General features: G+C 39.3%; 5 protein-coding genes, 1 long non-coding RNA gene and 1 pseudogene across 20 annotated transcripts; 6 read left to right on the top strand and 1 right to left on the bottom strand.

Moving 5' to 3' along the window:
• Positions 1-1268: 1268 nt before the first annotated feature.
• LOC128527176 (intermediate filament protein ON3-like) lies at positions 1269-8424 on the bottom strand. The gene is made up of 9 exons (XM_053499509.1): positions 7983-8424; positions 4371-4579; positions 3973-4033; positions 3742-3837; positions 3219-3383; positions 2396-2521; positions 1918-2138; positions 1579-1622; positions 1269-1500 (listed from the first exon to the last, which is right to left on the bottom strand). Exons 1-9 carry the CDS (start codon positions 8361-8363, stop codon positions 1397-1399), a joined length of 1407 nt encoding a protein of 468 aa, XP_053355484.1. The 5' UTR covers positions 8364-8424; the 3' UTR covers positions 1269-1396.
• A 10898-nt stretch (positions 8425-19322) lies between these two features.
• On the top strand, positions 19323-35374 carry LOC128527124 (protein NLRC3-like). The gene is made up of 7 exons (XM_053499431.1): positions 19323-19417; positions 20570-20615; positions 21626-21821; positions 23896-25663; positions 32615-32788; positions 33557-33733; positions 34520-35374. Exons 1-7 carry the CDS (start codon positions 19377-19379, stop codon positions 34650-34652), a joined length of 2535 nt encoding a protein of 844 aa, XP_053355406.1. The 5' UTR covers positions 19323-19376; the 3' UTR covers positions 34653-35374.
• A 2935-nt stretch (positions 35375-38309) lies between these two features.
• LOC128526242 (zinc finger protein 239-like) lies at positions 38310-88719 on the top strand. Of its 11 annotated transcripts, none has more exons than XM_053497888.1 (5): positions 38310-38396; positions 43094-44138; positions 51729-52400; positions 67188-68071; positions 78248-79655. In XM_053497888.1, the coding sequence occupies exons 2-5, from the start codon at positions 43160-43162 to the stop codon at positions 79223-79225; spliced, it is 3513 nt and encodes a 1170-aa protein (XP_053353863.1). In that variant the 5' UTR covers positions 38310-38396; positions 43094-43159; the 3' UTR covers positions 79226-79655. The 11 variants fall into 11 exon arrangements, 9 of the variants coding, with proteins under 9 accessions (XP_053353863.1, XP_053353862.1, XP_053353861.1 ...); XR_008360789.1 differs by lacking the exons at positions 38310-38396; positions 43094-44138; positions 51729-52400; positions 78248-79655 and adding exons at positions 54763-54961; positions 61327-61486; positions 61985-62071; positions 68892-69062 and having other exon boundaries at positions 66948-68390; XR_008360790.1 differs by lacking the exons at positions 38310-38396; positions 43094-44138; positions 51729-52400; positions 67188-68071 and adding exons at positions 70572-71127; positions 73678-73821; positions 75385-75471; positions 79947-80376 and having other exon boundaries at positions 78129-79275.
• Positions 57813-59644, top strand: LOC128526257 (uncharacterized). Its single transcript, XR_008360791.1, has 3 exons — positions 57813-57893; positions 58338-58852; positions 59078-59644. It is a non-coding gene; the product is annotated as an uncharacterized LOC128526257 (long non-coding RNA).
• A 430-nt stretch (positions 88720-89149) lies between the features above and the next one.
• On the top strand, positions 89150-112479 carry LOC128526239 (zinc finger protein 501-like). 5 transcript variants are annotated; one of them, XM_053497871.1, is made up of 5 exons: positions 98396-98486; positions 99645-100785; positions 103124-103659; positions 105007-105093; positions 108710-112479. In XM_053497871.1, the coding sequence occupies exons 3-5, from the start codon at positions 103644-103646 to the stop codon at positions 110146-110148; spliced, it is 1542 nt and encodes a 513-aa protein (XP_053353846.1). In that variant the 5' UTR covers positions 98396-98486; positions 99645-100785; positions 103124-103643; the 3' UTR covers positions 110149-112479. The 5 variants fall into 5 exon arrangements, with proteins under 5 accessions (XP_053353843.1, XP_053353848.1, XP_053353846.1 ...); XM_053497870.1 differs by lacking the exon at positions 98396-98486 and having other exon boundaries at positions 98499-99810; positions 100721-100785; positions 103541-103659; XM_053497868.1 differs by lacking the exons at positions 99645-100785; positions 103124-103659 and adding an exon at positions 89150-89394 and having other exon boundaries at positions 98322-98486.
• Positions 112480-125174: 12695 nt separating this feature from the next.
• LOC128526248 (gastrula zinc finger protein XlCGF7.1-like) lies at positions 125175-128633 on the top strand. Its single transcript, XM_053497906.1, has 2 exons — positions 125175-125397; positions 127133-128633. Exon 2 carries the CDS (start codon positions 127180-127182, stop codon positions 128176-128178), a length of 999 nt encoding a protein of 332 aa, XP_053353881.1. The 5' UTR covers positions 125175-125397; positions 127133-127179; the 3' UTR covers positions 128179-128633.
• Positions 128634-140299: 11666 nt separating this feature from the next.
• On the top strand, positions 140300-140997 carry LOC128526364 (gastrula zinc finger protein XlCGF49.1-like; annotated as a pseudogene).
• Positions 140998-144179: the final 3182 nt, after the last annotated feature.

The raw sequence follows: 144179 nt of genomic DNA, 5'->3' as shown, positions 1-144179 counted from the left end.
AAAACAGTCACAATCTGACCGTAATGTACTGTTTTCCATTAAAGCAATAATGTGATGTCGAAAACAATATATTCTGGGAAATATTTTGTGTTTTGATTGGAGTGTATAAGTGCAAAGCTGATCGAATCTCATTACTGTTCTATTGGAGTAATTTGTGTTGTGTTATTATATTAAACATACTGTAGCTTTTAGAAGCAGCAATTTAAAAGATCGTTTTCAGTCAAGTATACGTGAACTTACTGCAAACGTCATTCCTTATTTATAAAGCTTTTACCCTGAAGAGGACGCACGAGGAAGTCCTTCATCTTCAACTCTGCGATTATTAGCATCTGCACCAACAAACTAAACGATAATTTAAACTTTTTTTCCTGATTTTCTTGACAGGATTTTATTAATAAAGGTTACACAACCAGAAGCAATGCGTGAAGTTCACGCTTAGCAAGCAGTCGAGTTTGTGAAAATGTGTTTAGAACGTACTTCAGTGCTGACATGTGAGTAACTCGAGCAGTTATATTTTCATGGATTTTGCTCTCACCAAGCCTTATTCCATTGTTTAGAATTGTCGTTTGGATGTTAAATAGTGTTCATTGTTTCATGTTAAGTGTTTTAACTTTTTGATTTATATCCTTTCTGATGTCTTTATTGTATATTTTATAGATATTTACAGAGCAATACTTTTCTTTTTGGAATTATTATTTGGAATTTTTAATATAATAAGATTTATATTGTACATTTTTTTTAAACTAATCAATTATACCTTTGTTTAATAAACAGAGAAAATAAAAGTTAAACTGAAATAATCAGTTAATGAATAAACCAAAAGATTTTTGTAAAATAAAAACTGGACGTATACTGTAAAATTACAGTAGATTGCTGGCGTCTGTGCTGCCAATACTGTATCTAACTGTTATTTAGCAGGAACGCTTTTTACAGTGTGATAATAGCAGCTTTCTAACCAATTTAAGGGTTTTGTTAGAAGTTATCTTGGGAAAATATTTGGATTAATGTTTGTATGGAAGGCTAATATAGTGTTTTATTGTTTTGATCTGTGTAAGAGCATTTTTTGTTGTTGTTGTTATTGTGTTCATATTCGAGCTATTACTCTGTTTTTATGGGATATGGCGAATGATTGAACATAAACATTGCGAATATTGCGAATAAACATAATGGGATATGGCGAATGATTGAACATAAATTAATGCTTTTGGAAACCTCAGTAAGCTTTGCCGTTGCATGGCTCATTACAACAGCGTTAGTAATATTTATGATATGATATACGAGAAACTCTTTTTTGCAATGGAGCATTTTTATTGTCAATATGTTCTCATGGTCTTCAGTTTTTCTTCCCAGCATCGGCGGAACCTTTGGACCAGCACTGTACTACTGATGTACTGATCTACTTGTTGTGAACAACGGTCGTCTCACTGCTCACACTGGTGACCTGAGCCATATTGGGCATGATGATCCTGCTGTCCAGCTGGTGTGGCTGATAAGTAACATCTGAGAAAAAAAAGTAAGTTTAATATGAAGTTTAAATAACAGAGATAGGATTAGAGAGAAGCACAGAGTGAGACTCACGGCTCTGTCTGGAGATGTTGATGGTTTGGACACCATGCAGCAGTCTGTGTGGAAAAATAGTTTATTTTTATTAGTTACATAAGTTTAAAAGTATAAGATTTATGCGTCTAAATAGATATTGGTGTCGATTGTACGCATGGCTTGTCCAGATGTTTGATTTCGGATGAGAAAACGTTCTGGCTCTATATATTATCCCAGGTAGTATATAACCTTGATGGGGTGCTCACACATCCAGTTGTATACTGTGAGCAATTTGGAAACGCTAATCGGCCTGCGCTGCATATCTTTAGATTATAGAGAGGAAACCCACCAAGCACAGGGAGAAGAGCTTTGTCCTACCTGCTTTCCTCTCCATCCAGCAGTTTCCTGTAGGTGGCGATCTCAATGTCCAGGGCCAGTTTAATGTTCATTAGTGACTGGTACTGGCGCACTTGTCGCGCCATGTCATGTTTAGCTCTCTGAAGAGCCTCTTCAAGCTCCTGTACATTGAGTCTCGCCTCCTTCACTGCTTTTTCACCGCGTTCCTCAGCCTCTTTGACCTGAAGGTCCTGACTGGTGCGCTGGAACCATGTGGAAAGAAAAGCATGCAGTATAGTCAAGATCAAATTCAACATATTAAACTTAATTGTAGCCTCTAATGTTAAATCCTGTTGATGTATTTACAGTAAAAGGGACCAGGTTGTACAGTAACAAGCAGAGGCTAAAAAAGATGCTGCAAAACACTAGAAAAGTTTACATACAGTACACACTTTCTTGTGTGTGGTAAGAGGTTCTCCAAGTATTAAAGCGGTCTTAAAGTTGGAGAGCTGGATCTTACCAGGCCCTTGACGTTATCGAGCTCTGACTGCAGGCGGAAGATGCGGCGGTTATACTCAGTGATTTCAGCTTTAGTCGTTTTCACATTTTCTCCATGCTGTGTGGCGGTTACTTGAAGCTCTTCATACTAACACACACACAACCACACACACACACACACAAAGGCACAAATACAGTTTCAGTTTGCACCAGGTTTATTGTATGAGGATGATCTACACATTTTCAGGCAAATTGAGTCACTATAGTTGATTGATAGAATTGTGAACCTGTAAATCCACTAGAACCTGTTTCTACCAGAAGACAGAACTTTAAGGAAAATCTGGAACAGAAGCAGCAAATTACAGTATGATTACATTTGAAACCCAATCTTCTCTGAACAGCTTAAAATGTTTTTATAACTTGTTCTGTTGAAGAAAACATATTGCTGCTTTATCTGAGCCTGTGTTATGAATATTGCTGTACACCTTCTTCTTTAAAAAATAAATAAATAAATGTGACTTTAATTACTCTATACAGGTAGTACAGAGTCACAAAAAGCCGGAATGAAATTGCTTGTGTGTGCCAACATGCTTGGCGATAAATGAATAAATAAATATTACCAAATCCATAAATAAATGTAATAAAATGAACAAACAAACAAATACAGTACGATAACAAAACAAACTTTAGTATTTTTTGCTTCAGTATTTTATTGCAAATTATTATTGTTTTTATCCCCTACTGTTAATTTTAAAACAATATTTAGCAAAACAGTAAAATTCATTATGGTTTTAAAAGGTTTAAAATCTTCTTTTTGGCACAAAAAGGCACACTAGCGCCCCCACCTTGTGTTTGTACCAGCTCTCAGCCTCGGCCTGATTGCGTTTGGCGACTTCCTCATACTGCGCTCTGACTTCAGCCACAATAGCATCCATGTCCAGGTCTCTTCTGTTGTCCATCTCCACAACCACTGACGTGTCTCCAATCAGAGATTTCAGCTCCATCAGCTCCTGTGAACAAAGACACAGCTCTAGGGTTAAACATTAAGAAGTGCCGTAGAAGTGCTTCAAAATCTCACTGTTGCTTATTTCTCTAAAAGTAGCCAATAAGTACAAATATGTAAAAAATAATAAACAAGTTTAATGCATTATATATATATATATATATATATATATATATATATATACTGTAAAAGGAATGCAACACACATGTAGGTGCTGTGATAGGATAATGATCGACTTGGCATGGCGAGATGGACTCAGGATTCATCTCACAACCCTGTTGCTCAGTATTTTAATACTTATTTAACATAGTGAAAGAGTTCTTTAACTTCAGTAGCAATCAGTACAGGACCAATCAGAACCACACCTGCTCGTGGATTCGAGTTAAGAACATAATCTCATCATTGAGGTTCTTCAGTGATGTTTCCAGCTCGACCGTACTCATGAAAGCCTGATCAGCATCCTGAAAAAAACACACCACACAGAACGCTCTAATCTTCTCATTTCCTCAAATGCACACATTGCTTGAGGTACTGGACAATAATAATAAACATAATGTAATTTTAGTGCATTATACTGTATATTAAATGTTCTTCACCTTTTTTATGAGCACGAAGGTGTTCTCTGCGTCTGTACGCTTGTTGATCTCATCTTTGTACCTGTAAGAGACACTCTAAAATATTAAATAAAATAGGTGTGTGAGTGTTCCAATTCTACAATTATGTGCATTTGTCTGCTGGGAGATGCTTAATCTATAAGTGGTGTATGTACAGCCTCATAACACAGGATTCAAATATGTTATTCAAAGAACCACTGAAAATTTTTTACTTTTTTTAAAGTTTGCCTGAAACCTCAAAAGTTCCTCAAAAGTTTCTTCTAGATGTTTGAGTTTTAGTTTGAAGTGGGACTTTTGTCTTTTACTGTTGCCCCATTGGGAATTAATTAAATGTGCATTTTAAGCTTCAAAATCTATTCATGGTGACTTTTTTTTCATACTTCTTTTTGAAGTCCTCCACTAGAGCCAGCATGTTGCTGAGTTCACTCTCCAGGCGGCTCTTTCTGTTTCCCATGCCATCCAGGTCTCTGCGCCGTTCAGCAATGTGGTTCTCGAACATGGTGTTGATTTTAGAGTGGGGGGCAGATTGTTCTTGCAGAATGCTCCACTGGGTCTCCAAACGTTTGTTCTCCTGCTCCAGAAAGCGCACCTACATTGGGGGTTCAGACATTTAAAATGAGCAATTAAGTATTTATCATTGTGAGTACTGAGTCTTTCCTCGATGGCTCTGCTCGCCTGTGTTTTATTTATTTACCAAAGAACTCAATGCATGTGCTTTGAATAGTTTTCAAAACAACACAGTTGAAACACCCATGTTTTCATTTAGATGCTTAATTATGTATAATTTTAATCAAGTCAATTATCCTAAATCATCCACTTACACACCCACATCAGAGCCCACCACACTTTCCTCCAGGTTATTCTACAAATTATGCACACATTCCTGAGGAGAGATTTCTCATCATTTTCACTGGTATAAACAGTTTACTCATTAACACGCAAACTGCTATCTCTCGGCCACTCTTTATTTTAAAAGGCTGAGGTTTGAGGATGGGAGCGGTTTTATAGGCTGCATGTACAGGAGGACAGGTGTGTCGGTTATTTAAAGCTGATAACTGTTGTGGTGAAGGACATACTGTTTGGAGGTTATGACTGGAAGTAAACATTAACCTGTTGGGAAGGTCGCCCGACTGTGCGGGTGTGGAGCAATTACAGAAGAACAGCTAACTTATTACCAAGCAGCAAACTGTGATAATAATAGATAATACACAGTTCCCACTAAGAATATCGCTGTTTTATGATGTATATACACTGCCCCGTCTTCATGGCTTGTACTCTACAAAAACCGGGCAACGGGCAGGAAAAAGCTCTACAGACCCTCCACAGCCTGGACATAACCTGTTTCACCTCTGGCAGGTGCTATAGAACAATCTACACCAAATCTACTCAGGCAAAGAAGTAGTTTCTTTCCTCAAGCAACCACCCTTACGAACAGTTGAACGTCGTACACTATTGTGTAAAAGCAACAATATGATTTTTACAAACCTCTTACATCCCACTGCAAATCAATTTTACTTGCTATTTGCTCTACTTACCACTACTTACATATTACAGTACTGTATATGTAATACACACATTGGTTACTTGAACTACCTGACACACTTAATGTACACCTTTTACAGTACATACTCAGGACTTTACCCTGACACGCCTAAATAAAATCCAGTGGAACTGATCGCCTTCAGAAGTCACCTGATTAGTAACTAGTAAATAGTCCAGCTGTGTGTAATTTAATCTTAGTATAAATACAGCTGTTCTGTGAAGCCCTCAGAGGTTTGTTAGAGAACATTAGTGAACAAACAGCATCACGAAGCCCAAGGAACACCAGACAGGTCAGGGATAACGTTGTGGAGAAGTTTAAAGCAGGGTTGGGTTATGAAAGATATCGCAAGCGTTAAACATCTCACGGAGCGCTGTTCAATACGTCTTCCCAAAACGGAAAGAGTACAGTATGGCTCACCTGCAAACCTACAAAAAGAAAGACCCATGGAATCTGCAAAAGACTTGAGACTAGGGCAGTGGTTCACCTTCAAATGGGACGACAACCCTAAACATACAGGCAGAGCTACAATGAAATGCTTTAAATCAAAGTATATTCATGTGTTTGAACGGCTCAATCAAGTTCAGAACAAATCCAGTTGAGAATCTGTGGCGAGACTTAAACGCTTTTTTCCAATCAAACTAAGCTTTAGCCATTTTGCAAAGAATAACGGGCAAAAATTTTACTCTCTAGATGTGCAAAGCTGTGTGCCCCAAAAGACTTGCAGCTGTAATTGCAGCAAAAGGTGGTTCTACAAAATATTAACTTAGGGGAGTTGAATACAAATGCACGCCACACTTTTCACATATGGGGCAAGACTCAAACCAACGACCCCGGAGGTGCGAGGCCACCGTGCAAACCACTTATAAAAGTGTATTTGATTATTCCTGTGAATACTATTATATCTGGTTACAGATTACACTTCCATCATGCCAGATGTTGGTCCTTCTTACCTTGAAGAGAAACCAGGGGCAACAGAGTCCCATCCAAATGGAACTCCTCCTATCCTAGGTATTACTATATTATTATTATGTTTTAACAAAACTACAAACAAAATTGCTAATTTATCATGTCCGGACAAACATGCTTATGCTAGGTCTCTAATAAGTACATTTTGATTTATAATACAACAAGCAGTGGACACATCTCTTTAATCTGGCATACGCATAATTCATTCCATAACCTCGTACTTCAGTACATCTACATCCCGAGGCACCTGGAGATTGAGCAGCTCCAGGATGCAGAGGCCGACCCTGTGAGGATCTTGAGGCATCCAGAGAAGGACCATCTCCAGCTGGATTCTCCTTCATGATGGTTTGGATCTACACATGCTGCTCCTGAGCTCCCAGTGATCCAGGCACCCCTCTGTCCTCTGCACCTGCTGACTCCATGATAACTTGGACAACTTCTGTTATACTCAACTTCCAGCAGCCTAACACACATGATGTCGTTATATAATTCCTGTTATCTGTTATCACCCAGATGAGGATGGGTTCCCTGTTGAGTCTGGTTCCTCTCAAGGTTTCTTCCTATTACCATCTCAGGGAGTTTTTTTTCTTGCCACCGTCGCCGACACCCTTGGCTTGCTCATCAGGGACAATCTTACAATCTCATTATTATCCAAACACATTTTTTTAACTCACTTCTATAAATTTTCTTTTACTTTTGTAAAGGTGCTTTAAGTCAATGACCACTGTTAAAGCGCTATATAAATAAAATTTAGTTGAACTGAATTAAAAACTCCTTGTGGATACCAGGGTTGCCAGATTGGTGACTTTTTACAATAATTGATACTGTAATTGTAAATAGCTTCTTCCCGCAGGCGATAAGGTCTCTCAACCACAACCACACCACTATGCAGAACTAACAATCTTTTCATAATTGATCAAATCTATCAATCTTCTTACATCCATGAACACTATGGACAATTACACGCTCACCTTCCTTCATATATACACTACATGTCGTACGTTACATCCTGGACCATTGCACAAAGACACTTTAATAACTTTGCACAAAGACACTTTGTTCTACGCATATTTGCACACACAGCACAGTATATTTCTATTTTTGTACATCATATTTCTATTTTTATCTTTAGTTCTATTTTTCCTAGTTTAATTTAATTTTTTTATTTAATTTCTATCGTATTTCTTTTATTCATATTTATTTCTTATTTGTAAACTTTAATTCTCTTTTAGGGTCAATGGCAGTCGTATAATGCATTTCACTACATTTCGTACTGTGTATGTTTGTGTATGTGACAAATAAAATTTGAATTTGAATTTGAATTTAATTGTGCACATTTAAACTGTTTGTACTTTGGGAAACAAGAATATATTAGAGAAATTAGATTAACATTTTAATGAAAACATAACATACTTAAGTTTGGATGCAATTGACCTTTTAATCTCCAGAACAGAAAATGTAGAAAATCAGAATAATGTCCTACTTTATCAATAAAGGAGGCAAATTGGTTGTTCAGGGTCTTGATCTGTTCCTTCTCCTGAATTCTGATGGCTTGAACATTAGGGTCAATCTCCAGGTTAAGAGGTGCCAGGAGGCTCTTGTTGACGGTCACAGCGGTCACTGGGGAACACACAACGCGACCCAAGCCCACGCCTGAACCCATCTCTGTTCTATACATATAATCCTGACTCCCACCATACACTCCTGATTTGACAAGCTGCCCTCCGAACATCCTAACTGCACCCCCAGTGCCTCCATATGAGCTGCGCACGGAGTAACTCTTTTTGGCGGTGGTGACCACCGGGCCGGTGTAGGAGCTACTGCTGTAGGAACGTTCAGCTGTCGTCCTGAGTGTCTTGTCCATGGCGGAGCTGAGGCAGGCGTGAATGGAGATCGATTGAGCGGATGGAGATGGTGGATGTTCTACTCAGTTTTATAGGAGAACACAGGGAGGTGATTTGTTGGTTGTAAAGGTGTTGCAGGGCTGAATGTCACACATTAACCAAGTCTGGGATGACTGAGAGGAGCAACACAGACACGTTTATCTCAACTGTTATGTGATATCTACTTTTACATGATTTATGTACATTTACAGCTGAATTCAGTAAATCTCACACCTTCAGTAAACGCCCTTCACCATGCCTCAGTTAATCAGCGTTCCAGCTGTATCAGTACTTTCAGGTCAAATATTTTTCGTTTTATCATACCCTCTTCCTCCACCCTATGTATATTACTGTACTGTGGACAGATCTGTAGATATGAGCTTGTGATGATTACCAGCCCACACACACGTGCTCACATACACACACACACACACACACACACACACACATATATATATATATATATACACATACACACTGCTGTAAAGGTAATACCTGACGTCTCCAGGTGTATTGCTCCATCACATACAATGTTAAAGGTCGTAACTATGCATATATTTTGTGGAATTTGCCTGCAGTTGTACTTTGACAGCAATGATTATCTTGTACAGGTCAGATTAAATCCTCCAAGCAGCAAGAGAGCGGTTATGAACAGTCATGTGTGTGAGAATTTTTTTATTAATTCAATTTGCAACAGTTATGCTTTTTTTAAAATAAATTAAACACCAACATTTTATTTATTCATGTATTTATTTATTTGCATTTAGGGTTATATTTGATGTGTTTAACCATCTGCAAAAAAAAAAAAAAAAAAACAATCCTCTTACCAGTCTCTCTCTCTCTCTCTCTCTCTCTCTCTCTCTCCCTGACTATTATAAAGTTCTGACACTGGAGACTCCTTCCATAAACATTTAATTAAATGTCTCTTTAACACACACACACACACACACACACAACCACACACACACACACACACACACACACACACACACACACATATATAATGTAACAGGTTCGACCCTTTGTGAAAAAGGGTATTTTATTTAGGTAAAATGGGGAGGGAAAGGGTTAAAGGAGGGAGGACGGAACGAAAGAAGTGAAAGGTGCCCGTGCAGGTCCGGGGCCAGGGCCTAGCTAGCATGCGGGCACATGGCTAGCGAAAGGTGGCGGTGGGCGGAGTGGCACAGCAGAGCACGCGGAGGCAGCCCTCCTGCACGCTCCCTAAACGGTTCTTCCTCCGCTGTCGATGGCCGGCCTGGCCCCTCCCAGCTCTCTCTGGGCGCGGCCTCAGGCGGGAGTCCATCCTTACTGACGTCCAACGGCTGGGCGGCTTTCCCGGCTGGGATCGGGGGCATTAACGCAGTCCTCCTCGCGGCCTTTTCCTCTTCGGCGGCGGGGCTGGGAAGGTCTTTCTCCTGGAGATCAAAGGGCGGAATGCCAGACTCCTCTTTAAAGTCCCTGGGGTGCGTCACATCGCCCGCTCGCTCGCCACTCTCTCCTACTCCACTGCACGTCTCCTTACGTACTTCCCAAACCCCGGACTAAACTCTGCACCTTGCTTTTATAATGCGGAGCCCGAGCTCCTATTAACGTTAATTATCGCCAGCCGGCCTATCTAGGGAGCCTACGGAGTGAGTGAGGAATGATAATATATTTGGGCACACGGCCCATCACAGGCGCACGCCGTGATTAATATATACAGTATAAATATATATACTATTAATATTACTAGTATTTTATATATACTGTATATAATATTAAATAAAAGTAATTAATACTGGTAGGAGTAGTGCAAAGCCCTCAAGCCTTGACTCCTCAGAAATATAATGAGATAAAATCTAAGTCACTCTGGATAAGTGCATCTGCTAAATGTTGTAAATGCAAAGGTACAATTCACTGTGAATGGGTAACAATAATGAATAAGAATGAGAGTGTTCCGAGGGTTCCTAAGGTAGTTTGCAGTAATAGCTGTGCTAAGTGTTTACACTGGCAGGAAATTTGAAGCTTTTTGTGAAACTTTTTGTCACATTTCTGTCACTGCCGAGCCATGATTCTACACACTCCTTGACTCCTTGTTAACGCAACTTATTATTCATGCTTTACTGCAGATGTCTAGTTTCGGCAGTTTGCTGGTCGGGAGCATTCAGGTGTGTGTTAACACCATGCCAAAATGGAAAGACATAAGCAATAGTAGCTGGACATCAATCTGGAAAGTATTCTAAAATAATTTTGCATTAAAATAATGTTGAATTTGAAGTTCAACATTCTACAGTGAAAAAGATTATTCAGAAGTGGAAAGAATTCTTTAAGGTTGCCAATCTTCTAGAAGTAGACATCCCAGCACTTTCACCCCAAGGTCAGACCATGCAATACTCAGAGAAATACAGAAAAATAAACCAATGTCATGTTTATGGAGGAAGCGAACGCAAACGCAGGGTTAGAAATAATAATAATGGTATTTAATGAGTCCAAACACAAAAAACACAGAACACAACCAAACCAAACACAACGAAAACCGAATGGGGAAAAGCTTCCCCAGGCCGGGTCCGCAGGCGGGAAAAAATGAAGAGTACTTATGTCACACCAAACAACTGGATTTACAGCCTTGCGAGGAACTCAGCGCTGCCTCTCGGTCAGCCTTGAACTTGAACTTTCTGCGAGAGAACAAAAAGGATCTTCCGCCTGCAGACTCCCTCAGTCCTGGGACAACACAAAAGACACACAAAGATTAGTCACAGGGGAAACACAAGACATGGTGCAACAGTGAACAGATGAGGGGCTACGGGTTCGACTGGAATAAATAGGGACACACACGGGGTAGACACTGGTGCAGGTAATCTAGGAATTAAGGAGGACATGTTACACACGCAGACACACTAGGGGGAGACAAAGCGACGGCTCAGTAGACAGGTGAGCCAGATCTTACTCCCCAGGACTGAGGTGGTTCAGATGTGACAACCAAGAGCTGCATCCCTGACTATACTGGCCTCACTGGGCATGTTACATGTTTAACTCCACAACAGCATAATTAGAAGAAGACTGAACAAGTAGGGTTTGGAAGGATTGCCAGGAGAAACCTGTTCCGTCTAAAAAGAACATGGAAACACAACTAAGGTTTACAAAACTGCATCTGAACAAAACACAAGACTTCTGGAACAAATGATAAAACCAAAGTGGAGTTCTTTGGCCTTAATGCCAAGTGCCATATTTGGCAAAAACTGAACAGTATTTCAGCAGAAACACCTCATACCCACTTCCAAGCCTGACGCGTGATTCCTGATGACTTGGGATTGTTCTTGCAATATATTTTAGTACTTTATAACCAAATGTGAGCTTCTAAAATACTAAAGCTGTCTGACAGCTAAAATTGGGTCATGCAACATGACAATGATCCGAAGCACACCAGCAAATCTACATCAGGAAGGCAGAAAAATAAAGGAATCGAGGTTTTGGAATGGAACCCAATTAAAATGCTGTGGCAGGACATAAAGAGAGCTGTGCACAACCGAATGCCCAAAAACCTCAATCAACTGAAGCAACGTTTCAAAGGAAGAATTGTCCAAAACAATATGAGAGACTGATAAAGTCATACAGGAAATGATTTGATTTGCCATTGTCGTGATTTGTGTCTGCAGTACACTTATCAGTCACATGGGGAGCTAGTTCTTTGCTGCTGTTTTACATAGTTTTTACCACGGATCCACCTACAGTTAGAGTAAGAGTAGAGGAAATTAGAACGTCATTTACATAGTCTATAAATGATTTTATTTGGTATAATTTGTAAAGTCTTGTAAAATCTTACTGTTGACTTTAATAATGAATTTTTCATGTATATGAAGTTACCATTCAGGGTTTAAGAACTATGAAAATAAAAATGATCAGTAACATTCATTTATAAAAGAAAGGTTTTGTCTGTACATTGATTAGGACTCGCTCTTTGATATCTTTACCGTACTGTGCATACACTCATTCAATCAGACTCTCAGTCAGAATGAACTGCAGGCTTTGTATAGAAAAGTATAACTAAAGAAAAGGATTTAAAGCATGTAAATGTTTTAGTGGTATCTTTAATGTACCATATATTCACATAGATAGGAACTAGACCTGTAAAAATTCCAAGACATTTGGTAAACTTGGTACACTGTGAAACAACAGGGTGGAAATGTGAAAAAGAACAATACACCGTGTTCGACTTGTGTTCTTTAGAACGTCTAATAATAAAATAGAAATGCAAGAATACAGTTACACATGTTTAATTATACACTTAAAGCCTACTTTCTCAATAATAAATAACTACCAAGTGTATAGGCTGGTGACACTCTAAGTGGTGCACTGCAGATGTCTGGCCACTAGATGGCAGTACACTTCAATTCAATTTAATTTGTATAAGGCTTTTCACAATTGTCATTGTTACAAAGCAGCTTTACACAATCAAAAGAATTATTTAAGTTTGTATGAAATGTGAATTTGTATGAATCAAAATGGTCAGTTCGTCCCTGGTGAGCAAGCCGAGGGCGACAGTGGCAAGGAAAAACTCCCTGAGATGGTAATAGGAAGAAACCTTGAGAGGAACCAGACTCAACAGGGAACCCATCCTCATTTGGGTGATAACGGATAGCAGGGATTGATCTGCACTCATACTGTGTGTTAGAGGCAGGCAGTTCAGCATAACACTTGATGTCACCTGATATGGAGTCCAGGTAGTTATTGGAGGCTCAGGTAGACTTACATACTACTATGTTCAGTTTTCTGTTGTTAAAAGTACCTTAAATACTTGAAATAGTTTACAAGATTTACAGTAAAGAAGTGATCGTCTTCCAAAAAAAGGTCAAAAGTATTGTTTATTTACATCTAGTTTTAAGGTTTAATACTGTATTTTATAAATGCTGTGAGTTCAAATTTTTAATGTGTTAAAATTACAGATATTACCAGAAGCTTTTCTCCTGATGTACAAATAAGTTTAGTTTCACTGTAGTTTGTGAACACCAATCAGCACCTAACCTGGGAGGAGGTTTTCTGGTGGCAGTTGTTGGCACTTGCATACAGGAAATGATGTCACTTCCTTGCCACAGTCCTGTGCAGCACCATGCTGACCTGGAAACTGTGTGTGTGTGTGTGTGTGTGTGTGTGTGTGTGTATACACAATGATCAGAATCTGCTCTCAGGTAAACATAACCCTGTAACATATAAATGATTTGTGGTACGTTGAAGTACGTTGACCTGGCACACACACACACACACACACACACACACCTGTGTGATGGTATGTTGGGCAGCGTGTGAGCTCACTGTACTTTATTAGTTTTTTTTTTTAACCATACAGTGTTTGGTTTATGTAAGTGTAACCCAGAGTGTAACCTCCCTCTGTGCGGTTCCTCGTGCAGGTAAAAGCGCAGCGCTCACACTCCAGACCACAGCAACAGAATCAGTCTGAGAGTGTGAAACAGTAAAGAGGTCTCGGTCCACTAACGAATGAACTCCTCCAAACTTTCCAGATCCCAATCAGATTAAGTCCCATGGGAAACAACAGACAAAGAAATCTAATGTGCCGAGGCCTGGCCCACAACCCACAGCACCCAAAGGCTCTGTGCCAACATCCTGGGGTCCGTTCTTCGTACATCGCTTGACACATCCAGGATAACTTGACACATCTAAGATGTGGCTAAGTTAATTCTTTAAGCACACCTGTTGTTGATGATTAGTTTAGCTGGATTGAGTTTTCTAGGATTATTGCACGTTCATGCGTTGGTGTAAAAAGGCGATATGCATCGACAGTAGAAACACTGATCACAACCTCTCCGATTGGTTGACGAAATGGCAAAAGAGTGGCTCAATTTTTTTCTCAAGCGGAGCAAGAGGTTTTATTAGAGGCTTATGGAGAATCTAAAACTTTAATAAAGACACTGGGAAACACAGCAAAAAAAACAGGAGAGGCAACAAAAGCCAGGAAAGAGGGCTGGCAAAAGATTTATTTATATATACCTTTAAACAGTTAATGGTGAGATGTTTCTGCTACTTCTGCTCTGTAAAGACTTCATAACGCCTCTAATCTGAGGTGCTGTTAATTGGTCATTTTTCAGGCTGATGACTCTAAATGAACTTCTGGTCTGCGGCAGAGGTAGGTTTTGGTCTCGCCCTCCTGGGACGGCCTTCATGGGAGCCAGTCTCATTATGGTGCTCGATGAATTTTGCAAATGCACTTGACACAATACTGTTCTTACAAGAACTATTACAGAAAGGCCGACCTCTGTGTCTTAAAATAACAACTAACTGTCGTTTTTTTTTGTTGTTACGTAATTACCTAATCCCATATGTGTTATTTTATAGTTTTAAAATCCCCAGTATTGTTGTAGAATGTAGAAAATAAATCACTAAACAAAAACCAAGAAATTTGCAAGTGACCCCAAACTTTTGAACGATAGTGTGTATATATATATCCCACCCCTTAACCCCATAGCACAAGGTGTTCAAATCTACTTCAGTTTTTTTTCTTCAATATCAAACTGAAAGAGAATTTTTTCTCACCAGTGTATGAAACTGTCCGACCAATGGCCTTTAACTTCGGCATTTTTTTTTTTCAGTTAAGATGTTACAATATTTAAAAAAAAAGCTCTAAGTCTCTGGTTGGTGTCCGAACTGACTGAAACATGAGTTTGCTATATTCTTGGTGAAGGTAAACCAACGTAGTATTGATACTAAACTCCATACTTAAAGCAACCAGTGCAGATTTATCTATTGGGACAAAAACGAGGGAGGTTTAATTAGAGTGTTTTGAAAAATCACACAAAATAAACACAAACACATATAACAAAAAACAATTTTGACTTAATATTTTGGAGTGGATGCAGAACATATTTGTTATCAGTTTGTTACACTCAAAGCTGCAAAAAATGAAGTTATCTCATTTTGCAGTCAAACTTGTTCAAATTTGTTTCTAAATATTGTGGGCTTTTCCATATGTACAGTATGTTAATTTAACCGATCTGCCATAACATTACAACACAAAACATTAAGCCCGGTATTGTGTAGGCTTATGCCACCAGGGCAGATCTGTGGTGTGTGTCACCAGGGATACGTTTTTCGTACGTCGCTAACTCAGTAACGGAGAGACTGTTTTATTGGAAAAATTAGCAAGGAACATCGCTAGTCACACTCGCGTGAGCGCATACTAATGGAATCACTGCTGTAAAGTTAACAGATGTTGTAGAATAAGATGCTGATGCTGTAAAGTAAACAAAACAAATGAACCGGCACATTACATTTGAAAAGAATCGTGACAGAGCAGAGTTTCTGTCTAAGGCAGAGAGTGTTATTTTTACTTTTTTTAAAGGTAAAGTGCAGGTTAATTAGTTTTATTTTTACTTTATATTTTATGGGAAATTTAAATAAAAAAAAAATTTTTAAAGTACTAATACAGTGTTTGATCCCCTTTCGCCTTCAGAACTTAATTCTACGTGGCATTGATTCAACAAGGTGCTGAAAGCATTATTTAGAAATGTTGGCCCATATTGATAGGATAGAATCTTGCAGTTGATGGAGATTTGTGGGATGAACATCCAGGGCACGAAGCTCCCATTCTGTGGGGGCCATTTTTGTACAGTGAACTCATTATCATATCAAGAAACCAATTTGAAATAACTCCGCCCACCTCTCGTGACATCACGGGTTCTTGCAACTGGACCAGCAGAGTTTAGGGGCTGGTTCGGTGCTTATTTTAGGGCACCGGCACCAATTTTGTTCTGCGCACTTGTTCCAAAATTGTGAACCGGCACGGGAACCAGAGCAGTGGAAAAGGGGTAATAAAAGGATGGACATGGTCAGAAACAATGCTCAGGTAGCCCGTGGCATTTAAACGATGCTCAATTGGCACTAAGGGGCGCAGCGTTTGCCAAGAAAATATCCCCCACACCATTACACCACCACCACCAGCCACCATAGTGGTAACAAGGCATGATGGATCCATGTTCTCATTCTGTTTACGCCAAATTCTGACTCTACCATTTGAATGTCTTAACATAAATCGAGACTCATCAGACCAGGCAGACGAGATTCATTAACCAGTCTTCAACTGTCCAATTTTGGTGAGGTTGTACAAATTGTAGCCTCTTTTTCCAATTTGTAGTGGTGATGAGTGGTACCCGGTGGGGTCTTCTGCTGTTGTAGCCCATCCGCCTCAAGGTTGTGCGTGTTGTGGCTTCACAAATGCTTTGCTGCATACCTCGGTGGTAACGAGTGGTTATTTCAGTCAAAGTTGCTCTTCTATCAGCTTGAATCAGTCGGCCCATTCTCCTCTGACCCCTAGCATCAACAAGGCATTTTTGCCCACAGGACTGCCGCATACTGGATGTTTTTCCCTTTTCACACCATTCTTTGAAAACCCTAGAAATGGTTGTGCGTCAAAATCCCAGTAACTGAACAGATTGTGAAATACTCAGACCGGCCCTTCTGGCACCAACAACCATGCCACGCTCAAAATTGCTTAATTCACTTTTCTTTCCCATTCTGACATTCAGTTTGGAGTTCAGAAGTTTGTCTTGAACAGCTACACGTCCTGACCGGAAATTGAACCCCGCAGTTGGGGAAACAGAGACGGCTGTGGGAGGCGGCTTCCCCGCAGCTAGTTTTAACGGCTGCTGGGGTACGTTGTCCTCAGGCCTGAGAACGTTGCAGCGGTAGTCCGGCGGTCCCTGGCCTCGGCAGCATCGCAGAATCTGAGGCTGAGTCGAGGCCTAGCCGTGTGCCGCTAACCGGATGTGCTCGCGAAGCCGCGACGGCTGGATTCCCCGCAGGAACGCACGGCGAGCTAGCTCTTCCTGCTGGAGGGGCCCGAATTCCGGGTAGCCCTGGGCGTGCGAGAGATCTCAGGTCCATGGCGAACGCCCCCAGTGGCTCGGAGGCACTCCGCTCGCGGGTTGCTAGCTCTTCGCACGCGGCCTCCTTACGGTCACCTGTGCCGAACCGGAAGTGGAGCGACTCGCGACCCTCTTCGCCCAGTCCTTCCGCTCATCCGCTCGGAGGTTTTCCAATGCCCGGAGCGTAGGTGGGTCCCTGTACGGTAATTGCCCAGCTCTCCGATGTAGTCTACCGGCTGAGGTTGACGGGGCGGTCGCGAGTGGTCGTGCTCCACCGGGACTGTCTCGCACCCTGCCAGCCCAATGCCAGCGAGACCTCGAACTCTGTGGAGGCCGGTCCGCCTTAGGGAAAGGATAGTGGTTCCCTTCCCCCGCAAAAAGACTCCGGCGTTCACAACACCAGCACCGACCACCGTCACACTTCCCAGACTGAGTTTGCCATCGTGACCGGGGATGGTCACAGCTCGGATGGGGGCAGTGTGGTGTGGGCGAGGTTTTGACTAGTAACCATCATGCTTTGCGAGAGGGGTTGTTAGGTGTTCACCCTGTCGAGGAAAGGTGTTTGGGTTAGTGGCTTCGGCCAGGGTGTGTGTGTGTGGGTCAGTGTGTCTTGTTGATTGTGTGTGACCTGTTGAATGTGCTGTTTATGTACCGTGCTGAATAAAATACTCCCAGCCAATTGCATTGGGCAGCAAGGAAGCTCACTCATCTCTCCAAGTTCCTTAGTAGCAGTGAAAAACGCTACAATATTAACATTAGTTAAAATCAACTGTTATGCTGAACTGCCTGCCACCTAACACACAGTATGAATGCAGATCAATTTCTGCTTTCTGTTTCACCCAGATGAGGATGGGTTCTTTGTTAAGTCTGGTTCCAGCCATTTCGTGAGTACTCACTTTCTTTGGTTTACTTTCTGATTCGAGTGTGTGTTTATAGGACGCAGGATAAATTTGTGTTTTTCTCTTGCTCCCCTTTTGTGAGAGTCCTTAGAATAATTTGCATGGTTATCCTGCCTACTTGCTTGCTTCTGCGTTTGGGTTTACCATCCACGCTACTAAGGGCCAACCGCTAATCGCTAAGTCTTCTGATCAACCTAGGTTAGTTTGTGATACAAGCAAATCCTTTTTTCTGATTAGCCTTACTGATAACTGGTTTCCTTGAGGCTAGACAGCTGGTTAGTCCTGATCCCTTGAGTTTTCTTATCATTGTGAGTGTGGAAATGCTCTTACTTTCACTATTAAACATTACCGTGAGTTTGATGACTAAGCATTTAAGTGAATTTAGGATGTTTTTCTGACCACATTTCTTTCTCAAAAATGATAGTTACCACCATCCTTTCAGGTATTAATAATGCATTTTACAGTTCTTAACGCAATTTTAGTAGTCTCAGCTATTTCCTTAGTTGTTTTATTTGCATGATCCAGGACAACTATTAGCCTTGGAGCCTATCCCGATGGACTCAGGGAACTAGGCAGGGTAGACCCTGGACAATGGGGGAATCCAGTGACCCGAGATTGGAATCGAACCCTTGATGCTGATGGAATGAGGCCACAGTGCTAATCAGTACAACACTGTGCCGCTTGCCTGAAGAACTACTTAACTTATTAAACTAGTACATCAGTGAATTTCCTGTTTTTATGCTCGATCATGCTGAGAATACATTTTTAAACTTGCCACCCTCTTCTCTAACACTTTACATCATAATATGTTTTTTTATTCCTTTACTCATGAATAAATAAATACAGTAAATAAATAAATGAATGAATAAACAATTTAGAAAGTGAAAACAACTATTCACCTCTGGTGCCTGTGCTCGATATGACTCAGCTCGGCACATGCTGAACTAGCTTGTTTTCAAATTGGTGCATGTGTGTGTGTGTGTGTGTGTGTGTGTGTATGCATGCACGCATAAAAGTATGTGTAAGGAAGCGGCCACAGTGTAGCAGTTTGTGCAAACAGGAACATAAAGCAGTTTGGATGAAACGCAGTGAGTAAATCTGCAGCTTAAAGGAGAGATTAATCGAATTTGATAAAAGAATGTTTGTATTCTATATACATCACCCATGTGGAGATAAACAGATTTTTAATACTTAATTAAATATACACTTTTCCTCTATATGTTTATAGCAGAATTTCTGCAGAATGAGTTCTGTTGAGAAGCGGAATACTAAAACGAATGTAAGGTGAGTCCAAAAGACATGAGGAAGAAATACCCTTGCCAACTGTAAAAAAAACAAAAACAGCATGGTTATGATTCATTTGTTGTTATTATTATTATTATTATTATTATTATTATTATTATTATTATTTTATTATTATATTGCAAAAAGCTGTAGCAAATGATCTAAAACTGTGTAAAAAGGTTTTTTTTAAAAAGATGGGTGCATCGCTTCATTCGCTTACCTTCTTACCCCATTGCTCTGGGATAGGCTCAATCTGGATGCATCGGGTCACATGACCTTAAAAGTCCATAACTAAAGTCTTTTTTTCTGATGTGTCTTAATAACAAGTGGTTTTGTTATGGACACACGGCTGTTTAGTCCTGATCCTGTGAGTAAATATTTTGTTTAAGAGCAATATGTGTAGCTTCATGCCCTTTCTTAATGCAAAATTTATAAACTTCTGTTTAATTTTGTTTCCCAATCATTTTCAAGTGCATGAAACCTAAAGTGAAGTGAATCTCCTGACCAACTTGATTTGACCTTTGGTAACCACAAATCAAACGGGCTTCAAAAGAGTTTCAGTTCTCTTTCTGGACATTTTGCATTGATGTGATCTCAGACTCCTTGCATAGTTTGACAGCAAAATCAGATCTTATTTTAGCCTTTTTGGGAAAACAAACCAACAGAAGAGACATAAGCTGCAGAATATGCTGTATATTTGTGCATTATGTCTTTGAGTCACAAGAATGTGACCAAAACATTTACAAAAAAGTTTTACATCAAAATTAGATTTGTTATAGAAGTGTACATTTTGTACAACATTTTGTACAATTTAGCAAAACACTACAATACCACAATAGCCTTCATTTGTGCAAACCAATAATACCAATAATATGTTGGTGAAATTATTATTTTTTTAATTATTAAATTCTTGCTTTGTTTATGATTTTATAATGAGTAGTGGCAATAAATTGAAACCAAAAAGATATTGAGTTTTGTTGTACACAAATCATTTTTAATTAAAACAATTGTTAAAGATCATAAAAAACTTTAGCAACAATACAAATACTTCCTCTATCTTTTTCTAGCATTTCTAGTACATTTTAAATTTAGTTGGTGCAAGTGGAACAGGTCTGTATATTTTATATAGTTTACATTACACTTTTATTACAGGTCTAAAAAGAAGTCCAACAAAAACAAGCCAAAATGCATATTTGAGGTTTGTTTATCTACTTCTTTTGTAAAACTGTTTTGCAAGAATTATTTTTAACATTGACTTAAACCAAATCCATTTTATGTCAGAACAGTCCCAAGTTAATATTTCAGTGATAATATATGTCTGTCACAACATAACCAAATGCCAGAAAAGATTTGGGGATTTTTTATTTATTAACCAGTGCAAGAAAGCACAGAAATAATTGTTCTACATAATTAAGTAATAATATATATATATATTTTATAAAATGATCACATACACCAAGCAGCCATAATGTTATAACGCAAACCAATAAGCCAAGATTGTGTAGGTTCCCCATGTGCCTCTGGGTCATGGCTTCACAAGAATCTACCAGAGCACTTGGGCATTGGCAGCAGATAATTTGGGTGGATTGAGGGGTGAAGCCTCCATGGATCAGATTTGTTTCTCTGGCACATCCCACAAGGACCCTGCTGGACCCTGTGCATGTTGGGCTGTGGTGCACTTGGTGTTTGGGTGCCTTTTTGTCATGGCCAGCATTAACTTTGTTCAGTGATTGGCTTTTCTGTGGGATCAGACAAGTAAAGGCTGGCCTGTGGTTCCCACGGACATGGATGAGGCTTGGGTGTCCATGATCTTGTCACCAGTTTGCTCGGGTAAAACTGATAATTAATGTTATTGTGTTACTGTTAATGTTATGGCTGATTAGTGTATACAGAAAATACAAACAATAAAACAAAAATATTTTTTCCTATTGTTAGGAAAAAGATTAAATCAAATCATTTGTTCTTGGTTTTCAGTAGCTCACCAAACAGCACCAACATAATAATCACTGACTATAAATGATGGGGCGGAGACTTTAAACAAACTACTGTATCTGTTAAAATGAGTTAAATTGGAAAGATATATTGTAAAATACAATACAATAAAAGGCTACATATTATTGAAATGTTTTACTGTGCTACAGCTTTCATTGATAATTCTATTTTCTAGTAATTATTAATTAGACGAGATTATTTTTCATTCCTGAGCAGGAGTTGGAACATAGAATGATTACTTTGGTTAAGAATGAGCTGAAGAGGCTGAAAAATCATTCGAACCCTGGTTACCCTGCATGCTTTGAAAGTGAAGTGGTGGATGATCCCGATATCAGAGAGGCGTTACTAAAGTTCACAGCATGTGTTCTTGATAACATAAAGCAGACAGATCTCTCTGAAACACTGCAGAAGGGTAAGAACTTTATAAAGAGGATTATAAAATTATTTTAAGTATAGAAACCGAATGTTGGTCCATAATGATCAAACTTTCAAGATTTCTAGCTATTGGTCTATGGGACAGTCTACTTTTAAGAATGACCAACAATAAGGTCTTTTTCAGAAAAAAAATTCAATTATTAATTTTAAGCATGCATAAACATTAGTCTATTCTAATCCAAAAAGGAAATAATATAAGGAAATAAATAGTTGCTGCATAGATTTTATCATAAAATTGGGGGTTTGTATACATTTCTTGCTCGTCCATGAATGAAATCAGTGGTAGAATAACTTACAATAATATACAGTATAAATATAAATAACTAATACTATACAGTATATACCCCACCTGAATTCTATACATTTAAACTCCATGCACACAGAACATGAGGTGGAAAATAAAACTGGAATTAAGGTGCAAGGTCACAGTGCTAATGACTATGCCACTGTGCTGCCATACCAGTACTCATAGATATTAACATGCCCTGTGATCTTGATATGTGCAGAGGCTGATGGTTAATGTAGTCCTGATAGAACCAAGTCCCAGTGTAAGGTTTTGTTTCTGACATGCCTACTTTGGCCTCCTGGTGGTACTAGGGTGCTGGGTGGAGCAACATCCCTACTACTGGAAAAGGAGCCGTAGTAAGGATGGAGAGGGAAGATATGAGCGGGACGGCAAGACCAGTGGCGGGAAAGACAAACACAGCAAGGTCAGGGTGGGAAGTTACAATCCAGGTGGTGCATGAGTGGGAGATAAGGTTCTTCGGAGGAGGCGGAGCAATCCTGTGCCTAGCAGGAAATTGGAGCAGTGTCAGATTGAAAAGGCCTTACTCTCACTCTGTAGGTCTCTGGCCTGTGCTGAGAGGATTGAGTACAGCTGTAAATTCTTTGGTACAGCCTTGAGCTGGTCCAGGCGAGCATTGCGTTGAATCACACTGGTGCTCTCTTTAAGCTTTTCTGCTGTATCCGTAGTGGGTCTTGTATTCTTTCATGGATTGGGGTCAGAGGCAGATGCAAGTAAAAATATGTTTTAGTCAGTGCAACACAAAGAAGCACTAGGAACATGGATGAGAAAACAAGAACTAGGCAAACATGAAAACATAATATGAAGTGAAAGGAACAATAATGACAAAAAATGCTTCCTAAAAAGCTGGAAGATTCGAGGAAAAGAATTTAAGACTTCTTGTTCTTTCTTACATTTAGATTTACATTTAGGCATTTGGCAGACGCTCTTCTACCAGACCGTAAAGACTAGTAATTAACATTACTCATTGTAATCCTATACGTATAAGTACATTATCTTGTGATATGGAAGTACTGATGTACATATAAGGTAGGCCAGAAGTATAAAGACATTCCAGGATGTACTTCTTGTATTTGAAAACATGAGCTGTGTATATTAGCATGGAAAAAGTAGTATGATAAGTATATATAGGGATGAGAACAACCATTTACCCCCTGATACAATATTATTATTATTATTATTATTATTATTAAATATATTTGATTTCATATTTTGATCTAGATTCTGTAAGTATCGGTTTTACAAATATCCCAATTTGATTTAATCATTTGTTTTATATTTTATTAGCATTCACAACAAGCTAAGCAAATAATTCCTTTCTTCCACATAGCATGCTGTGCAGTTTGCCAATGTGTGAATAGTTTAGAGTAGGATTATAAAGAAACTGCGACATTTTACTACCCCATATGCAAACATATATAATTAAAAATGAATTTTAAAAAATACATTTTGGAGTCATTGGCAGTACATGAATTGTCCTACGATAGAACCATAATATATAACTGAATTAATGCCCCCACCTCTAAATTATATCTAATGGATCCATGGTGTAACTGGGTGAAACAGGATGAAAAATAAGCAGGTTAAAAAAAATCATCTTGAATCCATTTTGCTCAATATAAGAAATTAATTAGGAATATACTCATTAAAACTAAAAGCAACTTTGTACCCCCATACTGTAGATAATTCATACTATTTCATTAAAAGTTCATACTGTAAAAAATTAACTATTTTCCTCTTTCATTAGAACTGTTCTTCATACATCAACAAAAGCATAAATACAAAATGAGGGACAAATTTAAAAGAATCTGTGAAGCCTCACATCATGGAATCTCAGCACTTCTGAATGAGATCTACACGGAGCTCAACATTACTGAAGGTGAAGGGGGAGATGAAGGGGATGTCACTAGGGAGCATGAAGTGAGACAGATTGAAAAGCCATCGAAGAGACCGGCATCAAATGAGACACCCATTAAATGTAATGATCTCTTTAAGGACAAGTCCATCCGAAGTGTGCTGACTAAAGGAATTGCTGGAATTGGAAAAACTATCTCTGTGCAGAAGTTCATTCTGGACTGGGCTGAAGGAAAAGCAAATCAAGACATCACCTTCATGTTTCCACTTCCTTTTAGAGAGCTGAATCTGATGAAGCAGAAAAATCTCAGTCTGATGGAACTTCTTCATCACTTTTTCCCAGAAACAAATGAAGAACTGTTGACCTGTGAGGCCTATAAAATACTGTTCATCTTCGATGGTCTGGATGAATATCGACTTCCTCTAAATTTCCAGAACAATGACAGATTGTGTGATGTGACAGAGTCAGCCTCAGTGGATGTGCTGTTGATAAACCTCATCAAGGGAAATCTGCTTCCCTTTGCTCTTCTCTGGATCACCTCTCCACCAGCAGCAGCTCATCAGATCCCTCCTGAGTGTGTAGATCAGGTAACAGAGGTACGAGGGTTCAGTGATTCTCAGAAAGAGGAGTACTTCAGGAAGATTATCAGTGATCAGACTCTGGCCAATAAAATCATTTCACACATGAAGTCTTCAAGAAGTCTCTACAACATGTGCCAAATCCCAGTCTTCTGCTGGATCTCAGCCACTGTTCTAGGGAGAATGTTGGGTGAAGCAATAAGTGGCAAGATCCCCAAGACTCTGACTCAAATGTTTACACATTTCCTGATCATTCAGATCAAACAAAACGACCAAAAATGCGATCAGAAATGTGACCCTGGTCTTCAGCAGACCAAAGAGAGTATTCTGGCACTGGGAAAACTGGCTTTCCAACAGCTGGAGAAAGGAAAGCTGCTCTTCTATGAGGAAGACCTGACAGAGTGTGGCATTGGTGTCAAAGAAGCGACAGTATACTCAGGAGTGTGTACTCAGATCTTCAGAGAGGAGTTCGGGCTTCATCTGGGGAAGGTGTTCAGCTTTGTACATCTGAGTGTTCAGGAGTTTCTGGCTGCTTTATACGCATTTCTTTTCTTCATCAACAGAAATCCAACAGAACAACCTACCACAGCTGATCTTTTCAACAACTCGAGCATGTCTGATTTCCTCAGGAGTGCAGTAGACATGGCTTTACAAAGTGCGAATGGACATCTGGACCTGTTCCTTCGCTTCCTTCTTGGCCTTTCTCTAGAGTCCAATCAGACTCTCTTAAAAGGCCTACTGCCCCAGACAGGAAGTAGCTCTCACATTACCTCAGTAACAGTCACATATATTAAAAAGATGATCCAAGAGCCTCCCTCTATAGAAAACTCCATTAATCTGTTCCACTGTCTAGATGAACTGAATGAACATTCTTTAGAGCAGGAAGTACAAACCTACCTGAAACCTGGAAGTTACAACTGTCTTAGTGGAACCAATCTTTCTTCCCTTCAGTGGTCAGCACTGGTTTTTGTGTTGCTGATGTCAAAACATGAACAGGAGGACTTTGATTTGAGGACGTATGACCGGTCAGAGGAATGTCTCATAAGGCTGATGCCAGTCATCAAGGAATCCAGAAAATCTTTGTGAGTATTTGCACTGATGCATTGATTAGTCCATTTTGTACTGGGCTTAGAGTATATAGAGTATATTGCACTGCACTTTATTAACAGCTCTATCCACATTTCAGTGAATATAAAAAAAAATATTAAAGTATTAAAAGCATTACATTCAGAAAAGAAAGAATGTCATTGACAACTGTTGTATTTTTAAAAGAGAGGCTTAGAATATGACAGAGAGATATGCCCACATCCAAGTTTCTAACAAAGTTTAGATTTCCAATCGAAAAATGGGACAGACACGTCAGCTCTCATATCACGCATCTCCATTAGGCACATCTTAATTTCCAAATTACTCTTCTGAAATATGGTGGTTGCATCCACTTCCACAGGACATACCTCATAGACCAAGTGTTTTCTTTTTACCTTTTTGGCTTGTTTTTTAACATTATGGTAAATTGCTGTTGTCTGGTATTTTTGTTGCGCTCATGGTTATGTACTGTACATGTATTTACTATCATCAGCAGCATGCCTCCTAGTGGTCCAGTGGTAAGCGCATAGTGTTTTCAACTACAGAGTTTGAGTGCCGCTTAGGGTTACTTTGTCAGCAATTTTCAATTTTAATCTTAGTCTTAAATGTCCCTGTTAATTTTTATCATATTCAGTCAATCTTGTCCTATTTTTGTTAAGTCAAGTTTTAGACGATTAAAGGTCTGGACATCTTAGTCTAGTTTTAGTCGGAGAAACCCTTAAGTATTTTGGTCTAGTTTTAGTCAATGAAAACATACCATTTTAGCAATAAGATTATTATTAATTAACCCTACAGTCAATGTAGTCTAGCCAAACCATTTTTTTTCCAACCAAGTTTCCCACAAAATAATTATCTTGACATTTAAAATGTATCTGTTCATCTGATGTTTTCAGCTAATTATATTTATTTTTAACATCCCAACAACTGTTGCATGTCCATATATCACGACGACACTGGCAAGGAAAAATGCCCTGGGATGGCAATAGGAAGAAACCTTAAGAGGAGCCTGACCCAACAGGGAACTCAAACTCATTTGAGTCATTACAGATTTGCAGATAAATTGATCTGCAGTCATACTGTGTGTTAGACAGCTGGAAGTTCAGTATAACAGAAGATGTCTAAGTTAACATGGAGACCAGTTCAGTTCAGCACCAGCATGGCACCTGGGTGATTCAGACAGGTGCAGAGGGGGGTATGGAGTGCTGGGAGCTCAGGAGCAGCGTGTGTAACTCCAAACCATTATACATCAGAATCTAGCTGGAGGTGGGCCTTCTCTGGATGCGTCAGGATCCTTACAGGGTTGGCCTCTGTCTACTGGAGCTTGCACAATCTCCAGATGCCTCAGGATGAATAAAAAATAAAGAACAGGTGGAAAAGCATTTGCATATTTGACATTCATTTTATTAGCAGCACTAGATGAGAATGTGCAATTAAATGTACTGGATTATGAGATTATGGGATGGATTATGTGTATGCCACTTTTAAACTGGTAGACTGTGTTTGAGCCCCGAACACTTTCTGGAAGGCTATTCTAAAGCTTAGGAGCTAAATATGAAAACGCTCTGCCCCCTTTTGTGGACTTTGATATTCTTGGAACAGCCAGACATCCAAAGTCTTGTGAAGTTAAGGAATGTGGCAGATTGCATAAGACCGGCTAGATACGTAAGAACTAAACTATTTAGGGCCTTGTATGTAAGCAATGCTAGTTTGTAATCAATTCTGCAGGGATTATAGTATTGGGGTTATATGATCATATTTTCATCGCAACATAAACTCACCTAAAGGATTATTAGGAACACCTATTCAATTTTTCATTAATGCAATTATCTAATCAACCAATCACATGGCAGTTGCTTCAATGCATTTAGGGTTGTGGTCCTGGTCAAGACAAACTCCTGAACTCCAAACTGAATGTCAGAATGGGAAAGAAATTTTGAGCGTGGCATGGTTGTTGGTGCCAGACGGGCCGGTCTGAGTATTTCACAATCTGCTCAGTTACTGGGATTTTCATGCACAACCATTTCTAGGGTTTTCATAGTATGGTGTGAAAAGGGAAAAACATCCAGTATGCGGCAGTCCTGTGGGCGAAAATGCCTTGTTGATGCTAGAGGTCAGAGAAGAATGGGCCGACTGATTCAAGCTGATAGAAGAGCAACTTGACTGAAATAACCACTCGTTACCACCGAGGTATGCAGCAAAGCATTTGTGAAGCCACAACATGCACAACCTTGAGGCGGATGGGCTACAACAGCAGAAGACCCCACCGGGTACCACTCATCTCCACTACAAATAGGAAAAAGAGGCTACAATTTGCACGACCTCACCAAAATTGGACAGTTGAAGACTGGAAAAATGTTGCCTGGTCTGATGAGTCTCGATTTCTGTTGAGACATTCAAATGGTAGAGTCAGAATTTGGCGTAAACAGAATGAGAACATGGATCGATCTTGCCTTGTTACCACTGTGCAAGCTGGTGGTGGTGTAATGGTGTGGGGGATGTTTTCTTGACACACTTTAGGCCCCTTAGTGCCAATTGGGCATGGTTTAAATGCCACGGGCTACCTGAGCATTGTTTCTGACCATTTCCATCCCTTTATGACCACCATGTACCCATCCTCTGATGGCTACTTCCAGCAGGATAACAAAATGCAGGATGTCACAAATCTCGAATCATTTCAAATTGGTTTCTTGAACATGTCAATGAGTTCACTGGACTAAAATGGCCCCCACAGTTACCAGATCTCAACCCAATAGAGCATCTTTGGAATGTGGTGGAACGGGAGCTTCGTGCCCTGGAGGTGCATCCCCCAAATCTCCATCAACTGCAAGATGCTATCCTATCAATATGGGCCAACATTTCTAAAGAATGCTTTCAGCACCTTGTTGAATCAACGCCAGGTAGAATTAAGGCAGTTCTGAAGGCGAAAAGGGGTCAAACACCGTATTAGTGTGGTGTTCCTAATAATCCTTTAGGTGAATGTAATTATGTTAACATGTGATAACATAATTATCACAAAGAGACTGTAAAACTGGGTGATTTTTATGGTCTGTGTTGACTGCCCACACTGTTTCCCCTCCAATATTTCCCATTCTTTCTCCGGTCCAAAATGAAAAAAATGGGCCCATAAATATTGTCTCTTTTGCCCGAGTAACACTGCTATAATGATGAAGAGTTAAAGATGACTGAACTTCTTATAATATAATGAGTAACATCTCATTACTGAGCACGCAAACTACTCCTGATATGCTGCACATTGTGACCTGGGAAACACTGTTTCTCGTGCCATAATGAATAAAAACCGTATCGCAGCGGTATGCAGCAAAAATGTTATGTTAATGAAGACAGGTGTTTTATTAGTTTTAAAGGTCATCAACTAATATTTTTTATTATTATTTTCATTGATGATAATATTTATGAATTAATGAATTAGTCCCTCTCAAGCCATTGGTTTGGTATACAGTGGAACCTCGGATTACGAGTAATGCAGGTTACGAGTGTTCCGCAAGACGAGCAAAGATTTTTAATAACTTTTGACTTGAAAAACGAGCATTGTCTTGGATTACGTAGTATGTATCATGCATGCACTTCTTGTTTTGACACAGAGCATCACGTGATCACAACTAAGCCAACGGTTTTTCTCCCTCTTGCGCCAAGATCATCCCAATCTGCTGTTCCTCAGAAGAAAAAGCAATTAATCCAATAGCTCAACAATGAATCCAACTTTATCTTAAATTAGAGGCGCAAAGGATTCGCATAAAATTAGCATGTAATTAATACTAAGTCTAACATAGTTACACCCTTAACCATATAAGAACAGGTGCCTGGTGTTCTGTGTGAAAATCTGAGCAAAAATTAAAGAGATAACACCAAAGAAATGGTAGTGAGAAGAAGAAGAAAAAGAAAGAGGAAGAATTTCAGCAGGAGCGAAATCAAAGTGCATTGCAGTCAACTTAAGGTAACATGTGACATTCCAGAGTGTAAGCACTCTTGTTAGAGGTGAATCAAAAACACAGCAATGGCAAATGATCTGTGTTGCTGTAAATGGTGTGTCAGCCAAAGGATGCACAGTTAAAGAAATAAAAAAGTGGGTTTATGCCACATGGAGTGAGAGTATAACCTCTGTCACCTATGTTAGAGTTTTATAAAGTTTGAGATTTTATATATTATTTGATTTGACACATTTTCTTAATTTAAAATTGTTTATGTGCATCAAACAAACACACTGAGGACTGTAAAAAAGTTTTTTTCTTATCTTTGTAAGAGGCTCTCGTCCACTTGTAAAAATTTCTCTTACCTAAGAGAGCAAAAAACAAGAAAACATTGGTGAATTTAGAAATGAGTGAGTATAAACAAAATAAGATAAAACCATGAATATAGTCAAAAATAGGAGAACATACAGTGGGGCAAAAAAGGATTTAGTCAGCCACCAATTGTGCAAGTTCTCCCACTTAAAAAGATAAAAGAGACCTGTAATTTTTAACATAGATATACCTTAACTATGTCAGGGATAACCTCTAGAGGGCGACTTGCGCCCATAGACTCTTTTAAGTTTTTGTTAGTTATGGACTTAAGTTACTTTGTCTTGGGCCTCCAAGTGGCGCAGTGGTAAAGTGCTCGTCCTATTATCAGTAGATCGCTGGTTCGATTCATCTGGTAATGCTGTAACCTCTCACAGCCGGAGGTCAGAGGGGAGAGATGAGAGGTACTTAGTGCTCCCACATTAATCACGGCTCTACAGCCAATCAGGGGCATCTGCGGAAGGAGCGGATAACGCTGTCCTCCGAGTGTGTTACGCCGCCCCCAGTGGTGCCTGAGCGAACAGTTTGAAAAGATGCGGTCGGCTGGCATCACATGGTTCGGAGGCCCTCCCGACTGAGTGGTAGTAGTAGCCTTAATGTGGGAGCCCCCTAGTGACGGGGAGGAATTGGACACGACTAAATTAAGGAGAAAATCTGGAAAAAATTAATAATAATAATAATAATAAAAAGTTACTTTGTCTTGCATCTGTTTTGTTCTACTGCTGTTGTGTTGTGTATGCCTATTGCCATAGTTCTTGTTTAGTTTGTTTATTAGAGTTTTGCTTGTTTAGGCTTTGTTTATCTTTTAATAAACATCAACGTCTTAACCTCTGCTCTTATGTCCCGCCTATAACCCCACTACATTTGTGACAAACTATGAGAGACAAAATAAGAAGAAAAAAACCCAGACAATCACATTGTAGGATTTTTAAAGAATCTATTTGCAAATTATGGTGGAAAATAAGTATTTGGTCAATAACAAAATTACATCTCAATACTTTGTTATACATTCTTTGTTGGCAATGACAGAGGTCAAACATTTTCTGTCTTCACAAGGTTTTCACACACTGTTGCTGGTATTTTGGCCCGTTCCTCCATGCAGATCTCCTCTAGAGCAGTGATGTTTTGAGGCTGTCAACCTTCAGTAAAAAGTTAAGATTTTCTAGGGGGTTGAGATCTGGAGACTGGCTAGGCCACTTCAGGACCTTGAAATGCTTCTTACGAAGCCACTTCTTTGTTGCCTGGGCAGTGTGTTTGGGATCATTGTCATGCTAAAAGACCCAGTCACGTTTTATCTTTAATGCCCTTGCTGATGGAAGGAGGTTTTCACTCGAAATCTTACGATACATGGCTCCATTCATTCTTTCCTTTACGCAGATCAGTCGTCCTGGTCCCTTTGCAGAAAAACAGCCCCAAAGCATGATGTTTCCACCGCCATGCTTCACAGTAGGTATGGTGTTTTGGGATGCAACTCAGTATACTTTCTCCTCCAAACACGACAAGTTGAGTTTTTACCAAAAAGTTCTATTTTGGTTTCATCTAACCATATGACATTGTCCCAATCCTCTTCTGGATCATTCAAATGCTTTTGAGCAAACTTCAGACGGGCCTGGACATGTACTGGCTTAAGCAGGGCGACTCGTCTGGCACTGCAGGATTGGAGTCCTTGGTGATGCAGTGTGTTACTGATGGTAGCCTTTGTTACTTTGGTTCCAGCTCTCTGCAGGTCATTCACTAGGTTCCCCCATGTGGTTCTGGGACTTTTTACTCACAGTTCTTGTGATCATATTGACCCTACAGGGTAAGATAGTGAGAGAGTGGTCTTATATTTTCTAATAATTTCTTCCACAGTTTTCCACACCAAGCTGCTTACCTACTGCAGATTCAGTCTTCCCAGCCTGGTGCAGGTCTACAGTTTTGTTTCTGGTGTCCTTTGACAGCTCTTTGGTCTTGGCCATAGTGGAGTTTGGAATGTGAGTGTTTGTGGTTGTGGACAGGTGTCTTTTATATTGATAACAGATGCCATTAATACAGGTAATGAGTGGATGACAGAGGAGCCTCTTAAAGAAGTTACAGGTCTGTGAGAGACAGAAATCTTTTTTTTTTTTTTTTTTTGTAGACGACCAAATACTTATTTTACTGATTTTTTTTTTATTGTTTTTCTTATTTTGTCTCTCATGAGGTGTACCTATTATGAAAATTACAGGCCTCTCTCATCTTTTTAAGTGGGAGAACCTAAACAATTGGTGGCTGACTAAATACTTATTTGCCCTATTGTATGTCTGTATAGTTTATTGTGTTTTTAGCAGATCCCAGGGTCCTCACATGCGTTATGAAGTGCATGCTTTCATTTTGCCAGCTACCTACAGGACAACTGTGCACACTAGATAATGCTATCTGTATTGTCCGTAATGGGACGGGTTTTTTTAAAAATGGTTATGGTGAGCATCAGGTAATTGTATTTTTTTAAAAACAAATGCCCCTACAATCTAGACTCCACCTAAAAATTTAAAGTATTTTATTTATTCTTTTTGATAATTACCTGGTTCTTTTTTCTTGTATTCTTAAAGTTGTTTCATTTACTTACAATGAGTCATGTGCTTGTGAGTGTGTAAGATGTGTTCTGATAAATCATAATTTCTTTTCAAGGCTGTGTGGGTGTAACCTCTCCGAGGAGAGCTGCAGAGTTCTGTCCTCTGTCCTTAAATCAAACACCTCTGCTCTGAGACATCTGGACCTGAGTGACAATAAACTGTATAATACCGGAATTAAGGCGCTCGCTGAAGGACTGGAAAGTGTACAATGTAAACTGGAAACACTGTGGTGAGATTTTCTCACACACACACACACACACACACACACACACACACACACACACACTGAGCTTAATAATCATGTTGCTATCAGTACTCATACAGAAAAAGGTAGGTGGGAAAAAAGTATAAATTAAACAATAATATAAGACTTATTGTAGTCTCTCCTGATTCAGGAAAAATATGCAGAAACCGTGGAATAAATGTTTGTTTTGCCTCAGAAATATTATGGTAAATCATTTGATGCCTCATCAGCAGGTGACGGGATCATGTACAATTCATTGTGGGCAAGTTCAGTTGGGTGTTGATGTGAGGTCTAATGGGGATCGTGTTAAGCAGTGAAACAAGCAATTAAGGATCTCAGGTTATTTGAAATCCAACTTTGAAGTTACTGTGGTGGTTAGAAGTCTGCTGTGGTGCATGATGGACAGAAGACTCCATCCAGCATTGGAAGCTAGAATTGAGGAGGAACACTGAGAGAGGGAGGATACTTCTCAGAACAATGGAACAGAGAATGTAAGAATTAGGTGAAGGGTGCATATGGATTCAATGTACACGTGTTTCATGGATTTTGAGAAAATGTACAATTGTCTGCATGTTAAGTTTGTAGTTTTGAAGTACTACAGAAGTTCAGTACAGGAGTGCAACTTGGTTGCTGGATCCAATTTTTTCAGGACCACAGTGAAACTATTCCCACATTCTTGCCATTCATTCTCACGTTTCATTTGGTATTCTTAAATGGTGTGTTCTTTGTCTTTATTGCTGTCTGACCCTGTAGGCTGATGCACTGCGGCATTACAGATGACGGCTTTGTTGCTCTGGCTTCAGCTCTGAGGAAGAACCCCACGTCAAACCTACAAGAGTTACATCTGAACCGCAATGAGCCCGGAGACGAAGGAGTGATGATGCTGTCTGACCTCCGGAAAGATACAAAATGCAGATTGGAAAGATTATAGTGAGTTACTGTTTTACTCGATCAGACGTGTGTCTAATTGATTGGGACACTGTATTTGTGAGGTAATTGTTGGTTCATATGTGTGTATAAACAATTACCTCACAAATGCAGTGCCAGTCAAAGGTTCACACCGTCTAATTGATAACATCAGATGCTATTTTAAGACACAAAGATGTTTTGGAACAGTTCTTGCAAGAACTATATTGTCAAGTGTTCAAAGCAAGACCAAAACTTATCTCTGCTGCAAAGGAGAAGTTCATTTACCAGCCTCAGAAATCACCAATTAACAAACAGCACCTCAGATTAGAGCCATTGTGAAGCTTTACAGAACAGAAGTAGCAGATATACATCTCAATATCAACTGTTTAAAGGAGATTATTGCAAATTTTGGATAACCGCCTTCAGCATTGTTTTACAGTGTAGAAAGATATAAAAAACAAAGTGGTGTCCAAAAAAGTGGATCAGCTCATTTTTAGCTTTTAAAGTAATTTTTAACCTTTTTACTGTTTCTACAAAATATTTTCCCATCAACGATGGTTACTTTAGCTAGTTAGTTAATATAGTCAAGGGGTATCATTACTTTTGCAAAGCCCTGTATATTGGACAAACGCTGATTACATGGAACTGGCATTATACTGAACAGACAACCTTTTGTTTGTTGTATTCGTGGTAAAAAAAATAATAATTTTACTAAATGAATTTTTCTATACATACATTTTTTCTTGTAAAGATTACATCGCCTGTGATATCATGTTGGCTCATTATGTCCAATTCTCTGTTTCACAGCATTGAGACCGACCCCTATGAGCTGGATAAGAGGACTCCCTCAAATATTTTGATCAACAGGCCCACAACCTCTGAAACAGATTTATCTGAATTTGTCATGACACAAAAACGTAGTGCAAGGAAACAGTATTGAGAGCCAGCACTTTATGTTGTAAGATATGTCGGGAACATAGCAAATAATATTGTTTATTATTATATTATGCATTTGTGAAATTCATGTACTGTATAATGTGTGTGGGTAGTTATATCATGTATATTAAAATATTGTTAGCGTTTTGGCTGCTGGCGTCGAGAGGGTCACCACAGCGGACCATCCGACCTGTACAACAACTTGGCACAGGTTTTATGCTGGATGCCCTTCCTGACCCAACCCTTCCATTTAATTTGGGCTTGGGACTGGCACTGCAGTGGCTGGGGTTTGGACATTGGGTGACAATCTACCTGGGTAAGACTCAAAAAAGTCTGTTTTGAGTAGTATTGAGTGTGGTGCTTTGTGCTTCCTTGAAAAGTACGTTGAGAGTACAACTGTAATATTGTGCTAATATAATGGTGGTTTAGACACTTAAGGCTCTGGCTTGCTGACCAGAGAGGTCAGCAGTTTGGCCCCTGCCACCACCGGGTTGCCACCTTTGGGAAACGCTCTCAACCTTGTGCCCATATACAGTACCCAGCCCCTATGATGTGTGGTATCATCAGAGCCAGTCTGAAAGTCTCCAAGCCTGTAGAAATAGGTGGGTTACAGCAAAAAGGGCATCTGGTGTAAAACCTGTGCCAAAAACTTAACGGCTTGAAAGAGGAGATGTGGTGACCCTGAGGAAGGGAAATGGCCTCCAAAATGTAATCATTTTCTGCAGTTTTTTAAAATACAATTAAAATCTTTATTTTCTTTGCTTTGCGGCAATGAAAATTGCTAAAAGCGCTATACAAATAAAATTGAATTGAATTGAATTTTCTATAATTAAATGAACCAGTTCTGTGTTAAGACCTAGTCTATACTTCAGATAGATAGATATTCTTAAATTGAGTTCCTAACAAATTTGTGCTAATTTTAATGAACTTCTCTTATTAACCTGTGAAATCATAAACCATTTAACATTTTATGTACTAATTAAGAACTTTTTTATTTCAGTAGATGTAATAAACAATAGATCTCTTAACTAAATAAAAAGAGAGTTTTTTTAAATTATGTTTATTCTTAATTTTGTATAAATGGCGGGCGATGCGTTTGTGTCTCGTCTACACACGTAACAAGAAGCGCGCATGCGCAACAACGGTGCGCATGCGCAGTGTAAATCCAGAGCGGGTAGTCACAGAAACATCGGACCAGCTCAGTGAGAATCGACTCTGTCGGTTCTTAAACGGCTCGTTTTTTTGTTGTTGTTGTTGTTTTGTTGTTGTTTTTATATTTATATCGGCTATATTATTATCAAATATAAGCTAACAGTTTATGTAAACAGAAATGTAATACCAGATGCCACATATATTAACCTCTTCTTAATATAATCAGCTTTTATGTTCTAAATCTTTATGCTGTTCCCAAAAACTTCACACGTCGATATGATTTACTCTAGATAATTATTCATATTTCATTATTGTGAATGCAATGGATGATTTATAAGACAACACTACATAAATAACAAATGAACAGGGATAACTGAAGCCTAAGGATGATATTGACAGCAGCAACATGTCTTGTGTATTTGTCTAAACCTGCTGCTTAAAAACTTTTAATAAGTTTTAGGAAAAAAAAGTCTACATTGCTATGAATGTACATGAAGTCATATTTTTATATATTCTGTCAGAGAGGGTGTGATGCTTTTTTGTTTTCCCTGACCGGGATACTGACCCCTTGAGTCAACCGATCGACCTATACCCATCCAATAAGGTTTACTTCCCCCACCCCCGATATCTAATCCACACTTTGTTCAAATTGTTCCTAGCACTGATCCTTGGTATGGTATTGGTGTCATCTCAAATCACTTTTTAATAATTGATGCTGTGTTATTATATACTATTGGATTACAGAAAATTTATGAATTTTTAGCAGAACAACAGTAGTGTTTTGGCTTTGTGTACACTTATTATTATTGCTTATTGTTTTAAAAAAAAATCATTTTACAAGTGTTAAGTGTAATATAGTGGTTAATGGTTTTCAATGTCGCATCACACCTCAAGCACTGGGCGTTTGTTTAAAACTTGCCTCTGATCTGTGTGTGTGGTTTTGTGTGGAGTTTGCATGTTCTCCCACCGTCCAAAACATTCAATGTTAGACTAACTAGCACTTCCAAGTTGCTCATAGTTTATGATCAGGTGTGTACACCTGTGCCCTGTGATGGTTTGGATAACCCCTAAGCCTTGTGGCCTAAGATCCCTCTGCAAGGCTCTAGGAGTCTTGTGACCCCATACAGGTGTTGCTGTCTGGATTGTGACCTGGTTCTGAACACCACTAAAACAAAGCAAATCATTGTAGACTTCAGGAAAAAAAAATATGACAGACCACCCAAGCCACACACACACACACACACACACACACACACACATAGAGACACACACATAAATGGTGAGGAGGTTGAAAGGGTTACAACATCAGATTCCTGGGTCTGCACATGACAAAGGACCTAACATTGACAATTAACACTTCCTACTTAGTAAAGAAAGCTCAGCAGAGGCTTTTCTTCATGAGGAAGCTTAAGAAAGCCAAAGTACACTGTCAACTCTTAGTGAATACTTACAGTAGCATAATAGAGAGCATTCTCTGCTTTTGCATCACAGTGTGGTATACCAGCTGCACTGCAGAGAACTGAAGAGATTTGGCTTACTGTAGAGAGTTAAGATGGCATGGAGGATTGTGGGAACCAAGCTCCTCAATCTGGACATAGTTTATTCTAGAACTACAGGAGCGACATCATCAAGAATTCAACCCATCCAGGACAATGATTGTTTGTGCCTTTGCCATCGGGCAAAATACAGGACAATCAGTGGACACACACACACACACACACTAAGCCACTGTGCCGCCTACCCACACACATATAGCTGCTGAAAACTGAATAAAGAAATGGATAGCTATAATGTTATAAGAAGATGAGTTAGGCTTTGGCGAAATACAGTACATTCAAGTCAAATTATATTGTCAGGCAGATCGGGTGTTAGTGGCATGCTTAAACACCAACAGTGGCAATCCTGTTAACAGAGTGGTAACCCACAGAGCTACCACTACCCAGTTATTAATAAATAGTAATATTTATCATGATGTATTATGATGTTAATATAATACATTAATATAAATTATGTTAATTAATTATATTATTAATTTTATATATGTATATATATATATATATATATATATATATATATATATATATATATATATATACTATATATTATTGTAATATTTACTGTGATGCAATAGTTGTTTATTATGATGATAATTGTCTTGTATAGTCAGAGATGACAGGGGCGTAGTGGTTAGCACTGTTGTCTCGCACCTCCAGGGTCTGGGTATGTTTTTTTTTGCCTCGCAATCTGTGTGCATGTTCTTGGAGGGTTTCCTTCAGGTGTTCCGGTTTCCTCCCACAGGCCAAAGACATGCAGATTTGCAGTAGTGTGTGAATGCGCATGTGGATGTTGACTGGAGGTTGTAAGATGGGAATAAATACAGCAGTCACCACCAACACTGACCTTCACACTCTCTAGCTGGCCTACAGAGGTTCCTGGATAGTCTAAGGTGTATGTGTGTGTGTGTGTGTGTTAAACGCTGTTAATTTACTGCTCCTGATAAAAGAGTCAACTCCTAAGCTTCACCCAAAAGACTCGGTTGAAAGAGTCGACTCCTCGGAGTGACACATCACTATCGCTCAGTTTCCCGTTGTACCAGGTGAGATCTGATCCTCATCCTCATCTCTACCCGGTGTTGGACGCTTTTTTAATCGATAATTAGATCTGACTTAGTTGAAAGTCCAGGCTTGTTTTGCGGGTGTGTGTCGCGGTCGTGTGTGTCCTGATTTGCGGATCAGGAGAAGCTAAAGCGCTTGCTAGCTGAGCTAAAGTGGCTTTCTGCCAAACGGGGCGCCATTCGGTCTCCGTCAAACACCAGATAATTACTGATTAAATGATGACTGGATTATAAACTAGCGAGGTTTATTTGAAAGGTTTTGTGTTAGTCGGTTGAAATGGCTAGCTAGTTAAATGTGGTTTAGCTTGCTAACATTGTTCTGAGGCTAATCGCGGCTAAGACATGCTGAGGTAATTTAATCTCCTCAGTAACTCAATCTGTCCAGGAGCAGGACAAAGAAAAGTCTCAAGCCTGTACTGCGTCTGCTTTACTGAATTAATGTATTTCTCTTTCTTAATTTTTTTTTAAATATACTGAGCTGCATAAATGCACTTTAAATAGTATTTTGTTTTCTTCAGGTAGTATTGTTTTTGCTCAAAGCCAGAGAACAAAAGGCATCTACATTTAAACTTCCAGTCTTAAAGTTAGTCTCTACATCATCTATATTACATCAATTCATGCTCTTCTAAAGTGATTTTATGCACCAGTTAAAGATTTATCCGGATTAGCATTTTGCCATCTTTTTTAGCTTTTAAAAACAATTAAAAAATATTTTTTTTGGGATGAAATAAACACATTTTAAAGTTGACTCACAATGCGTAATTATAGAGTTTTTCTATTTGCATGAAGCCGGAAATATTGCTGGATATTAATATTTGCAAATACATGCAAAGTGAGCTAATATCGTTGACAAAAAGACAAACCACATCAGCGACAAAACTACCTCATCGTTCACTTTTGTGCTCCTTTATTTATATATATATATATATATATATATATATATATATATATATATAATGTAACTTCTAAACAAAATTATTTACACAATGAGTGCACATGTAGACACAAAATATCAGAATACCTCGAGTCATTGAAGATTCTATAAGTATCACGATTTTATAAATATCCAGATTCTGTTACATAATTACACAATTTTAAACCTTTAAAAAAGCTTAGAGTTATTAAATGAAGCTGGTTCCTTATAACATTAGTTTTCTTACTTAAAAACCAAATGCAGTGTTTAAACACTACAAACTAACTTCAAGTAAAAGAGTTTAATATTTAACTACAAATGTAATGAAACACAAAGCTACATTGTTACTGAGCAGAGCAATTCTCTTGTTACATCATCCGTCATCATTATTATTTCTAAACAAACTTGGTGAATAATTCGCTCTGACCACAGGGGATGATCATGTAAATAGTTTATAGAGCGCCTATCGTAGGATTATAAATAAACAGCAACACCTCCAATTTCCTTTTAACTCACTTTGACGGTGAGCACACACGTTAAGTGGCTGCGAACACACCAGAGCGTATGGCTTGTGTAAGCATTTGTTGTAAGACTTTTGAGAGTGTGTGTAATAGGACTGCAGCTAACGATTATTTTAATAATCGATTAATCTGTCGATTATTTTTCCGATTAACTTGAGCTGTTATAATAATAATAAACTAAAAATGGACTAACACAAAAAACATAGACATGTATGCTTCACATCTGCCAAAAAGATACAGTGGAACCTTGGATAATTAGTTCCAGAAGCGGCTCGTATTCCAAAACACTCGAAAAACAAATTAAATTTTTTGTAAAACACACTAACAATCACTGCTGTAAAGTAAAAATAAAACCAATTAACTTGCATTTTACCTTTGAAAAGTATCACGACAGAGTAGTGTTTCTGTGTAGAGCAGCGAGAATGAGTGTGTGTGTCTCTGAAGGCGAAAGTAGGAGGGGTCTGTGTGTGTAAGGTGTCCAATGATGCGTGCACACACACACACACACAGCAACCAAAGAGCAGGCTGAGCCTTCAGCAGAGAGAGAACATGGATTTTTAACGTCTCTATTGAGACTTGCTTTTACTCTACACGTGTTTTGTACACACATACAGAAACAAAATAAAATGTTTTACGCGCACACACGTGATCACAGTGTTATAGTAAACAGTACCCATGTGCACGGATGTTGATTATACCAGTAAGAGCACTAAGACCCAGCAGCCTTCGCTATGTATCTTTCCTCTACCTCCGCTCTTTTTTATTTATTTTTGCTTTGCCCTGTCTATGAGGCACTGAACTCTGCTAGCATTAGTGCGCGAGACCGAGTGTGTTCACAACACTCGGCGCTCAACTAAAGTTTTTTTTTTTTAATAGTCAAATGTCTTAGCGTTGCACGTCACAACGAATCGATTATGAAATTCGTTGCCAACGTTGTTGCAGCCCTAGTGTGTAATGAGTGTGTTTGAGAATTCTCTCAGAGTTTGGGGAAAAGGTAGATTTGAGGCTTTTAACGCGCATGTTTTTTGTGCTACTGTAACACAACGAAAATGCGTTTCTGTTGCTTCTGCTCTTGGTATGGAATCGTTTACATTAGTCAAACTGTAAACCAGACAATTCTGTTTACTGACCGATCAACCAGTTCATCTCTATTATAAATGTAAAAAAACATTGTAAATGTAAAATGTAAAGAATCGATTTTGGAGTCAGTGTGGGAGATGCGTGTATCAGCGCACAATCAGTCAAATGATTCTTCTGACGTGTGTGTATATACACACACATTACTCACCCAAGTTAGCTCTCTGTCATGTTGCTAACAAAACTGAACATAAGTGTATATTCCACTTTGTCTGTTGAACAAAATTTCAGACTGGGGTGCCACTTGGAATTATTTTAATTTTAAAATAAACTGGTTTTCCAAAGTGACAAGGAAACACTTTTGTGCGGAGCCCTTTGCGTGTCTTTTTGTTAATCTAAGCACGCAAGGCTTTGGGAGAAATGTATTTATGTAAAAGGTTGTGTTTTTTCTATGATTTTATACACTTAAATAGAATTTGTGGATGTTCAGATTTTTTGTATATTGTCAGAAGCATTGGCTCGCCTGTCTACACAAATCTCCTTTGTTTTAGTGGTATTAGAAAAAAAAGATCACTGTCCGAACACTACTTAGCCGGATGTTAAACCGCCTCTTTGTAGTGTCGCGTCATTTTCTGATATTAGTCACACTATTGTGGCGTCTTCAGCGAATGTCTCTGTGGTGTGGATGGATGAAGTGGATGGGTGCACAGTCATGGGTGAAAAGGGCTGGATTGAGGACACACCCTGTGGTGTTGCTGTATTTAGGGTGTGAGAGTAGATGCTGTGTGGTTGCCAACCCTGATGTTCTGTGGTGGGCTAGTGAGAAATTCCAAAATCCATGAACACAGTGTGGTGGTTATTTCAGGTTACTAAGCTTGTTCGCCAGTTTATGGGGCACTTTTTCATTAAAATCAACAAATTACATGTAGGAATGCCCAAATTAACAAGAAATGTGTTGTGTATCCCTATGTGAATTTAGGGGTGCATTGGAACACAAAATTCACGGTTTGGGTAACATCACAGTTACGGATCAGATAACTTTTTTGTTTTTAACAAAAATAAAATGAACAAATAACCAGCCAAATAAATAAAATTTAAAAATAAAATATTTAATACTAAAATAATAGTGCAGCATGTACAAAAAAATCTGAGACCTGAAAACAGACCAAATATTCTTAATTAGAGATTCAGAGATTAATTTTTTTTTTTTTAAAGATGAGGATCTTTACATTCTTTAAAGAGAGAATCCTCTCACTAGGAACTGAAGTGGCAAGCACAGCAAGGTAGAGTCTTGTCATCTTGCTAAATTCATCACATGTGCGAAGCAAGATATCTGTGGCCCCAGTTCAGATTTTGCCACTGCATTTACTCGGTTTCTGGCATTATCTGTGGTGACTGGGCTATTGCTACATGCATTGCACCACTTTAACTCCCACTCTGCTACTGCCTCTACCAGTACCTGCGTTAGGTCTCATGTCGTGTCTGTAGCATGTCTGTAGCGCCGGACTTCGTATCTCCCACTCTGCTGTGATGTAATGAGCAGTCACAGTGATGTGGTTTTCTGTAGACCTTAATGTCCATCCGTCTGTGGTGATCACAGTAGAGGATGCATCTAATAGGTTCGCGAGGATTTTTTTGTAAAGTTTATGCTGAAGTGGGTATTTTGTAGCGTGGCTTAACCACTTTCAACATGTTTTTAAATGCTTTGTTTTCCACAACAGAGTATGGCCTCATGTCTGCTGCGATAAACACCCTATAGATTTGGGAACCGCTGATTCTGCTCTGATTTTTGGTGCAAAGGGCTGCTTAAATGCAGCGGTGAGCTTGCTATGGTTGTTGCGGTTTACATCCTGACAGCACACCATGTGTATGTCACTTCAGATGTGCGGCCATGCACGTTTTCATTTCTCGTACCACAGTTTCTACACATTGTAACCGTTTTGTCCACCACCCTTCTTCCATCATCATTATATTTTACGGAGGCGCCAAAATGCTCACTCTTTAAAATTGTAAGATTAATCTGCAAGTTTAAAAAATGAGCAATTAATCCACGGTTCATGTGCATGCTGAACCCAAGGGGATCGACTGCAAACCATTGCACTCCCATGTGAGTTTATTTGTCAGAAATATTGCTACATTGACCATGTTTCCCTTTTATCCATTTTCAGATATAAACAGTGGCCAGTTTTTTAGTCTCCTGCTCTTACTTTTCTCACACATCTTAAAGAGCATCCATGGATCTCTCTATGATGGAGTCAGACGAGATTAAATGCGAGGATCTGGAGCCGACGCCGAGTTCCAGCAGTCCGGGTGAGCCGTCTGAGGAAACGGAAACGGAAATGGAAATGCACATCTGCTCACGATGTGGAAAGTGTTTTCCGAACCAGTGCGACCTCCAGACACACCAGTGCATTCATGTAAAGGGGAAGCCTTATCAGTGCTCGGAATGCGAGAAGACCTTTAACGATCGCAGCAGTCTGATAAAGCACCTGCGGATTCATACGGGGGAGAAGCCGTATCAGTGCTCAGAGTGTGGGAAGTGTTTCACTCAAAAGGGTCACATCACAAAACATCTCCAGATCCACACTCAGGAGAAGCCATATCACTGCTCGCTCTGTGGGAAAAACTTCAATTACCTCTGCAACCTCCAGCGACACCAGCGCACTCACACCGGAGAGCGGCCATTCCAGTGTCCACAGTGTAAGAAGAGGTTTAGCGAGAAAGACGGTCTCATTAGACACCAGCGCATACACACGGGAGAGAAGCCTTACGAGTGCTTGGAGTGCGGGAAGAGTTTTACCGAGAGGGGCAGTCTCTTGAAACACCAGAGGATTCATTCGGGGACGAGGCCGTTCGAGTGCTCGTATTGCGAAATGAGCTTCACGCAGAGGTGCAACCTTCAACAGCATGAGCGCATTCATACTGGGGACAAGCCCTTTTACTGCCTCGAGTGCGGGAAGAGTTTTAACCGGGAGACGGCTCTGCAAGTGCACCAGTGCAGCCACACAGGGGAGAAGCCCTATCACTGCCCGGAGTGTGGCAAGAATTTCAGCGACCAGAGCAATCTCCGTCAGCACCGCCGCATCCACTCAGGAGAGAAGCCGTACATCTGCGGGCAGTGCGGCAAGGGTTTCACACAGCACTGCCACCTCCAGGTCCACCAGCGCATTCACACCGGGGAGCGGCCGTTTCCCTGCCCCCAGTGCGGGAAGAGTTTTACTCAGCAGTGTCATCTCCAGCGACACCAGCGCATTCACATGGGAGAAGTCGTATCAGAGCTAATCGTCTGGGAGGAGTTGTACAGAGCCATGTCGCCCCCGGGTACCCCGGGTACCCCGGCTCCATCGGAGAATGAAGATGGCGGACTGTGAAGCACAAAATTATGCCGCCCTGAGCTTAAACGAGCTTCCGTTTTATTTTTTTGTGCTTTTGTTTCATTTTAAATTGATTTGCGAAGTGACCTTGTTTGTGTGTGTGTGTTTGTATGTGTGTGTGAGACATGAGAAAGGTGCTATTTGACTTTCTTGTGCTTTTTTTGTGCTCGTGTTTCAGTTTAAATTGTTCGCAAAGTGGCCTTGAGTGTGAGTAAGGTGCTATATGACTTTAAACTATTATGCATCGTCTTGTACAAGTAACACCCCCTCCCCTTTAAGTGTTACAACCGAGGACTGCATTCTGATTTTATTTAGTTGGATTTGCACATTAGGTCTATCATTTCAAGGTATCCCTGTAGGTCAGTACCCAAAGTACACAAATCTTGTACTTGAGTAACAGTAGAGATTCCCTAGGACAAAGACTACTTAAGTAGAAGTTGACATACTCTTCTTACTTGTATACTTAAGTAAAAGTAAAAAAGTACAGGGCCTGTATTAGCTCACAGTAGCCCTTTTTAGTAAAAAAAAAAAAAAAATCTCTCTCTCTTTCTGTCTGTCTCTCTCTTTTCTCTCTCTCTCTCTCTCTTTTTGTTCCCGATTGTGAAGGTGCTTTTTTCATCACTGTCTCCAACCAGCTCGACTTCTGATTTCTATTGCATTTTTAGTTCTGTCTTGAAGGAAAGGCCAGTCATGGAATGATGCATAATGGTCAACAGGTGGCGACATTCCTCCTTCAAATACTACACACCACTGTGGTTAGGTAACGACTACCATGCAAAAATGTAGTAAAGTAAAAGTCCAGTTATTTGCTGTACTTTTGAGCAAAGTAAAGGTTACTATACCCATTAATAAAATGATGTGAAATATGAACTTAAGTACAGTAATGAAGTACATTTAAATTTTACCTCCCACCACTGGGTCAGTACTGAGTAGAACTTCATTCAGGTTGCTGTAGGTCTTAAAGGTGTATCTGTTGCTCCCAGTAAAATTGCCCAAGCTTTGCAAATCGGTAAACATTACTGCCACAGATTTGGACTGGGGTCTGGGGTTTTACAACACATGACAAACTTGAGTTCATGGTCTATTACTATTCCAGTGCAGCTTTTGATGTACTCCTAGGTCCTTCATCATGATGGTAGGACCTTCACCTCAGTTTCAAGAGATTCTGTGCAGTTCCCCCGTGTTTCATTCCATCCATCTTTCTCCTCAACTCTGATTTGTCCCCCGCCCCTATCAAAAATAATACCACCATCATCCTTGCAGTGGGGTTTGCTGTGGTGTTCTCATGGGATTTGAACAGATTTTGGTTTCTGCCAAAGGTCAAATGTTTTGCTTTGGTGTGACCATGCTGGAAAACATGTTTTCTTCAGTATGCCTGTATTTTCCACTGTTATGGTAGAGTGTAAGCAATCACTGAAATGTGAACAGCTTCTCCTTTCTTATCTAGAGATCCTTTTGGCTTCTTTAGAATCCTCCCCAGCCTCATAGTGGCATTTCTGACTAATTTCCTCTTTACCCCAGCACTGATATTTGGTGGAAGGTCTCAAGCTATGGCTGTGCCACATTTTTTCCATTTTTTTAAATAGATTTTTTTTAAATAATGTTGATCAGCAGGATGTTTATAAGTTTTGAATATTCGTGTAATCATTGTAAGAAAATTCTTACTTATGTTCTAGTGGCATAATACCAACTAATTATTTATGAGACAAATCAGTGAAGGAACAATGCGATAGAGAAATAAGAAGAGAAAAGAAAGAAGGTGATAATCTTTGTGTTCTCGTTCAGAAACAAAGCCGCAAAAAAAAATACAATAACCAATACTGTACCCCGACTGACCTCCAAGTGTGTTCTCTTGTGGTGTACAAGTTAAGAGATACATAAGCTAAATGTTACCTGTTTGTATGTTTTTTATTATTTAAAATCTTAATGACACTTAATCACTGAGTAATCTTTACCATCTCTAAACTAAACCTGATTTATATATTTTGTCCAGAATTTTTCGGACGGATTTGCGATAAAGGCTCCTTTTGGTTTGATGATAAGACATGCTCTTGAAACAAATTTTGGGTCTGTATAGAAATATTTCTGTGCAGGTCATGTGACACTTTAATTACTTTACTGCGAGTTTCACACCAGTAGGTGATCAATACTTATGCAAATAAAAAAAAAAAAACTTAAATTTTTACTTTATAAAGAGATTTCACTGCTCCTGGTAGGGGCTCCACAGCAAATCACTAGATCACCTGACAAAATTTTAACCCAATTTAACAGGGTAAGAGACTAGCGCTAAGGGTGCGCTGACCTGTGCTACCCCCCGGTGACTGGGTTGTTTGATTCATGACATAACATCCCAGTTTATTCTAGTTTGGTTCCAGGTTGTAACACTTCAAAATACAGGAAAGTTCATATCATTGTAGAAAGTGTTGAAGTTTAGCTAATGACTGAAAAAACTAACAAACCAGACCTAGTTGCACCAGTTCACTTTGCACAATAACCCAGCAGGCCATTTCCCCAGTTTCATTTAAAGCCTTTTATTTGTACTGACAATCTCAGGAGTTTCCTCCTCATCGCCCAGCAGATGAGTTTAATTTATTTCTGTCTCTGGTGTGTACTTACTATTTAAAGTACATGCGTTTATTTTAAAGTGTGTTAACTTTGAACTGAATATATTTCCTTCTGAGACTATAGGAGGCCTCTTCAAACACCAACCTTTTTTTTTAATATTCACATTTCACATATTACAAATGAGGCAAGGCCTTTTTCACTGAGAGAACTTTTGTACAGTCTGGTGTGAAGAATAAACATCATTTTGTGCATGTTTCACTTTTCTAAGGCTGAGAGGTTTAGAGAAATCTCTTTTTAAGACTCCAGCTGGATCATTCTTATGAAATACAGGTCATACACAGTAACTGTAGAAATACACAATATGATGATAATAATGTATATACCTGAATAATCAAGAATGGAAAGAAAGGATCCTGCAGTTGTGGTGTATAAAAATTCTACTAATGCTTACAGCTTAATTAGGAAGGAATAGTTGTAAAGTAACATGCTGCTTTTCGCCGCGATACTGATGCCGAAGGAGCCCTAACCAGTTTTCACCCGTCGCTTTTTCAGCACAATTTGACATTATCTCATCATCTGAAGTTGGCTAGGTTGACGCCTCAGCTTTGCCAACAAGGACAGATTAAACAAATCTTATGAAAATAAAATATAGTAATGACAGGCTGGGATGGAAATAAAGGTGTCTTATGGACTTTAATTTAAGGATTTAATTCAGGCTTTGTTGCTGTAGTCTTTTTATGTCACCAGAAACAGATTGCTATCTTTCAGTGTGTAATCCAATATTAACTGAAATACTGATGTGATTAATCCTGACTGTTACTGTTACTTTTATCTGTCACATCTTGTTTGTATGTGTTCTGTATTAACCCTGTAGCCTGTTACTACTAAGTACTCTTAAACGTGTATTCCATTTAATTCCAGTGTCTCTTTTTTCACCGTAGTGTTCTTAATATTTTGTCGTTTTCCACATCAGGCAAAAGAAGAGCTGTTTAACTTGCTTTTGATTGTTTTCTTTGAGTTGAATGAGTCAAGATTTTGCTGTGTTTATTCAGCGCCTTTTTGCAGGTCTGTTTAATATTTTTAGATAAGAAAATATTGCAAGCAGAGGGTGCCAAAACCTATAATTTGGCAGAAGACTCGAACACAGATTATGGTTAGAACATTTGCTTGGTTAAACTGCCATCTTCCTTCAAATTATTGAGATGAAAACTAGAGATAAGACCATGTTGGTCAATTTCTTTGTCACCTCCTTCTAGGCAAGGGTAATGAGCATAATTATATCATTATTAATATCATAAGAAGTGATTTTGTTAACAGGCCATTAATGAGGTCACCTACAAGTTGCGCTATAAATTGAAGAAGCATAATAGATATCCAGTTTGACTGATTTGGGACACAGCCCTTACAGTGTGTCTGCAGGTAGCTATTGATTGAATATTAAATTGCTGCTACCTAAAAATGAGTTTCACATTTCTTTGAAGTTTACACTACACTATAGATTTTGTTATTGTTGGTTAAATTTGTCAGTTAAGCGAGATATATAGTGTATCCCTGTAAGATATTGAAGTCGTTTCAAAGCATTTTATTCAAAACAAGCAAAACTCTCCACGCTACATATTTTGGGATTCAAACCCCAGCACCACCAAGTGGTCACGGTTGGGTCCATCAGCGAGGCCCTTAATTTCCTGCTCAGGTGTATAATGAAATGAAATGTAAGTTGATCTATATAAGGGTGTCTGCCAAATGCTGTAAATGTCAGAGAGGTTTCTAGAAAGAAAATGAATTTTAAAAATATAAAGGTTATAACGAGTGGGGAAGACTTACTATTCCTGACTAATGGGATATAAAAATCATCTTAAAACTGTTTTTGTTTTTTATTAATAATATAAATTTACAGTCATGTCTGTAAATTTCAGAACAAATATAAGTTGTCCTCTGTACTGAATTTAAAATGAAACACTCAAGATGTGACCAAGTTCAAGACTTGCAATTTTAATTCAAGGGATTTGACAAAAGTGTGGCATTAACCATTCAGAAACGACAGCCTTTTTATACACTCACACACACATTTACATAGTGAAAAACATATAAATTGTCTTTAATACTTGAATGAAAATTCTTTCCAGTCTGTGACTGCCTAAAGACTGGGAGCTGAAGACATGATGAGCGCGTTCACACCAGAGAGAAGCCGTATCAATGTTGAGTGTGTAAGTAGCGTTGTCCTCGAGAGTTGTCCTTGATGATTTCATCTCCAAAAACAGCAGTGTACAGGACACACAAGATAGAAGCCACATCCCTGCTGGCAGTGTAGGACGAGTAGTGTGGAATTTATCAACACCAGGACGTTCACACAACTGAGAATGAGGCAGCTCCTATGTAAACATTAAAGATCTGACACTTGTGGTATTTGGTTCTCTCTTGTTTTTGTTTAGTGTTGAGGTTTAAAGCTGCACATGTCTGCTACTGCATTTTTTTATGTGTGTCTGAAGATTCTAAGTCATCCCAATGAGGAATTCTTTCCTGTAGAAAGGAAGTTGAGGGAAGTTGGTAGCAATGGAACCACTGTTCATCTAACAAGCCTTTTCAGACACCAGAGGATCCTTTGACCTGGGTGACTCAAATATGAGGAATTAACCAACATCCATCACACTAAAGAAGCTGCTTGAATGAGGAGTTATTAAAAAAGAAAATAGTCCAGTTGACATGACTCAACTCACAGATCTCCATATGTTATTTTTATAGTCATCATTATTACAGTCAGCCTTCACTGGGATGGTTATACATTTGATATCTCCTGTGGTTGAGTGTTCTGTGCTGCATTTTTAGCACCGACACGTATCCTATGAACAATATTTGAATTATTTTCCTGACATGTCCAGCAGATAGCGCTGTGAGCGTTTTGGTCTCGTTCCTCCACACATTCCCAGAAGCAGAAGAAGCCGTGCTGCAGTGTTGCTGATTGATGAGCTGAGCTCTCCGACTCTGGGTGAGTCAAACTCCTCTCAAAGCCATTTCTTTTGCTCAAACAGAGGCTTATTCCCTACTTGGACTTTGCATCCCAGGACCTTCTTTTTAGATCTCTACATTGGGGTCATGCATGCACCCATGAACAGGATGGCAAGGAGCAGTGTTGTGATTTGTATGCAATATATTGTGACAGTTCTGAATGTTTATTGATATGGAACACAGCAGCATATTGTATACAGTATACACTGTATAATAGACACAGGTCTGTTCCTGTATCAATTGCTGTGAGCCGAATTAATTGCTTCAGTGTCTCTCTTGATATGGTACACTGATTAAATGTTGCATGATTCATGCAACATCAAGCACTCTGAGTACTACTGGTACTCTCTTCACAGGCTACTCAAGTGCTTGTTCAGTCCTTGTTCGGTCCTTGTTATTTCAGGACTGGACTACTGCAACTCACTCCTGGCAGGTCTGCTTCTGTCGTTTTCAATTGTCCCAAGTTCCCTCACACCACCCCACTTCTCTGCTCCCTGCACTGGCTTCCTGTAGCTGCCCACATCAAATTCAAAACCCTGATGCTTGCCTAAAAGCTAAAAATGGCCCAGCACCCACTAACCTTTCTGCTCTAATTACACCATGCACTGCACCATGTTCCCTCGATCATCCAGCACTGCTCGCTTCGTCCGACCATCTCTCAGGAATCGAGGAAGACACTTATCCACACTCTTTTCTGTTCTGACACCTAGGTGGTGGAATGAACTTCCTCTGGATGTCCGTGTAGCGGTGTCTTTGACACTCTTTAAACGAAAACTCAAGACGTATCTGTTTTTTCAATACTAGGACTAATCCCCCTCCCCCCAAAACACCTTCCCAACTATGTTTTACTGATGGCACTTACTTAGTAACCTAGTAACCGAGTGTAAGTATCTATACAATGATGGAAACTTTAAAGCACTTTTTGTAAGTCGCTCTGGATAAGAGAGTTTGCCTAATGCCTAAATGTATTTTATGTAGCCAAAAGGTGAGGAGAATAAACCATGGAGGTGGTGGACAGTTCTGAGAAACTTGCGTGATTTACTATAGATTTCCACTTATTCCGCTTTGTAATATCAGCTCTGTTAACTTTGAGGTTCCGAGGTTGAATCCCAAATAGAGTTAAATGGAAAGGTGCACTAGAAGCTAATTATCTTTCTAGCTGGCATTAGCCCTAAACAGAACGACACGAACGGTTCAGAGACGATACAGAATGAATTAGGAGTGATAGAGACGGCGTGTTTAAGACGACATAACGTTATCAGATGTGTGTTCTTACTGAAAGTGCTTCTGTGACTGGGTGTGAATGTGGGTTTAGTCAGACAGCTGCTCTCTCCTCAGTACTGCGGACCCTACAGACCTACTCTCACCCACGCTGAGACACACAGTTAGTGTCATTAACCACTGGACAATACCTGGGACACGCCCACTCATACAGATAGTTAAACAGCCCAGTGCTGCTACTGTGCATTATCACCACACATTGCCCAGAACTACCTGTTATATAATTAGCATTATACAGTAAAAATTTATTTGACTAGAGGATGAGAGAAGCTCTGTAAAAGACTTAGTCTTTATGTAAGACCAATAGAACTTAAATTGTTATTGTCTTGTAGAATCGTTAATTTTTATTGAACAACTGACAATCTATTCACCTTTTTTTAATCCAGATATGAGTATATTCCAGTTTCAAATGTGCTGTCTACTAGCGATCCAGCTAGAATGAAAGTAGAGGGGATTAAATGTGAGACCGCGGAACCCAGAGAGAGCTCTTCTAGTCAAAAAACATCCTCTAGTACCTTCGATACCTCAGACACTCGTGAGCAGAAAGAAAATCACCACTGCTCACACTGTGGCAAAGGTTTCACCCGAAAGAGTCATCTGAAAGAACACGAGCGGATCCACACGGGAGAGAAGCCGTATCTGTGCTCGCAGTGCGGGAAGAGTTTCACCGTAAAGAGTAATCTCGAGCAACACCAGCAGATTCACACGGGAGAGAAGCTGTACCTCTGCTCGCACTGTGGAAAGAGGTTTACCCAGAAGAGCACTCTAAAGAAACACCAGCGCATTCACACTGGAGAGAAGCCGTATCAGTGTCCGCAGTGCGGGAAGAGTTTTATCGAAAGAGGCAATCTCATAAAACATGAGAGGATTCATACAGGAGAGAAGCCGTATCACTGTTCACACTGCGGGACGAGTTTTACAGAGAGGAGCGCTCTGCAGCAGCACTTGCGCATTCACACTGGAGATAAACCGTATCAGTGCTTGGACTGTGGGAAGAGTTTTAATCGGGGAAATACCCTCCAGGTACACCAGCGCATTCACACTGGAGAGAAGCCGTATCACTGCACGCAGTGCGAGAAGAGTTTTACCAGACAGAGTAGTCTCCAAGTGCACCAGCGCATTCACACAGGGGAAAAGCCATACTACTGCTCCGAGTGTGGGAAGAGCTTCAGAGACCTTAAGAATTTTCAGCGGCACCAGCGCGTTCACACCGGCGAGAAACCGTATTACTGCTCAGAATGTGGAAAGAGTTTCAGCGACCAGAGGAATTTTCAGCGACACAAGCACATACACACAGCGGACAAGGATAACATGTTACGGTTCTTATGACCTTTATTTGGGAGTTCGAAAAGTTTTTGAAAAGAACTTAAAATATAAAAATCGCCCATATATTTAGTAGTTTAATATGAAACATGCAATTTTACAATTTCATTAGCTTAACTGAACCAACCCCAGATCATACTGTCTTCAGAGGCTTGTACAGTGGACACTATGCATGATGGGAGCATCGCTTCATGTCCTTCCCTTCTCACCCTGACACGCCCATCACTCTGAAATAGGCTCAGTCTGGACTCATCAGGTCACATGACCTTTTTCCATCGCTTCACAGTCCAGTCTTTATGCTCCTTAGCCTCGAACTGAAGCCTTGTTCCCTGATGAGTCTCACTAAGAAGTGGTTTTCATGTAGACACACAGCTGTTTAGTCCCAATCCTGTGAATTCTCATCCCATTGTGTGCGTGTATGAAAAATGCTCTTACTTTCACTATTAAACCATGCAAATTCACTAATTGTTTAAGTAATCTCCATTATCTTTTTTTCTGACCACGTTTCTTCCAGTTCAGCTCTATTCTTCCAGGTTTTAAGAATGTGTTGATGAGTCTTTAACCCAGTTCCAGTCATTTCAAATCTCCTTAGTTGTTGTCTTTTCTTAATGCAGCCCAATAATTTACCCCTTCTGAAATGATGACTTTTATTTTGGCAAGGCCGCGTGTATTTCCTTAACATGTTTAAAAGTGGCATCTGTATGAAACTTTCTTACATATACTAAGTAATGATTTTCTGTTAGTAATGATCTTATTTTATGTGTATGACTTATAATTGTTTACTGCCGGTTTGTACAACCTACAGACTTGTTTTTATGTTTAATGTAATATAGAATTAAATAAAAATAAATGTAAGACCTGTGTCCACTTGAGCATCTTCTACCAGTCATACCCATATTTCAGTTTGTAATGTACAGGCACTGATGTTACTGGTTATGATGATGAGTGGCCACACCAAATGATGAGACCCTTTAATATTCTCACATAAAAACACATTGGGAAACTGCTACTGTATACATTCACCATGTCTGTGGCAGTTATTTATAATTTGAGGCCTGAGCACTTGGGGGTGAACGACCTTGCTTAAGGGTCCAACAGTTGTGACCTCCTGGTCTGCAGTCCAACAGTTTAATCACAGAGCCACCCCTGACTTTTCTTTGAATTATATCATTATATCAAATATCAAGATATAATATTTCAGTTTTCTTCTTTTCTCTCCCTTTCCTGTCTCACTTGACAATTGGCAAATATAAAGATTCTGAGGTCTTTACTACTAGCTAAAACAATATTTTACAATTCGCGACACAATGGAGAGCGCCAATTTCTGTGCCAGTGTCATGGACAACTAAATCTAAACTCTAATCCTTATTAAAAAAAAAATAATAATATATTAAGATTTCTTGTTATAGCTCTAAACCTTACAGGGATATACTGTATATGGAAAGTAAGCTGCAGAAACAGCTCTTTTATTATTCCTAGTTGTGACACATTACTAGGGTTTACATTACTGAGTCCCAAGTGGCATTGATGTGACGGATTAATGATTTCATATACTCTATAACACAATTTTTTTATTTTATTTATTTTTGTTTTGTAGCTTTTCATAAGTCTCAGGGGAGGATTTAATGGGAGCTGATTTCACTTTAGAGTCCCTGTGACTCTACCATGCAGATTGTAAAATCTGACCCTGCAGATTGAGTACCATGACCCTGCTGTGAAACCATGCAGATTACCTCCGTTAAGTCGGATAACAACCAGGAAACAACTATTTATATCCACCTGAGACACTTAGGGCCTGTTAATGGATAAAGAGAATATGAGAAACGAAATTAATTTAATATAACCAGAGTTCGGATTATTTCTGAGTCATCCTCATAGTACAGTATAATATGTCAAGGTCAGGAAAAGTGTTACTGTATATATGGTCATTATAAGGAGGAAAAGGAAAACAGCTAATTAGAAAGACATACTCTAAACCTTTAATTTTCCTTTTTTGAGAGAGAGAGAGAGAGAGAGAGAGAGTAATTAGTGGTTGTGCCATGCAGAGTTTTTGTTTTTGTAAAATCTATAAATGTAATTTAAAAAAACATATAATTGATTACTGATTACTTTTTTACATTAAATTTTTTTTCTAGAGATTGTACAAGAATTTAAACAAAATATTTATCCTCAGGATTTATATATATATATAACTGCGTTATATGCGCAGCGCGGGTCTCCCTGGAATGCTGATCACGTGACCACAATAGTCGTTGCCCTAATCCTCCAGTAGGTGTCGCTGTGAGCGTTTCGGTCTCGTTCCTCCACACATTCCCAGAAGCAGAAGAAGCCGTGCTGCAGTGTTGCTGATTGATGAGCTGAGCTCTCCGACTCTACTAATCATCTTTACATTCCAATATTTCTGACAGGGTTTTACCCCCACAGTTCCATCTGATCCGTTGTGGGTGTATTTGAGGTGGTTAACTGCGTTCTGCTGTAAAGCTCAAGGTAAGTTACACTCGGCTAACAGTGGCTCAGTCCTAAATGGGCTTCTACTTCCTATGCTAGTGCGCTACACAGGCTGGAACATAGTGCTGTTTACCTCACACACTCTGTAGGGCACTAGAACATAGTGCTGTTTACCTCACACACACTCTGTAGGGCACTAGAACATAGTGCTGTTTACCTCACACACTCTGTAGGGCACTAGAACATAGTGCTGTTTACCTCACACACTCTGTAGGGCACTAGAACATAGTGCTGTTTACCTCACACACTCTGTAGGGCACTAGAACATAGTGCTGTTTACCTCACACACTCTGTAGGGCACTAGGACATAGTGCTGTTTACCTCACACACTCTGTAGGGCACTAGAACATAGTGCTGTTTACCTCACACACTCTGTAGGGCACTAGAACATAGTGCTGTTTACCTCACACACTCTGTAGGGCACTAATACATAGTGCTGTTTACCTCACACACACTCTGTAGGGCACTAGAACCTAGTGCTGTTTACCTCACACACTCTGTAGGGCACTAGAACATAGTGCTGTTTACCTCACACACACTCTGTAGGACACTAGAACATAGTGCTGTTTACCTCACACACTCTGTAGGGCACTAGAACATAGTGCTGTTTACCTCACACACTCTGTAGGGCACTAGAACATAGTGCTGTTTACCTCACACACTCTGTAGGGCACTAATACATAGTGCTGTTTACCTCACACACACTCTGTAGGGCACTAGAACCTAGTGCTGTTTACCTCACACACACTCTGTAGGACACTAGAACATAGTGCTGTTTACCTCACACACACTCTGTAGGACACTAGAACATAGTGCTGTTTACCTCACACACACTCTGTAGGACACTAGAACATAGTGCTGTTTACCTCACACACACTCTGTAGGGCACTAGAACATAGTGCTGTTTACCTCACACACTCTGTAGGGCACTAGAACATAGTGCTGTTTACCTCACACACTCTGTAGGGCACTAGAACATAGTGCTGTTTACCTCACACACTCTGTAGGGCACTAGAACATAGTGCTGTTTACCTCACACACTCTGTAGGGCACTAATACATAGTGCTGTTTACCTCACACACACTCTGTAGGGCACTAGAACCTAGTGCTGTTTACCTCACACACACTCTGTAGGACACTAGAACATAGTGCTGTTTACCTCACACACTCTGTAGGGCACTAGAACATAGTGCTGTTTACCTCACACACACTCTGTAGGGCACTAATACATAGTGCTGTTTACCTCACACACACTCTGTAGGACACTAGAACATAGTGCTGTTTACCTCACACACACTCTGTAGGACACTAGGACATAGTGCTGTTTACCTCACACACTCTGTAGGGCACTAGAACATAGTGCTGTTTACCTCACACACTCTGTAGGGCACTAGAACATAGTGCTGTTTACCTCACACACTCTGTAGGGCACTAATACATAGTGCTGTTTACCTCACACACACTCTGTAGGGCACTAGAACATAGTGCTGTTTACCTCACACACTCTGTAGGGCAATAGAACATAGTGCTGTTTACCTCACACACTCTGTAGGGCACTAATACATAGTGCTGTTTACCTCACACACACTCTGTAGGGCACTAGAACCTAGTGCTGTTTACCTCACACACACTCTGTAGGGCACTAGAACATAGTGCTGTTTACCTCACACACACTCTGTAGGACACTAGAACATAGTGCTGTTTACCTCACACACACTCTGTAGGACACTAGAACATAGTGCTGTTTACCTCACACACTCTGTAGGGCACTAGAACATAGTGCTGTTTACCTCACACACTCTGTAGGGCACTAATACATAGTGCTGTTTACCTCACACACTCTGTAGGGCACTAGAACATAGTGCTGTTTACCTCACACACTCTGTAGGGCACTAGAACATAGTGCTGTTTACCTCACACACTCTGTAGGGCACTAATACATAGTGCTGTTTACCTCACACACACTCTGTAGGGCACTAGAACCTAGTGCTGTTTACCTCACACACTCTGTAGGGCACTAGAACATAGTGCTGTTTACCTCACACACACTCTGTAGGACACTAGAACATAGTGCTGTTTACCTCTCACACACTCTGTAGGACACTAGAACATAGTGCTGTTTACCTCACACACACTCTGTAGGGCACTAGAACATAGTGCTGTTTACCTCACACACTCTGTAGGGCACTAGAACATAGTGCTGTTTACCTCACACACTCTGTAGGGCACTAGAACATAGTGCTGTTTACCTCACACACTCTGTAGGGCACTAGAACATAGTGCTGTTTACCTCACACACTCTGTAGGGCAATAGAACATAGTGCTGTTTACCTCACACACTCTGTAGGGCACTAATACATAGTGCTGTTTACCTCACACACACTCTGTAGGGCACTAGAACCTAGTGCTGTTTACCTCACACACACTTTGTAGGGCACTAGAACATAGTGCTGTTTACCTCACACACACTCAGTAGGACACTAGAACATAGTGCTGTTTACCTCACACACACTCTGTAGGACACTAGAACATAGTGCTGTTTACCTCACACACTCTGTAGGGCACTAGAACATAGTGCTGTTTACCTCACACACTCTGTAGGGCACTAGAACATAGTGCTGTTTACCTCACACACACTCTGTAGGACACTAGAACATAGTGCTGTTTACCTCACACACACACTAGGTGCGTTCGAGCTCATGCTGCGCTGTGCAGACCGATCGGTGAGATTAGCCGGAAGCAGTCGGGGAGGAGCTGAAAACGGAGCCGTCAAGTCGGACAAGTTGGGGATCTCGTTGCCTCCTCAAACATGGCAGATCACGTGGCGTTTGCCTACTTTATTGCAGATGAACTGGAAGCTATAGAAATACCTTTTTTTGTTGGAAGAAATGCAGCAGGATGAACCACGACGGTAAGTTTATAAACAATATATGTGCATGTGTAAATCATTTCATTTTAAAGTTACTGAACAAATACTGTTTTACAAATCAAGCTTATACTTAATCAAATTATGTCTTGTTTAGTGGTGTTATGTTAGGTCTTATGTTGCAGTACCAACATGCAATCATTTCAGTGAAAGTTAAAAATTGTAGACAGTTAATATAATTTAGTCTGTAAGACTTACTAGTAAAATTGTATGAAAGTGCAACAAATGCAAGGCAAGAGCTCTGAAGTGTCACCTCAAAGTGCATTTTGAAATTGTAACTGAAAATAAGAGGCAATTTATAACATTGGAAAGATGACAATAAAAGTACATAGACATTTGCTTAAAACAGAATAAGCTTTATTTGCCATGTTTTCAAGAAGGTTTTAGTAACTGTATAATTTGCACTTGTTGTCTTCCGATTTTCTTTAGCTCCTCCACAACAGTTCCCAAACTGGTCAACATCTTTTTTTTTTCAAAAGATCGTCTGCGCCTCTCTTTTAGTTGACGCCATCTCTTCAGGTCCGGCCTTACAAGAGACTCAAGCACAGCTGTTCTTCGTTCTGCATGCGCTTCATATGCCTCAAAAAATTGTGAGGATCTCTGCCTCCTGGCCATGCTTGTACTGGCAGAGGTCCCCGGCTGCTCGTCTACAGAAGCACCTGCTGCCTGAGCTTGAGGAAGAGAGATTGATGGAGGCCTGTTTTGAGAAGGTGGATCTTCCACACATAGAGGAGTAGAGCAGATAGTTCCAGGTGGTGCAGTTCCTATTCCAGAGGACCCAAATAGCTCATCCATTTGCTGCAGAAAAAGCACAATGTGATACGAAAGTGACTTTGTAATAAGATGCAAAATGATCTTATACAGTGCAGTCTTAGACTTACTGTGTAGTACTCCCAGGTTTGCTTTCCCTCCCCAGTTGCACGGCGGCGATCCTTAACTCTTTTGTAAGTAGTTAACATGTTGGTTAACTTTTTTCCTAATTTTTCAACTTGACAAGGTGTATCCTTTTTGTGAAAAAGTAGTTTGTAGCTTTTTATAAAAAGCAGTTTTGTTGCGGAAGTAGAGTTGCTGATAAGTTTTTGTAAGGTCCAAAAGTAGCAACGTCATTTTGTGTGTGATTTCTGAAAAAAAGTTTTTTACCACTGCAAACACATGCATCTTTTTTCCAGTCTTAGGTGCCATACCTTGTGATTCAGGGCGGTCTATCTGGACGGAGGATGGGTTTCTGGCTCCTGAAGGATTACCACCCACTGCATCGGTTTTTAGGGTGGTAGTCGGTAGGTCCTGGCTAATAGGTGTCTGTTGCACAGGGCACTGGCTGGTTGGTGGTTTCACAAAACTGAGATTTAGGGGTACAGGTGACTCAGTGGAGGTAGAGGGACATAGAGAAGGAGGTGGGGGAACACTGCAGCACAAGCTAGATCGCTGATACTGTAGGAGCTATTTAGAGAGAAAGCTGAAAATTTAGTTGTCACTTATGTGTCCAGTATGTGTTTGTTCATCACAAGTGTTTATCTTGTTTTGTGTCAACGGCTGTAACTTTTGCCATGACATCAGAGAGGAACATCTGGGGAAATACTCAAAACTATCACACAGTCCTCTCTCTGGAACTTTCTTGAAGGTCTCCATTGACTATGCCTTTCTAAACTTGTTTTGTGATTTGTTTTTATTTTTGTCTTTGCATTTAAGAATTTATAGCCATTAGAATGTTGCCTGTTGTTAAGATACCTGTACCACTGCTGTTGTTTTGTTGAAAAATTAATAGAAATCACACAAATCATTGTTAACTTGTATTTATTCCAGTTCTTCCATTTACTTACCAGTTTTCATTCTTTCTGCAATTTCCTTGGAAACCTTAAGCGTAAAGGTTCTTCCTTTGCTGTCCTTCACATTCATTGTTATATTATTCATTTTGTTTTTTCTTGCACTTGGTAATGCATGGTCTTTATATATGCGAAATGAGAGACCATGGGACTATACTCAAGGTGTGTGAAGCTACCGAGAAAAATCATAGATGCACAAGCACAATGTATTTGTCTTTATTATAATTTATACCAGTGTATAAAAGTGATCTAAATGTTGTATTTTTCACTGGACAATGCACACTAGCACAATGCAACACATGCAAGTGAAGCAGCAACTACAGATTTCAGCATCATTCAATGTTGACCACATTACATTAAAATCTCTGTGACATTTTAGTTATTCCATTAAAAATATTACTTAAATATGCAGCTGAATACTATAAGTGGTCTGAATGAAAACAGTACAATAAACTTATGCACAAATCCAACATAAAGAATTTAAAGGAAAAAATTCACGAAATGGCATGCAAATTGATTTATTATGCAATTATATGGATTAAGGCACGAAAGACTCGTGATTATCGTCATGTGGTGAATGTGGCCAATCATGAGAAGCTGTGACGTCATCACAGCCTGGCGCAGTCGCTCCTGAAATGCTGCGCTGGCTGAGCAAGCCGGCTGTTCTCGAAACGCTCTCGCGTTACTTTGATGCCACACGTGAACGTCACGTGGCGTCGGCGCCGGTTCAAGTCGGACAAAATTTCTAACCGGCATGCACTACTTCAAGTCAGCCGGCGATCGGTCTGTGCAGCGCCGCATGAAGTCGAACGCACCTACTCTGTAGGGCACTAGAACATAGTGCTGTTTACCTCACACACTCTGTAGGGCACTAGAACATAGTGCTGTTTACCTCACACACTAACCCTAGAACATAGTGCTGTTTACCTCACACACACTCTGTAGGGCACTAGAACATAGTGCTGTTTACCTCATACACTCTGTAGGGCACTAGAACATAGTGCTGTTTACCTCAAACACACTCTGTAGGGCACTAGAACCTAGTGCTGTTTACCTCACACACACTCTGTAGGGCACTAGAACCTAGTGCTGTTTACCTCACACACACTCTGTAGGGCACTAGAACATAGTGCTGTTTACCTCACACACACTCTGTAGGGCACTAGAACATAGTGCTGTTTACCTCACACACTCTGTAGGGCACTAGAACATAGTGCTGTTTACCTCACACACTCTGTAGGGCACTAGAACATAGTGCTGTTCACCTCACACACACTCTGTAGGGCACTAGAACATAGTGCTGTTTACCTCACACACACTCTGTAGAGCACTAGAACATAGTGCTGTTTACCTCACACACACTCTGAAGGGCACTGGAACATAGTGCTGTTTACCTCACACACACTCTGTAGGGCACTAGAACATAGTGCTGTTTACCTCACACACTCTGTAGGGCACTAGGACATAGTGCTGTTTACCTCACACACTCTGTAGGGCACTAGAACATAGTGCTGTTTTAAACAAATTAAACTGTCATTAAATTTATTTGTCATTAAAATTATTTTATTGAGCGTTTATGCTTCTGTCTTCTCCAGGTAAGGGTTGTCCTGTCTTTTCCTGCTGTCCTCTTTCCTACATGTCTTATATTTACCTCTGCAAGAACATCAAAACATCCAACTAGGATGAATTCAGTAAAGATTAAATGTGAGAGTTTGGAACCTACAGAGATCTCCAGTACTCACCAAATATCATCAGGTACGTCCCACACAAACACAACGTTCACCGCTGCTCACAGTCAAAGCAGTTTTACTGAAACCTAGGTTTAAGTTCAACTTCATCAAATCAGGGGAAGAAAAGTCTGTTTAAATATACTTGATGTAAGGAAATTCTACCCTGTAAACTGGTCTTGATTAAGACAGGTTGCAGCTTTGGGATGTGCAACTTTCTGGGGCTTTTAGTAGCACTTTTTCACTGTAGAGTGCAGGACAACATGGCACAAGGACTGATCCAGACCGAGAGTGTGTAATAGCTGTGTGTGTATGTTTGTATATGTATACAGGACTTGAGAGATCTGGAATTAGTGCAGGTTTCAAAGTCAGATGAAGTTTATTTAAAACATAGGACAGTTTGAGAGATAATTTGCCAGTTGGAATTTTGTCATTTTTGACCTTGGCTCTGGAACGCACATCCATACAGACGGTTGACGGTAAGGGATGCTTTGTAGTCATTCATATTTTATATTTTCCTCCATAGGATCTCCAATAATGATGAATTTAGATGAGATTAAATGTGAGAATGTGGAACCTGCAGAGAGCTCAAGTAATCACCAACTATCATCTGGTATTTCTTGCAACAACACCTGTTATCGTAACAAAATTACATTGAGAAAAAAAATGTAAATACAAAAAAAAATAATAATAATCTTTGCAATTGAGTAAAATTTTCTCCCCTTTCTCTCCAGCTTTTTTTTTTTTTTTAGTTTGGCTCCTCAGGTTTTCTTTGTATTTCTGACATACATCTGCCACGTGGCTGGGTGTTACAGTGCTGCTATTTAATAACAATAAAACAGTTAAATTAATCCAGTTGACGACCTGAATGTACTGAATTACCAGGTTATCAAATCTATGGAGTTTTCCTTCCCTCACAGCCATATTCCGAGAGAATTAGTTAGGCATTTTGGCAGATGCCCTTATCCTGTGCGATTTTTATTTCATTATACAGTACATCCTAGCATTTGAGAGTTAAGTGGTTGAACTCTTTGATCATCAATAAAGATTTTGGAGAGAAATTAATGACTCTGTACGGAAATAAATGTAGTGATGTTGCATAAGGGGCCAGGGGTAGCTCAGTGGTTAAGGCATTGGATTACTGTTCGGAAGATCCCAGGTTCAAACCCCACAACCACCAAGTTGCCACTGTTGGGCCCTTGAGCACGGCCCTTAACCCTCAACTGCTCAGGTGTGTAATGAGATAAAAAAATGTAAGTCGCTCTGGATAAGAGCATCTGCCAAATGCCTAAATGTAAATGTAAATGCATAAGCATATCCGATAACACAGTTGCAATCGAAGCAAAAGGCGGTCTAATGAAATATTAAGCCTTTTAAAAAAATAAATAAATAAAATATTAAGTTGATTAAAGCGTACAGCTCATGAAACTTCAAAATCCAGTATGTGGGTCACTGACGGATAAGACTTTTTAATAGGCCAATTTTAAAATACCAAAAATATGGATATGTTTGGCCATTTTCTAAACATTTGGAATGTAGTGTACACATGCCTTTATAAAGAAAAGTAAAAAAATTGTCATTTTAGTGTTTTTACACTTAAGTTAATAAAACATAGCCTTAAAAAAGTAATCTGGGGCGACCGCAATATATCTCAGAATTCACATTTTTATGTATCATTAAGACTAGTTGAACTCATATCAGTAAGTAGATAAACTGATGAAGAAAGATAAACTTTAGTGCCCTTTCATTTTATGAAAACCATTATTTCACAAGTTTATTCTATAATATCAGAGTCTTCCTCATTATCCAGTTAAAATAAATGTTTATCCCTATAAAAGGAATGGAAAATGGCTGAATTTAGGAAAAAAAAGATAAAATATACAAATAATTATACTTAAACAATTAACTTTATGTATATAATTGATGTATAGAATATGAAAACTACAAATATAGGACATATATCTATCATTTAAAACATTTAGCAGTGGTCGCCCCACATGATACTCGGTCGCCCCATATGATGTTTTCAAGTTCACTCAAGTATAACAGGCTAACGGTTAGCCTCAGAAACCAAACTAGCTTCTTCTAGTGACAAAGCACTATCAAATTTATCATCAAAATATAGATTTGTGGAAAAAAATTATAATTCACAGTTTTGGGGTGGTCGCCCCACATGATGACTAAAAGTGCCTACGACATTACAGCAGTTAAAAAACAGCTTTTTCTTACTATATGAGAGAGACTGATTTACTATACAGTTGTTTCCAGGGGGTCTTCACTTGTGTCTGGCTGATGCAGTATCCCATCCTTGAGATGTTTTTTAAAATAAAGGTTCCAAAATTGTGGTTTGTTGATGGTCACCCCGGATGAAATAGATAGAATCAACATAATTCGGACAACATTCGTTTGTATATCATGATAGAAATATATGAGCAAATGCTTTATAGTTTTGTCAATGGATGTAAAACATGTTTAAAATTATGCCAACTAGGAAAAGGGATATATTTAAGTTGATTTAAAGTGTTTTTAAACTAGTTGTCCTAACTAAAGTCAAGGCCGGACGGTCGCCCCATATGGTGTTTTGGCACTTCGGATAGCAGAAAAATGATGAAAAATTAAAAAATTTGGAAAAGTTAGAGTGGTTTAGTAGGTAAAGAAGGTATAACAAGTAGATGAGAAATTTTTATGTATTTTTTAGTTTTTTCTGCAAAATAAAATTAACCCGGACAGAAAAAGGGGGCGTCACGTCATTGACCCATATCAAAATATTACAATGTTTTTCTAAATCATTATATTTTAAATATTACATTTTTCTTGTCATTTAATGATCTGCTGTGTATGATGTAATAAAAATACATTCCTGCCTCTAAGTGTGATTGATAAGTAATCTTGGTTCCCTTTGTAGAACTTCTAAAATGCCTTGGGTCCCAGACAATTGACTTTTAAGGCAACTAGTGCACCCCTGGGACATGAAATCTACCTCCTTTGGATGCTGCTGCCTTTAACTATTATTTTTATTATAATTTGATTGATATGAAGTTATGACTGAACATCGTCAACATGGCCTTTAGATTCCAAACCTGTCCCTGTTTATCTATTTTAGTTTAATTATTTACTGCTAATCAACTCCCCCTTTTTGTCAGCAGGAAGCCTATAAATACAATCGTATGCTAAAGTTTAGGCAGCCCTTAATAAATAACAGATTTTTTTGTAATTTTTTCTTATTGAAAAGATGTTAACACAGTCTTTCTTGGAAATGGAAAAAATGCACAATATTTTCAGCAAACATTGATGCATAGTTACTTTTTATGTTATAAATTAAACAAAGATAAAAAAAAAAAAAACAAGTCCCATTATAGAAGCCATCCTATTTCCAGCTTCAGCTTTTTTACAGACGGTGTGATGTTTGCTTTCAGAATTTGCTGGTATTTAGTGGAATCCATTCTTCCCTCCACCCTTGCAATGTTTCCTGTGCGACTTGCTGCAACACAACCCCAAAGCACGATAGATCCACCCAAATGCTTAATAGTTACAAGGTGTTCTTTTAAATTAAATGCTGCTCCTTTATTTTCTGCTAACATGGCCTTTGCTAATTGTGGCCAAAGAGTTCTATTTTAACTTCATCAGTTCACAGCACTTGTTTCCAGAATGCATCAGACGTCTGTACTATAGATGTTCTGTTGCATATTTCTGACGTTGGATTTTATGATGGGGATGCAGGTAAGGGTTTCTTTAGCTGACTCTTACCAGAAGGTCTTGTCAGTGCAAGCATCACTGCACAGTGGAACGGTCCACCACCACTCCTGAGTCTGCTAAATCTCCCTGCAGACTTTTGCAGTCAAATGGGGGTTTTGATTTGTCTTTCTGTCCAGCATACAAGCAGTTCTTTATGATAGTTTTCTTGGTCTTCCGGAGCTCATCTTGACCTCCACAGTTCCCCTGAACTGCCATCTCTTAAGTACATTTCTCACAGTGGAAACTGCAAGCTGACAATGCTTTGCAATCTTTTTGTAGGCTTCTCCTGCATTGTGGGCATCAATAACTTTAATTTTCAGAATCTTACACAGCTGCTTAGAGGAACCCATGGTTGTTGAGTGTCTGCAAGTGTGTGCACAAGGTTTGAAGAGTAAAAGTCTTTGTAAAGATTTGAAATTGGCATTAACTAATGACAGCTGTTGCCATGCATCAGATCTAATGAGCTGATTAAGGTCTGAAACCTTAAAAAAAAGAATCTGAAACTCTGGAACTCTTGGGCCATGTCCAGACGTAGCTGGGTATTCTTAAAAACTGAGTTTTTAAAAATAATTCCGTCCACATGAACTACGTTTAAAAAATATCTTTGTCCACATAAAAACGCAAAACAGTAGAAATGCGCTTTGTAGAAATCCGACGGGTCTCGTCCAAAACAGCAGTCACTGTCTGCGGGGTCTGTGTCGTCAGAGTTTTGTACAGTATGTAGCAGCAGTGAGCTTAGTAGTACATTCAGGCACCTCGGTTCATTAACATAATGTGTAACTGCATGTATGTATGCGCATGTAAAAAGACCAGTACGCAACATTACCACAGTCTCTAGTTTACTGTACGTACATCCACCATTGCAAAAAATATCCTCATAAACAAAGCTGACATCAAATAAAGAAGACTGTATATCATCGCCACAAGGTGACGTTACAACAAGCCAAAATCTCCTGTACACGCAACACCACTGAAAACAGAGTTTTGGGTAATCTTCACTTTGAACGAAGTTTTCCAAAAGCTCTGTTTTCAATGACCAAAATGGCGTTTGCGTGTGGACGAAAGGTGAAAATTGCAGTGAAAAATCTTTGTTTTAAAAAAAATTACCCGGCTATGTGTGGACATGGCCTTAGAGTGCCCAAACTTTTGCACAGTGCCATCATGATGTTTTTATTTATTATTTTTGTTCAATTTATGGCGTAGTAACTATGCATCGATGTTTGCTAAAAAATATTGTGCATTTTTTCTGGTTCCAAGAGAGACTGTGTTAACATTTACATTTAGATTTACATTTAGGCATTTGGCAGACGCTCTTATCCAGAGTGACTTACATTTTTTATCTCATTACACATCTAAGCAGTTGAGGGTTAAGGGCCTTGCTCAAGGGCCCAACAGTGGCAACTTGGTGGTTGTGGGGTTTGAACCTGGGATCTTCCGAACCGTAGTCCAATGCCTTAACCACTGAGCTACCCCTGGCCCCAACATTTTTTCAATAAAAAAAAATCACCAAAATCTGTTAATCAAGGATTGCCTAAACGTTTGCATAAGACCAAATGCTGTTTAAAACTTTCCTCCAGATGCATGCGCTGCTTTTCAGACTGACAAGGTTTTTGTGTAAGCTCTGAATTTCATTTTGTACATTTCTCAAGGGTTATTTGGTAAAATAATGGAGTTATTGATTTTTCTGTTACCAGTGAGTGGTATCCTGTCTTCTGCAGTCCGTTTTCCTTCATGTGTTATATTTCCTTCCACAGGAACTCTAGCTTTGGAGAAGTCAGAGGAGATTGAATTAGAAATTTTGGATCCCACAGAAAGCAGTACTCACCACAGTTCATCTGGGCCTTTCCACACCAACACCTCTCACAGACTCTTGCAAAACCAAACTCATCAGTCAGCACACTGTGAGAACAGTTTCAGTAAAACAAGAAATCTCGAAAACTGCCAGCAGCTTCACACAAAACAAAAGCTGTATCAGTGCTTAAACTGTGGGAAAGGTTTCAATCGAGAAAAATCACTGCGAGTGCACCAATGTGTTCACACTGGGGAGAAACCCTATTACTGTCAAGAGTGTGGAAAGAGTTTTAGTGTGTTGAGCTCCTTCCAACAACACCAGCGCATTCACACTGGGGAGAAGCCGTATCAGTGCTCAGAGTGTGGCAAGAGTTTTACTGTGAGTGGTAATCTTGAAAGACACCAACGAATTCACACTGGGGAGAAGCCATATCGGTGTTTAGAGTGTGGGATGCGGTTCACACAAAGTGGTACTCTCCAACAACACCAGCGTGTTCACACAGGAGAGACACCGTATCAGTGCTTAGATTGTGGCAAACGTTTTACACAAAGAGGTTCTCTCCATCAGCACCAGCGCATTCACACTGGAGAGAAGCCATATCAGTGCTTACAGTGCGGGAAGGGTTTCACTGAGAGCGGTAATCTTGAAAAACACCAACGAATTCACACAGGAGAGAAGCCATATCAGTGTTTAAACTGTGGAAAGCGTTTTACACAAAGCGGTACTCTCCAACAACACCAGCGTGTTCACACAGGAGAGAAGCCGTATCAGTGCTCGGAGTGCGGGAGGAGTTTTACTGAGAGTCGTGATCTCATAAAACACCAGGGCATTCATACAGGAGAAAAGCCGTATCATTGCTCACAGTGTGGAAAAAGTTTTACTGTAAACAGTAGTCTCCAAAGACACCAACTAATTCACACAGGAGAGAAGCCGTATCAGTGCTTGGACTGTGGAAAACGTTTCACCCAAAGATGTACCCTCCAACAACACCAGCGCGTTCACACTAGTAAGAAACCATACTGTTCAGAGTGTGGAAAGAGTTTTAGGACACACACAACTTTTCAGCAGCACAAACTCATTCACACAGTAAAGGATGTGGACTTGCAACTGTTCTCCTCAGAACAGGGACACAGGAAAGATTTTTGAAGTGGCGAAACAGATTATTACAAAATGTCCTAAATTTTAAACTTGTACAACCATGCTTGAGGCACTTCTTGTTATGTGGGTTTAACTCTCTAAAAATCATGATAGCGCACTGAGATTTATGAAGCTGTGGGTAGTAAATGCTGGTCGCCACAGGCCTACATGATCAACCATCATCATCAGACATGATCTAACTCTCACTCTGACTGAGGTCTGGTATGGGGCCAATCACCATCTAAACAACAAGCAAGTATCCATTACAGTATGTTAATTTAATATCTACACATTCCTGGTATACTGTATATACATTGTCAAAAGATACTGAAAAGTATCACCCAAGTTCCTCCTCCTCCAAAATAAAAACATAGTTCTAATGTGTCTTCCTGCTGATCCACTCTGATCTCTGTTCTTTTATCCTGACCTGGGCCTATCTCAGGATCTTGTCTTTAAGCAGAGCAATGCGAAAACTCATTAAGTAAAATGTCTACTTATAAATATTTGAGCTGAGAAATGAGACTGAAACATGAGACGAGACCTGACTCCTGCCCGTCAGTCCAGCAAGTCCTCCTCTTCTTTTACATTTAGCACTTTATGCCAAATTAAGTCTTCCAAATTAAAACAATGAAGTACTATTTGAAATTTGAGAGAAACATGTTGACTGTTGAATTAAATACATGCAGAATTGAATTTAATATGAATTGAATCTACTTGCATTATCATCTTTGTGAAAAAAAAGTTTTGTTGTTTCCATTTCCTCTTTCAGACTTTAACCCAACTGAAATGCTGTAGCGGGACCTTAAGAGAAAGCCTAAGCCAGTCCCCAAAAACCTTGTTCTTTTGGCCTCATTTTTATGAAATGAATAATCCTGCAGTAAAAAAAAAAGTTACATCTTCTTGTTCATCTGAGGTTGTATTTGCCTAATACTGAGACCTGCTATGATCCAGGTGATTTTTATTGTGTTTTTACACACACTCAAAAAAAAAAAAAAACAGAATTAAAAGAGTAGGCACTAACCTTTGTGACTGTAGGTTTATAAATTGTAGAAGTGAGATGTTGATGGACTGGGTAATTTAAAATGAACAGTAATGATCTAAACTGTGATTAACCGATATGTTCCTCAGGGCATGATAAGTACCTGAACAGGATGGTAAGTAATGTGGTGACATCATGCAAGTTTAGGAATCAATATTTTCAGTATAAAGCTTAATAAATCTACACAAGGACCATCCTCTGCGGCATGGTGGCTTAGTTAACGCTATCGCCTTGCACCTCCAGGGCCTGGGTAAAATTCCTGGCCAGGTTTGATTCCTGGCTCTGTGTGCATGGATTTTGCATGTTCTCCCTGTGTTAAGTGGGTCTCCTCCCCCATAATCTTAGCAAGGCTGAGGCTTGTTTTTGCAGCACACTAAAGGGGAGTTCGCCAGAGCAAAAATTACAGCAAACGTCTCACAGAACAGAACTTAAAGCCATGCATCAGATCAGTCTGAAATAACTAACAGACACACGGTGATTACTTTTACTACAAACATTAAGGTAAGCGAACTGAGTGGCAAATGTTATAATATTAATACTAACTTTTTATACATGCTAATAATACATAAATACAATATATACAACTTTCAAGGTAGCTTATGCAGACATACTATAATGTAAAATGCAAATGTATTTCCCTTCATCTGTCTCTCCGGGTCTCTCCTGGTACGTTTACACTGTCAGTTAAATGTGACCCAACTCCGATTTTTTGCTCATGTGACGCATGGGATATGTTCTATGTCCATGTAAACAGGAAAAAAACACATACATTCAGATATTTTAAGATCGGTTTTAGGCCTCCTTCAGATATGTGCTAATGTAATTGTCGTGTAAACAGACAGATGCGCAATGTTTCAGATGGTATGGCAAGTGTAAACACTTAAATCGGATAAGGGTCATAGTTGAAAGAACGTGTAAACAGACGGTCAAAAACATCAGATATACTGTAGGCAACAAATCAGAATTGGGCATCGAGACCTGCAGTGTAAGCGAGGCTTCTGTGACTGATGTGTTCCCTATGAATGCCTGGTTCTACTGATGTATGGGTTGTACAGGAAAGTGCACCTGGCCAAAAGCTTAAATATGCTCACTGCCCATAAGAAACAGACACACAAACAGCTTTTCAGACACAGATCTTCAAACACATTGTGTGCGTGCATTTGTGCAGTGAACACAACAAGCAATAAATCTTTTTTTTTATTAATCTTAAAGCTTAACAATTCAGACCTTGTTCTTTCTTAGAATCAAAATTTTATAAAAACCAATAACATTTTTTTTTTTTAATAATCACACTCTAAAGCTAAAACACTCTAAATTAATCTCTTGTTCCTTCTGGTGGTCGATTTCATTTAAATGAATTAAAAAAACTCCACTTTGGTGGCATGGTCGCTTAGTGGTTAGCACTATTGCCTTGTACAGCCAGGTCCTGGCTTTGATTCCAATGTTTGGTCTGTGTACATGGATTATCTTTGTGAAAAAAAAAGTTTTGTTGTTTCCATTTCCTTCTAGAACATAGTGCAGTAGTTCTTCCTTTGCATGGTGGATTTCCTCCTACAGTCCAAAGACTAGGCTAATTGGCGTTCCAAATTCACTGTATGGTATGAATGTTGACCGGAGGTCCTACCACGGCTGTACAAAATGGGAATTAATTTGCCATTTGCCTCCACTGTCCCTAGTTTAAATACAGAGGTTCCTAGACTGATTGACTTTTGTGTATGAAGTCCCATGCAAGTGCACTAATGCTTCAGTAGGTGTCGCTGTAAATGTTTTGTTTACATTCCTCCACACATTCCCAGAAGCAGAAGAAGCCGTGCTGCAGTGTTGCTGATTGATGAGCTGAGCTCTCCGACTCTACTAATCATCTTTACATTCCAATATTTCTGACAGGGTTTTACCCCCACAGTTCCATCTGATCCGTTGTGGGTGTATTTGAGGTGGTTAACTGCGTTCTGCTGTAAAGCTCAAGGTAAGTTACACTCGGCTAACAGTGGCTCAGTCCTAAATGGGCTTCTACTTCCTATGCTAGTGCGCTACACAGGCTGGAACATAGTGCTGTTTACCTCACACACTCTGTAGGGCACTAGAACATAGTGCTGTTTACCTCACACACTCTGTAGGGCACTAGAACATAGTGCTGTTTACCTCACACACACTCTGTAGGGCACTAGAACATAGTGCTGTTTACCTCACACACTCTGTAGGACACTAGAACATAGTGCTGTTTACCTCACACACTCTGTAGGGCACTAGAACATAGTGCGGTTTACCTCACACACTCTGTAGGGCACTAGAACATAGTGCAGTTTACCTCACACACTCTGTAGGGCACTAGAACATGGTGCAGTTTACCTCACACACACTCTGTAGGGCACTAGAACATGGTGCTGTTTACCTCACACACACTCTGTAGGGCACTAGAACATGGTGCTGTTTACCTCACACACACTCTGTAGGGCACTAGAACATGGTGCTGTTTACCTCACACACACTCTGTAGGGCACTAGAACATAGTGCTGTTTACCTCACACACACTCTGTAGGGCACTAGAACATGGTGCTGTTTACCTCACACACACTCTGTAGGGCACTAGAACATGGTGCTGTTTACCTCACACACACTCTGTAGGGCACTAGAACATAGTGCTGTTTACCTCACACACACTCTGTAGGGCACTAGAACATAGTGCTGTTTACCTCACACACACTCTGTAGGGCACTAGAACATAGTGCTGTTTACCTCACACACACTCTGTAGGACACTAGAACATAGTGCTGTTTACCTTACACACACTTTGTAGGGCACTAGAACATAGTGCTGTTTACCTCACACACTCTTTAGGGCACTAGATGTACAATTATTCAAAATTTATGCTGAAACTTCACAGAGTATGGAGTTAATTGTTTGTTTTTTAGATAAATGGTTGGTATTATTATTCATTCTTTTAAATCGTGTATTATATTTTGTGTTTAAAAATATTTTAAAACAACCAGTAAAACTCTCAGAACCCAAACCTAATTTTGAAATCCCGATTGTTGTTGTTGTTGGGTTTTTTTTTTCGTATTATTTTTTTAAGTACAAAATGTGAATACAACAATATTGACATTAATTAGTATACAAAAATAGGCTTAGCACAGTAGAACCATATTCAATCCAGATAAAACGTTCCAAGACACATAAAACATTAAATGAAATAAAATACTAACATAAAGAAGATATAATTACAACAAATGATACATTGCAAACCACTTCAACAATTTCAGTGCATTTTGATTTTTAAAACACTTGGAGCAAGATTCTGAAAATGAAGGCATTGGTCCTGCGAGCGCGCACACACACACACACACACACACAGTGTGCCCACTGCGCATATCCAGCCATTCCATGTAACACTACACGGACGCCTACAGCACTTGGTTTAAGGTTAGTGTTGCAGTGCTAAAGCAGTACCGGGATGTGCCTGTGCTATTCTCTCTTAATCAAGTTTGTTAGCCTTTGAGTGTCTTATTAATATAAATGTGCTCAATAAATAAACACAATAAACAAATATTGTAATGTCTCTGTAAATATTCACATGCATTTCCCTCTTTGGAGAATACTGTCACTCCATGCACTTTACCGCACTCTGTACTGTAAATGTATTTAAATGCTAATTATTTTTATTATCTGTTCAGTTATGACCGTTCATACTATAATCCCTTCCGTTGTTTGTGGTTAATGCCGTAAATGTGTTATTTTGTGTGGAGGGTGGATCTCATTGATTTTGCTCACGTCTTACACAGACAATCATTTTTAATATGAAAATGTGATAAATTGGAAGTGTGACGAGAGAGTGTAAGCAACTGTTTTTTGTTTTTTTTTTTACTTTTGTACGAGCGTGTGAAGCTGAGTGATTACGTGATTCTCACGTTCAGTGTGAGAGAGTTGTCAGCTCTGTGTATCATATATTAAATCACTAAAACTCATTAAAATTGGCCAAATTGACCAGATTGTGTAAATTTATAAAAGGCTAGGTTTTAAATGACTTTACAATTTTAAAGAAAATATTGAACGAATAATTAAAATATATGAAGATTATATAAGTGGAGAAGGCTGATATTCTAGCGTTCTAGTGGACAATTTAAAATACTTTTATTTAAATAATAAATGGTTAGTCATTACCATTGTTTATTTTAATTAAATTCAGTTTATTTGTATAGCACAAAGAAAAACAATTTTTTAATTTTTCTAAATTGAAAAGTATGTATATTTTTTGCTTAATCTATTTGTTTCTAATGATGATTAGTACAGGAGATGATGATGGTGAGGAAAAACCTCTTGTGCAAAAAAGACGAAGAAACTCTGAGAGGAACTGGACTCAAAAGGGAACCCGTCCTGATTAGGCTGATACCAGTGTCCAGGGACAGAACTATGTACAGCTGCTGTGTAGCTCTGAATTTAACAGCGAAATTAAACTGTCATTAAATTTATTTGTTTCAAATATTGAACCATTGAGCATTTATGCTTCTGTCTTCTTCAGGTAAGGGCTGTCTCCTCCTCTTTCCTACATGTCTTCCTACCTCTGCAAAAACACCAAGAGATCCAACTAGGATGAATTCAGTTAAGATTAAATGTGAGAGCTTGGAATCTACAGAGATCTCCAGTACTCACCAAATATCGTCAGGTACGTCTCACACAAACACAGCAACATTCACCGCTGCTCACAGTCTGGAAATTTTAATGTAAAGCATGTTCTCAAATGAGTTTCCTCGAAAGCTTGGTCTTATAGGAAAGACTATAAAATATACTTGATGTGAGGGAAGTCTATACTGTAAACCGGGCTTGATGTAAGCTTAAGGCAGGTTTAGTTGAACTGCAACTTTATATAAACACTGCAGCATACTGCATACTGTATTAATAGCCAAATTCTACATTCATTGTAAAAACACATTCTCAATTTCACCCGAGACGCTCATAAAGCTTCTGCAGTCCCAATGAACTACTTTGGGTTTGTATATATTTTAAAGATACAGTAAACTTGGTACAAATTTAACTGCTGAAATCTGATCAGGAAAGTGTTCAAATTTTGCTCAATTCACTTTAAATTTAAAAGATAGTTATTTCAGGCTATTATGCTTTTTTGGGCTCCAAAATACCCCTTTAATAACATGATTATCACCAAAAGTATAAGTAGCCTAATGTCAGGTAATATGCAGTAGTAAGCCTAATATGGTATTTCCACCATATTTTATTGTAGTCATCGGACCCCAAATGGTCTATATACAGTATACATGCCCGGTCCGTCCTTTTATAAGTACATATGAACCCATATTTTTTTGCATTTGTTATTTATTGTAAATATGCACTTCTGGTTAGATCAGCTATTTGTATTTTATTGCCTTTTTCCATGAATTTGATTTAATCTTTATGTGCATTCCTCAAGTATTTAAGAAATTATGGCCAGTTTGCCAGTTTTTACACGTTGGTTCAATTTACATCTTGGATTGCATGCATAATTTGTTCAAGGTGTGCTTGTATATCAAAGCACTCGTATATCAAAGCAAGTTTCCCCTATAAGAAATAATGGAAACTCTGAAAATTCGTTCCACAACCCAAAAATATGCATATAAATATAATTAATACAAAATGTAAAGTAAAAATAAAAAAAAATAATTTGTATTTTAAGTTTGAAAAGAGTTCTGGGCTAATTCTTCACCATTCTTAGCATCATTGATACCCCATGTATCTACTTGCACAGGTGTCTTTATGAATGCTAATGACCTCAAACAGGTGCTACTAATTTAGAATCATGAGCAGCTGAGTGTAGCTGGACTATTTAAAAGCAAAATAACAGGTCTTTGAGGGTCAGAAAATTGGCTGATAAGCAAGTGATCAAACACTGACACAGTATTTCACAAATAAATTGTTTAAAAAATCATACAATGTGATTTCCGGATTTCTAAGTAATATATATATATATATATATATATATATATATATATATATATGAAAACTGAAGTATTGTGACTTTTGCATATCGTTACCCCTCTAATTTGAGATGAGTAAGATGATATGCCACTAATAAAATTTCCCTCCAGAATGCAGAAATGTTTGTATCATTTGAATTTCAGTTCATACATTTCTCTAAATTTATTTGTTTAATAAAATGACTGAACCACAGATATTTCTGTTGATAGTGAGGGCTGTACTCTAGTCTGTTGTTTATATTTTATATTTCCCCGCACAGGAGCTACAATGATGGTGAATTTGGACAAGATTAAATGTGAGAATGTGGAACCCACAGGGAGCTCCAGTACTCACAGACTATCATTTGGTACTTCTTACAGTAACACCTCTTACATATGGAAACAGATTTCTGTAAAAAATAAATAAATAAATAAAAGAACCAAAATGAATACATACATTTTTTTTTTTTTTAAATAACTGCGAACATAAACTTAAAAGCAAAAAATTATTCTTTCCCCCAGCTTTTTGTCTTGTTAAGTCTACAGAATTCCCTGTCATCCGGTTATTCCCTCCAGTTATGATATCCAACTACCAAACAAATGTTGGACTTATAAATGTGAACACTTTCCTGCACAGCAAAGTGCATTCTGGAGTTAAGGTGTAAATTGTAAGAATATAATGAAGGTTAAAAGCGGTTCCGAAGCTATTTTATATTTTTGTTTTCAGAGCGGTCCTCAGACAGAACAAACAGTTCCATAGTGGTACCACAACTAGAACAAACACCTCAAGGGCTGGAGGTGGGATTATCATGACTACCATGACTTCCATGACTAACTAAAAGTTTGTGACCCCCATCTTTATAAAATCGACTCTATATGCAGTGGGCAGCTCAAATGCATTTTAGTAATGATGAAGCCAGGAGACTGGCAATTGCTGCTAGCGTTTTTTTTATTTGTTTTTTCTTCCCTCATTACTTCTAGTGTTTCTTTGAATGTAGAGATGGACATGTACATTAATGACATGACTCTCTAGTCCATAAAAAGACAGTTTGCTATTGGACCTGCTCTGAACTGGTGCTAGCACCAGAAATTAGCTTCCACCTGGTACACTTTGGTAGAAATTATTATTATTATTATTATTATTATTATTATTAGAGCCACAAATCAAGATAGGACCAAGTAAATATTTTTGTTTAGCAAGGAATTGCCAGTTTCTCTTAGTCTTAGTATTGACACCAAGATCATTCCTCACTAGGCTGAAGTCATGTGCTGTCAACCTATCTCTGTTGTAAATTTTTACAGACCAAGACACTTTCTTTTACAAAGCAGAGGCTGATCTTTCAGAAACTTCAGAAACTGGTGGTAAATGGGCTCTGGTACTGCCATTACGCTTTAAAGAAAACAGCTGGGAAAAAAGGAAACAGATTTTATCTTGGCCTTAGCTGCCCACTAATCCTTTGGGAATCAAAATGATGGAATTGTGTATGAAATGGGAAAAATGTGTATTTTAAATAGACCCTAACCCAGATCATCAACTGATAGTTACCCTCAGTAAAACCAACCTGCTCTTTATCTCAAGTGGTCCATGGCCTTGATCTCCCTGAACAACACTAGAAAATCAGCTGTCATTTTCCTCACACATTGCTAACCTTAGTCGAACCTTGTTATTTTAAGATGGGCTACAGCAACTCGCTCCTGGCAGGTCTGCCACTGTGCAACGTTCATCCTCTGATTCGTCCTCTGACTTTCAGCTGATCCAGAAATTGGCTGCATGACTATTATTTTTTTTTTTGCCTTTCTAAGCTCTCCCACACTACTCGCGTCTCCGTTCCCTCCACTGGATTCTTGTAGCTGCCAGATTCAAAACACTGATGCTTGCGTACAAATATAAAAAAAAAAAAAAATGCCCAGTGCTCTCTAATCTCAAAGCTATTATTACACTCCACACTGCACATTCCGGCCTAATACTGAACCCCATCTCCCATCCTCTGTGTCTTGCTGTACCCCATCATCCCTCCCAGACCCATACTCTCTGATACTTTTCCTGACTCTTTTCCTTATCCATGGACCTCCCATGCTTTCTGTCATCTAAACCAAGTATGATTTCTTGCCCTACCTCTTGGCTATCTGATGTACAAAAATCTACAATTTGTACATAAATTGAAGAAGTTCAGAGAGAAGATGTAAGAAATGACAGATTGATGCAAATCTTTTCTCTTAATGTGCTTGTCTATATAAATTCTTGTGTGTTACTTCTGCTAAAACTACCTTCTACTAGGAAAAGCTGGAAGCTTCTATACTTGATTTTGCAAGTTCCACAATATCTTCTTTTCAGTACAGTTTCGGGACCCTCTCCCACTCTACTAGCACAATTTTTCAACCTGACAACTGAATTCCAAGGCTTAAAAAAACACTGTACATTCCCGCTGATCCTTAAGCACTGCTTGACTGATCCCACCATCTCTCAGGGATCGAGAAAGACCTACATTGAGACCGTTTTCTCTCCTGGCTCCTAGGTGGTAGAATAAACTAACTTTCATCAAGATGTCCATATAACCGAGTCACTGGCAATCTTTAAGCAATGCCTCAACCTGTTTTTTAGGTATTTGGGTTAAATCCCCCATCCCACCTTTAAACACAAACACAAAATCTTTCCCAACAGGGTTTGACTGATAGTACTTATAGTTAAAGTAACTTGGTGTTATATTTAAGGTTATATTGAATGATGAAGACTTAAAAGCACTTTTGTTAATTGCTTTGGATAAGAGCTTCTGCCAAATGCTTACATGTAAATGAAGTTTTGACGTAGTGTGAAGGATCTCAGTATTGGCATAAGGCAGGTTTAGTTGGACTAAAACTTCATTTAAACACAAAAGCAGCTTTGGGATGTTCACCTTCATGGGTGATCAGATTAGTTTATAAATGTGTCAACAGTTATTTGTTAACATTGATGAAGTCATTGCTTTTTTTGTTGCCAGTGAGTCATACTCTTTTTTTCATTCATACGTCATATTTCTCTTCACAGCAACTCCAGCTATGGTGAAGTCAGAGGAGATTAAATCAGAAATTCTGGATCCCACAGAGAGCTCCAGTAACCACCACCGTTCATCTGGTCCTCTCCACACTAACACCTCTGAGACTGAGACAGGACAAAAGCCGCATCAGTGCTCAAACTGTGGGAATAGTTTCAATCAAGAGGAATCTCTGCGAGTGCACCATTGTGTTCGCACTGGGGAGAAACCCTATTACTGTCAAGAGTGTGGAAAGAGTTTTAGTGTGTTGAGCAAATTTCAGCAACATCGGCGCATTCACACTGGGGAGAAGCCGTATCAGTGCTCAGAGTGTGGCAAGAGTTTTGTCGTGAGTCATGATCTCATAAAACATGAGCGTATTCACACAGGAGAGAAGCCGTATCAGTGCTTAGACTGTGGAAAGCGTTTTACTCAACGCGGTACTCTTCAACAACACCAGCGTGTTCACACAGGGGAGAAGCCGTATCGGTGCTCGGAGTGTGGTAAGAGTTTTTCTGTAAGTAGTAATCTCCAGAGCCACCAACGAATCCATACAGGAGAGAAGCCATATCAGTGCTTAGACTGTGGAATGAGTTTTACCCGAAAAGGCACGCTCCAAAAACACCAGCGCATTCACACAGGAGAGAGGCCGTATCAATGCTTAGATTGTGGAAAGCGTTTTACCCAGAGCAGTACTCTCCAACAACACCAGCGCATTCACACAGGAGAGAGGCCCTATCAGTGCTCAGAGTGTGGGAAGGGTTTTACCGTGGGTCATGACCTCATAAAACACCAGCGCATTCACACAGGAGAGAAGCCGTATCGGTGCTTAGACTGTGGAAAGAGTTTTACCCGAAGTGGTACTCTTTTACAGCACCAACGCATTCACACAGGAGAGAAGCCATATCAGTGCTTACAGTGTTGGAAGAGATTTGCAGAGGGTCGTGATCTCAGAAAACACCAGCGCGTACACACTGGAGAGAAGCCGTATCAGTGCTCACACTGTGGCAAGAGTTTTACTGAGAGCAGTAATCTCCAAAAACACCAGCGTGTTCACACTAGCGAGAAACCACCTTCAGCAGCACGAACTCAGTCACCCAGTAAAGGATGAGGACATGCTACAGTTTCCCTCAGAACAGGGCCACAGGAAGGATAATATAAGTGAGGAAACTCATAAAAGTGATTATTATAAAATGTCTCATATGTAAATCTTGTACAGCCATGCATAAAGAACTTCATGAAACATGAACTTAATGGTTTAATCAAGTCAAGTCAAATAGGCTTTTATTGTCAACTCTAACGGAGCCAGCTAGCTAACTAAAAGACCTATTTAGCTGACTAGCAAATATGAGACAGATTTACATTGTTTTTAAGTTAAATTAAAACTACTGCTATACAAAAAAGAGCTACAGAGTGACAAACACGACGACATAACACGTTTCAGTACTTCTGTAGTAATGAGGTACGAGTTGGGTAGTGGGAGGAGAAACAGGAAACATTTGACATTCCTGAGTAGCAGCAATGATTTAAAAATATTGTAAAAAAAAATTGCAAAAAGATAAATTCACATTTTATACAAACCTAAATAATTCTTTTGACTATGTAAAGCTGCTTTGCGGCAATGAAAATTGCTAAAAGCGCTATACAAATAAAATTGAATTGAATTGAATTAAATATTGTGCAATATAATGCAAAGAGAGAAGATCAGGTAGGTCGGTATGAACAAATTATGAGATGGTTGTAGATCAGAGTGTTTGTGCATGTATGTTAATCAGTTCAGTCCTGATGTTATTTAGATCGTCTGAATTATTTGTGTGTGTGTGTTTTATCAGTCCAGTCCCTTTGTATTGAGGAGACGGATGGCTTGTGGGTAAAAACTGTTCCATAACCTGGATGTGTGTGCCCGAATGCTTCGGTACCTTTTCCCGGATGACAGGAGGGTGAAGAGTGAGTGAGAAGGGTGTGTCCGATCAGTCACAATGCTGGTGACTTTGCGGATGCAGCATGTGGTGTATATGTCTTCAATAGAGGGGAGAGAGACCCCGATGATCTTGTTAGCTCTCCTCACTCTCTGATGTTTGGTCTTGCAGTCCGATATGGCACAATTCCTGAACCAGAAAGTGATGCAGCTGCTCAAGATGCTCTCGATTGTCCCTCTAGAGAAGGTGGTGAGGATCGGTGGTGGAAGCTGGGCCCTCCTCAGCCTTCTCAGGAAGAAAAGACGTTGTTGGGCTTTCTTGTGCAGAGAGCTGGTGTTAAGGGACCAGGAATCATGGTCAGATACACATATTGTGTAAGACCTCGCAATAAAAAACATGCCCCATCTCAGGGCTGATATTTTTATTTTCCCGCTCTTTATGGTACCAGCAATTTGTATTTGCTTTTACTGAACTATGTTCTCTCTCTTTCTTGCCATTGCACTGTGAGTTGGTCAATTACATTGTATTGTGCAAGGTTGCCAGCTAATACTGATACCCTACGATTTATTAATTGCATATTTAATATTCTTTTTTAAGGCTTTATTATATTATTGAACATCTTAAATGTTGTTTCATTTCATGTAAAACAAGTGTTTACCATGGACAATAAATTCTTTAAGCAATACATAAAAATGGAATTATATTTGGCTGCCCTTTTTTTTGTTGGTCAGAAAACATTCTGTCCATGATACCTACAGCCTGAACTAAACCCCCAACTAAAATACCAACCTCATCTCAGCCAGACTGTGGTCTCTCTCTCTCTCTCTCTCTCTCTCTCTCAACTCACTCGCTCACTCATTGTCTATACAGCTTAATCCTGTATACCGGGTCACAGGGGCCTGGAGCCTATCCCAGGAGACTTGGGGCACAAGGTGGAGTACATCCTGGACAGTGTTACTGCCCATGTTTAAAATTCAAGTTAGTGTCGCAAAGGAGCTTTACAGAATCAAAAGAAACTTATGGAAAGGTGCATGAAATGTGTATAAATCAAAATGATCAGATAGTCCCTGATGAGCAAGCTGAGTGCGATGGTGGCAAGGAAAACCCCCTGAGATGGCAACAGGAATAAACCTTGAGAGGAACCAGACTCAACCAGAAACCCATTCTCATTTGCGTGATTTCTTAGTTTTGTATCTAAGGCTTCAATAACGAACTGGACTCCATATTAACTTGAACTGAGAATATTTGGGTAATAATGGATAAATGGAGCCAGAAGGAAACAGACATGAGGGCTCCCAGGAACGTAAAGCAAACAGTAACTCCACCATTAACAAACATGAGTGATCAATGAGAGTGGGGAAAGCAACATCTAAACATACCAGTTCATCATAATACTCATAATATGATCCCCCAGATCTGCTCCTTTAATATATAATCACATAGTCTTTTACTGTAATACATGATGGAACAGAAAGCTTACTTCTAGTTACATGTGGTCCTAGTAGCAGAACTTCTGTCTTGTCAGGGTTAAGCAGAAGGAAGTTAATTAACATCCAGTCTCTTATGTCCTTTACACATTGCTTAACTTTTTAAATCTTTTTTTCAAGTGGCTTTGCTGAGACCTATAACTGTGTCATCAGCATAACAGTGAAAACTAATTCCATAAATCCAACGGTAAAAATAATAAACATAATAAAGTCTAGGGATAAATAAACAATCACAACCAAAACTTAATCTAAATGTTATGAAATGCACAAGAGAAACACAAAATTAAAGAGTCAGCAAAAAGATGACGTGTTACACAACAGAACCACTCCTGAGACTCACTGCCCACAGAGTCACCAATTAACAATTAATTATAGGATAGGCCAATCAGGATCATCCACCCTCTCCCCAGTAGGGTCTGGTGAAATCTCAGGGTCGTCACAACTTCTAATAAATATTAGATGTAGCGCCATACTATCGTCACTTCAAATACTATACTGTATACTAAAAGACATTAATATTTTTTATTGCAAAATTAAATAAGTATTTTATCAGACACAAAATAGCACATTTGTTATATAGGTAGGAAGGTAGCAGGGAGACAGGAGCCATAGTGCAGATATGGCAGACATCTAAGACATTTAAAGATGAATAAATACATATTTATTTCGATTCTGAACAATCAAAAACAATGAGGCGGTCGTTTTGCACCAAGGTGAAGTTCTGTTTGTAACACTAGAGCAGAAGAAGTGACGGGTACAAGAAAAAATACTTATATACAGTATATATAGCTCTGAAAAAAATGGGGAGCACTGCAATTTATTCCAGAAAACTTTTGGAATGGCATTAAGAGGAAGATGGAGGGTCACAAACCATTAATCAAAGCTGAACAGCAATCCAAAAAAATGGATGTGATGGCCATCCTCATAATTTTACAAGAAGTTGAAGCCTTCCTAGTCTCACTATCATTCAAAGTTTAGTTATGTACTGCAATGGAAGACTGATATTTATTGCTTAAACCATTATGTACATCACTTGTACTTCAAATCCAATTTAATATCACTAATCCTTCAGTAGGTGTCGCTGTGAGCGTTTCGGTCTCGTTCCTCCACACATTCCCAGAAGCAGAAGAAGCCGTGCTGCAGTGTTGCTGATTGATGAGCTGAGCTCTCCGACTCTACTAATCATCTTTACATTCCAATATTTCTGACAGGGTTTTACCCCCACAGTTCCATCTGATCCGTTGTGGGTGTATTTGAGGTGGTTAACTGCGTTCTGCTGTAAAGCTCAAGGTAAGTTACACTCGGCTAACAGTGGCTCAGTCCTAAATGGGCTTCTACTTCCTATGCTAGTGCGCTACACAGGCTGGAACATAGTGCTGTTTACCTCACACACTCTGTAGGGCACTAGAACATAGTGCTGTTTACCTCACACACACTCTGTAGGGCACTAGAACATAGTGCTGTTTACCCCACACACTCTGTAGGGCAGTAGAACATAGTGCTGTTTACCTCACACACTAACCCTAGAACATAGTGCTGTTTACCTCACACACACTCTGTAGGGCAGTAGAACATAGTGCTGTTTACCTCACACACTCTGTAGGGCACTAGAACATAGTGCTGTTTACCTCACACACACTCTGTAGGGCACTAGAACATAGTGCTGTTTACCTCACACACTCTGTAGGGCACTAGAACATAGTGCTGTTTACCTCACACACACTCTGTAGGGCACTAGAACATAGTGCTGTTTACCTCACACACTCTGTAGGGCACTAGAACATAGTGCTGTTTACCTCACACACTAACCCTAGAACATAGTGCTGTTTACCTCACACACACTCTGTAGGGCAGTAGAACATAGTGCTGTTTACCTCACACACTCTGTAGGGCACTAGAACCTAGTGCTGTTTACCTCACACACACTCTGTAGGGCACTAGAACATAGTGCTGTTTACGTCACACACACTCTGTAGGGCACTAGAACATAGTGCTGTTTACCTCACACACACTCTGTAGGGCACTAGAACATAGTGCTGTTTACCTCACACACACTCTGTAGGGCACTAGAACATAGTGCTGTTTACCTCACACACACTCTGTAGGGCACTAGAACATAGTGCTGTTTACCTCACACACACTCTGTAGGGCACTAGAACATAATGCTGTTTACCTCACACACACTCTGTAGGGCACTAGAACATAGTGCTGTTTACCTCACACACACTCTGTAGGGCACTAGAACATACTTACCTCACACACACTCTGTAGGGCACTAGAACATAGTGCTGTTTACCTCACACACTCTGTAGGACACTAGAACATAGTGCTGTTTACCTCACACACACTCTGTAGGGCACTAGAACATAGTGCTGTTTACCTCACACACTCTGTAGGACACTAGATCATAGTGCTGTTTACCTCACACACACTCTGTAGGGCACTAGAACATAGTGCTGTTTACCTCACACACACTCTGTAGGGCACTAGAACATAGTGCTGTTTACCTCACACACACTCTGTAGGGCACTAGAACATAGTGCTGTTTACATCACACACTCTGTAGGGCACTAGAACATAGTGCTGTTTACCTCACACACACTGTAGTGCACTAGAACATAGTGCTGTTTACCTCACACACACTCTGTAGGGCACTAGAACATAGTGCTGTTTACCTCACACATACTCTGTAGGGCACTAGAACATAGTGCTGTTTACCTCACACACTCTGTAGGGCACTAGAACATAGTGCTGTTTACCTCACACACACTCTGTAGGGCACTAGAACATAGTGCTGTTTACCTCACACACTCTGTAGGGCACTAGAACATAGTGCTGTTTAATTGGGCGGCGTGCCACAGTATACTATATGTGTAACATTAGATATACACTACCGTTCAAAAGTTTTAGAACACTTTCTAACTCCATGATGGTTCCTGATGTTTATTTTTTTCTACATTGTAAAGGAATGCTGAAGGCGTCAAAAAAATGCATTAATCTCCTTTGAACAGTTAATGGTGAGATGTTTCTGCTACTTCTGCTCTGTAAAGACTTCATAACGCCTCTAATCTCAGGTGCTGTTAATTGGTCATTTTTCAGGCTGTTAACTCTAAATGAACTTCTGGTCTGAGACAGAGGTAGGTTTTGGTCTCGCCCTCCTGGGACGGCCTTCATGGGAGCCAGTCTCATTATGGTGCTTGACGGATTTTGCAAATGCACTTGACAATACTGTTCTTGTGAGGACTATTACAGAAAGGCTGACCTCTGTGTCTTAAAATAACTATTAACTGTTGTTTTTGTTGTTGTTACATAATTACCTAATCCCATATGTGTTATTTTATAGTTTTGAAATCCCCAGTATTTTTTTAGAATGTAGAAAATAAATCACTAAACAAAATCAAAGAAATTTGCAGGTGTTCTAAAACTTTTGAACGGTAGTGTATAATATTTATAATTATTAAATAGAAGTCTCTTAATTTGTCAACTTGACGCTATAAATATCAGCAGTATATACAGTATAGCTCCTCCAGTTTATTTAATTTAATTTCTAATTTAACATTTTCTTAAATAATAATTATTTAATTACTAGATTTTCTATTGTTTCACAATCTGTCCAATTTGTCCAGGTTTAATGACCTACACAATAAGCAGTAAAGAAACTACCACCTTTCAATTCAATTAAATACAGTTTTACTTGTATAGCACTTCTATGAATGCACATTGTCTCAAAGAAGATTTAATACAGAAATTAAATTTCTGTATAACAGTTATACATTTTAGCTTTATCAGTTTGTCAGACAGACAGAGACAACCGAGGTGATGGCATGAGGAAGAAAACTTGACTTAAAATGGAAGCCGTCCTCATTAAAGTGATACCAGATCAGCTCCTCAGTGTCCAGGGACAGAACCGACAGTGCAGACTTGGGTGATGTTTGTGTATTTTACTCCATGGTTTGTTGTAGACCAAAGTTTTACTTTAGTTTAGTCTGAGATTTAACTGTTCATGGATTGTTTTGTTTCTTAATCTAAAAAGCAGCAGCCATTCTTCTTTCTTTGTCCATGTTGGATATGCTCACCTTGTGTAGCTCTGAATTTCGCAGATTATTAAACTGTTATTAAATTTGTTTGTTGAAAATATTAAACTTTAAAGCCTTTATGCTTCTTTCTACTTCAGGTAAGGGTTGTCCTGTCTCCTCCTGATGTTATCTTTCCTACATGCCTTATATTTACCTCTGCAAGAACATCAAGAGATCCAACTAGGATGAACTCACACGGGATTAAATGTGAGAGTTTGGAACCTACAGAGATCTCCAGTACTCACCAAATATCATCAGGTACGTCCCACACAAACACAACAACATTCACCGCTGCTCACAGTCAAAGCAGTTTTACTGAAACCTAGATCTAAATTCAACTCCATTATATCAGGGAATAAATGTTATAGAAAAGACTGTGTAAAATATACTTGCTGTAAGAAAAGTCTGCACTGTAATGTAGTCTGATTTAAACGTAAGGCAGGTGTAGTTGGACAGGCTTTGGTTTGGACAACTTTTTTCCCCTCAATGAATGAGATCATCATTTAAAAACTGCATTTTGTATTAAGTGTGACAAATATCCAAATTAATAATAATAATAATAATAATCAGGAAGGGGCAAATGCTTTTTCTCAGCACCTTCTGTTACTGTGATTTTTCTGCTGCTGGTCATATTTTATTTTTCTTTCCACAGGAGCTCCAATAATCATGAGTCCAGATGAGATTAAATGTGACAATGTGGAAGCCACAGAGAGCTCCAGTAATCACCAACTATTGTCTGGTACTTCATACAGTAACACCTCTCACATATGGAAACAGATTTCTGTAAAAAAAAAAAAAATACTGATTAGGATTCGACCAAAATCAATATATTAAAAAATAAATAAATAAATAGTTTTAAACAAATAAAAAAACTAACTTTAAATGCAAAAATGTCACTTTACAAATAAGTATAATTTTCTCCACATTTTTTCTTGTTAAGCCTATACAGGGTTAGTGAAAATGAACTCTGCAATATTTAATATCTATAAAACTTGTAGTATCACTGGAGCGCCACCCCATGGTGCATCACCCCATTTTGCTTCTACTGTGCATGTGTGAATGGAGACCAGCATTTTTCAGAATATTGGCTGGGATGACGCAAATGCGACCCATGAAGAAAACCTTTTGACTTCATGTGCAGGATCTCAGGATGCAGGTTTAGTTCGACTGAAGGTTAATTTAAACACAACTGCAGATTTGGGATTTTCACATTCCTGAGGCATTAAGTACAGTAGCATTTTTTCTCTGTACACTGTAGGAAGACATGGCGCAGTGGCTGGTCCAGATCAGTGGCTTCAACAAACCAGTATTAGTTGTGGTCATGTTCCTAACCCTAGCTTTAAATTTCAGTTTATGAATGTATTAATGATTATTTGGTAAAAATAATGGCGTCATTAATTTTGGTTTTTTTTGGTTATATTTTGCCTCCACAGGAGCTCCAGCTTGGTTGAAGTCAGAGGAGATTGAATTAGAAATTCTGGATCCCACAGAGGGCACCAGAGAGGACAGGACAGGACAAAAGCTGTATCAGTGCTCAAACTGTGGGAAAGGTTTTCCTCAAGAGAAATATCTCCAAATGCACCAGTGTCTTCACACTGGAGAGAAACCCTATTACTGTCAAGAGTGTGGAAAGAGTTTTAGTGTTCTGAGCAAATTCCAACTACATGAGCGCATTCACACTGGGGAGAAGCCGTATCAGTGCTCAGAGTGTGGCAAGAGTTTTGCACAAAAAGGAAATCTGCTAAAGCATGAGCGTGTTCACACAGGAGAGAAGCCGTATCAGTGCTTAGCCTGTGGAAAGCGTTTTACCCAAAGTGGTAATCTCCAAGAACATCAGCGCGTTCACACAGGAGAGAAGCCGTATCAGTGCTCTGAGTGCGGGAAGAGTTTCTCTGTGAGCAATAATCTCCAGAGCCACCAACGAATCCACACAGGAGAGAAGCCGTATCAGTGCTTAGACTGTGGAATGAGTTTTAACAGAAAAGGCACGCTCCAAAAACACCAGCGCATTCACACAGGAGAGAAGCCGTATCAGTGCTTAAATTGTGGAAAAAGTTTTACCCGGAGCACTACTCTCTTACAGCACCAACTTATTCACACAGGTGAGAAGCCACATCAGTGCTCAGAGTGTGGGAAAAGTTTTACCGTGGGTCATGACCTCAGAAAACACCAGCGCATTCACACAGGAGAGAAGCCGTATCAGTGCTTAGACTGTGGGAAGCGTTTTACGCGGAGCGGTAATCTCATACAGCACCAACGCATTCACACAGGAGAGAAGCCGTATCAGTGCTTACAGTGTTGGAAGAGATTTGCAGAGGGTCGTGATCTCAGAAAACACCAGCGCATACACACTGGAGAGAAGCCGTATCAGTGCTCACACTGTGGCAAGAGTTTTACTGATAGCAGCAATCTTCAAAAACACCAGCGTGTTCACACTAGCGAGAAACCACCTAGTCATTCAGACAGTAAAGGATGAGGACATGCTACCTCAGATTGACTCGACACCTGGCATGGAATAAAGATTCATGCTGCCCCTGAACAGCATGAACTCAGTCCATAGGTGTTTTGAGAGCTTTTATCTAAACAGTTTAACAAATAGTTTTATCTAAATCAGAGGGTTTGTCTGGATTAGTAAACAGATCTATTGTTTTGGATGCACGACCTGTATCCAAAAAAATAGACACAAAGCTTCTTTAGATTTATTTGGAAGAATAAACATTGACACTCTGGTTATCTTTGTGTAATATTTGAATTTGTTTGATGTGAATCTTTTAAGTGGGACAAATATGTGCAAAGAAATCAGAAAGGGGAATATACTTTTTCTCAGCACTACTGTATGTATTAAAAAATAAAAACAAATAAATATATTAATTATTAATGTTTGACAGGGAAGTTTAAATACCATTTCTATAACATCTAATATTATTTATGAAAGTTCAGTTCAGCCTTTATGCGTAACATATACATAACTGCAGAGTGAAATTCTTTATTCTTCACATAGCCCAGCTTTATACTAGTCAGCTATTTTAGGACCAGCCATCCATATATAGTCACCATATATAATTAAATTATTTGTCACATGTCCCTTACAGCACAGTGAAATGATTTTTTATTTTTTCCATATCCCAGTTAGGAAGCTGAGGTCAGAGTACTGGGTAAGCCTTCCGATCAGTTACCCAGTAACCCACAGTCTTAGTAGAATGAGCCACCACTACTCTAAATATAAAGGGAGACTGCACCAGCTGGGAATCGAACCTGGTTCACGAGAATTGGAATCTGGCATGATACCATTACACCGCTGGAGTGTCATTTATTTAAAACAAGAGTGATAAAGAATTATTTAATTTTTACATATGCTTATAGCATGTTATTTTTTTAATTTATTTATTCTTTTTATTAATGTATTTATTTTTCTTCATTACTTTGCATGTTTTGACCTGTGTGTGTGTGTGTTTGTAAAAGAATAAAAGTGCTGCCTGATCAGTGGCTTGGTGCTTTCAGGACCCGAAACACGAGCATCCTGAGATAATCCTAAAGCCTGACTAAAGCAAATTCCCATGTGAGTGCCCTGATCCTCCAGTAGGTGTCGCTGTGAGCGTTTCGGTCTCGTTCCTCCACACATTCCCAGAAGCAGAAGAAGCCGTGCTGCAGTGTTGCTGATTGATGAGCTGAGCTCTCCGACTCTACTAATCATCTTTACATTCCAATATTTCTGACAGGGTTTTACCCCCACAGTTCCATCTGATCCGTTGTGGGTGTATTTGAGGTGGTTAACTGCGTTCTGCTGTAAAGCTCAAGGTAAGTTACACTCGGCTAACAGTGGCTCAGTCCTAAATGGGCTTCTACTTCCTATGCTAGTGCGCTACACAGGCTGGAACATAGTGCTGTTTACCTCACACACACTCTATAGGGCACTAGAACATAGTGCTGTTTACCTCACACACACTCTGTAGGGCACTAGAACATAGTGCTGTTTACCTCACACACACACTCTGTAGGGCACTAGAACATAGTGCTGTTTACCTCACACACACTCTGTAGGGCACTAGAACATAGTGCTGTTTACCTCACACACACTCTGTAGGGCACTAGAACATAGTGCTGTTTACCTCACACCCACTCTGTAGGGCACTAGAACATAGTGCTGTTTACCTCACACCCACTCTGTAGGGCACTAGAACATAGTGCTGTTTACCTCACACCCACTCTGTAGGGCACTAAAACATAGTGCTGTTTACCTCACACATATTCTGTAGGGCACTAGAACATAGTGCTGTTTACCTCACACACTCTGTAGGGCACTAAAACATAGTGCTGTTTACCTCACACATACTCTGTAGGGCACTAGAACATGGTGCTGTTTACCTCACACACTCTGTAGGGCACTAATACATAGTGCTGTTTACCTCACACACACTCTGTAGGGCACTAGAACATAGTGCTGTTTACCTCACACACTCTATAGGGCACTAGAACATGGTGCTGTTTACCTCACACACACTCTGTAGGGCACTAGAACATAGTGCTGTTTACCTCACACACTCTGTAGGGCACTAAAACATAGTGCTGTTTACCTCACACATACTCTGTAGGGCACTAGAACATGGTGCTGTTTACCTCACACACTCTGTAGGGCACTAATACATAGTGCTGTTTACCTCACACACACTCTGTAGGGCACTAGAACATAGTGCTGTTTACCTCACACACTCTATAGGGCACTAGAACATGGTGCTGTTTACCTCACACACACTCTGTAGGGCACTAGAACATAGTGCTGTTTACCTCACACACTCTGTAGGGCACTAGAACATAGTGCTGTTTACCTCACACCCACTCTGTAGGGCACTAGAACATAGTGCTGTTTACCTCACACCCACTCTGTAGGGCACTAAAACATAGTGCTGTTTACCTCACACATATTCTGTAGGGCACTAGAACATAGTGCTGTTTACCTCACACATATTCTGTAGGGCACTAGAACATAGTGCTGTTTACCTCACACATATTCTGTAGGGCACTAAAACATAGTGCTGTTTACCTCACACACTCTGTAGGGCACTAGAACATGGTGCTGTTTACCTCACACACTCTGTAGGGCACTAGAACATGGTGCTGTTTACCTCACACACACTCTGTAGGGCACTAGAACATAGTGCTGTTTACCTCACACACACTCTGTAGGGCACTAGAACATAGTGCTGTTTACCTCACACACACTCTGTAGGGCACTAGAACATAGTGCTGTTTACCTCACACACACTCTGTAGGGCACTAGAACATAGTGCTGTTTACCTCACACACACTCTGTAGGGCACTAGAACATAGTGCTGTTTACCTCACACACTCTGTGGGGCACTAGAACATAGTGCTGTTTACCTCACACATACTCTGTAGGGCACTAGAACATGGTGCTGTTTACCTCACACACTCTGTAGGGCACTAGAACATAGTGCTGTTTACCTCACACACTCTGTAGGGCACTAGAACATAGTGCTGTTTACCTCACACACACTCTGTAGGGCACTAGAACATAGTGCTGTTTACCTCACACACACTCTGTAGGGCACTAGAACATAGTGCTGTTTACCTCACACACACACTCTGTAGGGCACTAGAACATAGTGCTGTTTACCTCACACACACACTCTGTAGGGCACTAGAACATAGTGCTGTTTACCTCACACACACTCTGTAGGGCACTAGAACATAGTGCTGTTTACCTCACACACACTCTGTAGGGCACTAGAACATAGTGCTGTTTACCTCACACCCACTCTGTAGGGCACTAGAACATAGTGCTGTTTACCTCACACCCACTCTGTAGGGCACTAGAACATGGTGCTGTTTACCTCACACACTCTGTAGGGCACTAAAACATAGTGCTGTTTACCTCACACATATTCTGTAGGGCACTAGAACATGGTGCTGTTTACCTCACACACTCTGTAGGGCACTAGAACATAGTGCTGTTTACCTCACACACACTCTGTAGGGCACTAGAACATATTGCTGTTTACCTCACACACACTCTGTAGGGCACTAGAACATGGTGCTGTTTAACTCACACACTCTGTAGGGCACTAGAACATGGTGCTGTTTACCTCACACACACTCTGTAGGGCACTAGAACATGGTGCTGTTTACCTCACACACACTCTGTAGGGCACTAGAACATGGTGCTGTTTACCTCACACACACTCTGTAGGGCACTAGAACATAGTGCTGTTTACCTCACACACTCTGTAGGGCACTAGAACATGGTGCTGTTTACCTCACACACTCTGTAGGGCACTAGAACATTGTGCTGTTTACCTCACACACACTCTGTAGGGCACTAGAACATTGTGCTGTTTAACTCACACACTCTGTAGGGCACTAGAACATGGTGCTGTTTACCTCACACACACTCTGTAGGGCACTAGAACATGGTGCTGTTTACCTCACACACACTCTGTAGGGCACTAGAACATGGTGCTGTTTACCTCACACACTCTGTAGGGCACTAGAACGTAGTGCTGTTTACCTCACACACACTTTGTAGGGTGCTGTTTAACTCACACACTCTGTAGGGCACTAGAACATAGTGCTATTTACCTCACACACACTCTGTAGGGCACTAGAAAATAGTGCTGTTTAACTCACACACACTCTGTAGGGCACTAGAACATAGTACTGTTTACCTCACACACCCTGTAGGGCACTAGAACATAGTGCTGTTTACCTCACACACTCTGTAGGGCACTAGAACATAGTGCTGTTTACCTCACACACTCTGTAGGGCACTAATACATAGTGCTGTTTACCTCACACACACTCTGTAGGGCACTAGAACATAGTGCTGTTTACCTCACACACTCTATAGGGCACTAGAACATGGTGCTGTTTACCTCACACACACTCTGTAGGGCACTAGAACATAGTGCTGTTTACCTCACACACTCTGTAGGGCACTAGAACATAGTGCTGTTTACCTCACACCCACTCTGTAGGGCACTAGAACATAGTGCTGTTTACCTCACACCCACTCTGTAGGGCACTAAAACATAGTGCTGTTTACCTCACACATATTCTGTAGGGCACTAGAACATAGTGCTGTTTACCTCACACATATTCTGTAGGGCACTAGAACATAGTGCTGTTTACCTCACACATATTCTGTAGGGCACTAAAACATAGTGCTGTTTACCTCACACATATTCTGTAGGGCACTAGAACATGGTGCTGTTTACCTCACACACTCTGTAGGGCACTAGAACATGGTGCTGTTTACCTCACACACTCTGTAGGGCACTAGAACATAGTGCTGTTTACCTCACACACTCTGTAGGGCACTAGAACATAGTGCTGTTTACCTCACACACACTCTGTAGGGCACTAGAACATAGTGCTGTTTACCTCACACACACTCTGTAGGGCACTAGAACATAGTGCTGTTTACCTCACACCCACTCTGTAGGGCACTAGAACGTAGTGCTGTTTACCTCACACACACTTTGTAGGGTGCTGTTTAACTCACACACTCTGTAGGGCACTAGAACATAGTGCTATTTACCTCACACACACTCTGTAGGGCACTAGAAAATAGTGCTGTTTAACTCACACACACTCTGTAGGGCACTAGAACATAGTACTGTTTACCTCACACACCCTGTAGGGCACTAGAACATAGTGCTGTTTACCTCACACACTCTGTAGGGCACTAGAACATAGTGCTGTTTACCTCACACACTCTGTAGGGCACTAGAAAATAGTGCTGTTCACCTCACACACTCTGTAGGGCACTAGAAAATAGTGCTGTTTAACTCACATAGTCTGTAGGGCACTAGAACATAGTGCTGTTTACCTCACACACACTCTGTAGGGCACTAGAACATGTTTACCTCACACACTTGAAGTAGGGCACTTGAACATAGTGCTGTTTACCTCACACACTCGCCTATACTACAATATTGCCGCATAAGCATGAGAGAAAACTGAAGATGTTTTGCCGACAATGGCAAGCTCCACTTTTTTCAGACTGTACATGTAATTCTAATTGTAAAAATAAAACTTTGTGTAACAGTTTTGTTTCAGTAATAAACCCCTCTGTGCTGTTGGTCAGTACCGTCTCTTCTATTCAATTTTCAATTCAATTTATTTGTATAGCGCTTTTAACAATTGGCATTGTCCCAAAGCAGCTTTACACAATCAAAAGAATTATTTAAGTTTGTATGAAATTTGAATGTTTATAAACCAAAATGATAGTTAGATAGTCCCTGGTGAGCAAGTCACGGGCGACAGTGGCAAGGAAAAACTCCCTGAGATGGTAGTAGGAAGAAACCTTGAGAGGAACCAGACTCATCAGGGAACCCATCTTTATCTGGGTGAAACAGAGAGCAGGAACTGATCTGCATTCATGCTGTGTGTAGGTTGGCAGGCAGTTCAGCATAACAGTTGATGTTAATATGGAGTCCAGTTAGTTATTGAAAACTCAGGTAGACTTCTATCGAACTGTCAGGTCCTCAGAGAAACAGCTGCCAACACCAGTCGAGGCCAGAACCGTCTTCTCGGTAGAGAGAACCAGACACGAGACGCATCCCGAAGAGACACACGGGGCATCCATGTAACAAGATCTCCAACCAGAAGCGGGGCACCAGGATGGGTCAGACAGGTCCAGAGGGCAGAGGGAGTCTGGATCACTGGCAGCTCAGGAACGACATGTGTAGCTCAACAGAGAGAGGGGGAGAGAGAGGGGGAGAAAGAGAGCAGAAGAGGAGAGATAACAGTTAGGTATGGTCACAGTCACATAATGTAAATGTATATTAACTGTAGAGTGCAAGCAGAGACTCCGGCAGGACTAACTATGACAGCATAACTAAAAGGGAGAGCGAGAAGTAAACACAGACATGAGGGCTCCCTGAGATGTAAAGCAACCAATCACCTCACCGTCAACAAACCTGAGTGATCAATGAGAGTGGGGAAGACAGCATCTAAACATACCAGTTTACCATAATACTCTACGTCCATGAGTCCCCCAGATCTGCTCCTTTACCTAAGACAAATCTATTTACAAAAAAGCATGATTTAATAATTGGGTTTTTAGCCTGGACTTAAATATTGAGACTGTGTCTGAGTCCCGAACACTATTTGGAAGGCTATTCCATAACTTTGGGGCTTTGTAAGAAAAAGCTCCGCCCCCAGCTGTAGTTTTGATAATACGTGGTACTGATAAGCAGTCTGCATCCTTTGATCGAAGTAGGCGTGGCGGATCGTAAGACACTAGCCGTTCACTCAGATACTGCCGGTGCGAAACCATTTAATGCTTTATATGTCGAAAGTAGTATTTTAAAATCAATGCGAAATTTCACAGGGAGCCAATGCAGTGAAGATGAGATAGGTGTGATGTGCTCGTATTTTCTGGTTCTAGTGAGGACTCTCGCTGATGCATTCTGGACTAGCTGAAGCTTGTGTATGCACTTAGTTAAACAACCAGATATTAAGGCATTGCAATATTCCAACCTAGAGGTGATAAAAGCATAAACTAATTTTTCTGCATCATTTAGCAACAATACATTTCTTATCTTGGCAATATTTCTGAGGTGAAAGAATGCTATCCTGGTAATATTATCTACATGAGCTTCAAATGAAAGGCTGGAATCTATAATCACACCAAGGTCTTTTACTGTTGCACTTAATGGAACAGAAAGGCAATCTAAAGTTACAGTGTGATCTAGAATCTTACTTCTGGCTGTATGTGGTCCTATGACTAGAACTTCTGTCTTATCTGCATTAAGCAGAAGGAAATTAATTAGCATCCAATTTCTTATGTCCTGCACAGATTGCTCAACTTTAGTAAGCTGATTTATCTCATCAGGTTTTGCTGAGATGTATAACTGTGTGTCGTCAGCATAACAGTGAAAACTAATACCATGCTTACAGATTATGTTGCCCAGAGGAAGCATGTAAAGGGAAAAAAGCAGTGGACCTAAAACTGAACCCTGTGGAACACCAAACTCCACTAGAGAACATGCAGAATAATCACCATTTAAGTCTACATACTGATACAGATCGGTCAAATAGGATCTGAGCCAGAAGAGGGCTGTCCCCTTAATTCCTACTACATTTTCTAATCTGTGAAGAAGAATAGTATGTTCAATGGTGTCAAAAGCTGCACTGAGGTCGAGTAACACAAATATAGTGACGCAACCCTGATCAGAGGCCACTAGTAGGTCATTTACTACTTTAACGAGTGCTGTCTCTGTGCTATGATGAGGCCTAAATCCTGACTAAAGATATGAGCATAGCTGCTCCGCTACTATCTTTTCCAGGATCTTAGAGATAAAGGGGAGGTTTGATATTGGCCTGTAACTGGACAGCTGACAGGGGTCAAGGTCAGGTTTCTTAATAATTGGTTTAATAACTGCTAATTTAAAAGATTTTGGGACATACCAAATGCTGAGTGAAGAATTAATTATTTTCAACAGGGGTTCTGTTATTGCTGGTACTATCTGTTTAAGAAAATGTGTCGGTAAAGGATCTAATATACAGGTTGATGAATTTGCAGAAGAGATGAGTGAAATCAGTTCATTCTCTTCAAGAGGAGTAAAGTATTCTAGGTTCTGATCTGACATGGCTAGTTTAGCATCTGCATAAATTACATTGTTTGGTTTCAAAACCTTAATTCTATGCCTAATATTTACAATTTTATTATTAAAAAAGTTCATGAAGTCCTTACTATTGCACGATGATGTTGTGGAGATTTCTGCAGTGGTTTTATTTCTGGTTAATTTGGCTACGGTATTAAATAAAAATCTAGGATTATTTTTATTATTTTCTACAAGAGTGGAGAGATATGTTGATCTAGCTACACTAAGAGCTTTTCTATAGTTCAGGATGCTCTCCTTCCATGCTATTTGAAATACTAACAATTTAGTTTGACGCCATTTACGTTCTAATTTCCGAGCTGTCTGTTTTAAAGAGCGTGTATGATTGTTATAACTTCTTATATGACCTTCTCTGTTTTCTCTGAGTACGGTTTAGGTTCGGTGTTGCCTTGCACCGCCAGGGTCCGGGTTCAGTTCCCACCTCGTACCTGTGTGCAAGGAGTTTGCATGTTCTCCTCGTACTCTGGTTTCCCTGGTAGCATTTCTCCATATTGGCAACGTCTTGGTAAAGGCTTTTACCACAGTCATGGTGCCGGGGGTTTGCTGGGAAGATATCCAAGTGGAAATAAGGAAAATTTATCTTCAGTGACGTGTTGCAGTTTATTGACTTGTATACCTTGAGCAGGTTTTCAAACTGTTTGACATAGGTTGGTGCTGTGTAGTTTCCCAGAAAGTTATAAACAACGTTCTTGAAGTTGGTCTACGCAACACGTTTGGCACCCTGCAGAAGGTCATCAAAGTGACTATCCTTTATTACTTGTCAGGTCTGCTGGCCAACAATATCGTCTTCTTATATTTTGGCTACTTTAATCACTATTGCATTAAAACAGCTCATGCAGAATTGGCCGTTTCCCAAAAACCTTGCGTAATGGGAAAATTTAAGTTATTGAAAATTAAATGTAATGATTAAGTTATTTTTGTGATCAGCATCACAAAATCTGTATCGCACAAAAATTATAAAGGAATTTCAATTCAATTCAATTCAATTTTATTTATATAGCGCTTTTAACAATGGTCATTGTCCCAAAGCAGCTTCACAAGAAAAAAAATGAAAGATTTTTTTTTTTTCTTCTTCTTTTAAGAAAGAAAAGAAAAGAAAATATTTGGAAGTGTGTATGTGTGAGAAAAATGTGTCTAGATAATAATTAAATGAATGAATGATGAATGAAATGTCTCTGATGAGCAAGCCAAGGGTGACGGCGACAGTGGCAAGGAAAAACTCCCTGAGATGGCAATAGGAAGAAACCTTGAGAGGAACCAGACTCAACAGGGAACCCATCCTCATCTGGGTGATAACAGATAGAAATAACATCAAGTGTGTTGTGCAGGTGAAAGTTCAATATATCAGAAGTTGTGTAGATTCAGTTCAGCAGTAGGTGCAGAGGGCAGATGGGGTCAGATCACTGGAAGCACAGGAGCAGGATGTGTAGCTCCAGCCATCATAAAGCAGAATCTAGCTGGAGCAGGTCCTTCTCAAGATGCTTTAGAAACCTCGCAGGGTTGGCCTTTGTCTACTGAAACTGGCACAATCTCCAGATGTCTCAGGATGGGTAGAAAAATACAGAAAAGATGGAGAGAATTAGCGTAGTTGCCATTCAGGATAAGTGTAATGGAGTATGAGGTTATGGGTTGAGTTACGCGTATGCCAGATTAAAGAGATGCGTCTTGAGCCTACTTTTAAATTGGGAAACCGTGTCTGCTCCCCGAACAGTGTCTGGAAGGCTATTCCAAAGCTTTGGAAACAAAAACGTTGTAAGCCAGTGTTATCCTTTCTTTTCAATGTTGCATTATATTCCATGTTTGACAAGAATTTTCAACTTGGATTTTACCCTCTCTACAACCTGTTTATTTCTAGTTGTACTTGGGTGAGGTTTGTGATTTTGCTACAGACCACCAGTTGTTTTACTTTAGTTCAGTCTGAGATTTTCCTGCTCTTGGTCTGTTGTTTCACCTAAACTAAAGAGCAGCATCCATTTTTTCCCTGTTGTGTAGTTCTGAAGTTAACAGTCAATTAAACTGTCATTAAAGTTGTTTGTTAAAAATATTGAACCATTGAGCGTTTGTTTCTGTCTTCTCCAGGTATTGTAGAAGTTGTCCTGTCTCCTCCTGCTGTTCTATTTCCTACATGTCTTATATTTACCTCTGCAAGAACATCAGGAGATCCAACCAGGATGAACTCGCACGGGATTAAATGTGAGAGTTTGGAACCTACAGAGATCTTCGGTACTCACCAAATATCATCAGGTACTTCCCACACCAATAATTCTGACAAACACAACAATTTTACTGAAACCTAGGTCTAGATTAAACTTAATATTAAGGAAAATGTTGCCATTGTCAACAAAAGACTGTAAAAAATATACTTGATGTGAGGAAAGTCTACACTGTAAACTGGTCTTAGTTTAATACTAAGACAGGTTTAGTTGGACTGCAGCTTTATTTAAACAGTGCAGCTTCGGGGTGTGCATGTTTCTGGAGCTTCTAGTAGCACTTTTTCACTGTACAGTGTAGGAAAACGTGGCACAAGGACTGATTCAGACCGATGCTGTGTAGTAGATGTATGCATGCATGTATTGTTGTATCTATATGTGTGTGTGTGTGTGTACTCGCAAGGCTATTAATGTGGGGACATCGACCGGAATACACACCCATCAAGTGGGGACCAGTGTGAAAGTGGGGACTTAAAATCGAGTCCCCACTTTATTAACCATTGTAGCATGTATATCTCACCCAGCTGAACTCCCCCCCCCCCCTTAATATCTCCTTAGTCCCCAGTATCATCATTTACGCGTAAGAAAGTGCGAGTGTATCGGTGCCTCACAAGTGTGTAAACCATCCTGCTGGCCGCTAAGTGAAAAAATATAACATCTCGTTAGCACACTTTCTGACGTAATCCAGCTATGCTGAACTCTGATTGGTTAACAAGCGGAATGAGCTCACTGCTTGTTGAGCCAATGGGGTAGTATGTTGTTAAGTGACTCATTAAAGGTATATACAACATTAAGGGTATAGTATAAACTCATTGGCTTAAAGGTGTAGTGGGCTGATTAAGCACATAGTACACCTGTTTATGCTGGGGCCTATGGAGATATTAAAATGGGACGTTCAGCTCAGTTATACAAAGTCCAGGTGAGGAAATTTTCACCATGACATGAAATGTTTTATTACACAAACGGTCAGGGTATAAATATTTTATAGGATTTTACATTTCAAGTAATTAACTAATGTTAGTTAGCTTAGGCCTGATGTGGATCTGGGTCAGAGCAGCCACACAGAACATTATCTCTCACATACGTTATATAATTTATACATTAATGATTTAAAGGTGAGAAAACCTTAGATAGCTGTATGAGAGTGAGGTTTAATTAGCCTAGCCGGTTGTACTAACGTGATTTAGTCCAGCTCAGGCGGGGGGAGAGGGCTACAGTGACCGCGCTACAGGAAGCTCCGTGCGGGAGGATAGAGTGGAGCTCAGCCGCTCTCAGGAGAGCTTGTGAGGACAACACCTTCACCACAACACCCTAACAGGAGTCCTGTCCTACTTCACCTGGTACAGACAGCTCAGGATGTGAGTATGCACCGTATTTATTCCTGTTTACACGCTGTTTGAGCTGTGGAGTTTAAATAAAGTTTAGCCGCGAGAAAAAGCTTTCACTTACCGCGCTGCACTGAGCGCCAATCTGAGAAGGAATCAAGTAGATAAACTCATGTAATATGGATTTAAAACTGTTTAATTTAGCAGTCTGTGCCCGATTCAGGGTTAAAGATGCTGCATGTGTTTGTGATCAGAACAGACGAACTGGTTAGGTTTAATCACATGGATCTTTAGTCTTGGTTAGACTTTTTATCCTAAATGTGCACCAGCTTCTGTGTGACGCGTGATTTTAGTGACACTGTGCTAGGGCTGCAACTAGCGATTATTTTAATAATCGATTAGTTGGGCAATAATTTTTCAAAAATATTTGAAAGCTCGGTCTTGCATAGAGTGCAGGTTACCGTCTTCTTGGAGGCGTTCAATGTAAGTTGCTCCCATACCTTGGAGTACTCGGGGCGCACGCTTTTTCCTGCAGACGCTTCTGAAACCTCTATTGCGCGAGCGGCTGTGTATCTGTGTGTATTTATGCATCTTGAGGTCGCACTCCTCAGTGACGTGAGCAGCCCAACTAATCAATAACAACATTCATTGACAACGAATTTCATTATCAATAATTGTCGATTTTATCGCTGCAGAGATGCAGCTCAGCGCCAGGTGTTAAAGATAAACTTACACTGCAAGTATGGAACACATCCCCACCTGGAGCAGAGTTACATTTACTTTCATATAGATGCTGATCTACAGCTCTGTTACACACACATGTCCTGATCTTTTCCTTTCTTTAAACTGTGAGGTCTTTGTATAAAATCATTTATAATAATAATAATAATAATTAAAGATGACAGTTTTATTAAATGAGATAGTAACTGATGTATGGTTTTAGGTGAGACACTGTGGAAAGGCCTCTGGAGATCATCTCCACTACACAGCTCTTCTTCCTGTACTCAGGTAAATACACTGTATTGCTGCATGTTTTACGCAGTAAATGCTCTGCACAGTGTACTCTGACAGGACGGACAGGGCAAAGTTTTCTGATCTCACATACAGTGCTGTGAAAAAGTCTTAAGCCTAGGTAATGAGACAATAGATATACTGATTTATTGCAACATGTGTAACGTAGGATAGTGTGTACACAACACTGAATACATCCCTTTCAAAACTGTTTACTGTGTATACCTCCACCTTTAGTGTTCATACATTTTTATGAACACTGTAGCATCAGACCTAGATTCAGTGTTGGTTACGGTCAAAATTGCAGTTATGGTGCCAGTTACTAGTGACGTAAAGTTTGGATCATTTTAGTGGTTAGGTTCTTCGATTCTGAACTGAAATAATCTAATCCTTTTTTGAGTCATTTAGTTCAAAGTAAAATGTTACATTTTCAATAAACAGGCCCCCCAACACATCTACAAACACAAACTTTGGCTATAGTTACAATTACATTACTCTGCAGCTAAAGACATGTTATGATAAACAGAATGAGCAGTTCACCATCTTCTGGTCCGAATCGTTCGTTCTTTTGTCACGTGACTCATATGTAGTTCACTACACAGGAAACAGAATTAAGCGGTTCTTTTCATGAGTCTTCTAGTCCAGAAATGAGTAGTTACCTTCGAGTCTTCTAGTCCAAGTCGTTCGTTCTTTTGAATCTATTGCACTGCATAGTGTCTATGGGAATCACATGACAAAAAAAACAAAAGCAACTCTGACTAGAAGACTTAAAGGTAACTACTCATTTCTGTTTCCTGTACATAACCTGCAGAGGTGTTGCGTTGCTTCACGTATGCTCATCCAGTAGAAAATGAACAAATCACTCTCTGAGTGAAACCCGTCCTTCTGAATCATGTTAAATATCAGTTTAAAAAAGAACGAATCGTTCATTACCGGCCCATCACCACGCGTTACAGTTATGGCATAAGTACACATTCAAATTTTTGTCTCTCCACTGACCGTGTTCCATCGTGCGTTTTTCTATTGAAGTATGCTTTGACGGAATTGGCACTGTGTTTGGCTACGGTTCCTCATGACTACATTTAAAGAAATACAACAAAGTCTGACACATTGAAAGGAACATGTGATGGAATTGGGCAGGGCTCATGACTATTGCACTGATTACTGAACACATTACTGAACCTCTGCTGTGACATTTATGCATTGCTGCTCCTTAAATTTGCCAGGAATATTCAGACACACGCTAACTTTTTTCATACATGTTTTCTATAAGATGTCTCACTCTGACCAGACTGTACATTTAGTTTCCACTTGACCTTCTGTCATGCAGACTGTACTCATCCAACATGTCTGTTCTGTGCATTTCATATTGCTGGTATTGTCTGCTGTAGTTTTTTGCCAGAATGACTTCAGCAGTGCTGATGTAGTTACCTCATACTACTCAGCAGCAACACCGATGTATTGCTTCAACTCGGCTTGTTGTTTGTTTATAGATGTTTAATTTCATTTACTTTAACTACTTTTGGGGCTGGGGATGGCTCTGATCTTGCCCATTAGTCGCTGTACCACCAAGTTTGTAGTTTACTTCACTCTTTACTTATGGTATGCTTTACTTATAGTATTTGAGTGTCCTGAATGCTCCTGCATGCTGTCTCATCACTCCTTAGCTGTATGTGTGACTCTCCACTATGCTTTGAGTCTACAAATACTACTCTTTATTTTCTTTGATTGTGAAATGGGGCAGTGGTGGCTCAGTGTGTTAAAGCTCTGAGTCACGGTTCGGAAGATCTGCGGTTCGAGCCCCAGCTTCGCCAGGTTGCCACTGTTGGGCCCTTGAGCAAGGCCCTTAACCCTGTCTGCTCCAAGGGCGCCGTAAAAATGGCTCACCCTGCGCTCTGACCCCTGCCTACTAACAAGAAGCTGGGATATGTGAAGAATAAAGAATTTCACTGTGCAGTAATGTATGTGTGATGAATAAAGGCTTAACTTAACTGAAATTGTCAAATCCCTACTGTACCTGAATTACTCCTGTCAAGCTCTTTTCCTGTAATCAGTGCCCTTTCCTGACTGGCCCAGTGCATGGACAAAGATTCTGTAAATTTACGGTGCAATATTTTGTAAAATGCCCCCACTGTTTGCTATCGGGTTGTACAGTATTGTAACCCTTGTTAGCAATGTAGACTTGTAACAATGCCATCTTAAGCTTAATGCAGGATCCTAGAAAGCTAATTATTCACATTTTTTTAAAATTCGGCAATATCTCCTATATTACAGTTTTTTGAATGTGTGGTTAAACTAGCGCTGAACGAAGTAGTGGCTGTTGTGCCCGTTACAGGTGACAAAACGTGGAACTGAAGCAGACTGTAATCATCTGGAGTCAGATGGAGCCTCTGGAGATGATCACCATTACTCCCAGCACTCACTACATGAGTCTACTTCATGCAGCACTTTAAATTTCCTAACCACATTTCTTCCATGAAGCTGAGGGTTCAGCACTATCCCTATTAAGTTGTAAATAAAGCATCAGGCTGTTACTTAACTCTATCCTAGTACTTTTAACAATCAATAAGAATTGTTCTTGATGAAAGTTATTTTGAATTGGTGACTGTTTTTTCACCAATTGGCCAGGCAGTGTGTATGTGGTGGAGTGGTGGAACCTGTGGCACTGAACATACATTAATAGTGCTATCAAGGCTTGTTACTGTTCAGTTTAAGTATTCAAAAGGAATGCATCTGGTCTGTGTTTACATAGAAGCAGAAGTAGACTTAAGACCATCTACAAAGCAGGACCCAGAAACCTCAGCGGAGAAAGCAACAGCACCAACCAGTAGAACATCTTTTCCCTAAGGTGGTATATGCTAAACAAGCATGGTAAGCTTTTATGAAAATGAAGAAATTTTGTGTGTTGACTAACATTGTTCTGCATTTATTCAGGTTTTAAGGTGGTTACAATAAAAAAAAATGAGAGACCTGTAAATTAGAAGCTGTTGAAAATTATCTGTAAACGTTCATCAAACCTTGCATAGTACCAGGAAAAAAGGTTTTATAAGGCTTATTGTATTGGGAGACAGTTGTTTTGTTAGTATTCAGTCTTTGCTCTTAAAAGGAGGATGTAACTGTATAAAATTCTGTACTTTTTCATATAATATATATATATATACACACACTACTTAAATTGTAATTGGAACCCAAGTACTTTATTGTTTAGTATTAAGTTTCAAGGAAATTTCTATGAATGTGCAATAAATACTTAACTGCAAAGTGTAAAAAGAAATTAATAAAGGGTGGTTGATTTTTATGTGACTTTCTCAGTTTTTTATTTGTTTGTAAAAATTGTCCCCACATTATTCACAAGTACCTACATTGTAGAAATACAGTACCAGAACGTTGTGTGTATGTATTAGCTGGTCCTCATAAGTTTGGTGTACTTGAAATTGTTCCCTCATCGGATAGAAATGTCAGGTGGCTTTAACAACATTTTTTTCTTAAATTCAAAGTGACAGCTGCCTTCAGGGCTTAATTTGAAACATTAATCTGTTGTCCAATTGTTCCTAAACCCTTTAGAAATACGAGTCCCCACATTCTGGAATCCAGTGTGTAGTCCCCAAAAACTAGTTGCACAAGTATGCGTGTGTGCGCGTGTGCGGGATGTCTGGTTCAGTGTGTGCTGTGATCTGTGTGAATTCAATCGAGTTTTAACAAAACTTGCCAAGATACTCAGGCGTGTTGCTAAGGACATAACATTTTAAATTACACTTCAGTGATCTGGAATTTGTACATAAATAAATAAATAGATAAATAAAATCACCTTCTGCATTAGCGTTCACAGTTTGCTCGAGATTTAAGCACAATTACGTCATTAGCGAATCGACAATTAATGTTGTTGCAAATAATTTAAATATCAATTTCAGTCGATGAATTCTTGCACTCCTAATCAAAAATATTTGTATATACAGTATACAGTAAAGGTCTGTGGCTTTATGTGCATTCCCTATGTATTTGGAAAATTATGGGCAGTTTGCTACATTTTACCATTTAATCCCTCCAGTATGCACATCAGTTTTCAGACAGAAATGTTTGTCACTCTGGAATTCAGTTTATACATTTAATCACAATTTATTTGTTTACTAAAATGTTTGAACCATTGATTTTTTTTGTTGTTGTTAGTCAGTTGTGTTCTGTAGTTCATTCTGCTGTTGTTTATTATTTCCTCCACAGAAGCTTCATTGATGATGAATTCAGATGAGATTAAATGTGAGAATGTAGAACCCACAGAGAGCTCCAGTAATCACCATCTATCATCTGGTACTTCTTACAATAACACCTTTCACATATGGAAAAAAAGATCTGTCCAAAAATATTGAACAGAATAAAACATATGAGACAAAAAATAATAATAATAATAATTGGAAATTTTTTATAATTGGTTTAAAATTTCTCTTCTTTTTCTCCAGATTTTTCTTTTCAATTTAATTTCTCAGGTTTTGTTTAAACTTCTGATACAAGTGTGCTGTGTGGGCGGGTGTTAGAATGTTCCTCCGTCATTGGCCAGCTGCTTTTGGGCAGGTGTTAAAGGACTGTATCATCATTGGCCCATTGCTTGTAAATCAATTTAGCTTCTTTGGACAGGAGGAGCTGTGTTTGAAGAAAAAAGTGCCATTAACATTTACATTCCTCAACTGATTAAAAGATTTAAACTGAGGGATTTATGATCTGGAAATGCTAGAAAAGAAACTGACAACCAGGTAAACATATTGTGCTTTGTGTGGCAAAAAAAGTCACACTTTTTTGTTTTTTTACACAAAATTTCAATCAACCACCTTTAGCTTTAATTACTGTAGGTTCTGTAATGTGGTGTCCAGTTCATGTGTGAAATTACTGAAGATCCATGATTCCTCATGCTCCCTGAAACACTCTCATAATCCTGGAATATGCCCAGAGAAAAGCTCCAGGTCATCACCTGACTTGATTTTATTGCCATAATTTAAACGTTGCTGAGCCTAGATCTGAGCAACTGAAGCAACCCCATATCATAACACTAAGTTGGTCTGGAAATGAGGAGACAGGAGACAAGAGAAACTAACTATTCACACACACGCACAAAGCTCTGTGTTGCTCAGCTTTCTCTCTCTCTCGGCTATTGTTTCCTACTTTATCCTTTCCCCAATACACTAAAATACAGGGCATTTGTTTCACAAATTCCCTACAGCTGTACACACATCACTTTTTTCCTTTGTGTTTAAAACATTATCGACACTATTAAAATCTAACTTTGATCTGAGGCAATGGTTCAATCACAGCCAGGAGAGGGCCTTTCCCTTAACTCCTAAAACATTTTCTAATCTATCAAGGAGAATAGTCTGATCAATGATGCCAAAAGTGCTATGTCTATGCTATGATGCGGCCTAAATCCTGACTGATATATTTCATCTTATTTCTGTTTAGATATGCACAGAGCTGCTGTGCTACAATCTTTTCTATTTAAATTACTTCAGTCTATGTAAAGAGAGTTCACCACGATGTGGTATCTAAAAGTTTCAAGACTAGTCAACAGATTGCAGTACAAGGCTGCAGGCAGTCGTAGCAAGTACTCGCCTTTTTAAGGTAATGTGCCAAAGACATCATCCTGTGTACATTGGGAGCTGTGGACTGGTGCTGTTCTGATGGTGTGCCTTATCACATTTGCTATTTTATCATGGACAACAAGTTAGAGGTAAGAGAAAACGTGAAATTCTGTGTGAAACTGGGCAAATCTGCCACAGAGAGGTTTGACATATTTTGGTAAGTTTATGGCGATGCTTCAATGAGTCGTTTGAGGTGTTTTGAGGGGCACGCATGACTTAAGAGCATAAGACGATAAGAGATCAGGAAGACCTTCAACAAGCTCAACCCCTGAAAATTTGTACATGATGATGCTCAATCCACAACATTGCTGCCTTTGTCAGTGTGTCATACGGAACAGTCTAGGCAATCCTCATGTATAATTTGAACATGCGTCGTGTTGTTGGCAAGTTTGTCCCCATGCTGCTGACGCAGGAGTAAAAGAAACATTGTTAAAGTCTGCCAAGAACTTTGTCAGTGTGTCAAGGATGACCTGGGACGAAACTTGGGTGTGTGGGTACGACCCTGAGACGAACGGGCTTAACAATGGAAGAGCCCGTCATCTATACAACTGAAAAAGCCGATTCAGTTCACAGCTGGACCAAGTGTATGGAGGGACATCTCGAAAATGTTTTAAAGGAATTGCAAATTTCTCATCTGCAGTTGTGTTTCCCATATGTGGATGCATAAAGTGTGACATAATTCAAATGCAATTGGAAACGAACACTGACTGCCAAATTTCAAATGAAAAAGCAAAGTCCATTTGCAGTTGCATTTCCCATGTTTTACAAGTTATGAGCCCGTCATATTTAAGTAGCAAAATCGATTACTACGTCTACTTTTTCACTTTTTCTGTGTATTGTTTGTTTAATTGATTACTAATTATTTTAATGTACATTTAAAAATGAATGATTACACAGACAATTCTTGTGGCAATAAAACAGATAATTTGTTAAATGAGAGTTAGGATGTTTTTTATAATAAAAAAAAATTATAATTGTAAAGATATGTATGAAAATAAATGCACTTTGGTACAGTCTATTATGAGTTGCCAAAAATTACAATTAAATCAACAAAATTCAATAACTTTTGTTGCTATAGAAATTTCAAATGTAAAACCAACTGTACTATAATCCACTTTATCCTTGATAATAAATACAACCATTCCCTTTGCAATATTCATTTTGATCTTATTTCAGTTGTTAGTTTTTTATAAATTTTTGGCAAAGAAAAGAAAAATGAAATCAAACTAAATGATAAAAAGGATTGGTTATCGTTTTAGCAATGATAGAGGGGATTATAGTATATTTGGTTTTACATGTGTAATCCACATAATGAAGAAGCTATTCATTTTTTTTTTGTTGTAAAAATTCATTTAAAAAACATTATTAAACTGAATATTGCAAAGGGAATAATTTTTATACATACCTTTACAATTTTTTTTTTTTATCATAAAAAACACCAACTTTCATTTAACAAATTATCTGTTTTATTGGCACAAGAATTGTCTGTGTAGTCATTTATTTTTAAATGTACATTAAATAATTATTAATCAATTAAACAAACAAATAATTCATACTGTTTTGGGTCTTGGTCATGCACTTTTTAGACAGTCCCTTAGTGACTCCATCGCTATAAAGCGCCGGTAAGCAGCGTTTCTGACAGATATAGCTCCAGCAGACTGTAACAGGAGAAGATCTTAATATATTTATTTGTAATATCTTCTCTGTCCACTAATTGATTTTGCTATTTAAATATGACAGGCTCATAAATTGTAAGACATGGGAAATGCGACTGCAAATGGACTTTGTATTTTTCCTTTTGAAAAATGTCCGGGATTTCCCTCCATACAAGTGCGTGTTCATTGTCTTTTTAAACATTTGCTGCATTTGCATTGAGATCTTATGTCGTCTAAAGGGTCTGTCGTGTGGGAATTTAAAAACTTTGATACCACCTCGTATTATAAGTGCTGATCTAATATAGTTAGCTTATCACCTGCATCCGTATTTATTAAATTGTCTGCTTTCAAAGCAAAATGTTTATTTAATTTTTTTGCCCAATGTTTTGTTATTAATAAAATTTTTTGAAGATCATAAACATACCAGGTAAGAGGACAAACAGAAACAAGTTGCTTGTTGTATAAAAATAAAAGTAGTTTTCTTATTACTATTTGTTGTATACCTGATATGAAGTTAAACTGAAAATGCTCCAGTGGCCTTCAATTAGATTCCACACCTGTCCCTGTTTATCACTAAGTCATTAATTTTTCTGCCTCTAGTAGTCTGTTTTTCTTCATATGTTGTATATCTTCCCTCCTCAGGAACTCCAGATAGGGTGAAGTCAGAGGAGATTAAATTAGAAATTCTGGATCCCACGGAGCGCTCCAGTAGCCACCACAGTTTATCTGGTCCTTTCCACACGAACACCTCTGAGACTGAGACAGGAGAAAAGCTGTATCAGTGCTCAAACTGTGGGAAAGGTTTCAATCAAGAGAAGTCTCTCCGAGTGCACCAGTGCATTCACACTGGGGAGAAACCCTATTACTGTCAAGAGTGTGGAAAGACTTTTAATGTTCTGAGTTCCTTCCAACAACACCAGCGCATTCACACTGGGGAGAAGCCGTATCAGTGCTCAGAGTGTGGCAAGAGTTTTACAGTGAATAGTAATCTCCTGAGCCACCAACGAATCCACACAGGAGAGAAGCCGTATCAGTGCTTAGACTGTGGAAAGTGTTTTACCCGAAGTGGTTCTCTTCAAAAACACCAGCGTATTCACAGTGGGGAGAGGCCGTATAAATGCTCACAGTGTTTCAAGAGTTTTACCGAGAGTCATGACCTCATAAAACACCAGCGTATTCACACAGGAGAAAAGCCGTATCAGTGTTTAGACTGTGGAATGCATTTTACCCAAAGTGGTACTCTCCTACAACACCAGCGGATTCACACAGGAGAGAAACCGTATCAGTGCTTAGATTGTGGGATGCGGTTTAACCGAAAAGGTACCCTCCAACACCACCAGAGCACTCACACAGGAGAGAAACCATTTCAGTGCTTAGATTGCGGAAAGCGTTTTACCCGAAGTGCTACTCTCCAAAAACACCAGCGCATTCACACAGGAGAGAAGCCCCATCAGTGCTCACAGTGTTGCAAGAGTTTTACAGAGAGTCATGATCTTATAAAACACCAGCGTATTCACACAGGGGAGAAGCCGTATAGATGTTTGGATTGTGGAATGCGTTTTAGCCGAAGCAGTAGTCTTCAAAATCATCAGCGCATTCATACAGGAGAGAAGCCTTATGCATGCTTAGATTGTGGAAAGTGTTTTAGCCGAAGCAGTACACTCCAACATCACCAGCGGATTCACACAGGAGAGAAGCCATATTATTGCTTAGACTGTGGAAAGTGTTTTAGCCGAAGCAGTACTCTCCAACATCACCAGCGCAATCACACAGGAGAGAAGCCGCATCAGTGCTCGGAGTGCGGGAAAAGATTTGCAGAGAGTCGCGATCTCACAAAACACCAGCGCATTCACACAGGAGAGAAGCCGTACCATTGCTTACAGTGTGGGAAGAGTTTTACTGAGATTGGTAATCTCCAGCAACACCAGCGCATTCACACTAGAGAGAAACCAATCTGCTCAGAGTGTGGGAAAAGTTTTAAGACACAACAAGCTTTTCAGCAGCACCAACTCAGTCACACAGTAAAGGATGTCGACTTGCAACAGTTCCCCTCAGAAAAGGGGTACAGGGAAGATTTTTAAAGTGGGGGAAAAAAGATTATTACAGAATGTATCAAATTTTAAACTTGTACAACCATGCTTGTACAAGTTCTTGCATGTGGCTTTAATGGTTTAACTCTCTAAAGGTCATGATAACACACTGAGATTTATACTCTGGATAGTCAGTGCTAGTCGGCACAAGCCTACATGAGCAACCATCATCATCAGACATGACCTAACTCTCACTCTGATGTCTGTATGGGGCCAGTCACCACCTTAACAACAGCAAGCATCCTTTAAAGTACGTGTTAATTTCATATTTGCACATTCCTAGTATACTGTAAACTGTATATACATTGTCAAAAGATGCTGAAAGATTTATTGTGTTATACTCAAAGTATCTTGTAGGAAAACACCTATAAGTATATAGATAATATTTATAAATATAGATAAAAACAATATATATATAATTTATTTATTTTAGAAACTGTATGTGCTATACAAGTTGATCCATCAATGTAGTAGAGTAATTAGTAGGTGTTTTGCTAGCAAATAGAGTGAATAAGAGAAAGCAAGAACTGCACGTGTTTGAGTGGACTCCAGGTTCAAGATTTAGTGTCCCTATACAAGTATAGTTAAAGCAATCCGTACAGTGCATCTCAGATTATAACTTAAATAAAAATTTTACTGCAGGCTAGATGATACAAATTAGTCATCAATATTCTATAATATCTCATGTATATAAACAAAATATAGACCTCAAACTATTGTAAATAAATAAATATGTATAATAACTATATAAGCATGAATATTTTACACACCAGTGGATGAAATTTGTGTAAACATAGAAAGTGAATGTGTAAACTGAACTACCAGAGCAAAATAATGCGTTTTTATTTTTAGAATAAACCTATTTGTATATGTATACTTTTGAGTCTAGCAGCATAACTTCTATATAGTGCTAGGATAGAAACTGTATTCATACATAACCAAATGGACTAGTAACTTGCCTGATGGCAATCATTTAAATAGATAATCTCCAGAATAAGACTGATCATTTTAAGGCAGCATGTTCTATAGAGTTACCTTTAGGTAGGGAAGGGGATAGCCAATGATTTCCTGTGCAGATTGGATCACCTTCTGAAGCACTCTTTTTGGTTGACTCTTACCTGTCATTGTACCAGATGAAAACAGTGGCTCATCGCACTCATGTAAGCAATCAGTTACCACAAGCTGCCTAGTTCATATCAAGCATGATACTGAAAATAGTGATGTGATTCTATTTATTTGAAGTTTTCCTTTTTCTTTTCCAAAATACGGGATGGTGGCCCATATTACCACTGGTGTAAGGCTCTGTTTCTGTTACTGTTCGTAAGGTCAGAGGTTGGGCCCTTGAGCAAGGCCCTTAACTTTGTCTGTTCCAGGAGCATCGTCTAATGGCTAACCCTGCACTCTAACCACGGCCTAACAACAGGAAGCTGGGATATGGGAAGGCTAAATAATTTCACTGTGCAGTAATGTATATGTGATGAATAAAGACTGAACTCATAAAAATCAAAAATGGGCCATGGAGTCTACCCTGACACATACCATAACACCCTCCCCTGCCTCAGACAGTTTGAAAATTGCTTGGGTTTATCCTTGTATGCTCATGATGTATGTCCACTTTATATTAATTGGAAAAAAAAAAGATTTTATGTAATAATTAGATGACTATAAATAAATTCATATTATTTAAGTATCATTCTGGTGCCTCAAGTGTCAAGGCTGGTGATTCAACTATTTTACAATTAGGCTACTGGTGTATTACAACTGGTTTATTTATTAGTTTTATTTCATTCTTAAAAGCTGACCTCTAATCTTGACATACCTGTTTATTCCAGTTGTATGTTCTGCATTTTAAATGGAGACTCTGTTGAGATACGCCAGTTTTTGCATGTGTGTTTACGCCACAGTGAGATCAGAAAACCTAATTTGTATAATGCTGCAAGTGCACATTGATGTGATAAGAACCAGCCAATCAGCTTCACCCATTCTATTATCCTGGTTCAGTTGGTGGAATTCTTTTTCTCTTTGTGTTTTCCACAGTGCTTTCCTTGTCTTTTTCATATATTGAAATTGGTCATATTCATATATGCATAATAAAATAATTTTAAAAATCTCTCGTCGTATTTCTACACAAAAAAAGAAGTGTTACTTTCAATACTGTCTTTGTCTTCTGGTGATTTACACTAATATTCACAGATCACCTTAATGGCCAAATTTTCAACCCACAACACACTCATGGGTGTTTAGAAATCTCTTTCTCTACATGGTGAAAAACTTTTATCTAACGTCTTTTCTATCTAAATTATTTATATTTATCTAAATTACTTTGCATGTTTTAAGTTGTGTGTAAAATAATAAAACCGCTGTCTGATTAGTGGCTTGTTGCTTTCAAGGCAAGGCAAGGTTATTTTTATAGCACATTTCATACACAATGGTAATTCAAAGTGCCTTACATAGAAGAGAAGAAAATAATTATAAAAAGAAATAAAAAATAGTAGCACACAAACTTTTTAAATTTGATTTAAAATAAAAACAGTTTGTAATGACGCATTTTTAAAACTACTTAAAATTTAATTTAGAAGCAGTTAAAAAAAATTAAGTAAACCTAAAATGCAGTGCAGTCGATCCAGACGTATCACAGTGCTCATTTAATAAATGCACAGCTAAACAGATGAGTTTTAAGTCTAGATTTAAATGTGTCTAATGTTTTAGCACATATGATCTCTTCTGGATCTGGTTCCAACTGTGGGCAGCATAATAGCTAAAGGCGACTTCCCTTGTTTTGTGTGAACCCTTGGTATTTCTAACTGACTTGATCCTAACGATCTAAGTGGTCTGTTACGGTTATATTCAGTGAGCATATCTGTCATGTATTTAGGTCCTAGGCCATTGAGTGATTTATAAACGAGTAAAAGTACTTTAAAATGTTACAGGAAGCCAGTGTAAGGACCTGAGGACTGGTGTGATGTGATCAGATTTTCAGATTCTAGTCAGAATCCTGGCAGCAGCGTTCTGGATGAGCTGGTCTTCTTGGGAAGGCCGGTAAGGAGACCACTACAATAATCCACCCTGCCGGTGATAAAGGGATGGACAAGTTTCTCCAAGTCTTGACTGAAAACAAAACATCTAATTCTTGCAATGTTTTTAAGATAATAGTATGCTAATTTAGTTACTGCTTTGACATGACTACTGAAACTAAGATCTGTCTCCAGAATCACCCCAAGATTCTTGAATTGATTTTTAGTTGTTTGACCCATACAGTGAAGGTATGCATTCACCTTTAGAGCTTCATCTTCGTTTCCAAATGCAATGACCTCAGTTTTCTCCTTGTTTAACTGAAAACATTTTTGGCACATCCAACTATTAATTTCATCAATGCATTGGCAGAGAAAGTCTATGGGGCTGTAGTCATTTGGAGAAATGGGAAAAACTGGGCATCATCATAGCTGTGATAGGCAATTTTGTTCTTTCTGACTTATTAATTATTATTAATAATAATAATAATAATATTAATATTATTATTTATAAATAATAATTAATTATTATTCCACCAAGTCAGAATTATCTGACTTGGTGGAAGCATATACAGGCTAAACTGGAGGGGTGCAAGAATTGAGCCTTGTGGGACTCTGCATGTCATGGACGTCCACTTAGACTTACGCTCTCCTATACTCACATAATAACCTCTCCCTTCTAAGGAAAAGCCCGACCCAGTTTTCCAGTCTTTTTATTAATATGTTATGATCGACAGTGTCAAACGTAGCACTAAGATCTAGGGGTACAAACACTGATATTCTGACAGAATCAGAATTTAAACAAATGTCATTTATTATCTTTATAAGCGCTAATAGCTCTGCAGACACTCATGAATGTAAAGATAGGAAGGTCCGTTTTATTAAGGACTGTTGCACTGCAGCTATCTTCTAAACAAGTTTTATTTAAACACGTAAAATCCAATTTGTTTGTGGTAATAAAATCATTGATTAAAAATTATTTATTTTTTAGTGAGCGAATATTTAAAAATGTTAACTTTAGGAGGGGTTTTGAGCCCTGGTGCTGTGGAAGCGGTCGGAGAGCTGGGATTTTGTGGTTAATATACAATCTTGCAGTGAGTATAGAATGCTTTTTTTCATGTTTGTATGATTATATTGTAGCCACTAACCCAAACACCCTTCCCCAACAGGGTGAACACATTGAAAACCCCCCGCAAGGCATAATGGTCGTCAGCCGTTGACCCGCCCACGCCACAATATGTTAATTTTAATTGTACATACAGTATGATCAGCTTCACCCATTCTATTTTAACAGTCTATGAATGTAAGTAAACAAGTATATTTCAGTACAGAATTAATCGCCAACACATGAAAAAATATGAGGCATCCCAGGCATCATATGCAAAGCATGTTTCGCTTGCAAATGAACAGCTTCATACTGCGGTATCTTCTCTATCTGCCAAAACAGACACACACTTCAGCATACATATATATATATATATATATATATATATATATATATACTCAGCAAAAAAAGAAACTTCCCTTTTTCAGGACTGTGTATTTCAACAATAATGTAAAAATCCAAATAACTTTACAGATCTTCATTGTAAAGGGTTTAAACAATGTTTTCCATGCATGTTCAATTAACCATAATCAATTAAATAACATGCACCTGTGAAATGGTCGTTAAGACCTTAACAGCTTACAGAAAGTAGGCATTTAAGGTCACAGTTCTAAAAACGCAGGACACTAAAGAGACTTGTCTACCGACTGTGAAAAACACCCAAAGAAAGATGCCCAGGGTCCCTGCTCATCTGCGTGAACGCGTATTAGGCATGCTGCAGGAAGGCATAAGGACCGCTGATGTGGCTAGGGCGATAAATCGCCATGTCCGCACCATGAGACGCCTAAGACGGCGCTACAGGGAGACAGGAAGGACGGCCGATCATCCTCGCGGTGGAAGACCACGTGTAACAACACTTGCACAGGATCGGTACATCTGAATATCACACCTGCGTGACAGGTACAGGATGGCCACAACAACTGCCCGAGTCACACCAGGAACACACAATCCCTCCATCAGTGCTCAGACTGTCCGCAATAGGCAGTCCATGAGGAGGAGATGCACTGCAGTACTTCAAGCAGCTGGTGGCCACCAGATACTGACTGGTACTTTTGATTTTGAGCCTCCTTTCATTCAGGGAAACATTAGGAAACATTTTTAGTTTATGTCTTATGGTGTTGACTCTTTTAGTGTTCATACAAATATTTACACATTAAGTTTACTAAAAGTAAAAACAGTTGAAAATCAGAGGACGTTTCTTTTCTTGCTGATTATAATATAAATGCAACACTTTTGTTTTTGCTCCCATTTTTTATGAGATGAACTCAAAGATCTGAAACATTTTTTACATTGTGTATGTAGAAAATGTTTCAGATCTTTGAGTTCATCTCATAAAAAATGGGAGCAAAAACAAAAGTGTTGCGTTTATATTTTTGTTCAGTATATAAATGTGTATGAGATGGTGAATATATCGGTAGAAGGATGCTGAGGTTGGAACTGCCAGGCAGGAGGTCTAGAGGAAGATCAAAGAGGAGATTTATGGATGTAATTAGAGAGGACATAAAGTTAGTTGGTGTAAGGGTAGAGGATGCAGAGGATAGGGTTAGATGGAGGCAGATGATTCGCTGTGGCGACCCCTGAGAGGGAACAGCCCAAAGACAAAGAAGATATATATTAATATATAATTATTATAATTTCTAAAAGAAATAAATCAGACATTGTGAATGAAACAGTTAATCATACTTATACTCCTTGACTCTTACTTGAGTAATATTTTTGATGACTACTTCACCATGGAGAAAATTTACAGCAGTTCAGAATATGAAAAGGCAATGTCCAAAAGCTGAACCTGTGTGGCGAAAGACGAAACTTGAAATTTACTATAGCATCTATAAAGACAGCCTTCGTGCTTTCATTGTGGAACTAGCCACAGCTAGACAGACCTTCTCAAACAGTATAAACAGCAACATAGCACTCACACTCTTTTTGCTACTGTTGAGAGACTGACAAATCCACCAAGTCAGATCCCCATTGAAATGCTCTCCAACAGCAAATGCAATGAGTTTGCTTAATTTTTCTCTAAGAAAATCAGTAATATTAGAAGGGCTATTAACACATCAAGTTGTGTAGAGATCAAAAAAACTTAAACACAACCTCAAAAAACCAGTTACTATGTCTGTCTTTCCAGCAATTGATAGCAAAACAAGAAACATTACATCACCTCAAATCATCAACCTGTGATCTTGACACATTTCCCACATCTTTTTTCAAAAGTGTGTTAAACTGTTTGGAAACAGAGCTATTAGAAGTGGTGAACTTCTTTCTGGGACTTTTCTAATCTCTCTGAAAACTGCAGTTGTTACGCCACTTCTGAAAAAGAATAATCTTGGTGATTCCATATTAAATAACTACAGACCAATATTAAATCTTCCTTTTATAGGCAAGATTATTGAAAAAGTTGTTTTTCATCAGGTGAACAGCCACTTAAACTCAAATGGATGTCTAGACAGTTTTCAATCTGGTTTCCGAGCGCATCACAGTACAGAGACAGCACTCCTAAAGATAATAAATGATGTTGGTGCCTCTGGCAAAATATCAGTGTTGATACTGCTAGATCTTAGCGCTGCGTTTGAAACTGTTGTGATCATAACATACTAATAGAAAGACCGGAAAACTGGGTCGGGCTTTCTGGGAGGGTACTAAAATGGTTCAGGTCATACTTAGAAGGGAGAGGTTATTATGTGAGTATAGGAGAGCACAAGTCTAAGTGGACGTCAATGAAATGGAGTCCCACAAGACTCAATTTCTGCACCGCTCCTATTTAGCCTGCACATGCTCCCACTAAGTCAGGTAATGAGAAAGAACCAAATTGCCTATCACAGCTATGCTGATGATACCCAGCTTTAACTAGCCTTATCTCCAGATGATTATAGCCCATAGATTTCCTTTGCCAATGCATTGATAAAATTAACAGTTGGATGTGCCAATTTTTTTTCAGTTAAGCAAGGAGAAAACTGTAGTCATTGCATTTGGAAACAAAGATGAAGCTCTGAAGGTGAATGCATACCTTTACTCTAGGGGTCAGATAACTAAAAATCAAGTCAAGAATCTTGGGGTGGGACTTCCGGTTAGCAGCCACATGGAGTAGACGTGTGAGTTAGGTGCTCCGACAATTTTTAATTTCTTTACTCCCTTACTCGTCTTTAAATGCTGAATTGAATCCTTAGTTTACAATAACTTTATACTCTACCCCACGGCTAACTACTTTTCATTTATAATGGCTACAAGGAGTGTTATGGCCGGGAAAAAAGACGACACTGTGACCACTCTAACAGTCGAGGCCATCTCAGCGCTGTTAGATAAACATCGTGAAGTGTTAGCGGCTGAATTTAAATCATCGTTTAGTTTACTAGAAAGTAAACTGGACCAAATCCAAGCCCAAGTAGAGGACCATGGACAGCGCTTACCTTCATTAGAACTTGCTACAGATGACCTGAGCCAGCGTGTGACCGAGTTGGAGAACATCTGCCCTGGACTTCGGGAAAACAATTCAATTCAATTCAATTCAATTTTATTTATATAGCGCTTTTAACAATGGTCATTGTCCCAAAGCAGCTTCACAAGAAAAAAAATGAAAGATTTTTTTTTTTTTTTTTTTTTTTTTTAAGAAAGAAAAGAAAAGAAAATATTTGGAAGTGTGTATGTGTGAGAAAAATGTGTCTAGATAATAATTAAATAAATGAATGATGAATGAAATGTCTCTGATGAGCAAGCCAAGGGTGACGGCGACAGTGGCAAGGAAAAACTCCCTGAGATGGCAATAGGAAGAAACCTTGAGAGGAACCAGACTCAACAGGGAACCCATCCTCATCTGGGTGATAACAGATAGAAATAACATCAAGTGTGTTGTGCAGGTGAAAGTTCAATATATCAGAAGTTGTGTAGATTCAGTTCAGCAGTAGGTGCAGAGGGCAGATGGGGTCAGATCACTGGAAGCACAGGAGCAGGATGTGTAGCTCCAGCCATCATAAAGCAGAATCTAGCTGGAGCAGGTCCTTCTCAAGATGCTTTAGAAACCTCGCAGGGTTGGCCTTTGTCTACTGAAGCTGGCACAATCTCCAGATGTCTCAGGATGGGTAGAAAAATACAGAAAAGATGGAGAGAATTAGCGTAGTTGCCATTCAGGATAGGTGTACTGGAGTATGAGGTTATGGGTTGAGTTACGCGTATGCCAGATTAAAGAGATACGTCTTGAGCCTACTTTTGAATTGGGAAACCGTGTCTGCTCCCCGAACAGTGTCTGGAAGGCTATTCCAAAGCTTTGGAGCCAAATATGAAAATGCCCTGCCCCCTTTTGTAGATTTTAAAATTCTGGGAATTACCAAAAGTCCGGAGTTTTGTGATCTTAAGGGACGTGGTGGATTATAGCGTATCAAAAGACTGGTTAGGTATGAGGGAGCTAAACCATTTAAAGCCTTGTATGTAAGTAGTACTATTTTGTAATTAATTCTAAATTGAACAGGTAGCCAGTGCAGGGATGATAATATAGGTGTTATATGATCATATTTTCTGGATCTAGTGAGAACCCTGGCGGCTGCATTTTGGACTAACTGTAGCTTGTTTATTGAGGATGCAGGACAACCACCTAGTAGTGCATTACAATAGTCCAGTCTGGAGGTCATGAATGCATGAACTAGCTTTTCTGCATCAGATACGGATAGGATACTCCTAAGTTTGGCAATATTTCTAAGATGGAAAAAGGCTGTTTTTGTGATATTGGAAATATGATTTTCAAAAGACAAGTTGCTGTCTAATATCACGCCCAGGTCTTTTAAACAACTCTAAGTTAACAGCCAAAGTCGTAGACCTAGAAGGCCGGAGCAGGAGACAAAACCTGCGTGTCCTGGGTCTTCCGGAGGGTACTGAGAGTGGACTCCCTACCGAGTTCTTCTCAAAATTTTTGTGCGAGGTGTTTGGGAGTGAAACGCTTTCATCCCCGCCTGAGATTGACAGAGCCCACCGCATACCTGCATCCAAACCCGCTTCAGGTCAGAGACCTCGGCCCGTTATTCTCCGTGTGCACCGGTACCAGGTTAAAGACCTTCTGGTTCGGGAGGCTCGGCGGAGAGGGAAGCTGAAATACCACGGTCAGCAGGTTCGTATCGTGGAAGATTACGCTCTTGAAGTTTTAAGCCAGCAAGCCGAGTATAGAGACGTTATGACTGAGTTATACAACCGTGGACTCCGGCCTTCTCTCCTGTATCCAGCACGGCTCCGGATAACTCTTTCTACCGGACAGAAGGAGTGGCTTCGCTCGGTGGAAGAGGCGCAGAAACACATATACAGTCTGCTGAAAAATACGTAGTGCACTGTATTATTATTTTTTAATACTACAATTCTTAGGAAAGTACCCTTTTTTTACTTTAAATCTAGCCATGTTTACGTTTTTTCCTGGTATGAGTATTGTGTTAAACACGTGTAGTTGTTGTTATTTTTCTATTATTATTTTCTCTATTTCTAGTCACGTGTAATTTACATGTTTGTTTATTTTTTTAGAGTTACAATGTGACGTGGAGGGAGGGGGTTGTTTTGTGTTTTTCTCTTATTGAGAGATTTCAGTATTGGAGTGGGGAAATGTTTTATTTATATATTTAATTCTTAGTTTTTGTAAACTGTGTCGGAGCAGAAGATGGTGTGGTTAGCGGCAGGAAGAGTGGTTAGGTGGAGAATGGAAGGATGGAAGAGCTTGCTGCTTTGTTTCTTAGCAGCTATCTTTGTTTGTTTGGGGGCAGTGGGGTGTGTGGGGGAGGGGTGTGTGGGGCAGGGGTGGGGGTTCTCCAAAGCCAGTATTGTGTTAGTTCAGTATACACGGTGTATCTTTAACGTGACGCTCTGTGTTTTACACTTCTGTTTTAGGACTGACGCTAGGCATCTCAGTGTTATTTATGTTTATCTATCTGCATCTCCTTTCAGGGAGAATGAATAGTTCTTTAAACTTTGGGAGCTGGAATGTTAAGGGTTTAAACCATCCGGTCAAGAGAAGGAAGGTGCTCTCACACCTTAAACAACTTAACACTGCAATTGCCTTTTTACAAGAAACTCACATTCGCAGTTCCGATAATTCTCATCTTATGTTGCATTGGGGAGGGCAGCACTACCACTCGACCTTTCAGGCCAAAGCTAGGTGTGTCTCAATTCTCATTAATCCAAACATCTCTTTTGAGCAGTATAATATAATTGCGGATTTACATGGTCGTTATATCATTGTTTCAGGCAAGTTATTTAATACTAATGTAGTGTTGGCTAATTTATATGCCCCTAATTACGATGATGTTTCCTTCTTTGAACATTTTTTCTCTGTTCTACCAGATCTGAGCTCATACTCTCTCGTATTAGGGGGAGACTTCAACTGCTGTTTAGATCCATCACTTGACAGGTCATCTCCCAATCCTATACCTCTGAGTAAATCCGCCACGCTACTTCAGTCCTATCTTTGCAGCTTTGGTATTTCTGACATATGGCGCTTCCTTAATTCAAAAAAGAGAGAATACTCATTTTTCTCACATGTTCATCATACTTTCTCCAGAATTTATTATTTCTTCATGGATAATCAATTGATCCCAATGGTTAATTCTTGTGCTTATCAGAGCATTGTGATATCGGATCATGCTCCGGTTCTTATGTCTCTAAAGATCCCCGATCTACCTCAGATTAATAAAAATTGGCGTTTTAATTCATCGTTACTGATAGAGGATGATTTTGTTAAATTTGTGAAAAATCAGATAGTTTTTTTCTTAAACACAAATGAAACACCTGAAGTGTCATGTTTAACTGTTTGGGATGCTCTGAAAGCCTACCTCAGGGGACAGATAATTTCATACACTGCAAATATGAAAAGGAAGGCATATAAAGAGCGAAAAGATCTAATCAATCAAATTAAAGAAATTGATCAGCAGTATGCTCTATTTAAAAACCCTGATCTGTATAAAAAACGCGTAGAGGAAATCATTTCCGCTATCTCATCATTGCAATCTGGTAAGTCCCCGGGTCCTGACGGGTTCCCTGCAGAGTTTTTTAAACTATTCTCCTCATTCCTTGCACCACAAATAGCTTCGGTTCTATCTGAATCTTTTCAGCAAGGTAAGCTGCCCGCGTCATTTAATGAGGCTCGCATCACCCTCATAGCAAAGAAGGATAAGGACCCAACAGAGTGCTCTTCATATAGACCAATCTCTCTTCTCAACGTGGATGTTAAAATCCTTGCTAGATTAGAGAATGTTCTACCCTCAATGTTCTACATTAGAGAATGTTCTACCCTCAATTATATCTGAGGACCAGACCGGTTTTGTTAAAAATCGTTTTTCTTATTTTAACATTAGACGCCTTATGGATATCCTGTACACACCATCAGAGGGGATCCCTGAGTGTGTCCTTACTTTGGATGCTGAAAAGGCTTTTGATCGTGTGGAATGGGAGTATTTATTTAGGGCTTTAAAAAAATTCAATTTTGGTCCAAGTTTTATCACTTGTGTTAAATTATTATATTTAAGCCCTACTGCCTCAGTTCTGACCAATGCTCAGCAGTCCAAACCATTCAGCCTTCAGCGGGGAACTCGTCAGGGGTGTCCTCTTAGCCCATTGCTCTTTAACCTTGCCATTGAGCCACTAGCAATTGCATTCCGCAGTTTTTAGGGATATATCTGGGATTTGGAGGCAGGGAGAAGAACATAAAGTCTCCCTTTATGCAGATGATCTTCTACTTTTTATATTAAATCCAATCTCCTCCCTTCCACCTGTGCTGTCATTGCTCAGTGAATTTAGCTATTTTTCAGGATATAGGCCGAATTTGCACAAAAGTGAACTCTTTCTGCTAAATAATACATCACTAACAACTGGTATCCACAATTTTCCTTTCAACATAGTGAAAAATCAGTTTAGCTATCTCGGTATTACAATCACAAGAAAACATAAACATCTTTTTAAAGAAAATTTCATTAGGTTGTTGAGCCAAACAAAAAAGGACTTGGGACAATGGTCACCACTGTCCATGTCCCTGGTGGGACGCATTAATGCCATTAAAATAAGTGTTCTTTCTAAATTTTTATATCTTTTCCAGTCAGTACCTGTTTTTATTCCCAAATCTTACTTTGGTGCTTTAGACTTAATTATATCCTCTTACCTTTGGGAAGGTAAACATCCACGACTGAATAAGTCCCTACTTCAAAGATTTAAAAGAGACGGTGGCATGGCTCTGCCTAATTTTCGTTTTTATTACTGGGCAGCAAATATTCGATCTGTAATCTTTTGGGCATATTTTCATAACCAACCTAATCGGCCTGCCTGGGTGGAAATGGAGATAAAGTCTGTCAAAAACCTCTCTGTCTCTGCACTCCTTGGATCTGCACTTCCCATCCCCTCAATTAAATCTATCAATAATTCAGTTATTAGGCATACCCTGAGAGTATGGGCTCAGTTCAGACAGCACTGCGGTCTTCTGGGCTTCTCTCTGTCCAGTCCTATTGTCTCTAACCATCTCTTCCAACCTTCTTTACATGATTCAGTGTTTCACGAATGGTACAATAAGGGCATCAAGCTTTGCAAAGATCTGATTGTTGACCATAAGTTTGCATTGTTTGAACAGCTTTCTGAAAGGTTTAACCTTCCCAATTCTCATTTTTTCAGACACCTGCAAGTAAGACACTTCATTCACTTTTTAATACCGAATTTCCCTGAGGCTCCTGCTGCAAATATTCTAGATAACCTCCTCTGTTTGTCCCCGCTGCGTAAAGGCCTAATATCCACTATTTATGGTGGATTGATGGGTTCGAGTTACATCCCTTTGTGTAAAATGAAAACTGCTTGGGAGAAAGATTTAAATCTGTCACTGTCAGACTCTCTTAAAAGTCTGGAGGGATGTTTTTAAAACCTTGTCCTACGTATTGAAATGCAACCTTGAACCAGACCCCCTGATCGCTCTCTTTGGTGTCACTGGAGAGGAAGATAAGCATCTAACTCCAGCTAAACAGCGTTTGTTATCTTTTGCGACACTCCTGGCAAGGCGTTCTCTTTTACTCAAGTGGAAAGACGCCACGTCACCCACTCATGCCCAGTGGCTCAGAAATATTTTGTCCTGTCTGTCCCTGGAGAAGATTCACTACTTAATCTGTTATGCAGATTTGAAATTTCAACAGGCGTGGGGGCCCTTCCTTCGCTTTTTTCATATACATTTATAGTTTGATTCCCTTATTATTTAATTGTTTGTTTGTTTGTTTTCTTTTTCCTTTTTATTCCTTTTTTTTGCATGCAGAAACAAAAACTTCTAGCTCCATATTCTTTTTTTTTTTCTTTTCGTTTTTTCTCCTTTTTTCAATGCCTGGCGTCTATCCTTTCTTATGCATGTAAAACTGGCTTGGAGTCAGGGAGGGGCGAGGTGGGTGCTATAGGGTTTATAAGGGGGTTATAAAACCTGTATTGAAGGATTACCTGTTTAATTGTATAATCATGGTTTTTGAGAACTGCTTCACATCCGTGACAATTGTATACACGCCACAATTCCTCTGTTTTGTTATTCTTCGATTTATTCGAATGGTAGTTTTCCGTTTTCTCCCACGTCTTTCTGTTTTTGGTCGCCATTTTAAAGCTTTAAAATGATTTGGTATCATTTTAGCAGACCAATCTATCATTTTCTGCACTTCTTTGTATGTTTTCCCATTCCTAATCAACTTTTAAATCAAAGTAGCTGTTCTTCTGAACAATGTCTGGATGACCCATTTTACTCTGATTTTCAGAGAGAAATGCACAGGACAACTTTTTCTGCATTTATCCTTAAATAAGGGGAACTGACGCCTGTCTTTCACAGAATCATTTACCTCTCTAATTGAACTCCACACTGCTATTATTTTTAACAGACTAATATTTGTTTTTCTTCACTTTCTGTAAACTAATAATACATTTAGCAGATTTTTCTTCATGTTTCATGAGCGTGCAGGTGTCCAATGCATTTATGTGATTTAAATTAAAAGTTATTATATGGATATGGAGCTTTACTCACTTTTTTTAACACACTGCTATTATTTTGAACACCACTGTAGACTTATTAATATCTTTGACTTTTATCATACCTAGATATGGACTGACGGATGGCCTTTTGGAGCTACTGAAGGAGCGTGAACAAGCTGATGGATTTGCTGTGGTGTTGGAGGGGACTGTAGTCCTTGACGGTCTGGGTGCAGAAGTTTTAGAAGTGATGTTTAATCAGGTCTCTGCTCTGAACATTGAATTCCATAAGGACTGGATGTGCACTTATGAAGCCATCCAAACGATTTCTTTTGGACTTGGAGAGACGTGCTCCCCGCAGATTCACATGCTGAGAAACAAACACTTGTTGCCATAAACTCCTTTTTGTGTCTGACACACTGAGAGGGAAAAACTGTTCATCTTTGCTAGTTTTTAAAAATGGTTGTGATATTGTTATATAAAAGAATCAGCAAGAGACTGATAAGCATCTGGTGTTATCCAGGTATTTAATTTACCTTTAAGCAAAAGTGAAATTGGAATGTTCTTGTTTTATGCAGATCACTGCTTTAACTTTTTTAAACTGTTTTGGAAGAATCAAGGGATGTTTTTTGAAGTAATGTTTGTGTTTTAATTGTTGTGTATTTAAACCTTTTTATTGCAAAACAATCATTTGAACCTACATCAATGGGCTAAAATGGGAGGCAACTTAATTAATTAATTAATTAATTGGCCAATAATACATGAGCTGACTTAAATATTTAAATTACAGGTTGAGTCAACTTAATTTTTCCATGTATTTATTTATCTTGCTCGAAATTTTGCATGTTTTCAGCTGTGTGTATGGTTGTGTAAAAGAATTAAACCTGAACTTGGAGGAAACACGAGCATCCTGAGATCATCCTAAAGCCTGACTAAAGCAGATTCCCATGTGAGTGCCCTGATCCTCCAGTAGGTGTCGCTGTGAGCGTTTCGGTCTCGTTCCTCCACACATTCCCAGAAGCAGAAGAAGCCGTGCTGCAGTGTTGCTGATTGATGAGCTGAGCTCTCCGACTCTACTAATCATCTTTACATTCCAATATTTCTGACAGGGTTTTACCCCCACAGTTCCATCTGATCCGTTGTGGGTGTATTTGAGGTGGTTAACTGCGTTCTGCTGTAAAGCTCAAGGTAAGTTACACTCGGCTAACAGTGGCTCAGTCCTAAATGGGCTTCTACTTCCAATCTGTGCAGCTGGTTATTGTTTGGTTGATGAATTTGAGGTGGTTAATCATTAAGGTTATTAATACTGAGGTATTGTTACAAGTCATTTCAGTCACATACAGCTTGTCCAGTGAGTTACACAGTGAAAGTCCTCAAATACTGTGTTCTACAGTACATAAAACATCACACAACATATGTCTGTGTGTGTGTGTGTGTGTGTGTGTGTGAGAGAGAGAGAGCGCGCGCGCGAGTGAGAGGAAGACAAAGAGATCAGAGTACTTTGAGGTAATTCTGGCTTTGTTTCCTGTATTTATATGTATGCTTTAGTTGTTTAACCTTCTATTGTTTTGAGCAGGGTCGTGCAGTTAATCGAATGTCAGTTAAGATTACAAGTATTGGCTTCCAACGATTATGAAAACATAAGATAGTCTAGTCTGTATTTCCGAATCCAGCGCATCCATCTGCTTCACAGCTGTGTGCTTTTGGCCCTTCATAAAAACCCCAAACTCCTTCACGTGTTCAGGTCAGCCAACAATTCTACCCAGCAAGGCCAAGGCGATGGGTTTCTTTAATTACAACAGAACCATTTTATTAGACCGGGGAAACAGAGACTCGGGGCCCGGTTTCTCCAAAGCTTCTTATCGCTAAGCAGTTCTTAAGTTGTACCTTAACCTCTCTTCACGTTATGGCTCGATTCCCGAAACGTTCTTACGCTAAGTATCTCTTGGGTAAGTCACACGTTCGTAAGGTGGGTCTGGACCAACCGTTACTCACTCTTAGCGTAGTTTCAGCTCAAGACGCTAGTCGGCGCCACTGAGCAGCAGTCTTTATAAATCAGCGGCGTGTGGAAGCACATCAGGTTATTAAAGTCATATTAATGATGGAATATACTGTAGGCCTGTTTAAGAATTTTATTTTATTTGATATCAGAACTAATAGAGTGACTTTTAATTAGCCTATTTTATAATGTGACTAATGCATTAAAATTGGCAATCACTTTTAATATTAAACAGGTGACAAACAATTCAGCAGCGATACAGCGTGTTGTTGTGTTAAACTGAAGACGGCGGGGCCGTGGAGCCGTGAGGTTCATCTACATGTTGCCTTTACACAAAATTTCAGCCCTTTTCATATTTTCCCTGAGGTCGCTATTTATATAAAAAAAAAAAAAAGGTTTTACCTTCCAAGGCAACAGATGATGGAGCTTCTTGACCTGCTCAGACCTGCACTTGCCAGGCCAACGCGTCGGACTTACACTCCACGTCCCGATGTCCAGCTGCTCGCTGCTTTTTGTTTAAAATATGTTTCATTGATCATGTTTAAAATATGTTTCATTAACCATCATTCATGACTGGATGGACTTTTCTTTTGACACGGTTTATTTTATGAAATTTTATTTAGTTAAATGAGAAAATAAACATGGGAGTTTCAAACCCCGCATCCATTCATTTTTCTGAGTGATGTAATGTGTAATACACTTCTCTCACCTATGCGGTTTGACTTGCTGTGAGATGCCGTGTTATACGCCTATCTCACCCATGCGGTCTCGCGCTGTGGCCGTAAGTAGGGTTCATCATGATTCAGAGCGAGTTTTTGCGCTGTGATTACGTTTCTATCTTTCAGCGTGAAAAATTAAAATCCTGTAAATTGATATTTTCTTGAAAATATTTATTGGTTAACCATCTTTTCTGTTGCGATCTAGGCTTCAAGGCTTCTGCTTTACCATTCCCATCACGAGGCAAAACAAGGATGAAGTCAGACGAGATTAAACCTGAGGATCTGGAACCCTCAGAAAGCTGCAGTATTTACCAAAGCTCATCTTGTACGGTTCACACTAACAGTTTTCACAAACCAGCTGAAAATGAAATTCACCAATGTTCACAATGTGGGGAGATTTTCAGTCAGAAGAGTAATCTCAGAAAACACCTTCGAACTCATGCAGGAGGGAAGAGGTATCAATGCTCACAGTGTGGGAAGGGTTTCAGTCAAAAGGGTCATCTCGAAGAGCATCTGCACATTCACACAGGAGAAAAGCCTTACACTTGTTCAGAATGCGGAAAAAGTTTCCGTCAGAAGAGTAACTTTCAAAAACACCAAAGGATTCATGCAGGAGAAAAATCATATCTCTGCTCACAGTGTGGTAAAAGTTACAATGAAAAGCATCTGCTAAAAGAGCACCAGCAAACCCACACAGGAGAAAAACCATACACTTGTTCCCAGTGTGGAAAACGTTTTAGTCTAAAGAGTTATTTCCAACGGCACAAGCGTATCCACGTCGGAGAGAAGCCTTATTACTGCTCAGTGTGTTGGAAGAACTTCACGAGCCAGCATAATCTTCAGACGCACCAACTCATTCACACTGGAGAGAAACCACATCAGTGTTCAGTGTGTGGGAAGAGTTTTGCACATAAAAGTACTCTCCAACAACACGAGCACCTTCACACCGGAGAGACACCGTATCACTGCTTGCACTGCGGGAAGAGATTTTCACATAGGAACGGTCTCCGACACCACCAGCACATCCACACAGGGGAGAAGCCGTACCAGTGTTCACAGTGTGGAAAGAGTTTTACCCAAAGAATAAGTCTAAGACAGCACCAGTACACTCACACTGGAGAGAAGCCGTATCAGTGCTCAGAGTGTGGGAGGTGTTTTGCACAAAGCGGAAATCTCCGGCAACACCAGCGCATTCATACTGGAGAGAAGAAAACAAAATTAATTGAAGAGCAAAAGGAAAAAGAGAAATAAAATAAACACCACCTAGACATTATTACAAATCAAGTTTGTTTTTTCATGTATTTTAAATATAAGAAGTACAAGTGAGCTTCATTATGAAATGCAAAAAAAAAAAAATGTTTTCATCATTATCATTTACAAACTGATAACATTCTAACCAGCTTGTTATTCAACCTTAACCAGTTTATAACATTGTGATATGTATCGTAGTGTCAAACGTATGACCTTAAAATCTGCAGTAAGGTTAAGTACTTAAAACTGTGAGAGGGGGGAAAAACCCTGAAAAGAGGACAGAGAACGGGACATTTGCTACTTTAACCAGTGCTGCTGTATTTTTGCTGGTATGAGCAAAAAACATGTTAAAGTCTTTGTTAAGTCTGGCGGACAATTTGACCATTTGCATGTATCACGGTGAGATTTGTTTGTTTAGTTTAGTTTAAATATAATAGAGAAATAATAGTCTCAATAAATAATCTACAACAAATCAATGCACAAAGTGATTTGTTTCACATTCATACTCAAATCCAGGGACAGAAGAAAACCTTTACTTTTACAATAGTATAATAATAATTCGTATTTCTATAAGTCACCTGACCATTGTTTAGGGCTGTGCTTAAAGCAGATGGCCTGTGTGAATGTCGGGCTCTCCTTTATCACTACAGCTGTAACGGGTATGTCTGGAGCAAATGTCATCCAAACATCACTTTATTCACAGATGTCACTGTACTGGGGTCTTGATTTAAGCAGCAGAAGAGTTTAGAAGTAGATCATTGTTTTAGGATCACTGGTCTGTTTTTCTGTTCTGGTTCCTTAAGTGCCAAGGTTGGTACTTAACCCAAAAATGATTGTTTTATGGCACATTTATTTTGCAGGGGTTTGTCAATGTACAAATAACAAATTATTTATCACAAATTACATTAAATAAATATTGTTTGTGGTGAAAAATTACAGGAAATTATTTTTATTATAAAATAAGCAATATAAAAATATACATGTGGTATATGAAAAAAATATATAATTTATATATTTTGCCCCCTATACAACCTTTTTTTTTTTATATTGCTTACTTTATAATTAAATTCATTTGTTGTAATTTGTAAACCATAACCCTATGAATTTAGGTGGGCTATCCGTGGCCTAGGTCGGGGGCATTTTAGACCATAACACAGTAGCGTACTGTATGTAGTGAGCGTAATAACATCAATGGATACATTTGTTACATGGACCACAAATAAGCAGGTGATTCAGCATCATCAGCCTAATCAACCAAAAATCCAGCCGAAAGGAAAACATGAAGATGATTGGATTCATGGTGGGGTAGAGGAGAGACCCGTGTGTGTTTTGTGTCTTAAAGCGCTGGTCGCAGACAGCATGAGACAAAGTAGGAAGACACTTATCGACACACCCCAGTCACGTTAATAAGCCACTTAACTTTTTTGAAAGAAAGCTCTAGATAAGTGACAAAGTAAGTCTGTTATAACAATAGCACGTGTGTTTTATCTGTTTTGAACTTGGTGTTATTTGATCTTACTGGTTTAGAAATTGATTTTTCAATGAATAGTACACTTGGCCGTTTTCGTTAAAATTTTGTTGACAAGTGGGGCTTGAAAATTCGCCCACCGCCTTAAGTGGGGAATGACAGAAAATGTTTGAGAACCACTGGTATACACCAAGCTAACAATTTAAACAATTCTCTTAATCTCACCTAATTATTTATGTTACATACTCATATGTTCAATGATCATTAGAGCTGCTTTTGGGCGCTTCAGGAACCTGCTGGAAACACCTGAGCATCCTGAGATAATCCTAAAACCCGACTAAAGATCATTGTACATGTTCTAGAAAAGCGCGCCTCAAGGGTGAGTAAATTCCCATGTGAGTGCCCTGATCCTCTAGTAGGTGTCGCTGTGAGCGTTTCGGTCTCGTTCCTCCACACATTCCCAGAAGCAGAAGAAGCCGTGCTGCAGTGTTGCTGATTGATGAGCTGAGCTCTCCGACTCTACTAATCATCTTTACATTCCAATATTTCTGACAGGGTTTTACCCCCACAGTTCCATCTGATCCGTTGTGGGTGTATTTGAGGTGGTTAACTGCGTTCTGCTGTAAAGCTCAAGGTAAGTTACACTCGGCTAACAGTGGCTCAGTCCTAAATGGGCTTCTACTTCCTACGATACAATCTGTGCACCTTATTATTGTTTGGCAGATGAAATTGAGGTCAGAAAAAAAATTATTAAGGCAACTGAGGTATTGTTACAAGTTGAGTGGTTTATATAGTCATTTTAGCCAGATACAGCTTGTACAGTGAGTTACACAGTAAAAGAAAATAATCCTCAAATATTATGTTACGACATAAAGCACCCCACTACTACGTAAGACTACAATGTGTATGCACATATGCACAAGAACACGTGCACCAAATCAAAGCTGTGCAATTGTGACTACAGTCAGCGCTACAGGTATCCTTCATTTACTTTTTTCACATTTGAAAGATCAATTTATTTTGTAATCTCTGTCAAAAACATATCCTCATTCTACTTTACCAGGTTATAGAACAGGAGCTACTACACTTATTAAATCATAAGTAAACTTATTACATCATCAGCATAGCAACACGTCACTCTCCATCCAGCTGTGGTTTCTTTTTAGAGGTCCTACACCAAGCAAAGGTGATTACAGGATTTGGATTTAAACTTTCCATTTTAATTTGTCATCTTTGAAGCGATACACCCATTATGCATAGTGCCCACTGGGGTAGTCCACTGATCTGGGGTTGCTTCACTCGCTCAGGTCTAGACTCAGCATTGTTATGTGGCAATAAAATGAAGTCAGCTGATGATCTGAATGTAGATTGACCACATCTGTGGAGTTTACATTTAGGCATTTTGGAAGACACTCTTATCCAGAGCGACTTACTTTTTTTTTTTTCATTTTATATCTGAGCAGTTGGGGGTTAAGGGCCTTGCTTAAGGGCCCAACAGTGGCAACTTGGTGGTTGTGGGGTTTAAACCTGTGATCTTCCGAACCGTAGTCCAATGCCTTAACCACTGAGCTACCCCTGGCCCTATGAATCTTCCTGGATTTATTTATCTTTTTGGTCTTTCAATGTATCTTAATAATTTTTTTGTTCATAGAGCTTCTGTATACAATCAATTTGACAATTGAAATCATTCTGTTTTCTTTAGATGAAACACAATCATGCTGTAATTTACCACAGCAGCCCTGTTAACTGTAATCAGTCTTTATGTTGTGTTGGTACATTACTAGTGTAGCAGTGTGTAATCTGCGTTGTGTCATGAGAAAAACCTCAATACACCGACATTCTTGCCATCATGTCCTCGTTTATTGAATCGCTGGACAACACAAACAGGCAACCTGAGGACTTTTGCAGCAATTAATACAGCGTGTGGCAGCAATGCGTGACGTGCACGCGCGCTGTGAAATCATATAAAAATAATATTCATTAAACAAAACCACAATGCCCGATAAAACACGTGTACATCACCGAGGGACTTATACTTACAATCATACAGGTATATAGTGTGAAATCATCTGTTATTTAAAATAAACATCTAAATAAATCACTACCAAACCTTTGTGACTTACCGCTGTGAATTCACATGCAGACTGGAAAGAGGTTAAAGGTTAACACTCTCCAATACAGCATGAGGACACAGAAAATCCAAATATGGTCATGGCAAGTGGAATAACAAAGTACTGTTTTAAAGGCATACCTAGGAACTAGTGGATATTCAAGGACTATACTTTGACTAACAGAATCAATAATACGAGGTAGGTAGCTAATGGTACTGTAAGTCACAACTCGCAGCTTTACAATATTTGCCTGAGAATGGTAATTTCAATATACTTAAATTGTACTAATTATATGTCTACAATTTGCAATAATTTTATAATCATTTATAAATTGTTGTACTTGCCACATTGACCTAGCATTTAGTGTACCATTTTAGCCAGGTTGTTCTGTGTTTCCCACAGGTGTGGAATATACTCACAGGGGTAACCTAGGCAATAAGATGGAGTAAATTTTATTTCATTTCAACAAACTATGCAAACATATCTTTGGGGGGGCAAAGGGTTCATGTAGCCAAAGAAATGGCACAAATTCACAAGATCACATGTTTTTTGCTTGTTTAAAAGCTGTATAAGCAGTAGTTTTTTGTTGGTGTTTTTTTTTTCAATCGCTCATTGACCAATGCTGTGTTGCTGCATGGATCCATGTCAAATGAGTTTTAAGAGTTAATGTTCCTGGGTCTTTTAAAGAATAGGCTGTGTTTCTCTGCAGAGCATGTGCAGCCATCAGTACTTCCTTCTTCTTAACAGCAACTGGCATCCACTGCAATTACAGCCTCTCATTACACCGCTTTCATAGTAGCAAAGTAAACAGAAGGGGCAGTGTGAAAGGGAACCCTCCACTACTGGTTAATAGATCGTCGATGGCATTGTTCTCCCAGACAGCCTTTTTTTCTAAAGGGTGGGCAAATATACCTGGGTGGACCAGAGTACACTCATCTTTTTCTTCTTTCGACTGCTCCTGTTGAAGGTCATCACAGCGGACTATTTGTCTCCATCTAACTTTGTCTACCATATCTTCCCTTGTTACTCCAACCTCCTGCATGACTTCCCTCATTACATCCATAAACCACCTCTTGGACCTTTCTCTTTTTCTTCTGCCTGGCAGCTCCATCTCTAACATCCTTCTCCTGATATACCCCTATTTCTCCTCTTTACATGTCCAAACCAACATAATCTGGCATCTCTAACTTTTTCCCCAAACTGTCCTGACTGCAGTGTTCCTTTACTCATTCGAATCAAATTTATTTGTCACATACACAGTCATACATAGTACGATATGCAGTGAAATGCTTAAGCAACTCCCTGTGACCTTAAAATAAATGCTGGGCCTTTTTCACCACGGTGTTGATGTGACAGGACCATGACAGGTTCTGCATAATGTGGACACCTAGGTAACGGAAGCTGTCCACTATTTCCACTGGGCTCTTGTTGATGATGGGGGCCTGGTTGTTCCTCTCCTGCTTTGTACTAAAGTCCACTATCAACTTCTTTGTCTTGCTGACATTCAGTTCTCCAGATTTCCAATATCCTTCTGGCAGACCCACCACGACGGTGTCATCAGCAAACTTGATGATGGTGGTGGAGTTGCTAGAGGTTATGCAGTCATGCGTGTACAATGGGTACAGCAGGGGGCTCAGAACACAACCTTGGAGGGCTCCAGTGCTGGGAGTAAGGGAGGATGAGACATGTCCGTTCATCTTTACTGCCTGTGGTCTGCCAGTCAGGAAATTGGAGATCCACTGACACAGAGATAAGCTGAGTCCCAGGTCCCCAGCTTGGTGGGAGTGTGGGGGGAATTATGGTATTAAATGCTGAGCTGTAGTCGATGAAAAGCATTTTAACATAATTCCACCTTCGAGTGTCCAGGTGAGTGAGAGATGTATGGAGGAGACGAGAGATGGTGTCATCTGTAGAGCGGTTTGAATGGTAAGCAAACTGTAGTGGGTCCAGTGTATCAGGTAGTGAAGAGATGATGAAGTCTCTGACCAGCCGTAGTCGTCTCCGACCAAAGCATTTCATCAATATTGAGGTGAGGGTTACAGGGCGATAGTCATTGAGAGAAGCAGGATGTGGTTACTTTGGAACAGGGACAACGATGGACTCTTTGAAGCATGTGTGGATCACCGACTGAGATAAGGAGAGATTGAATATCTCTGTGAACACAGGTGCTAGCTGGTCTGCGCAGGCTCTGAGAATACAACCTGAGATGCCGTTTGGTCCTGCTGCTTTCCTGGTGTTCACTCTCTTGAAGGCTCTCCTCACGTCGTGCTCGGTGATGATGAACGCGCTTCCGGTGCTGGCAGTGACTTCCTGTCACTAGGCTAGGCATTAGCATCGCTAGCGTCTTTAGCTGCAGCCTCGAAGCGAGCATAGAAAGTGTTGAGCTCGTCTGCCAGAGTCATGTCCGCGTTCGTCATATCGGATGTTGGTGCTTTGTAGTCCGTTATTGTTCTTAATCCCTGCCACAGGCGCCTAAAGTCATTCTGTTGAAGCTGTGACTCTAGTTTTCTCCCATAGTGCTGCTTTGACTCCTTCACTGCTTTCCGCACGTTATATGATACCTCCTTGTACAAGTCCATGTCACCTGAACGCAAGTCCCACGTTATAGGCAGCGGTGCAAGATCTCAGAGCGATGTGGATAGTTTTATCTACCCACGGCTTCCAGTCAGGAAACGTTTTGATGGTCATTTTTTGTACGGTATTATCCACTAGTTTCCCGATGAATCATACAACCGCTTCCATTCCTAGTACTGTTCATTTTTGTCACCCCCAAAGCAAATTGCAGCATCTTCAGCTCTGCCACCATCAGCTTTGCTTCCTGTCTTTTTGTCTGCGGCAATATTTTCAAATTGTACCACAATTCTGGTCTCACTACTGACTACTCACTAAACTTCACCTTCCATTCTTGCGGATACTTTTCTGACACACATCATTCCTTCTACTCTTCTTCTGCCTGCACCCCCTTCTTCACTTCTCTACCACATGTCCCATTGCTTTAGACAGTTGACCCTAAATACTCCTTTACCTTTCCTACCTCTACTTCTTGCAACTGTACCTTTCCCCACCCTCTCTCACATTTGCATACATGAACTTCGTCTTGCTCCTGCTAATCTTCATGCCTTCCCAGTTAAAAAAAAAAAGTATGCCAAGTATACTAAATCCTAGCATGCCATAGCATACTTAAGTGTACTTGACCAGACCAATGACTATTATTCTTGAAGCTTGCTATTCTGGAACAACTAATTTAGTACTAAGTTTATTTAAGTTGTAATTAAATTGTACAAAAGCACATTTTAAGTGTATTAAGCATACTTTTGTGTGCTAAAATAAAACAAATTTACGTATACTAAGTACACTTAAAGTATATGGCTCTGTGTGTACTTAAGTAAATACGAAACAGAAATTAATGAAATTTAAGTATACATTTAATGTACATATTATAAGTACATTATAGCAATTACTATTGTATTACAAATACATGATTAATATACTATGAGTATTCTAAATGCAGCAGTAACAAGCTGTTATACCTCTGACCAGTTCTAAATACTAAAAAAGGAGACTATGAGGTTAATACAAATATACTATAGTATATCATAAAGTACACACAGTCTTCTATAATACTGTATTTTAAATGTATTACCAGTACACTAAAGCTGTTTAGGATAATTTACAAATGCTGAATGCATTTTCTACACTATAACATGTTTTTAAAACACATTACATCAGTAGTATAGAGGCAGATTCAATTCATGAGTTCAACAGATTTCGTTTGCACAAGGTTCCAAACAAAACATTAGGTTGTCTTACAAACACACAAACTAAAATTTAAACAGTTATCTAAACAAAGACAGACATTAGTATTAGAGTATACAGGTACAGTATTATTTCAAACCTTTGTCTTGATTCTAGCTGTTACACAGAGACTAAAAACAGGCCAAAAGCTACGGAGCCTTATACCAGAAGCAAAGTACATAAGATTTAGCAATAACACATTAGACAATACATTCTATAGTTTAAACTACTATAGATCAATAGGGGTATTGCGCCGATTCTAGTCTCTGGTTGGCTGGAATAGTTAAAGAGCTATAACACTGCTGCAGTTCATGCAAGTGTAGCTTTATGATAGTGAGCGCACAGAAGAGAGTTTAAACTCACAGAAATTATCTTGAACATGCAAAAGTCATTTTCAGCTCGCTAAAATGAGTTTGAGAGCACGTGCGGGAGAGAGAGAGATTCAGCACGCACAAGAGAGTAGTGCACTAAATATAAGCATGATTAAGGACATATGAGTAAGTACATTTAAATTTAACTGAAAATATACAGAGACTAACGTATATTAAAATTTGTATTCTAATGTATACTTTTTGTACATTTCTACAATGATTATTTTAGCATATTTTAAAAAAATATATACCAAAAATAAATTGAATTAGATCATTAGAATTAGATAGAAAATTAGATAAAAACTAAAAGCATGACGTTTGTATACTTTTTATATATTAACTGGTGGTACAATTTTTTGTTAGTATATTCGCAATGTATTATCGAAGATTTCAATATATTTGTAATACACTAAAGTGTTTTTTTTTTCACTGCGATTTTCTCTCCAGTGCACCCCTCCACCTCTCTAGACTCAACCTTCTCCCTACTGAACACAATGTCATCCACAGAACATCACAACAACATAGTCCATGGAGACTCTTGTTTAACCTCAAAACCGATCCGTTAAGCTGTCCATCAGCACAGCAAATAGGAGCACTAAGAGCAGATCCCTCGTGCAGTCCCACCTTTACCTTTAACCAGTCGGTCGTACCTGTGGCACACCTAACTGCTTGCACCTTCACCTACTTTTCTGCCACTCCTGACTTCCTCGTGCAATACCACAGTTCATCTCTGTCATACGCCTTTTTTAGATCAAACACACAATGCAACTTTATTTAACCGTCTCTATACTGCTCCATCCAGCATTCTGAAAGCAAACATGGCATCTGTGGTACTCTTTCTTGACGTGAAGCCATACTGCTGCTTACAGATTATCGCCTCTCTTCTCAACCTAGCTCCTGCTATACTACCCCATAACTGCATGGTGTGGCTTATCAGCTTCATGTCTCTTTAGTTGTTGAGTTTCTTTACATCTACCTTGTTCTCAAAAAATTAGAACTAAAACACGTTTTTTCTCTTCTCATTAGGCATCCTCTCACTTACCAAGATCTTGTTAAATAATCTAGTGAGTCACTCCTCTGCCATCTCTCCTGAACACTTCCATCCCTCCACTGGAATATCATCCAGACCAACTGCCTTTCCGCTTTTCATCCTCTTCATAGCTGTCCTTACTTTAATCTCTTCACTTAGTACATTTCCATCTTCATAATTTTTCACCCTAGCCTGTAGTACATCCTTCCCCATTCAGTCTCCCAGTCTGGCCAGTATATATAAGTACTTTTTATATTTTTGTTTCCTTTGAGTTTAACTTCTCATACAACTCACTAAACTCCTGTTCCTTATCACTCTGCATCACATCTCCTTATACTCATGTCAACTCTCCTCATCTGTCTTACTGTCCCAATTCTTTTTGCAAGCATCTTTCTCTCGATGCTTTTCTCTACCTCCTGATTCCACAACCGAGTTTCATTATCTTTCTTTCTCTGTCCTAAAGTCATGCTAAATATCTTCCTAGCAGTCTCTGTTAGCACTTCTGCAGTAGCTTACCAGATGCCTTTGTAGCTCTTTACCACTATCCAGTACCTGCTTCACCTCTTCCCTGAATTTCACACACAGATCCTCCTTGTTCAACTTTTAAAATCTAATCCTGTCTCAGTTCTTAATGAGTTCTCTCATTTTCTTCTTCTGTACAACTAAATTCATTCTGAAGACCACCATTCGATGTTGCCTAGCTAGACTATCCCCTGCAAACCTGTTACGATGTTTAATCTCCCCCAGATTGCATCTCATAGAAAGCAGATAGTCCACCTAAGTACACCTTCCACCACTCTCGTGTGTCAACCTGTGTTCCACTTTTTTTTTAATTAAATATGCGTTTACGACTGCAATTTTCATCCTTTTTGCGAAATCTACAACAATCTGTCCTTCCACATTCCTCTCCTGGCCCCCATACCTACCCATCACCTCCTCATTCTCATCATCCCTGTTCCCATCACCTACATGCCCATTAAGGTCAGCTCAAGTCACTAATCTTTCTTCTTTTGGATCAGACACTACAACTTTATCTAGCTCACTCCAGAAATATTTTTTTCCCTCATATCACATCACACTTGTGGAGTGTATGCACTGATGACATTTATCATTTAGCCTCTTCAACTTTTAGTTTTACATTCATCACTCTCAGTTTATTCCACTTCACTCCTGGCATACTCTTCCCTTACTATATTAGGCTTACGCCATTTAACTTATTATCTATGCCATAGTAAAGCAGTCTGAACCCATCTCCAATGTCTTAAGCCTTGCTTCCCTTCCACTTGGTCTTTTGTACACAGTATATGTACCTTTCTCCACTTCATCTTATCAGCTGGTTATCTCCTTTTACCAGTCATAGTGCTAACATTCACATTCACACATTCCACAGAACCCTTCTGTTTGTTACTAGGGGCCTGTCCACACGGAGACGCGTTTCGCTGTATACGTATACATTTTTTATCGTATTGGCGTTTCGTCCACACGGATCCGGCGTTTTAGGAGACTGAAACCGCAATTTTTTTTAAACCGGGTCCCAAAGTGGATAAATCTGAAAACGACACCCTTGCGGTTTCATGTGTACGGCCAATCCGTATATTTTGTAAAACGATGATGTCATCACATCACGTGTCTGCTGCGTCACACGTAACAGCAACAACAATAATGGCGGACTACATGATTGTGTTCGTGTTGCTACAAAGCCTACTAGCTTTATTACAGCTAAATCTATTGCTTCAATGCAACTGTTATGAGCAACAAGCGATAATGGACAACACCATCTTGGTTCGTATACAGCGCGCAAAGTTATGCGCATGCTCAAAGTCTTCTTCTCCGTGTATAGTGTATCTCTATGGCGCCCCATATTGGTCTGGCATATATACTACACCGTTTTCAATGGTTTCTAAATGGCAAGCTTCGTCATTGGAGATTTTTTTTTTTTTACATCACCTTCTCATACTCTGGTATAATTGAGATGGAGATTATTCAACTATTGTCTGATATCCTGTATATAAGAGATCATCAATTTATTTTTCCAGAAAGAACATAATTTACACTTGTGAAATCCATTTATTTGCCCCCAATTATTTATCTTGATGAGTCTAGATTGGAAAGAATGTTTGTAGCCACAACAGTTCTTTGTGGTTAAGATTGATGACCACTGCTTTAAACACAGTAAGTAGATGTTTAAGATCTTGTCTATTACATGCATTACCTGTTGTATTATGTATTGCTGTTGTACCCAGATGTCGCATATGTAAGCACAAAGTAATATGCCTAGGGATGAACTTGGTAGAAAAGTTTATGTACAGGAAAATCATTATTATTTACAAATTGATATTCCATACAGTCTGTTCTTCAACCAGTCTACAACACAGTGATGTATAGTAGCAAAGGAATGGCTTATAAATCTGCAGTGAGATCAAGTCATTTAAAGAGAAATAGGGAAGAAAACCCCTGAAATAAGTTGCTATTTTAACCAGTATTTTATTTGACTGTCCTTTGCCTTGATTACAGCCATGGCATTGTTTCTATGTTTCTAAGTTTTATGCAATGTCACAACATTTATTTCTTTCCAGAATTGTTTTAATTTCATTCCAAGATCTTGTATTGCTGAGCAAGATCTCCAGCACATCCCAATGATTTTCAATTGGGTTAAGGTCTAGACTTTGTGTTGACCAATCCATATGTGAAAATTATGTCTTATGTTCCCTGAATCACTCTTTTACAATTTGAGCCTGATAAATCATGACATCATAATCATGGCGTGTCATTAGGGAAGAAGAATTTCATAGATGTGATAACTTGGTCATTTAATACATTTAGGTCATCAGCTGACCTTTCTGTTTCTGAGCATAGACCTGACCAACAGAAGAAACTCCAGATCATAACATTGCCTGTTTAGTCACAATCCCTTGATTTCTCTTTGCATTGTGTGTGGAAATGCTCTTACTTTGACTATTAAACATAGCTTTGAGTACTATAGTTTTTTTATGTTTTTAAATGATTAATTTGGTTTCATTAAGTGTTTAAGTGTTGTCCCATCATGGTCATTCAGATGTTTTTCTGAATACACTTCTCGAAGATGATGTTTCACCACCTTCTTGTAAAAATAAGCAAAATGTGTTATATGCAACAATTACCCATGTTTTTCTGTTGTGATCTAGGCTTCAAGATATCTGTTTTGATCTTTTATCTCCACATCATGAGGCGAAACAAGGATGAAGACAGACAAGATTAAACCTGAGGATCTGGAACTGACAGAAAGCTCCAGTATTTACCAAAGCACATCTTGGATGTTCCACACTTTCCAAAAAGGAGTCGAAAATGAATTCACCATTGTTCACAATGTGGGGAGATTTTCAATCAAAAGAATAATTTCAGAAAACACCTACGGGTTCACACAGAAGGGAAAAGGTATGAGTGCGCAGAATGTGGAAAGAGATTCAGGCAAAAGGGTAATCTCAATGAACATCAACACATTCACACAGGAGAAAAGCCTTACGCTTGTCTGCAGTGTGGAAAAAGGTTCCGTCAGAAGAGTAATTTCTTAAAACACCTACGAATTCATGCAGGAGGGAAGAGATATCAATGCGCACAGTGTGGGAAGAGTTTCAGTCAAAAGAGTAATCTCGAAGAGCATCTGCACATTCACACAGGAGAAAAGCCTTATGCTTGTTCGGAATGCGGAAAAAGTTTCCGTCAGAAGAGTAACTTTCAAAAACACCAACGGATTCATGCAGGAAAAAAATCATATCTCTGCTCACAGTTTGGTAAAAGTTACAATAAAAGCATCTGCTAAAAGAGCACCAGCAAACCCACACAGGAGAAAAACCATACACTTGTTCCCAGTGTGGAAAACGTTTTAGTCTGAAGAGTAATTTCGGAAAACACAAGCGTATCCACGTCGGAGGGAGCCTTATTACTGCTCAGTGTGTTGGAAGAACTTCACGAGCCAGCATAATCTTCAGACGCACCAACTCATTCACACTGGAGAGACACCACATCAGTGTTCAGTTTGCGGGAAGAGTTTTGCACATACTGTAAAAGTACTCTCCAACAACACGAGCACCTTCACACCGGAGAGACACCGTATCACTGCTCGCAGTGCGGGAAGAGATTTTCACATAGGAACGGTCTCCGACACCACCAGCACATCCACACAGGGGAGAAGCCGTACCAGTGTTCACAGTGTGGAAAGAGTTTTACCCAAAGAATAAGTCTAAGACTGCACCAGTACACTCACACTGGAGTGGGGAGGTGTTTTACTCAAAGTGGAACTTTTCGGCAACACCAGCGCACTCATACTGGAGAAAAGCTGCATCACTGTTCATAGTGTGGGAAAAGTTTTACACAAACAAAAAGTCTGCGAAAGCACTGATGCATTCTCACTGAAGAGACGCAGTATTAGTGTTCACAGTGTGGGAAAAAATTTTATCAAAAGGCTCATCTCCAGCAACACCAGTGCATTCACACAGACAGCAATGTGGATAGGCAAAGGTTTATGAAAGTCAAGTAGGATACGTTCACATGACCAGTCTGAAGTGACTAATTTGACACAGATCTGTTTTTTTATTTCCATCTAAATGCACAAGTAATGTGTAATTTGAACACAGCCTTAGTGCCAAAGGATTGTTTTTCTGTTAATTGGGATCTTTCTACATAATATTTCTTATTTTACAAATGATGGAAAATTACCGGTCAAAACTTTGGGCATAGAACATCTTTTTGCTTGTATATCAAAACACTTGTACTGTATATCAAAGCAAATTTCCCCCAGAAGAAAAAATGAAAACTCTGACGATTTATTTCACAATCCAAATTTTTTTATATAAAAATAATTAATACAAAATATAAAGTAAAAATAAAACAAATAAATGTGCAATCTTAACTTTACTTTTGAAAAAAAAATTAAATTACATATTAATGATACTAATGAAATTAATTCTGACAGATAAGTGTTTCCGTTAGTGTGTTTGTGCGTGCACATGCCGTGTGTGTGTGTGTGTAAGTGTACAAATGATGGAGTAAAGCTAAAGTAAGACAAGAGGAGGAATTACTTTCTTCCACCCTTACCTTTTTTTTTTTTTTTACCTTTTTTAAGAATCAACAGAGCAATCCCTCGCCTTCACATACACATACACATTAGGGTGTGTATGTGTATGTGAAGGCGAGAGGAGGAGGGAAGGGGGCACGCCCACTAATGGAATCTGTGCAGTCTGATGGAAAGACAAAATAGATATTTAATCTCTCTAATGACAATTGCTTTGCTTTTTGCGCACACACGTGTTATAATAAACAGAGCACTCACACATGAAGGGACGACTTTTACACACACAAACACAAAATGAAATGCTTTTTAAATTAAATTAAGTGCTTTACGCACACACATGTCATCACAGTGTTATAGTAAACAGTACACGTGCACACGAACGTTGACTCTACGAGTGAGAGATGTACACTAAGATTGAGCATGGGAAATGATTACTCACAATTCCTCAGCGTGAGAATGAAGAACCATTGGCTCAGTTGTGATCACGGGACAAAACAAGAAGCGCATGCATGCCACATGATATTGAATGGTACTTGGTACTCGTGAATCTAACTTCTCTCGTTTGTCAAGTAAAAATTTATTTTAAAATTATTTGCGGAACACTTGCAAACCAAGGATTGTACATTAACGAGAGTGATCAATACAGTGGAGCCTCGGATTACGAACATAATTCGTTCCGGAAGTGGGGTCGTATTCCAAAACACTTGTTCACCAAATTTCTTTCCCCATAAAAAATAATGGAAACTGAAATTATTCTTTCTACAGCCCAAAATGCACTTTAAAAGTCAAAATAAATCCCGACAGATATAGTATACAGTACATGCGTGCACGGATGTTGATTATACCAGTAAGAAACGAGCACTAAGACCCAGCAGGGGAGACGATTACCCACAGTTCCGCAGCGCAAGAGAGAGAAAAATCAAAATTCGAATTTTATTTGTCACACACACCGTCATACACAGTACGATATGCAGTGAAATGCTTACACGACTGCCAGTGACCTTAATAAATAAAAGCTTATACATAAGAAAATAAATATAAATAAAAGAAATACGTTAAGAATAAAAATAACCTAGTAAAATATGCTGTACAAAAAATATACTGTAATAAAAGAAATATGATAGAAAATAAGATTAACTAGTGAAATGAGAACAAAATATCAATATAACAGATATAGAAATATAGAAAAGAAAATAGAAATTTAGACTTCATAAGTGTCTTATTTAAAGTGATTTGTGCAGTGGTCCATATATGAAAAACCGTTGGCTCAGTTGTGATCATGTTAACCCTAACCCTTGGTGTCAAAAGAAGCAGCGCACGCGTGATACATGATGGCACTCGTAAACCAAGACTTGCTCGTTTTTCAAGTCAAAATTTAATAAAAATCTTTGCTCGTCTTGCGGAACGCTGAATGCGTAAACTGTGTTACTCGTAATCTGAGGTTTCACTGTACTGTACAAATCCCTATTATGGTAACAAACACTCAGTTGTAAGTAAGAGAAAAGACAGTCTATAATTACTTTGGGAATCGAGGGTCAGTCAATCCAAAAAATCTAAAAAATTTAAATGTATTCCTAAGTCGCCAAAACCATCAGTCAATATGATGAAACTGACTCCTATGAAGACTGTCCCAGGAAGGAAAGACTAAGAAAATAAGTTTATTAGAATGACCAGCCTCACAAACTAAAGATTTACAGCACCTCAATTGGGACCATGCATATGTGCTTCTCATAGTTCAAGCACCAGACTATTTTAAAATCCACTCTTCAGAGGAGACTGCGTGAGTTAGGCCTTCATACAGAAGAACAACAATTGGAAGAGACTTTCTTGGGTCAACACAGGAATGCACCCTAAGAAGTGGAAGACTGTCCTTTCGTCTGATCAGTCCAAATGTAAGATTGTTGGTTCTAACGGCGTTGTCTTTGTTAGACATAGAGAAGTTGAACAGCATGTTTAGTTCATGAATGTGGAGTTCACACTGTGAAGCATTGAGGAGGAGGAGGTGTCCTTTAAGATAGTTGAAAAAACAACAAATAAAGAAAAAACATTAAATAAGAAAGTGTGTCCAAATGTTTAACTTGTAATGTATTTCCCTCTTGTTTGTGTTCTAATTAAAGTCATAGTTGTATTCATATTAAATAAGAATGTAATGTTTACCCCCAGATATGAGAGTATT

The sequence above is a fragment of the Clarias gariepinus genome, chromosome 6, assembly GCF_024256425.1.
Source record: "Clarias gariepinus isolate MV-2021 ecotype Netherlands chromosome 6, CGAR_prim_01v2, whole genome shotgun sequence".
Taxonomy (NCBI): Eukaryota; Metazoa; Chordata; class Actinopteri; order Siluriformes; family Clariidae; genus Clarias; species Clarias gariepinus.
This window is presented reverse-complemented; position numbering and strand designations above follow the sequence as displayed.

Coding starts and splice junctions, on each gene's coding strand:
- LOC128527176 (XM_053499509.1), bottom strand. CDS start 8,363: ATGGACAAGACACTCAGGACGACAGCTGAACGTTCCTACAGCAGTAGC. Junction 4,034..4,370: donor GTGGAGGACTTCAAAAAGAA/GTATGAAAAAAA, acceptor TGTCTCTTACAG/GTACAAAGATGAGATCAACA. Junction 3,384..3,741: donor TAACTCGAATCCACGAGCAG/GTGTGGTTCTGA, acceptor CTTTGTTCACAG/GAGCTGATGGAGCTGAAATC.
- LOC128527124 (XM_053499431.1), top strand. CDS start 19,377: ATGAGTTCTGTTGAGAAGCGGAATACTAAAACGAATGTAAG. Junction 25,664..32,614: donor AAGGAATCCAGAAAATCTTT/GTGAGTATTTGC, acceptor TTTCTTTTCAAG/GCTGTGTGGGTGTAACCTCT. Junction 33,734..34,519: donor TGCAGATTGGAAAGATTATA/GTGAGTTACTGT, acceptor TCTGTTTCACAG/CATTGAGACCGACCCCTATG.
- LOC128526242 (XM_053497888.1), top strand. CDS start 43,160: ATGGATCTCTCTATGATGGAGTCAGACGAGATTAAATGCGAGGATCTG. Junction 52,401..67,187: donor CTGCTCAGAATGTGGAAAGA/GTTTCAGCGACC, acceptor ACTGTGGGAAAG/GTTTCAATCGAGAAAAATCA. Junction 68,072..78,247: donor AGCACAAACTCATTCACACA/GTAAAGGATGTG, acceptor TCTGAGACTGAG/ACAGGACAAAAGCCGCATCA.
- LOC128526239 (XM_053497868.1), top strand. CDS start 98,414: ATGAACTCGCACGGGATTAAATGTGAGAGTTTGGAACCTACAGAGATC. Junction 98,487..105,006: donor TACTCACCAAATATCATCAG/GTACTTCCCACA, acceptor TTTCCTCCACAG/AAGCTTCATTGATGATGAAT. Junction 105,094..108,709: donor TAATCACCATCTATCATCTG/GTACTTCTTACA, acceptor TTCCCTCCTCAG/GAACTCCAGATAGGGTGAAG.
- LOC128526248 (XM_053497906.1), top strand. CDS start 127,180: ATGAAGTCAGACGAGATTAAACCTGAGGATCTGGAACCCTCAGAAAGC.